The 136,101-nt window shown below is 49.1% G+C and overlaps 1 protein-coding gene and 1 long non-coding RNA gene across 3 annotated transcripts; both read left to right on the top strand.

Annotated features, from left to right (window-relative positions):
* Positions 1-14,583: 14,583 nt before the first annotated feature.
* On the top strand, positions 14,584-91,892 carry LOC121148670 (5-formyltetrahydrofolate cyclo-ligase). Of its 2 annotated transcripts, none has more exons than XM_040968902.1 (3): positions 14,584-14,736; positions 18,638-18,899; positions 91,155-91,892. In XM_040968902.1, the coding sequence occupies exons 1-3, from the start codon at positions 14,617-14,619 to the stop codon at positions 91,391-91,393; spliced, it is 621 nt and encodes a 206-aa protein (XP_040824836.1). In that variant the 5' UTR covers positions 14,584-14,616; the 3' UTR covers positions 91,394-91,892. The 2 variants fall into 2 exon arrangements, with proteins under 2 accessions (XP_040824836.1, XP_040824837.1); XM_040968903.1 differs by lacking the exon at positions 14,584-14,736 and adding an exon at positions 14,754-15,056.
* A 32,035-nt stretch (positions 91,893-123,927) lies between these two features.
* LOC121148935 lies at positions 123,928-128,719 on the top strand. Its single transcript, XR_005882602.1, has 3 exons — positions 123,928-124,009; positions 124,153-124,160; positions 125,931-128,719. It is a non-coding gene; the product is annotated as an uncharacterized LOC121148935 (long non-coding RNA).
* Positions 128,720-136,101: the final 7,382 nt, after the last annotated feature.

Genomic DNA, 136,101 nt, shown 5'->3' with positions numbered 1-136,101 from the left:
GAAGAGGATAACAGCACTTCTGCTCTTGATCTGAACTCCCATCACCAGTTTGTGATTTTATTTGTTTCATTAAATTCCCTCCTACCTTTTTGGCTCAGATCACAACCTCCAACCACTGACTCAATGCCCAGCCCACCACGACCCTGTGCTGAGTAGGGAGAAGACAGGAGACCGTGAAACATGATCCTGGTCGCGTATTCTACTCAGGGGAGGCAGTGGAGGGTGGATTATTGCCATCTTGGATTAGATTGCTGCTCCTACAACAGCAGTATGAACTTGGGTTAAGACACTTAATGGTTTCCAAACCTGTTTCCTAGCTTCTAATACCACCAATTTCCTGGTTGGTTTTGAGGAACATGACAATATATAAAGGATTCAGAATGATCCCTGAATTTGGTAGACTTAATATATAATACCTGCCATCACTGGTTCTCCTTGCCTGGATGTCAATTCTCCTTTCACCCTGCTTTTTTTTTTCATCCTATACTCATCAGCCTTATGTATCCCCCTTCACCCCAAATTCACTTATACAGTCATGCCTTCTGGATCTCTGAATATTTTGCCAGAGAGAGAGAGAGATAAGAGGTTTTACATGGTACCCACTTAGCAAAAATCTGAAATAGTCTTCCCCTGATATTTTGTTCTTTCAAGTTCCTCTTCACAGCTAGGCTTTTGTCTGTGGAATCTTTCACCCTTCCTTCCAATGCAAGAGAAATTTGCCTTATAACTGTGCAACCCTTTTGCTCTCTTTAAGTCCCTACCCTCCCTTCTGCCCTGGAGATGCAGAGTCCTTTGAGCATCACCTACAGCCCCTTGGGCACCATATTTGATCACTGTGGCTCAGCAGAGCTCAACTGCTTGAGTCATCACTGGTGCCTCTGGGGATCTGCATCAGCAAGAAGCTGGAATCAGGAGCTGAAGCTCCAGGAATTGAACTTGGGCACTTCAGTGTGGAATATGGGCATCTCAATCAGCAGGACAAATGGTTGCTCCCAATTTTTCTTTTCGTCCCATGTCCTATGAACTTCTGGAAGTCTCCTCATCCAGAATGACAACACAGAGATGAGCTGAGTTGAGCTCAGAGGCCTGTGATGGGCAGTGGGAAGGGATGGAGCTGAAAAGGCATCCCAGGCTAAGAGAAGCTTTGCCTCCCAAGTAGTGTTTTACTAAAGGAGGTTTTTTTGTTTGTTTTTTTATGAAGACAGTATGGTTAGAAGCTCTCTTAGAGGGCTACAGCTGGGAGAGGTGTGACCTAGCAGCAGGAGAGTGTATTGAGTAGGAGATGAATGAATTAGCAGTCTGCTGAATAGAGGGTTTGTAAACATGTTCCTACAGTTAATTAATTAATTTTTTAATTTGAGAGAGAGAGAGATAGACAGACAGAGAGTCTTTTCCATCCTCTGGTTCACACCCTAAATCCAAAATAGCCAAACCTGATCCAGATCAAAGCCCGGAGCTGGAAATTCCTCCTGGTCTCCCATATGGGTGGCAAGGACTCAAGTACTTGCTGCCTGCATGGTGCAAATTAATAGGAAGCTGGATCAGAAGCAGAATGGGATGTGAATCAAGCAATCCAATAGGAAATGTGAGCACCCCGAGCATGCATTTAACTGCTGCACCACATTCTCTCTGCAGTAAATGTTGGTTGGCTTACTCGTGGAATTAATTAAAATTTCCAAGATTCTACCTGTGACTTCTCTTATTGCATGCTTCTGTCAAATCAATTTTTAAAAAATATCTACTTATCTATTTGAAAGGCAGAGTTATAGAGAAATAGGGAAAGGGAGAAGAGGGAGAGAGAGAAAATCTTGCATCTGAAGGTTTACTCTCTAAATGGTTACAATGGCTAGGACTCAGCCAAGGCCAAGCTAGAAGCCAAGAGCCAGGAGCTTCACCTAAGTCTCCCACATGGGTGGTAGGAGTCTAAGCACCTGGGCCATCTTCAATTATCTTTTCCTGGGTCATGAACAGAAAGCTGCATTAGAAGTGGAACAGCCAGGACTTGAGCTGGAACCCATACAGGATGCCCTTACTGCAGGTGGCAGCTTAACCTATTATACCAATATGCTGCCTCTGTAATTTTTTTTGTACACTTTCCCCTCTTCCCATATCCCTCATGTACATGAATTTTAAAATGTTGTGCACCAAAAATAAATTCATCCTTAAGCTACATTCTCCATGAATTTTGTAAAGGACCACACCAAACACCATGAGTTCCTGCCAATGCCTGCAACCCCAACACCACAACAGTCATTCCAGGTATCCCTGACTTTATAAATCTATTCATTTGTTCAATTCTAGAACAAAGATACAACAGTTCCATAATTGGTGATACTTGTGTATAAAACAAATACAGTAAACTACAATTATTTCTATCAAGTTATTTTAGTCTTTAGCCTTCTAACATGCAAAAATATTGTTTTTTAAAGCTATGTAAGCAAGTTCTCTTCTTCCTCACCTATTTTGTTATTCTGATTTCAGACACCTGTAATCCAGCTCAGATCCACTGAATCACCCCTCTGCTTCCTCCAAACGGTGGCAACAGCTAGGGCTGGGCCAGGTCAAAGTCATCAGGCAGGAATTCATCCAGTTCTCCCACATGGGTGACAGGGATCAAAATCCTAGGGCTATCTTCTGCTACTTTTCCCAGGCAATAAGCAGGGAGCTGGATTGGAAGTAGAGCAAATAGGAGTCTAGCAACTGCCCGTATGGCTTAACCTGTTATGCCAGCCCCTCCAGTTCTATTCACCTTGTTCCCACAATTCTTTGATGTTTGCTTTTGGTTTATCTCACTGTATTTTTTTTTCCAAAACTGAGCATTTACATAATTTTATGCATCATATACTATTAAATTCGCTGTTCAAAATATACATCTTGGGGTTTTTAGAAAATTCACAGTATTGTGTAACTATCAGAAACTAACTTTGCAACATTTTCATCATCTCAAAATGACACCCTGTGTCCTATGCAAACGCTTCCAGTAGTCTGCTTCCTATTTCTTTCTTTTTTCTTTTTAAATGCAGATCAGAGTTACAGAGAGAAGAAAGAAAAATCTTCAATCTGCTGATTTACTCCCCAAATGGCTGCAAAGGCCAGAGCTGATAGGATCTAAAGCCAGGAGTGTCTTCCAGGTCTCTCAAGTGGGTACAGGGGCCCAAGGCTTTGGGCCATCCTTGTCTGCTTTCCCAGGCTATTAGCAGGGAGCAGGATGGGAAGTGGAGCAGCTGGAACACAAAAGTGCCCATATGGGATCCTGGCACTTGCAATTTGGCCATTGAGCCATAGCATGGGACCCTTTGCTTCCTGTTTCTATGGGTTTGTCAGTTCTGGACATTCTGTATAAATGAGATTGCACAATTGTGGTCTGCCCACATCTGGCTTCCTTCCTATTTGTAACGTCCATGTATATTACGGTATGTTTCAGATCTCTGTGCTTTTTCATGGCTGACTACCATTCCAGTTGGTGGATCCACCAATCCTTATTTGTACATTCATCAGTTAACAGGAATTTGGCCTGTTGTACTTTTTGGTTATTGTGAACAATTTTATGAACATTCACATGCATGTTTTCGAGTGAACGCATTTTAATTCTCTTTAGGTCTATTTGTAGTAATTGTAGTTCTTAGGTCCCATCTTAATGCCACATTTAACTTTCTGAGAGGCTTCTAAGCTGCTTCTATAAAGTAGTGGTATTATTTTGTGACAAAACATGTTATTTCCTTTTTGATACACCCATATGATGGGTGTGACATGTTCTCTGTGGTTTTGGTTTGCTTCTCCAATGACTCACGTTGATGCACATTTTTCATGCACTTATTGGTCATTTATAGCTCTTACATGGAAAATTCAACTAGAATTTTTGACTCACTTAAATTGGATTGACTTTTTATTGAATTGCAAAGCTCTTTATATGTTTTGGATGCCAGTCTCTTATCAGATATAAGATGTACAAATGTTTTCTCCCCTTCTGTAGTTGTTTGTCATTCTCTTGATAGTGTTTTTTTGATAAACAGATGTCTCAATTTTGAAGAAATCCAACTTATCTATTTTATTTTTTTGTTAGTGCTTGTGTTTTGGGTGGGATAACTAAGCAACCACTGCCTAGTTTAAGGTCACGGAGATTTGTGCCTAGGTTTTCTTTTAAGCGTTTGAGCATTTTAGCTCTCATGCTTAGGTTTTTGATTTATCTTGAGTTAAACCCTGAATGTGGTGTTAGGTAGGGTTCCCAAATCCTTTTCAGTTGTTCTAGCATCATTGGTTTAAAAAGGTGATTCTCTCCCTACAGGTATATCATGGGCATTCATAAAAAAATCAATATACTGACACTAACACTCAGGGTATCCCTAAGCCTGTACCCCATTGATTTGATTATTGTAATTTTGTAGTATCTTAAGAAATTGAAAAATGTGCATTCTCCAATTCTGTTCCTTTTCGACATTGTTTCAGCTATTCTTGTTTCCTTGCATTTTCTTTTTTTTTTTTTCCCTTCCTTCCCTTTTTTTTTTTTTTAAGGTTTATTTATTGAGCCTGGCAGTGTGGCCTAGCGACTAAAGTCCTCGCCTTATATGGGGGGAATCAGGAGCAATCCCAACAACCTCTTAACAGGAGGTCATATGCACAGAGCAGCGGGGGTACCCCAGAGTGGAGCAGGCAGACAGGAGGAGGCTTGTATTCCAACCCTGAAGACTCCTAGATCCTCACCAAGTACTATCAGTACGAGCTCCGAGGACTACATCCCAACCGCCAAGGAGACCACGGGGAATTGGAGTGCCTTTGGAGGCCAAGAACTCTGAAGTCACCCACCTCCATTTGGATCTCCCATATGGGATGTAAGAAGCCCATACCCTGCCTTGCAGGATCCAAGGTCATCGGAACGACAACCAGGAGCACTGAATGCTCCGCTGAAACAAAACAGTAAACTTCCTTCGGGACTAGGGGCAGGAGCTTTCTCTGGTTCTTGCCTGGTGCCGACTTTGGGTCCCCACCCTCTCTCGTAATGACCATCAGTATTGCTCCAGAAACTCCACAAAACAAACTAACAAATAAACAAATAAAAAAAAAACTAGAATAGATAGAGAACAGCAAGGAAAGTTTAGAAACAGGAACGGGCAGTGGGGATGCACTTATAACTCACTGGGTGGGACAAAAAGATTAGTTACTCCTCACTAGGGTATTGAAGATTTCTCTGCACACCCCTCCTAAAACTGTTCACCTAAACTGTTGACATATGTCTTGTTAGAGTTATAGAGTTAGACTACCTGAAAAACAGCCAGGTTCTGCAAAATCATGCTTCAACGCTATAAACTGCTAAATACTAAAATTAAAATAGACATGAGACAGCTGAATAGTAATCTATACCCATTTTAAGGTGTATAGAACCCAGTTGTATATAAACTAATAATTGTAATGTCAATGTAGAAGTCATAGGATGTGGTTCAGAACTTGCACTCTTTTTTTTTTTTCTCTCTCTCTTTTAACATGCTGGTTACATAATACCATGTCAACTAATTCCATTATGTTATGAATTGTTACCGATGTAATGTCGGGGCTTTTACTTGCTTGGATGATACTCTGTCAGCTTTACCTTCAGACCAGGGATGGTCTCCCCAAAAACTGTTGAACTTATCTGGACAATAAGATGCTGGACACTATGCTTTGTAGATTCTTGCAAGGAAAGAATCTCAACTGAATTTGAACTGTGGTAATGCAAAAAGGTGGAAGAATCCACCATGGGGGCGCGGGTTTTGGATAGGGGTGGGGGGAATCCCAGTGCCTATAAAACATAATGCAATGTAATCAATAAAAAAAAAAAAGAATTTTTACTGGAAAAAAAAAGTAAAAAAAAAATAAAGTCCTCGCCTTGAACATGCAAGGATCCCATATGGACACCGGTTCTAATCCCAGCAGCTCTACTTCCCATCCAGCTCCCTGCTTGTGGCCTGGGAGAACAGTCGAGGATGGCTCAATGCTTTGGGATCCTGCACCTGTGTGGGAGACCTGAAGGAAGTTCCTGGCTCCTGGCTCCAGATCAGCACAGCACTGGCTATTGCGCTCACTTCGGGAGTGAATCATCGGATAGAAGATCTTTGTCTCTATTTCTCCTCCCCTCTGTATATCTGACTTTGTAATAAAAATAAATAAATCTTTTAAAAAATAAATTAATTTAAAAAAGATTTATTAATCAGAAAGTCAGATTTACAGAGGAGAGACAGAAAGAAAGATCTGTCTGCTGGTTCACTCCCAGGTGGCTACAATGGACAGAGCTGAGCCATCCAAAGCCAGAGCCAAGAGCTTCTTCCAGGCCTCCAAAGTGAATGGGGACCCAAGGCTTTGTGTTGTCCTTTATTGCTTTCCCAGGTCATAAGCAGGGAGCTGGATGGGAAGTGAAGCAGTTGAGACATGAACTGGCATCCATATGGGATCCTGACGCATGCAAGGTGAGGACTTTAACTATGAATAATAAACTCCTTTTATTTTTCATCATGTTTATATAGTTGAGAGGGATGCATGCCCCTGTGGACCACTGATTAGGGTGGGGAGATTTGAGGAATGGGCAAAAATGAATGAGACAAGTGCCTCCAATCTCCTTTTTTTTTTTTTTTTTCCCAGTATTTGGGGAAAGTGAGGAGAGAAGGGGAGAGGGCTGCTGCTGCTATCAGCATCCCAACCATATCAGAACCCGGGAATGGGGCACAGTCACCTGAGGTCATCCCAGGGTCTCCAGTGTGGGGCATATTCTGAGGATAGTGCTTAAATGGTTTCATTAGTTTTGAGATGCTGTTGATTTCTTTGCTTCAAGGTTGAGGAAATCTTCCAAAGTGTATTGGCTGGCATAGTTTACCTTAGAGTCTTGATTTGCCTAGACACTTGCTATTAAAGCTTGACTGGGAGAGCTGTCCAATTTGTTGTGCCCTCCATGGTACTATACGTCCTTTTTACATCTCAAAAGAGTGGTTTCTGAGGAGCATCTAGGCATGCCATCCACTGCACATGCCTCAACAACCGTGGAGACCCAGTTTTAACACATGCACTCCCCGGCAGCTGGTGGGTCTCAGGACGGGGCGTCTCATGCCTGGATCCCAGACGGCCGCCATGGGCACATGGTGAGCCGTTCCTGGGCGGCCAGTGCGCCATTGGTGCCAGGCTCCGCCTGCTGGCCGCCCGGCCGGGGAGCTCTGGGGATTTGGTTCTTTGAGTCGCTGCTTAATTAGCTCCAGGTTGAACCCACTGTGATTCTCAGACCTGAAACAGGCAGTAACTCTTCCTTTGTAAAACTTGTAATCACTAATAATGCTGGGCACCAAATACCAGTCTATGCAGAAGCCTGGGCTTGGGGCTTGTCCTGCAAAAGTAGCTCCAACGGCTGGCTAATGTGTCAACTGGTAGGGAACAGAGTAGATCTGGTACGAATGAGCAAACCTTAGCCTACAAGTAAAACTAGAAACCAGGAGGGAGCAAAGGTCATTCCAAGCTAGGCTCTTGTACCTACTGGTCTGCGGGAGCCAGGGACATGAAGCCACAGTGTCTAAGGCAGAGGTTGGGACAGGTGAGGATCTGTGCCAAGCTGTGTCAGAGCAACCACTGGCATGCGAGTGATCTATGGCTGGGAACAGACCCGGTTGGGGAGCAAAGGGGACAACCCTACCTGGGCTGAGGTTCCCACAAAGAGGCGCGTGGCCTGGAAGGGGGGCTGCGTTCTGATCTGGATACAGTTGTAGTCTCCCTTGGCACAAGTGTGGACTGGGATTGGATGCACCGAACCGGGCTGGACCCCGACTCCCCCTGGTGTTCTGGAGGACCAGGGCAGATGTGGGATGGAATAGGCAGGGTCTCAAACCCCTACTGAGCCATGTGTGAGCCATACGTAGGTATGGACAAACCATGGCTGGGCTGGAACATCCAACAGCAAGAACCAGATTGGGTGGAAGGCCAGTCAGGAAAAGCCACAGTTCCTGCTATGACAGGAGGTGGACTGAGTAGGGTTGGCTCATGGACCCACTGGTAAGCGTGTAACCTGGCATTGGGAGAGGTTCTGATGGAGGAGCCTGGGCAACTCCTCTGGCAGGACACAGACCCGGCAGGTTAGCACAAGAAACATGATAGGAAACAGCCCAGAAAAGGCCATGGAAAGCTACCCACTGGCATACACTTGGCAGACGTGGGGGCAAGACCAGGCTGAATCTGTCCACGTCATCCACTGGCAAATCCAGGCACCAGTGTGGGTCGACCCAGGTTCGGTCGCAACAAAGACTAGTGCACAATATGGAATGCCGAGGTGAGGTTGCCTGTACCGGAGGGGACTGCAGCGTCCAACCAGCCTGAGAACAAGAAAGGAAGTAGGCAGAGCCAGCAGGGGAATAAGGGAGGGTTCCTTTGCAGGATAGCTACTTCCGCAGGAGAGCATGGGCTGGGATGGGGGCAGACCAGACTAGGCAGAGCTACCACACCTGTGCGCCTCATGTGGACTAGATCAGGGAAAAGCCAGGCTCGGCGGATTATTCCTACTGCGCAAACTGGTGCAAACAGAATTAAAGTGGGCGAGGTTTGTTTGGGCAGCATCAATTGGAATCTGGGAGTGGGAGAGGCCTGGGAGGGTAATAGTGGGCTCATCCCTCTTGGGTTACCACTTCCACGGGAGGACATAAAACTAAACAGCGGCTGGGGTGGAATGGGGTGTGGGACAGACTGGATTACTGCTACACTTACTGGCAAACCAGGGTAGGGGTGGTCCTGGTGGGGGTTATTGTGGGTCGCTCTAACTAGGCTGCAGCTCCCACTGGTTTAGGTGAGGGCCAAGTATGTGCGGGGCAGAACCAGGCTGGACCGCAACACCCATTGGTTCCAGTGGAAGTCGGGAGTGAAAACAGAACCAACCCAGCAATTACAACCACCAGCTGATTGGAACGATGGACGGTGCCAGGCCCTGTACTTGTTAGCACATACAAGAAGTTTCTTTGGAGATCTTCCTAATCTAAATGCTGGAGTCAGAACCCTAACGGAAAAAAGAGAGAAGACAGAACGGGTCAACCAACCATCTCAGCTATGATGGACTATGTCAATCAATGGATTTTTCAAAGACCTCATAGTGCTTGGAGTGGCAAGATTGACAGCGATTCATAACTGTTGCAATATCAAAACCACTTGAGCAAGAACCTCAGAGCATGCCCTACACCCGGGACTTGGGGAGGGTGGGAAATTGGGTGGGCCTTCTCCCTTAATACCCCCCTTTTAAACATGAAGGTAACAATATGGAAAACATACTAGTATTATCCACTTTCCTGTAGCCCTTGAACCTTCTTACTCTAACTAAGTATGTAAAGAATGTCAAAATAAATTTTATTAATAAAAAAAAAAGATGTATTAGGGAAAATGTGGACACCGTTAAAAAAAAAATAAAAATGAGATAAAAAAAAAAAAACATGCACTCCAGTCAGTACATAGATTCTGTGATTTTCCCTATGGTTGGGAAAATCTGAATCTGAGTCCAGTGACCCAGTTGGGGGATCCCCAAAGAAATCTCACCAGAGGTGACCCCAGAGTTGATTCCTGTGTGTGCCAGCCAGTGCGAGGTCCAGCTAAGTCCTACACATCAGCCTACACACACTGGTGGTTGTAGTCACCTGGTCAGTTCGGTTTCTACCCCCATGTCATACCCAATCTAGCCCTATCTCATACTCAAGCTAATGGATGCTGAGGCCCAGCCTAAGCCTGACCACCACACACTCAGCCATCACGCACACCAGCCGGAACCACAGCCTAATCAGAGCAACCCCAATAATCCCTGCCAGACCCACCCCCAGACCTTGTTCCTGTGCTTGTCAGTAATTACAACAGACTGGTCCAGTCTGTCCCTCATCCCATTTGGCTTTTGTATACATCAATGGGTGTTGCAGCCTAGCTCAGCCCCACTGTCCAGTCCAAACTCATGCCAGCGAGTGTCGCTGACTGTCCAGCCAGGCCTGCCCCCAGCCCTTTTCTCATGCTCACCAGTGGGAGTTGCAGACCAATCAGAGGGGTGCCCACAATCTCCCTCCTAGGTCCATTTTGGGCCCTAAAGTTGTACTTTCCTAGTGGTTCTATATTCTAGTCTGACATATTTGCTAGCCGATGTTGTAGCAAAGCCCAACCATACTGCACTTACTCTGGTTCACGCATGCACCAGTGGATATGGTTGCTTAGCCCAGTGTGGCTCTCCCCTAACCCAATTTACATGCAGGTCAGCAGATTTTGTAGCCCTGCCCAGCTTGGTTTGTCCTTAGTCCCAGCTCTCATGCTTATTAGCAGGAGCAGTGGCCCAGCAGGGAGCCCATGTAGTTCCCATACTGGACTTGCCCCCTGCCCCAGGTCTTATGTGTGCTTGTGGGTGCTTCAGCCGAGTCTGGCATGGCTCACCTCATCTTAGCCTTCACCAGCATGTGTTACAACCAGTTTCAGCCTGGTCTTCCAGTTCCAGCTCATGCTGGTGGGTGCTGTAGCCTAGCCCAGCCTGAACTGCCCCCAATCCTGGCACTAATGTGAACTGGCTGATGTTGTGGCCTAATTGGCCTGTCCTGCACCCCATCTCAATTCTCACATCTGCCAGTGGGTGTTTAGAATGATATAATCTGAACCACATATATGCTGGCAGGTACTGTAACCTGGCCTGGTATGGGTTGTTCCCAGCCTTGATTCTTGCCTGGCACTGCCCACCCTGCCTCCATCCCCGGCTTTCATGCAAACGAGTAGGTATAATAGCCTAGCCTAGCCCAGCTTGGCCCACACCCCATCCTGGCTCCTGTCATGCTAATGTGCTATGGTTTGGCCCAGCCTTGCTCAATACACACCCCCCAGAGCCAACCCACATATCAGCGAACAAGTGAAACACTCCTGCACAGCCCAATATCCAGCCCTGACTCGCTTGCTCATCAGTGGGAGCTATGACCCTTTAGGGGAGTTTCCCAAGTTCTTTCATCAGGCCCACTCCCAGACTCAGATCTCACACATGCCAGTGGGTGGTATGTCCTTAACCAGCAGTCTGTACCCCCACCCCCCAGTGTCAGCCTGTGTGTGCTGGTGGATGTTGAGCTCCTACCCACCCCAAACCCAATTCTTGGTGTGCCTGTGGATGCTACAGCTTAGACCAGACCAGCCTGTTCCCAATCCCAGTACCCATGAGTATTGGTCATTTCCATGCTCATGCCTAGCTCAGACCATCATTATCCCGAGCCCAGGTAACCAGTTGATATGGCAGTTCCACAGGAACTCCCACAGAACCTGCTCCCAGACCCAGTTGTCTCATGAGCTGACATGTCATGGCCCAGAATTAACATCACCCACACCCCGCCTGACACTCATTGGCGGGTATTGTGGTCGAGCCCTGCCAGGCAGGACCCAGCCATGGCTTTCCTGTGCGTCAGCACGTGGTGGTTGATACCAACCAGCCCAGCTCAAGTCTCCCATGTGGGCAGGTGTACTGGTTTTCCCTTGAAAGGTCCTCTGGTTTCCCTCCTCTAAAGTACCTGGTCTCAGTCCCCTCATTTACATGCAAATATAGTACTCTAGTTGGTGGTAGTCTCCTGGAAGTCATTCCTCATCTGTCACATTCCCCCTCAGCAGCCCTCCCTCCCACATATTTGCTGTCCCGAAGTGATGGAGTTGGTGCACAGAACCGATAACAACAATAACAACATGTGTGGACTACCGACTGGTGGTCAGTAGCCAAAGTTTATTAACAGCATCTAACTTTTAAAGATTTATTTATTTTTATTGCAAAGTTGACATACAGAGAGGAGGAAGAGAGACAGAGAAAATCTTCTGTCCAATGACTCACTCCCCAAGTGACCACAAAGGCTGGTGCTGCACAGATCCGAAGCCAGGAGACAGGAACTTCCTCCAGGTCTCCCACACGGGTGCAGGGTCCCAAGGCTTTGGGCCATCTTTCACTGCTTTCTAAGCAGCTGGGTGGGAAGCAAGGCTGCTGGGATTAGAACCCAGTGTGATCAAGGCAAGACCCTGCAGCATCAGACTTTTAAAAGGTTGTGGGGTAGGCATCCAGGGAGGGGGCTTGAGCCATTTACATTTCAACAGCAAGACAGTCCCCCAATATACAACTTGTTCCTCTAGCAGGTCCTTTATCTAAACCTGTGAATCAGGAGGGTTCCTGTTCATTCATCTCCTTATCAACTGTTCAGGGGCTTTTCAGAGGAGATTCAACTGGTTCTGTCTCCCACAATAGCAAAGATTCTGAAAGTCCTTCTACATTCCCACACATCTCCAGCCCCACTTCCCTGAACAACCCACAGTCCTGCATGTCTGCTAGTGCTCAGATCCCCAGGCCCGATCTTCTGGTGATGTGTCATGCCAGTTCGGGGCTCTGTCTGACTCACCCAGGGACCATGTTTGCCCTGCTCCTGTCTCCAGTTCCTATTCGCTGGCATGCAGGCATTTGCCCCCTTTATATCTATAAAAAATAATACAGGCATCTGTGCTGGCACACTGGTAGAGTAAATGCATATTTGGTATTAACCAGGCCCAGGATGCCTGCCAGCTATTAGCTGCTTTTTCCCAGCAGAGCAACACTTGCCTAGGTACAATGCTACCTAGTCAGGTGCTTACAGCTGGGGTAGGAGGGATCCTTGCACTTTTATATGAAATTCAGGATCAGAGTATTAGTTTCTGCAATAAACTAGATCTGTTTAGGTGGGTGTTGGCTCTGTACCTTCACCTGGTTGGTACTGCCACCTTAGCGAGGTCAAGTTTTCAAGCCCATGAATATGGGGATGCACTTTCCTTTATACAGATTTCCTCTCTTGTCTTTCAACAGTGTCAAGTTATGTTCAGGATCTAAGTGTAACATTCCTTTGATGAACATTTCCTATATATTTTGATGCTGTTGCAGGTGACTTATTTGTTCACTTGTGTATAACAAGCTGTTGTCTCCTATGATTACATAGGCGAACAACATCTGTCTAGACACTGCCCCTGTGTAAGCATGAAAGCTGGGTACTTTGGGACCAGGAACGGTTGGTGCTCCACTTGGAAGAACACTAAGCAAGAAGAGATGCATTTGCTTACGGATGTGGAGTCCTGAAGTTTTGTCAAATTTCCTGCTAGTAATGCTGCTTTCCTTTGTGTGTCTGTGTGGATTCCTCGGGGTTTTTGTAGATACACGATGGTGTCCTTCATGAACAGAGGCTGTTCCACTACTTCTCTTCCCCTCAATCTGAAGGCTTTTGGGATTTCTTTTTCCTAATAATCTTGTATTTCAGCTTTCTGAGTTCTTTGCTGCTGCGGTTTGAAGGCTCATGCCCTGCAATACTCAACTGAACTGTAACCATTATTTTCTGTTTTACAAAGTGAGACCTTTAGGAGATAAGCAGGCTATCAGAGTCTGTCCTTAGTCATGAGTTAATACTGGCACTGGGGAGTGAGTTCTTTCTGAAAGGCCTTTGCCATATGCCAGCCCCTCCATCTTGGGACTTCCCGGCTCCCACATCCAGGAGCCAACCCATTTCTGTTCCTTATAAACTACCCAGTCTCAGGTTACTATTATAGCAGACCACAGTGGACTAAGGGCTAGGGCATTTATATCAGAGAAATTACCCCATTGTTTATGGTAGATTATGCTCAGAATCTCAGTGGTCTTTATGTATTGTTTTAATACCACCAAATTTGCATTTGGTGGATTTTAATTCATAATGAGAAAACTTTTCTCTACATCATAATGAAAAAGAAATCATAATGCATTTGAAGTTTTTTTTAATGCATGGTGTGAGGCTCAGATTTATACATATATTTTAATTGCTGTCCAGTTGCTCCAGCATCATTTATTAAAAAGTCTGTACTTGTCCCAGTGATCTGAATTGCTATCTTCAGCATATATTACACTTCTATATGGCTTTGGATCTGTTTTTGTGCTTCCGTTCTATGCCAAGGGACTCATTTGTGTATTTCTTCAACTTGTTTACATTTCCATATTCTAGTCTGTAATTGCTTAAATGCTTAATACCTTTATCCACGGAAAAATTACCTCAGATTTTCATTGGATTGCTGGCTGGAGATGTGGGGTAAAGCGAACGCAGACCTTACCTGCTGTCACCATGTTTTTATCCAGTTGCAAGTGAAACCGTCAGGATAAGATGGCAGAACTGTAAGGAACAGGGTAACTGACTGCAGGTCTTAAGTTCTCCGGGGGGGAGCGACCTCCTGACCACGTGGGCGAGTCACTCACGAAGACGAGTCACTCACGAAGAAGGAGAGGAACGTGGGTGGCAGGGAGTCTTTTGCCCTTGAACTAGTAAGGGCCCTCTTTTCCACCATACTGTACATCTTTAAAGCACCCAGTGTCCCAGGACTGCACCCCCGAAGGCCTGCGAGGGACCCGGAAGCGTGGCCGGCTGCGTTGCTGGTAGCTTAGTCGCGTAGTTAACACACTGGCGCGGGGCAGGCTCCATGTCGCTGGCCCAGCAGTGCGAGGCGGGAGACCCTGCTGGCCAGGAAAGGGCCGGGGCGCCATTAGCTGCCGTGAGGACGGGAGGGCGGGGTCGCCACGGGGCCGGGGGGCGGGCCGGGGGCGTGGCGACCCTCCCCGAGAGCGGCCAGGGTCCGCGGCGCGCGCCCAAGGCGGGACGGGGCGTGATGGCGGCGGCGGCGGCTGTGAGCGGCGCCAAGCGGAGCCTGCGGGCCGAGCTGAAGCAGCGTCTGCGGGCCATAAGCTCCGAGGAGCGACTGCGCCAGTCCCGTCTGCTGACCCAGAAGGTGCGAGCAAGGGAGACGACTCCTCAGCGGACCCAGTCGCCAAAGTCAGGGCGGCCTGCGCTCGCGGGTGTGCGCAGGCGCGTGCTCCCTTGCGTGTGCACGTTCGTCCTTGCGTCCCGGGCACGCTTCGCCGGCGCGCGCACGTCCCCTGCGGCGCGCGCACGTGTCCCTCAGGAACGCTCCCCGGGCGCCATGGCGGGAAGAGGGTGTGAGGATGGTGGTTGTTGTGGCTCCATGAAGGACTGGTGGCTCCCTCTGGGATGGAAGACACCTGAGGAGCCCTTAGTGGGGCTAATGAAGTGCCGAGGCGAGAGAGCAGGGTGAGAACAAAGTTCTGGTGGAGATGACAAGTTTTCCTTCTCAGCTAGTGTTAAAACTGAGGACGTTCGTGCCCATTTCCTCACTTTTATTTCCAGTTGCCAGTTTGTGACCCACGCCATTATATTAGGTTGCTTTAAATCTTTTTTTTTTTTAAAGATTTATTTATTTATTGGAAAGTCAGATATACAGAGAGGAGGAGAGACAGAGAGGAAGATCTTCTGTCCGATGATTCACTCCCCAAGTGAGCACAATGGCCGATGCTCTGCGGGTCCGGAGCCAGGATCCAGGAACTTCTTCCTGGTATCCCACACAGGTGCAGGGTCCCAAGGCTTTGGGCTGTCCTCGACTGCTTTCCCAGGCCACAAGCAGGGAAGTGGAGCTGCCGGGATTAGAACTGGTGCCCGTATGGGATCCTGGCACATTCAAGACGAGGACTTGAGCTGCTAGGCTATGCTGCTGGGCCCAGGTTGCTTTAAGTCTTAAACTGGGACTATAATGAGTTTTCAGACTTGTAGCACACAGTGTTTACAGAATTTATTGAATGTCCCAGAGTTTTATTGAATGGATCACTTGAGTGACCCTTGTGGCTGTAGTTGCTGGTGCTGCAAGAACCCATGAGGTCAGTCACAGTGAGCAGAGCTAGATTTACTAAACATTGTTACAGACTGGTAGGCAGGACAGCCTGTTTCTGCTGAAACAGCCTTCAGTCAAAGCTGTGTGCTTGTAGCAGCTATCCTTCTTGGAGTGTTTTTTTTCCATGATCCAACAGGTTTTCACAGATGAGTCATTTGCATTTCTGAGTAGAGCCTGGAACCCTTTATTTTGGAATTTTCTCAATGTCCTAGGAGCAATCCTCCGTATGAGATGTATAGTGTATTCATTGTAGAACCATATTGTATGATTGACCATGCAAGAAAAGGACATGTAATTTGATGTCACTAAATATATGTGGCTAGTAGAGGACTGTTGCCACATAATGTCCATACCAGGTATTTTGATTTTCTGTCATTCTGCAGTTGCTCAAAATCATGCCATATTTTACTTTGTTGTTATTCATAACATGTCTAGTTTAGGCCTCTATTTTTTTCCTTGGAGTTTTTGGTTGCCTTTTTTTTTTTTTCTTGTTTGTTGACTCCACTTCCTTTCAGAGGGCACTACGATTTCAAGTTTCCTCCTGGTATGGTTGCCTTCTGGCCCATTGCCCTCTCAGTGAGGTGGGTTTCTTCCTTTTCTTCTTTGACTGAGGGCTGTTTCTGGAGTCCAGTGTCTTCCTCTTTCTTGGATTTTTTTTTTTCCTTTTTGGAATATATCCTCAAACAAATATCCATTGGGCTGGATATACTTTTAAATACTTTAGAAAGTATTTTAGCTTCATATTTGATAGTTTAAATTTCAGACTACTTTTCCTTGTTTTATTGAGAACAAGATCTCTTTATTAAGTCTTTGTTCTTTTTTCCATGTCTGTCTGAAATCTTGTTGATTAGTTCATAAAAACCCCAAATTGATCTTCCATGTTTCTTACCATTTTTTTCTCATTTTGCTTTTTCCTGTACTCTGAAGTGTTCCCCTAGTTTTTTTTCTTTTTTCTTTCTTCCTTTTCTTCTGTTTTGTTTTTAAGTATTATTTTCATTGGAAAGGCATATTTACAGAGAGAAGGGGAGGCAGAAAGATCTTCCATCTGCTGGTCCACTCCCCAAGTGCCTGTATTGGCTGGAGCTGAGCCCATCCGGAGCCAGGAGCCAGGAGCTTCTTTGGGGTTTCCACACGGATGTAGGATCCCAAGGCTTAGGACTGTGCTTTCCCAGACCACAAGCAGGGAGCTGGATGGAAAATGGAGAAGCCAGAACACAAACCAACACCTGCATGGGGTGCTGGTGCTTGAAGAGGGTGGATTAGCCAGTTGAGCCACTGTGCCAGGCCCTGAGTTTTTCCTGTTTTGCCAATCAAAATTTTAACCTGGTGACTAAGGAACTCTCTGATTGCTTCTCCCAAAGCAGTCTGCTGTTATATAGATGCAAGTATCTTCCCGAGTTTGTTTGAAGAAACTAACTAGAACTTAAAAAAAAAAAAAAAAACCAGAGACTTTGTATTCCCCTAATTATCTCAGTTTCTAACACATTTTCTCATTTGTTTTTTTTTTTTCCCGCCAATCCTTCTATTTTGTGTTTTGGTTTTGCAGATGGAGTTATGACAATTAGTAGGGATTTCCTCTGCCATTTGTGGTGGCTTTGAGACTCTGAAGGAAGAGCGGATTCTTCCTGGTGAGGAAGAAAGATGATGTCTTTCAGAGTAGTGTGACCTGCCGCTTTCCCTTCACCTCTGTCTTACAGGAATTAGTCAAATCCCTCTTTTCTTGGTCTCAGCGTTGTAATGGATTTTCCTTTTTTGGACTTTTTTACTCACATAAATGGGATTTGAGGAAGAAAGATAAATGTACATGCACAGTTTAGCACCGAATTTTAAACTGGTGTTTGTGGCTTCTTATTCAGCTCTTGATTTTCTAGAAAGACATTAGCTTTCTCAAAAGCCCCAAGCCTATGCAGGGTCTGGATTTGGCGTTTTCATTGGCTTTGCCTATTTTAGGGCTGATAACAGCCTGGTAACTCTTCAGAAGGCTGGAGCTAACACCCTTGCTTAGCATTGGCTTCATGTACTCTATCTGCCTCGTGTCTGTGTTTCCTTTTTTATGATGACTGACTTGACCCTCTGCACCTGTTAACTACGTGCCAGTCATAAGTTAGCTTTTCAGCATCTTTTGCCTCTTAGCTTGGGGAACAAGCAAGGACATACAAAGAAAGGAAAAAGAAGCAGAGCTGACGCTGTCTTTTGCGTCTGGGAGGTTCTTGAGGTGGCTAACTGTTCTGGAAAGCTGAGCTCAGCTCCCTTCTGCTGCTGGGGAATGACTGCTGAGTTAGGATCCTTCCATTAAGATCCCCTTACCCTTCCACTGTTGTGGCCATTTTAGTATTCATTTGAACAAAAGTGTTTCAGGACAAAAATGGTAGAGCTAAGAGAATTGCAATGAGTGTTTTCTGATTAGGGATGCTATGTTTAGGGCACATGAAATGACTAGCCATTAACTCATGGCAGTACACAATTGTTTAGAGTTTCTCTCAATGTCTTAAAGGTCCTGCAGAAGTTAGAGAAGTTAGGGCTTGAGTGGGGCTTCAATGGGTAGGGATTAGGAGTCGAGACACCTGACAGTGGAAGTGTGGAGAAGTGGAGAAGTGTGTAGGAGTCCAGGTTCAGAAGTATGATAAAGCAGGACTCGAGGCAAGAGTGTCAGATGACGGACAGATGCTAACGTGGGTTGATGGGAAGTCAAGCCTGGGGAGCAGTTGGTCTCTTTTGGAGCTTTCCAATGCGTGTGTGTGCTGGAAAGGGAAAATAAGAGATGGGTTCGGGATTAAAAGTCAGATTTCAGGTCATGGCATTCTCTGACCCGTTGTACTGCTTTCCATTTGCGTTTGCATCAAGAAATTGGAGAAAGCTGAGACTTCAGAAGGGGAACTGTTAGAGGAGTTGCTGGCTTTTACAGATGTCATCATGGCAAATGCTGTTGCTCTCATTTCCCACCTAGGTGCTTGCCCATAGTCAGTACCAGCAGTCGAAAAGGATCTCCATCTTTCTGAGCATGCCGGATGAAATTGAAACGGAGGAGATCATCAAGGATATTTTCCGGCAAGGGAAAACCTGCTTTATCCCTCGCTACCGATTCCAGAGCAATCACATGGATATGGTGAAACTGGAATCACTGGAAGAAATTTCCTTACTTCCCAAAACATCGTGGAACATCCATCAGCCCAGTGAGAGTGATGCCCGGGAGGAGGCCTTGTCGACGGGTGAGTGGACGGTGTAAGCGACAGTGAGTTTTCAGGCTTCTGAGCCACCTGTCATGTTAGGGTTAATGGAAGCTGCTTTCCCCATAGGGATGAGCTTGTGTTTTTCGTCTGCAACACTCATGTGCTCATGTTGGGCAGGTGATTACCTTCTGTAAGCTATGACATATAAACCGTAGCAGTCACATACCAAAGGAATCTTCTCCAAGATTCCTGCCCTAATCTTGGGGGGTTGAATGATATATTCTCCCCCTCACCCCAGTAATGTTACCATTTTTCGTGGTTTGCTTTGGGTTTTAATGAATGCATGGCTGTTAATGCTAATGAACCGTTACATCTGCAGTTTGGGTCTGGCGGTACCTTCTAGGCATCTCTTCTTAAATGTCGCATGGTGTCTCAAATGCAACGTGCTCCCTTCCACTCTGACTACTGTGTCCTGCTCCATGTGAAGCACCAGCAGCTGTCCAACTGACCAGGCCAAAAGTCTCCAGGCCCTCCTGAACTCCTCCCTCCTCTTACATCCTACACATACTGGGTGCCAAGTCCTGATGCTTGTGTACATGAAGCCTGATGGACTGTGTACTACATTTGCCCACTTACCTCCAGCCCCATCGCGCTGCTGCAGTCTAGTTGTCATGCTGTCCTCATCACCACTCTTCCTGGCCACATCTTGCCTTCTCCCTTCCTCTCAGTCTGTTGTCTGCAAGGGGATTGAACAAGAGTCCTAAAACCTGATTGTCGCCCTTCATGCTCCTGCTTCAAGCCTCACAGTGACTCCTTCTTGCCCTTGATGAAATGCACACTCTTTAGGAAGGCATTTCGTCATCTTCAATGTTCATGTCCTTCTTCTCCTTGCTTCATGGTCAGAGGTTCCACCATTTTGAATGTCTCCCAGGTTCCCAATCCTACTCTGCCTTCTCTACAGTTGCATCTTTTTTTATGCTGTTTGCTGGTCAACAGTCCACTGGGAGAGTTTTTCATTATCAAGTCATCAGAGAGTTCAAGGCAGATAAGCTCAGAGGGTCCCCTTTGTAATATTTTACCTCAGGGCCATCTCATAGCTAAGTGACCTAGACTTATATGGTTGTAAGGAAGCCCCAGCAGGACTTGGTGCAGCCGTCTGCCAGTTTCAGGCGTTTTACACGTGGCAGAGTGATGACATCAAGTCAGGGTGATGGAATGGGAGGGTACAGCAACAAGGGCTCAAATCCATAGAGGGATCATCTACTTGGCTCCTCAGACTTTCTCTCCACAAGTTACTAAGCCAGCCTGGGCTTTTGTAGATGCCTGGACACCGAAAGTCCATTCTCATCTACCTCTGTAGTGTGTGTATCATTAGAGCAGGTGGGTGCGAGCCTTGTACGGCTCTGTCACTTCTTCAAGGGGAAAGACTGCAAGCATTTTCAGACTGTGAGAGGATGGGCTGTCTCTGGAGGCTCTTTCCCTTGCAGATAAGGAAAGGAGACAGGTGTGTAGGCTCTGTAGTGGCTCAGGTTACGATAGTAGGGCCTAGGAGTCATTCCTGATTGCAGCTATAGTGCTTGTATCAGCTCTGTAAGCTGCCTGCTTAGTGAAACTGCGCCGTCTCCTCCAGAAGCTGGTATCACTCTGGTAACAAGCCCATTGCCTTCAGCACACTCTGTTTCTTGGCATCGTCCTAAGACTGAGCCACAGGTGTCTGCATGGCACCTCATATGTGTGTTCTACGTCCATTCAAACATAGTGGTGGGAAGAGTAAGGAAGAACCAGGGCGTTTGTTCTTGATTCCCTGATTGGGAAACCATTGAGCCAAGTCCTGTGTGTACGGTTTGTATCAAGCACATTTACTGAGCTACTCAGTAAGCGGTCGTTGTGACAAATTTTAAGCAAGGAGGATGCGATGATTTATTATATGATAAAGTCACTGTAGGGGAAGAGTCAACGTTGTGATTATTCCCAGCAGACATTTCCCGAGCTCCATGTCAGATATGTTTAGGTCTGGAAGGTAAGGTCCTGAACTTCGAAGGATTCACATCTAGCTGGGGAGACAAAAAACAAATGTAAATAAACTAAGTGGGGCTATAGTTATGGTGCAGCAGGTTAAAACTCTGCTTTTGATGTTGGCATCCCATGTCAGAGTACTGCTCTGCTTCTGATCCAGCTTCCAAAGCAACAAAAGATGACCCAAGTGCCGAGCCCTGGTGGGAGATGAAGTTCCGGTTCCTGGCTTTGGCCTGCCTCAACCCTGTTGTTACAGGCATTTCAGGATTGCACTGGTAATGAAAGCTCTCTCTGCCTGTCACTGTCACTCAGACTGTAACAGGTGTCAGAGATAAGTGTCGGATGAGAGATATTGAATGTTAATAGCTGGGTCTGGATCTGGAGAACACCTTCCTCTGGTTGGTTGGTTGGTTGGTTGGTGTTTTTGCTCTTTTGTAGCATTTCTCTGCTTGTGGTGCGAGGGGCTTTTTCTGCTGTGTATTTGCCTCTGCAGATACTTGCAGCCTGAGTTGCCAGGACCCAGGGCATGCGAGCTGTGGTGAGGGTTGCAGCGGTCTATCGCGGTTTGTAGATGTATTGGTGGTGTTATCTCCCAGCATCGCGTGCACCTTTTCTTGCATCAGCAGTTTCATATGCGATAACTTTAGTGTGAAAGCATAAATCTCCCTTCATGGTGTTTGAGATCAGCTGATCAGAGCCCAGTGTGTCCTCGGTGTAGCCTTTGTAGGCCATTTATCTTTCTAGTATGTTCACATTATCACAGCTTGGGAAGGCACGAGCTTTGATGTCCTTGGTTGCCGCGATTAGCTCCTGTGGAGCGTTCTGTGATGTGTACAGCAAGATAAACAGTTTGGTAAATGATACAGAGGGGCTGTCCATTGAATTTTTTCTCAAAGTGAGGACTGCTTGGGTAATTAGGTTAACCAGAGATCTTAACACTTGCTAAGTGTGTGATCTAACTCAACTTAGCTAAGCAAAGATGCAATTTTGTTGGCTCATAGAAGGAATTTAAAGATTCCCCTGCTCCCCCACCCCCTTTTTAACTTCAGGTGGGAAGTGGGAGAGAGTGCTTCCCCAAATGCTCACAATAGCTGGAACTGGGACAGGCAGAAGCCAGAAGCCGGGGAAGTCCATCTTGGTGATTCTTCCACGTGGATGGCAGGAACTCACAGACTTATGGCCATCACCTGCTGCCTCCCAGCCACATTTGCAAGAAGCTGGATTGGAGATAGAGGCAGGACTGCATTCCAGGCACTTAACCCACTGGCCACCTTGTGGCTGGCCAACTTTAGTGTGACTGACTCAGTGTCATAAAAGCCAGTCTGTCTCTGCCATTAGACTGTGCTGCCACCTATGTTGGCTTCCTTTTCTGATGCCAAATGGTTGCCATGGGGGCTCTGGGTTGTACAGTGTCCTGAGTGTTAGTAGCCTCACCGAACAGAGCACATATGGCCTCCAACAGTCACACTATAGTCCTGATCCTAGCCCTCATTGTCCCCACGGGCCATCTTGAAATCAGTCAGTGTAGCCAGGGACACCACTGGCTGGCATACGCCTGGGTCTCACCTGCCCAACCCCTGACCAATGGAGGCCTCACTCTGACCATGAAGAAAGGTAGGGTTGGAGGGATGGCTTAGGAAACTACATGAGAACAGATACTAAATGGTTAAAAATCACCCCCTCTGGGGCCTGGCGGTGTGGCCTAGCAGCTAAAGTCCTCGCCTTGAACACACAAGGATCCCATATGGGTGCCGGTTCTAATCCCGGCAACTCTGCTTCCCATCCAGCTCCCTGCTTGTGGCCTGGGAAAGTGGTTGAGGACAGCCCAAAGCCTTGGGACCCTGCACCCAAATGGGAGACCTGGAAGAAGTTCCTGGCTCCTGGCTTCGGATTGGCACAGCACCGGCTGTTGCAGTCACTTGGGGAGTGAATCATCGGATGGAAGATCTTCTTCTCTGTCTCTCCTCCTCTCTGTATATCTGACTTTGTAATAAAAAAAAAAAATCACTCCCTCTGCTGCAAGTCCTTTGTGGTCATAACTTTGTTGGAATTGATTTTTTTTAGTTTATGTACTAGAGGCTTTTTGGGAATTCACATCTTGGGTGGGTGTTGGAGATGTAAATGATAGTCATGAATACTTTCTGGTTTTCCCCCAGAACATTTTGGAGTAATTGGCTGGCATAGCGTCAGGCACAGGTAGGGGACACAGCTCTTATAGTTGTTCACAGTCTTGCTTTTAAGGGGGTTGAAACTGGTTCTCTGTCATTCATGTTAAATTGATCTGGTTTCTTGCTCTCCTAGGGGTGAGAGGTGCCTCCCAGAAGGCATAAAGCAGGCACTGCGTTCATCAAGGCAAAACTGACTAGGTTGTGATGTTGCTGAGGGCTAACCTTCACTTTATTCTGAAAGTATCCACTGAGTGCATGGTCTGTGTGAGGTGCATGGTGGACACAGCAGGGGGCGGGGTGACCCTGTGTCCTTGTTGCTGTGTAATCCACTGGCCTGCTGTCCTTACAGGCAGGCTTGTCCTGACCTAACTCTGGGCTCTCTCCGCTATTTTTGTGTGTGTGTGTGTGTGTGTGTGTGTGTTTTAGGAAATTTTTTTGATGATGTTTACATAGTTGAGTAGGATACACAGCCATGTGAACCACTGGTAAGAATGGGAATAGGGGAAAGTAGATAAGACAATTGCTTCCAGTTATTTTTTTTTAAATTTCTGTATCTGGGAGAATGGGGGAGAGAAGGGGATAGGGCTGCTCCCAGCAGCCTCATTGCATCAGTACCCAGGGATGGAGAATGGCCACTTGATGTCATCGCAGGGTCCCCATTGTGGAGCATATTCTGGGATACTGCTGAAGTGGTTTTGATAGTTCTGACATGCTGTTGGTTTCATTGCTCCAAGGTTGAGGAAATCCTTCCAAGAACCATTGGCTGACATAGTCCACCTTAGAATCTCCACTTGCCCAGATACCTGCTGTCAAAGCTTGGCTGGGAGCGTTGTCCAATTTGTTCTGTCCTTCATTCTCTGCTATGGTACTAGATGTCCTCTACAGGTCTCAGTGAACTGCCAAATGCCCCATGTGCATCTGGGCATGCTGTCTGCTGCACAGGCTTTGGCAACTGAGGAGGCTCATTCTGACACATGCACTCCACAGTCAGACCACAGATCTTGTGATTTTTCCAGTAGATGGAGTTTTGAGTCCAGTGGTCCAATTGAGGGGGGGATCCCAAATAAACCTCTCCTGAGATGACACCAGAACTACCTCCTATGTGTGCCAGCCTGTGTGGTCTGGCTACTACTGTCACCCATATCAGCTGACACACAACACTGGTGGTTGCAGTTGGCTGGTCATCAATTTTTATATTTCTCCTGCTTCTGTGGAACACCTTGGAGTCCCATTGCCCCCTAATTTCAACATGTCCAAATTCATTCTTGCCATTACCATTCTCTGTGTTTTTCCAGTTTCTCTGAGTAGCCCATTTGTGAATGTAGGATTATCCTCACCTCTCTCCTACCCGGCCTATTATCAAGTGTTATCTGATTGTTTTGGTGATTTTTTTTTAATCACTGTCTCTTTATAATGCCAGTTTTGGACAACCCTTTGTGTATGATTTTTGATTCTTTATAGCTGTTCTGTTGGAATGCATTTAACATCAGTTTCCTGTCCATATTAATCGACTTACAATACATTTTGGTACAGGTCACCTACCCAGTTCAAAACTTTGTCTGCATTGCTGAATAGATGTGTGTATTTGAGCAGAAAATGACTCCTACTGGCTGATTGTTGCTCTAAGAAGGAACACTGGATGCAATCCAAACATGCAGGCATCTCCTGGGATTTTCTGGTCTTCCTTCCTCGGTACCTTCTCCCCTCTCTTTGGTCCAGCTCTTCTTCAGCTGCCCTGGTCTGCTGGGCCGGAGCAATGGAGTGATGGAAAACACAGATCAGTCAACCTGCGTTTGAATTCTACTTTTGCTTTTTTTCCAACTATATGACTTTGGGATGGTCGCCGATGTGCTTTGAATTTCTGTCTTCTCACCTATGAGGGAACTTTGTGGAAAATTGGAATTAATGGCTAAGTTTATTTTAGTGCCCAGACATTCTGAAACTCATGTATAGTTGTTTTTTTGTAATTTGCATTTTACCTAAACTGAAGACCCTTTGTATATTGGAATTTGTTTAATAAAACATTGGTAGCTTTTTTTTTTTTAAATGAAGATTTAGTTATTTACTTGAAAGATGAAGTTAGAGAGAGGAAAAAAAAAATCTTTCTTTGCTGGTTCCTTTTCCAAATGGTAGCAGTGGCCAAGCTAAAGCCAGGTGCCAGGAACTTCATGTGGGTTTCCCATGTGGGTTTATGGGCCCTAGAACTTGGGCCATCTCCCATTGCTTTCCCAGGTACACCAGAAATGAAGCAGCTGGGACTCCAGCTGGTACCCCATGGGAACTGGCACCTCAGGCTTAACCCTCTGCACCATAGCACTGACTTCTCCTGTGGCTTTTTAGTTTGGTGTTTGTGAGTGAAGGCTGACATTAACCAGGGGCTAAGCTGGGCTGCTAGGAGGAATAATCCTGGACTTGTCTCCTGCCAGCACTGGTTTTTGGTAAGCTGTAGAGGTAAGATAACCATGGGTTGCTGAAGCTGAGTTGGAAGCTGTGACTTGGTTGCAGTGCAGGTCAGGAATCCAGAGCACTGGGTCCCTAGAAAAGAGCAGTGAGAAACAGGGCTGCAGCTTCTGTATGTCAGGTGACCTGCTCCCACCTTGGCTCTCGCTGCCTTCTGCATAGGTGCATGGTGGAAAGCAGTGGTGCGCTGAGGTAGCAGCTGGGCCCTTGATGGAATGAAGATGCTGACCTTGTTCTTTCTCCTGTTGTGTGTCCTTCCAGAGAAGTACTGGAGGAGCACTTAGACGGAAAGCCTGTTGTGTTTCTTGAGTTGGAGGGCCAGATCAGATCTGTGCCAACTGCTGGCTCCATCCAGCACCCTCCATGCATTCTGAGTTCATCAGCTTTTCTCTTCCATGACAACATGCCTAAGACAAGGTGTACATTGGTTCACAGTTGTGGAGATTCACAGTCTAAGATCTGATGGTCACATTGGCTTGATATCTGGTGAGGCCAGAGGATGGCAGTGGTGGAGCATGTGTGGAGAAGGGATGGCAAGCCAGGAATGGCTGAGAGTGACTGAGCCCAACTCAGCTTTCATACTCAACCGTGTCACCAGAACCGCGCTCCAAGAACACTCCCCAGTGACACAAGGTGCAACCTCTTACCCTACTACCTTAGTACTGTAATAGGATGCAGCCCACACTCCCTTAGTGCCATTGGCCCTTGACTTTGGGACTTTGTGATTGTGCCTATGTATGGGAACCATTTCCTATTCAGACCATAGCACAATCTGTGGATTTTTTTTTTTTTGTGCTATGAATATGCCCATGAAGATCTTTTGTTTGTTTCATTTTTACTAAACCACAAAATATGTGTCATTACTCTGCATGGTTTTGTATGATTTATAGCAGTCACCTCATATTCTTACTGGAAGTGATATTTCTAAACCTTTAATATGTATTTCAGAAATCTGCCTCACTAATTTTATTTGAAGTTTCAAAGTAAATGATCATGAGGAAACATAATCCCAAAGTGATTGTAATTTTTTCAAAATATTTATTTTTTTCGAAAGGCAGAATTACAGAGAGAATGGAACAGACAGAGAGAGCTTCCATCTACTGAATGGATGTAGTGCACAGGACAGGGGTATGCTAACCCCAGGAGCAAGGAGCTTCTACCACATCTCCCATTGTGGGTCCAGGGGCCCAAGCACTTGGGCTGTCTTCATCTGCTTTCCCAGGAGCATTAAGAGGGAGCTGGGTAGCAAGTGGAACAGCTGGACTTGTACCAGCGCCCATATGGGAGGCCAGCATCAAAGATAGCAGCTTTAGATGCTATGCCACAACATCTGCCCCAGTGATTGGAACCTTAGAATCGTGTCAGTGATGGAGTTCTGGATGACCTTCCTCTCTGGACACTGGGAGTGCTGCCTGCAGACCTGGGCACTATGGAAGGCAGAACAGACCCCTCAATCCTCCTCATATTGTCTTCCTGGTTCTCAGGTGGGGAGGTCAGGTGATGTCTGTCTGCAAGGACACACGGGCTATTGATGGTGATACCAGCTCCCTCAGTTCTCGGGTTCCACTCCAGTGCTCTTGGAAGTGCTGTTTTTTTTTTTTTTTTTCTCAACAGCTCATGCATTAGGGTTGCTTTATCTCCTCACGGCAGTTTGTGTTAGACATCATTCATGGAGCAGTGACCATTGGTAAATGTGCTCCTGGAAGCATTGTCAGATTTTCCCAAGGAAGACCTTGTACCGAGTCTTATATCTCTTAAAGTACACTGGTCCTGAAATTAAGCTTTTTCTCCTTCTTTTTTCTAAACAATAGATCATTAACAATGATTATACACATTGATGAAGTCAAGCTTTTCTCAGTTATTTTGTGTTTGAGAAAATACGCAAGAACAAAAATTTTGGCTTTCATTTACAGTAAGACCTTCCATGTGAATGATAATTGTACCCATGATAGGTTTCCTTGGAAGTGTTCCAGAACTGTCTATTTTATTTATTTATTTATATTTTTTGCAGCAGCTACTTTAGAATATATGCTGTTTTCAGAGAGTGATAATTTACTTCTGGTTAACTCCCAGCCCATTAAGATTAAAAGGTGCTTCCTTAGGGGTTATGGCCTGGTATTTTCGCCAAGCTGGTTAGCCTGTTAAATGTTCCACTCCAGCATAATGAATCATTGAATGTACTATTGAACATTTAAGTATCTTTGAAAAGCATTAACCCAGGTGACTGAAAACTCCCTTCATGTAGAACTTCAGGTTTTAAACCGCTTTTCCAATTTGATTTTTATTTCATGACTTTTAATTAAGACATTAAAATGCCTTACTAGGTTTATGGACTCGTATGTTTCCGTATACATTCAAATTAGAGAAGAGGCAGAATTTTAAAGGGCAGTTTGAATCAGCAAACAAAGGAAGTTCCTTCTTAGCTGGCCCTTACATCTCAAAGTCGGGTGGCAAAAACTTGCATGTGAGTTTCTGTGCTGTGAAAGAATGTGGGCTTTCTCCCCTCCTCCACCCCCACAGTGAGTTCTCTCTTACCCTCTGTGGTTCTGTTGCCCAGCGACAGTGTTGCTGTCTGTCTCTGCCTTTCTTTCCCCAAGAGTTCATGCAACAATCCTGTGGCAGGCCTGGGGATTTTCTAATCCCCAAACTGGAGATGGCCTCCATCTTGTTCATCTGTTGTGTGGGCAAGAGCTAAGATCTAGTTCTATGAATACCTGTATCAATAAAAATGTCTCTTTAAGACTCCACATGATGAATCACGTTTTTGGAAGGTCACAGGCCCCTGCCAAAGCTCTGAGCTGGTACTCGATCCAAGTATCCATTGGAACCAGTCACTGGAGCTGTCACAGTGTTTCCCAGGGCATTCACTCGCAGAATGCTGGAGTCAGGTGTCCAAGCTGGGCACTCGGATGTGGGATGGGGATGTCCTACTTGGCCTCTAGGTACAAAGTCAAATGCTTGTCCATTCTTGATTTTCAAGTTCTGTTTAAATTTTTTTTGAAAAAAAAAAAGTTAAGAATTATTTATTTGAAAGCAGAGTGACACAGAGAGATAAAGACAGAAAAGAGATGGTCTCTCTACTAATTTACTCTCCAAAGGGCCTTAACAGATGGGTCTGGGCTAGGTCAAAGTCAGGGGTCCAGAACTCCACCCAGGTCTCTCACATGCGTGGAAGGGGCCATCTCCCACGGCCTGGTCAGGAGCGTTAGCAAAGAACTAGCAGAGCAGCTGGGATTTGCATTGGTGCTCTATATGGAGAGTGCTGATGTTGGTTGATGTTGCCACAAAGCTGACTCCTTGAAAATATCTCTTTGAGAGACAGAGAAGAACGTTCAAAGAGAAGTGGAAAGTGGGAGAGCTAGAGCTTCTACTCGCTGGCTGTTTAGTGTGTTCTCAAATGTTTACATCTCTAATTTTATCACAGTCTGCTTCTGATTAGGCATCCACTCACTTCCAGTAAAATAAAGCCAATGTGTTCCTCCTACTTGGTGCCACCTTGTTTCTTCCATTTCTGTCATGTAAGTTATAGCCTCATATGCCCAGGTATTCTAACAATATAGCATTATTATGTAAAAAAAATCTCATTTTGGGGGGGGTAAAGATTTACTTCTTTTTACTGGAAAGGTAGATTTACAGAGAGAAGGAGATACAGAGAGAAGGATCTTCTATCTGCTGGTTCACTCCCTAAGTGGCTGCAATGGCCAGAGCTGAGCTGATCTGAAGCCAGGAGCCAGGAGCTTCTTTTGGGCCTCCCACATGAGCATAGGTTCTCAAGGACTTGGGCTGTCCTCTACGGCTTTTCCATGCCACAAGCAGGGAGCTGGATTGGAAGTGGAGCAGCTGGGACATGATCCAGTGCCCATTTGGAATCCCAGGAGTTACAAGGTGAAGATTTAACCATAACAAGAATAGAGAGAAGGAAAAAGACTCTTGTCTTCGCCTGCATTTATAGTTAGCCTCCTAGTGCTTTCTGTTTTTCCTGTGACTTTTGCTTTTCCATCTGATGTTACTACCTTTCAGCCTTAAGGGATTTGCGGTGGCAGGTTTTTTTCAGACAGGTTTCTCAGTTTTTTTTTTTTTTTTTTTGGTCTAGAAATGTGTTTTGTTTTGCCTCTATTTTTGAGTTTTGTTCAATATCAAATCAGTTGATACTTTTTCCCCTTTCAACCTTTTTAGCTCATTTCTGCCATTTTGTTCCTGTCAGCGGTTCGGCCATGATGTGTGCAGATGTATCTTGCTTTGCTTTTGGTCCTGGATGAGAATTATTGGGCCTCCTGATTTTTGATTCAGAGATGAGTATTTGGCATGAAGTATGAGACATTCTCAGTGATTATGTTTTCAAACATCTGCTACTTTATACTACCGTGAAGTTATTATTTTATACACAAGTTAAGAATAAAAATCATACTTTCCAATTCCAGGATATTATCTTGGTAGTTCTTCTCCTGTCCCCTCTCTTTCTCTTTCTCTTCCTCCTCCTGTTGTAAAAACAACCTCCTTGTTGATACCATCCATTTAGTAAAGCAACATTTCATGCTTGTTTTTAATTTTCCAGCCATAATTTTCTTGCATTTCTTTAAGACCCTTTATACTTTTTTCTGATTTTTTAAGTCATGATTTTCTTTAGTTTCTTTAAAACCTTTTTTTAAGCATCTTGTTTTAAAATCTTTATTGAGTCCACTGTCTAAGCTTCCTTTGGGACAAGTTCTATCGACTGATGTTTTAACTTTTCCCCTCCTTTACACGGGCCTATTTTAATTACCTTGTGCTGCCATCACAATCTACTTCACATTGAGCAATTTTTACAAAGAACAGAGTGACTTTTCTTATAGTTCTGGAGGCTGGGAGTCTAACAGCTGGGTGCCAGCAGGCACATGCTGCCGTGGAGACCTGGTCTCAGCTTCCAAGATGGCTCATTGAACGCCGTGTCCTCTGGAGAGGAGACCCGTGTCCTCACATGGTGCAAGGCTGGAAGGCGCAGGGTGATGCCTCCCCCCAGCCTTTCCTGGGGACCCCTCATCTCATCCATGAGCAGAGCTCTCCTGACTCAATCTTCTAAAGTTGCCGTACTTCTCCTGAATACCCAGCACTGTTGCCCGGGGGGTTGGGTATGGGAGTGGGTTGGATTTCAGGATGAATTCTGGAGAGGACAAAACAAAATGAAACAAAACCAAAACCAAAGCCAAAACCAAAAACCCCCCAGCAACATCCAGGCAATAGTTTCTTATTTCTTTGTATGTCTTATTACAGTCTGTATATGACAGTAGAAAACTAACCCTCTTTTTAGTTAACATTTATTTTATTTTTATTAGAAAGTCAGATATATAGAGAAGAAAAGAGACAGAGAGGAACATCTTCTGTCCATTGATTCACTCCCCAAGTGACTGCAATGACTGGAGCTTTGCCAACCTGAAGCCAGGAGCCTGGAGCTTCTCCCGGGTCTCCCACGCAAGGTGCGTGGTCCCAAGGCTTTGGGCCGTCCTTGATTGCTTTCCCAGGCCACAAGCAGGGAGCTAGATGGGAAGTGGGGGCTGCTGGGATTAGAATTGTTAGGATTAGAACCTGGTGCATGCAAGGTGAGGACTTTAGCTGCTAGGCTGCAGTGCCAGGCCCAAGACTAGACACTCTAAATAATATGATATAGTGACTAAATAATATAGTATAGAACAGAAATGAGATTCCTTTTTCCCATTAGAACCATTGTGGTGTTGTCATCTGTTCATACGGTGATTTTCTTGGGTCAATTCTGTAAAGTTTGTGCTCTTCTGTACCAGAAGCCATGGACGATTGTACTTCTTTAGGCTGGTTTTAGGTGGCCATCAATAGAGGACTCACCGTAAGTGGACCTGAAACAGTCTGTGTGTGTTTGGGGAGGTCAACCTTCATGGAAGGAAATTTACAACACCGCCTTAACTTTGGCTTGGTGCTTTCACTGACCCTCCAGGCGAGTGCAAGCTGAGCAGTTACGGACTCTTCCAGGAGCCAGCCCTGCACATGCACCTGGCTTTCCAGATTGCTGCAATGTGTTAGTTTTACAAAGTCTCCTCTGGTCACCTTCTTCCCAGGTTTCTCCTTTCAAGCATGTTGGGAGTTGTTCCCTCAGGCAGCCTTGATAGTAAATAGTCACCATTGATTGTTTTTAACAAATGCCCCATCAATAGTGGGTTTTTTGCACAGAAAGCACTTTGAGTCTGGGAACATCTGACATTGCAGCTTTTTGGGGAAGTGCCGGCACATGACTCAGGAGCAGCTCCCCTGAGTGCAGCTTTGGTAGAGGCCCAGGTGGGCTCTGGGCTGCAGGGGATGGTCACAACAACCCTAATGGTCTCAGCTACCTGAGTGGCGAGGGCACAGATTTCCAAGGCCACATGGTGCTGGAGAGAGGAGGATGGGGGCAGGCAAATTAAAATGATGCAAAGTTTGCTGTTCTCACAAAGAGTAAACAGAGTGCTGCAAGACTTTGGTTGATTTCCAGGGTTTTGAAAAAGCACTTTTGATAACATCCCCAGTGTTGGTGTTGTTTTCCTGAAGGGGCAGATATTCAGTGTTTCAGTCTCTGTTCTGGAGGTGATTCCAAGCCAGTGATTTGAACACTGTTTCTTTTCTGTTGCTTATGTTGTTCTGTTCATTTTCTTGAAAGGCAGACAAAAAGAGACCTTCGCTTCCCAAAGGCCCAGAGCTGTGCCCTGCTGCCTGCCAGGGTGCACAGCAGCAAGCAGCTGAATCAGAAGCAGAGCCAGGACTCAAGCTGTGTCACTGTGTGCAGGTGTCCCGAGTGGCATCCTTAACCATTGCTCCAAGCAGATGCTGCTGTCCTGGATTCCAGCCCTTCACCTCTTCCACCTGTGTGTGGCCTGCAGCGATCATCTGGGCTTTAGCACCCTCAGGGTGTCTTAGAGCCCTTCCCATCCAGCTCCCCTGCAGTACCTGTAGTTTTCAACCAGGCAGGCATACTGAAAGAACTCAGTCCTGCCTGCCTATCTCTGGATCTCGGATTGAAATCCGCATGTTAAGCTCCTGACTGCTCTTCTCTGATACCACTTGAGATTACCCCTTTAGTCAGTAAAGCTGTAGTTTTTTTCCTGTTGAATTTGCTAAAGTCCCTCCCTCAAATTACGCCTGCCCCTGTTGGCAGGATGGTCAGTGGTTCTCCCGCCCACCCTGTCTAGCTAAGTTGCCTTCCCTGAGGACCAAGCTGGAGGCGAGCTGGGAGCCCTGACAAGGCCTGAGGACCCGAGACTTCTGCCATTCCCGCTTCTCCATGGTCACTTTCCAACTCCCTGAATGTGTTTGTTTTTGGACAATGTGACTTTGTGTAGAGACTCACATGTTGCCTCATGGCAGGGGTCTGTTCTGAGATGTGCACTAGGTGGTTGGTTGCTGTGTGAATGTCATGGAGGGCACTTCATCAGGCCTGGAGAGTGCAGGCCCACCACTTGGCAAGGCTTCTAGCCCTCGAGAGACCTGAGAGACCAGACACAGGAGGCTGCTGCTGGCAGCTGTCTTACAGTGAACTTTTTGTTGTTGTTGTTGTTTAACTAAATAGAAGTAGTTTCCTCTAAAGTAATGACAAAAAGCTTAGTAAAGGGGCTGGCATGTTGACTCAGCTGGCTGCTCACCTCCGAGCACCGGTATCCCGTAAGGGTGCCCGTTTGTGTTCTGACTGCCCCATTTCCCATCCAGCTCCCTGCTTGTGGCCTAGAAAAGCAGTTGAGGACAGCCCAAGACCTTGGCCCCTGCACCCACGTGGGAGACCCCAAAGAAGCTCCTGGCTCCTGGCTTCAGATGGGTTCAGCTCCAGCCATCGCAGGCACTTGGGAGAGTGAATTGGCAGATCACAGATCTTTCTGTCTCTCCTTCTCTCTGTAAATCTGCTTTTCCAATAAAATTATTAATAATAATAATAAAAAGTGTAGTATGGTAAATTCACAAATGACTAGCATAGTTATTGGTAATTGTGATCAAGTATCAGGCAGTGCCATTATAGATGTCCTGTGCTTTTATAGGACTGGCAGTATGGCAGATTTGTTTACAAGTAACATGACCGTGGCCACGAGAGTACTGTGTTGTTCTGCAGTGACATCACTTGGTGAGAGGAGTGTTCTGGCTCCACTGTCAGCTTTCAGGACCACTGTTGTGTATGATGTCTGTTGTTGAGCAACATGTTGTTAGGTGGTGCAGGGCTGTGTCTGAATTTTTTTTCAGGGCAGATCTGATTTTGTACCATCAAAACTAGAAGGAATGTTCAAGAGAGGCACCTTGTGACTTTGTGTGGTGTGGCGTGTGGGAGAGAGCTACACAAGAGATTGCTGGTCATCGCACACATTGATAGAATGCTTACTTGCTGCCAAGGACTGCGCTAAGGCATTTTTCTGCATTGCCTTGCTTAATTTTCTTTCTGCCCTGCAGAGGCATAGGTGCTATTAATTTTCTACTCCTCTTTGCAGATCAGAAAAAAAAAAAAGACTTGCCCGCAGTACTTTATTTAGGGTCACTCAACTCAGGAGTGGCTGAAAGTGACAGTCTTGGCCCTGGGAACTGTATCGTGTTTTCTGTACTTCATCTGGGGGCTCCAGGACCTCATGGACAGTAGGGGGGCAGGGACACTGAGGCGAAGCTGGGAAATGAAAGCACAAGGACCCAGAAGCCCCCTCCTGTCTCTGTGGCTGCTTTTCACTCTTGTTGGCTGCAGGTCTGCCTTGCACCTGTTAGTGGTGGCTGCACACTGCTGGGCTCCTCAAAGAGATAGGGCGGGGCCTCCATGGACATGGACCAGTGCCGCTTGCTTCCTCAGGTGACATTGCCCTGATGCCACCCCCAGAGCCCCTCAGCCCTCTGCTGTGTTATCCCGCTGATGTGGTAGCAGCAGGCACAGGAAATGGAGTCTCTCCCTTGTTGTGCACTTGATTGTGGCCTGTGAAGAAGAGGTGTACAGAAGCTCTGCCAGTTTAGACTTACTTTTCCTGCACTGTTGTGCTTCTCTTTAGGACTCATGGGATATATGTGTGTGCTTCTAAGATTTATTTATTTGAAAGGTAAAGAAAGGGAGGAAGGGAGGAGGAGAGGGAGGGAGGAAGGGAGAGAGGGAGGGAGGAAGAGAGAGAGAGAGAAAGAAAAGAAAGAATAGGAAAGAAAAGAAAGAGAGAAAGAGAGAAATAGATCCAGGGCTGGGCCAAGCTGAAGGCAGGAGCCAGAAGCTTCATCTGGGTCTCCCACATGGGTGCAGGGGCTCAGGTACTTGGGCCATCTTCTGCTGCTTTCTTAAACCATTAGCAGCCAAGTCCATCACCCTTATGGGCTGCCAGTGTTACAGGTGACAACTCAATGTGCTATGCTGCAATGCCAGTCCTGTGTGTGCTCAGGTAGCATGAAATAAACTAGTTGTAATTTTAAAATTTTAATTGCTTTTCTTCCTATATCTCCTTTTTGAAAGGATTTTGGTTTTTTTGTTTGAAAGTGAGATTTATAGAGAGAAGGAGAGACAGGAAGATCCTCTATGTGTTGGTTTACTGCCCAAGTGGCTGCAAAGGCCAGAGCTGAGCAGATCTGAAGCCAGGAGCCTCTTCAGAGTCTCCCACACAGGTGCAGGGTCCAAGGATTTGGGCCATCCTCAACTGCTTTCCCAGGCCACAGGCAGGGAGCAGGATGGGAAGGGGAGCAGCTGGGATACAAACCAGCTGGGCCTGGGATGCTGGGCCTGCAAGGTGAGGGTGAGGGCTTCAGCCACTAGGCTATCACGCAGGCACTCTTTTTTTTTTTTCTTAACTATTAATTTTTTAAATCAAGCATTTCAAACTGGCATTTCAAACATTACACAGTTTCCTCGGACTTAAAGGTACTATTTTTGGGTTTTATGTTTCTTACATTTCTTTTTTTTTAAAATTAATTTATTTTTTAAATAACATTGTATTATATGACACAGTTTCATAGGTACTGGGATTCCCACCACCCCTCCCATAACCCTCTCCCCATGGTGGATTCCTCCACCTTGTTGAGTGACCACAGTTCAAGTTTAGTTGAGATTCCTTCATTGCAAGCATATATCTTACATTTCTTTAAGTGTGGCCTTAAATATTCCTTTTCTGAGAACATTTGTATTTAATTGTCACATGACAAATGATAATTACAAAATGACTGATTAATTACAAAAGGGATAATGAAAGGGCAAGTGGAAATTGCATACCAGAGGGATTTAACATTTTTACTGTTCTGATTTTGAGGTGTTTTTTTTTAATTATTTTTTAATTTACTGAAGAGGCAGAGAGAGACAGAGAGCAAGAGACAGAATAACTGGGAACTTCTACCTGTTGGTTCCGTCCCCCACATGCCCACCGTGGCCAATAGTGGGCTGGACGAAAGCCAGGAGCTGGGGACCTCAACCTGGGTCTGCCGTGGGGGTGTCAGGGACACATCTCTGACCCAGCACTGCTGCTTTCTAGTTTGTGGTGCTGGCAGGAAGCTGGAATCACCAGCAGAGCTGGGAATCGAACCCTGCCCTGATGTCTTGACTAGGAGGCCAAATGCTTACCCCAAGTTGGTTGGTTGGGGTTTTTTTTTGTCTTTCTTTTGACTTTTCTTTGACCTTAGTCAAGTTGTTATCATCAAGTATGGGTATATTCTTGCAGAAAAGTTAGAGTTATGTTATAAAAAAACCGTTTTAATAGGCAAGCAATGCAGCCTGGTTGCCAGGTTTAAAGTTCGTAGAAGGGTTTGTGAGCTTGTCCTGCTGACTTGTTCTCTTCCGACTTCCTGCTGAGGTCAGCTGCATCAGAGGCCTGGGAATGTTGACCAGGGGAGCCCTGCTGTCAGGGTTGCTAAGGGTGACCGGGAGGGAGGCCTGGGGCAGACACTGATTCTTTAACACGGGGGTGAGGGCAGGGAGGCCTGAGAATGTGCAGGAGCACACAGGGATGTCCCTCCTCCTGTCTCTCCTTCATGCTGTTCCTCTCTGTTCCCTCCAGCTGCCTCCTTCCTCCCCTCTTCCCTCTCCTCCACGTCAGCCCCTTTCCCTTCCCCTGCTTACCTTTCCCTAGTACATTTTGTTAGCTAAAGATTTCTTTCTTTCTTTCTTTTCTTTCTTTCCTGCTTTCCTGTGATTTATTTTTACCAGACTGTCTTATTTTCATTCTTTCCTGTTTATTTTTTTTTAAAGATTTATTTTTATTATTTTTTTTATTGGAAAGGCTATACAGAGAGGAGAGACAGAGAGGAAGATCTTCTGTCCGATGATTCACTCCCCAAGTGAGCGCAATGGCCGATGCTATGCCGATCCGAAGCCAGGAGCCTCTTCCGGGTCTCCCATGCGGGTGCAGGGTCCCAAAGCTTTGGGTCGTCCTCGACTGCTTTCCCAGGCCACAAGCAGGGAGCTGGAAGGGAAGCAGGGCTGCTGGGATAGAACCGGCGCCCATATGGGATCCCGGGCGTGCAAGGCGAGGACCTTAACCACTTGCACCACCGCACCCTGTTTATTTTTTAATGTCTATTATTTTCATTTACGAGAGAGAGAGGAGAGAAGAGAGAGAGGTCTTCCATCTACTGCTTTGTGCTCCCCTGGAACAGCCAGCGGTTAGGTCAGGCTGAAGCCAGGAGCCGGGAACTCCCTCTGGTCCACTTCTCGGCATGTGTTTGAAGCAGAGTAGTTAGGGTTCAGACCAGCCCTGGGATATGGGACGTAGGCATCCGAAGCAGCCATTTAATCCATTGCATCATATCGCCTCTTTTTCTATTTATTAAAAACATTTAAATTTGTTACTTTTGGCATAAATGTTCTTAGTTCCATTAGTCTTCTATTTCATAATGGTGGTGTGGGAAGCTTAATTAGCTCAACAGATATTTAACATAGTTTTAAGATTTTTAAAATGTGGGGTCAGTGTCGTGGTGCATCAGGTAATCTGCATTGTGGTGCTGACATCCTATATGGGTACCAGTTCATGCCCTGGCTCTTCTATTTTCCATCTAGCTCCCTGCTTGTGGCCTGGGAAAGCAGTGGAGGACAGGCCAAAGTGTGGGAGACTTGGAAGAAGTTCCTGGCTTCAGATCAGTTCAGTTCTGGACATTATAGCTACTTGAGGAGTAAACCAGCAAATGAAAGACCTTATTTCTCTGTGTCTTCTTTTCTCTCTTTAAAATCTGCCTTTCAAATAAAAATAAATAAATCGTTAAAAATATTTCTACAATTTTTTAATCACCATTTTGTCATCCTGGAGTAAGGATCTTGGCAATGTATTGTGTCATTTTTTGATGTTTTAAAACTTGTTTGTACCTTAATACATTTTGTTATTGCAGCTCAGTTAAGGATTGGGCTATAAGAAGCAAATCCTGGGAAATAGGGGCTTCAGTAAGAAAGGGGGTGAGTTATTTTGAGTTTTGATGACAAATGGTTGCTAACCCCGGCCTCTGCCTCAAAGATGTCTCAAGAGCTGTGTCTTCAGTCTTCCTGACCTTGCCCTTTTGGTCGCTGCAGGTGCAGCCCTCATGCTGTGCTGGCAAAGAAGTGGAATGAAGCTGGTGGCAGTAACTGGGTATCAGGTGTGCCTTTTGGAAGGAGTGTCCCTGAAGAAGCTTCTGTCTGTGGTTTGAGCTGTGACAGTCCCTTTTTGTGAGGGGTAAGGCCAACCACAGCCTTGTTAATGCAGGAAGCACAAAGCGTGGGCACAGAGGCAGGCACTAGTCCCATTCCTGCCATTCAGTGTTGCTGACTTTGTCTAGGGGACAGTGGGTGCTATAGGGGTCCAGCCTGATATATTTATTCTGAGCCTTATCAATTAGGTCACCTACTCACTCCTGAGTATATGTGTTTATGGGCTCTATAAACTTTTGGGAAGGTGCTGTGCTCTCTCACTGTCATTAAGGTTTTAAATATCTTTAATAGCTGACTTTTTTTCATTGTATGTTCCAACTTTTTCAACACAGAGAACTCTTGACTGTATTTGTGAATGTCTTTATGGTCATAAGCCAATCCTCTTTTTCATTGAAAGTCTCTGTGCTTGAATTTTAACTTTATTATTGATTTTATTCCATTTTCTTTTTTTTTTTTTTAATTTTTACTGTTTTTATTTGGATCTATCCTGAACTTTCTCCTTATTTCAGTCTTTGGGTGCCTGCCATTTTCTGTGAGATGTAACTTATAAATATCCCAGGACCATTGTTTAAATTTTATTTGTTTGCAGGCAGAGCAACAGGGAGGGAGGAAGAGGGAGGGGGAGAGAGAGAACGAGAGAGAGAGAGCAAGCGATTGCAATCTTCTGTACACTGGCTTCCTCCTCAGATGCTTTCAGCATCCAGAGCTGAACCCTGCCTAAGCTGTGAGTCAGCAGTCCCATCCTTGCCCCTCTGTTGCTGATAGGATTGCGTGTCCTTGGACCATCATCTGCTGCCTTCCAGGGAATGCATTTGTGGAAAACTAGATTGGAAGCAGGGGCAGGACTGGATCCCAGACTCTGTGATAAGGAATTTGGGCATCAAAATGGTGGTTTCACCGATGGTGCCACCACGTTACGTTGCTTTTTTGTATGTCATACTTCCTTGGGAGTCTGTGTGAGAGGAGCTCAGCTGTGTTTGTGGTGATAACTACTGTGCTTGTCCTTCTTTCTGTGACTTTTGCTATCCTATTTGTGGGCAACAACTTTTGGGGGTTTCGTTTTCTTTGTATCATTTTCCCCCCTCTAGTACTTGATCAGCATGCATTTCGTTTCTGCCATTGGTTACATTAAAATATTGGTTGACTCATACCCTCTCTAGCATTACCATGTAGTAGCTATTGCCCTTGACTCCTGAGAAAGATGAGAAAGGGGCTGTGCCTGTTCATCTTAGTGATGGAGAAAAGTGGGATTTAAAATGAATGATTACATGTTGTTGAGGGAATCATTCTCTTGGCATTGATTTTTTCTTACTAAGTTGGTGAACAGCAGTCATTTAAACTTAACCTAAAAATACCCTGGTTCATGATTCACAGTTTCTGCTTTTATACCATGCTGCCATCATTCCTGATTTATGTTTTTAAAATTAATTTCTTAGTCAGATGGAATATTCCATTGTATAATTTCTTTAGTGTAGTCTCTGCATGTTATATTTCTAGGATACTTTAAAAAAAATTTACTTCTTTTTATTATCATCATTTTATGGTACAGTTCCATAGCCCCTGAGATTTGCCTTATCCCCTGAATTCCCCTATATTATTACTATAGTATATTTCTTCATAAACAGTTATATGTCCATCATTGTGAGCATGAGCAATGGCAGAGAGTCCAGAAAGGATACTTTTAATTTTTAAGGCTATATCTTTGTATACACCATTGATATCTTAATTGGGATAGAGTTCTTGGGTTACAATACCCCTTGCTACCTCCCAAATTAAACATTAACCACCAGTGCCAGGTAGTAACTGTTTTAGGTTTTCGAGGCCACAGGCTCCCTGACAAAGCAGCCTAGCTGTGCTGAGCCATCCGAAGGGAACCTAAGCAAATGAGGACAGCAGTGTTCTGACAACACTTGATTTACTAAGGCAGGCAACATGCTGGGTTTAACTGTGGGAAGCGCTGTCTTTGGCTGACCCTAGTTCTGTGCAAGTGGACCGCTGTTTTGTGCAGTTGGCAGGGCAAATGGTAAGTCTTGAGCCAATTTTGTCTTTCTTCATTCCTCCCTCCTTTCTCCCCCTTCCCTTCACATCCCTTTCCTTCCCTTCCGTCATCCCTTCCCGTCCGACTTCCCTTCCTTTAACATACCGTGCGTTTTCCCTTGCGTTACAGTTCATCTCTCCTTCCTGTCCATATTCCCTTCACTTCCCATTCGCCTTCCCTTCCCGTCTGACTTCCCTTACCTTCCGGGCTGACTTCGCTTCCATTCCCATCCTTTCCCTTCCCGTCCATATTCCCTTCTTCTAACCTCCAGCTTCCTTTCCCTTACTAACCCTTCCTGCCTGTCTACTCTAGCGTTCCCTTCCGATCCGTATCCTCTAGCCTTCCATTCCCAACGGTCTTCCCTTTCCCTTCCCGTCCGTCTTCCCTTCCCTTCCCTTCCGTCCATCTTCCCTTCCCTTCCGTCCATCTTCCCTTCCCTTCTCTTCAATTCCCGTCCGTCTGCCCTTCCCTTCCCTTCCCTTCCCCGCCGTCTTCCCATTCCCTTCTCTTCCCGTGCATCTTCCCTTCCCTTCCCGTCCGTCAGCCCTTCCCTATCCGTCCGTCTTCCTTTCCCTTCCCTTCCCATCCGTCTTCCCTTCCCTTCCCGTCCGTCTTACCTTCTCTTCCATTCCCGTCCATCTTCCCTTCCCTTCCCATCCTTTCCCGTCCATCTTCCCTTCCCTTCCTGTCCGTCTTCCCTTCCCTTCCTGTCCGTCTTCCCTTCCCTTCCCTTCCCGTCCGTCTTCCCTTCTCTTCCCGTCCATCAGCCCTTCCCTTCCCGTCCGTCTTCCCTTCCTTTCTCTTCCCATGCATCTTCCCTTCCGTTCCGGTCTGTCTTCCTTCCCTTCCCATCCGTCAGCCCTTCCCTTCCTGTCCGTCTTCCCTTCTATTCCCTTCCCGTCCGTCTTGCCTTCCATTCCCGTCTGTCAGTCCTTCACTTCCCGTCCGTCATCCCTTCCCGTCCCGTCCATCTTCCCTTCTCTTCCCTTCCCGTCCGTCTTCCTTTCCATTCCCTTCCCGTCCGTCTTCCCTTCTCTTCCATTCCCTTCCCTTCCTCCTTCCCTTCCGTCATCTCCTTCCTTCCCGTCTTCTTCCCTTCCCTTCTCCTTCCCTTCCCGTCCGTCAGCCCTTCCCTACCCGTCCGTCTTCCCTTTCCCTTCCCGTCCGTCTTCCCATTCCCTTCCCGTCCGTCAGCCCTTCCGTCTTCCCTTCCCTTCCTGTCCGTCTTCACTTCCCTTTCTGTCCGTCATCCCTTCTCTTCCCTTCCCGTCCGTCTTCCCTTCTCTTCCCTTCCTGTACGTCTTTCCTTCTCTTCCCAACCCGTCCGTCTTCGCTTCCATTCCCGTCCATCTTCCCTTCCCTTCCCGTCCGTCATCCCTTCCCTTGCCTTCCCGTCCATCTTCCCTTCCCTTCCCGTCCGTCAGCCCTTCCCTACCTGTCCGTCTTCCCTTTCCCTTCCCGTCCGTCAGCCCTTCCCTTCCCTTCCCTTCCCTTCTGTCTTCCCTTGCTGTCCGTCTTCCCTTCCCTTCCTGTCCGTCTTCCCTTCCCTTCCTGTCCGTCTTCACTTCCCTTTCTGTCCGTCTTCCCTTCTCTTCCCTTCCTGTCCGTCTTCCTTTCCATTCCCTTCCCGTCCGTCATCCCTCTTCTTCCCTTCCCGTCCGTCTTTCCTTCTCGTCCGTCTTCCCTTCTCTTCCCTTCCTGTCCGTTTTTCCTTCTCTTCCCAACCCGTGCGTCTTCCCCTCCCTTCCATTGCCTTCCCTTCCCTTCCCCTTCGTCTTCCCATTCCCTTCTCTTCCCGTGCATCTTCCATTCCCTTCCCGTCCGTCATCCCTTCCCTTGCCTTCCCGTCCATCTTCCCTTCCCTTCCCGTCCGTCAGCCCTTCCCTACCCGTCCGTCTTCCCTTTCCCTTCCCGTCCGTCAGCCCTTCCCTTCCCTTCCCTTCTGTCTTCCCTTCCTGTCCGTCTTCACTTTCCTTCCTGTCCGTCTTCCCTTCCTGTCCGTCTTCACTTCCCTTCCTGTCCGTCTTCCCTTCTCTTCCCTTCCCGTCCGTCTTCCTTTCCATTCCCTTCCCGTCCGTCTTCCCTTCTCTTCCCTTCCTGTCCGTTTTTCCTTCTCTTCCCAACCCGTCCGTCTTCCCCTCCCTTCCCTTCCCTTCCCTTCCCTTCCCCTTCGTCTTCCCATTCCCTTCTCTTCCCGTGCATCTTACCTTCCCTTCCCGTCCGTCTTCCCTTCCCTTCCCGTCCGTCAGCCCTTCCCTTCCCTTCCCTTCTGTCTTCCCTTCCTGTCCGTCTTCCCTTCCCTTCCTGTCCGTCTTCCCTTCCCTTCCTGTCCGTCTTCCCTTCCCTTCCTGTCCGTCTTCACTTCCCTTTCTGTCCGTCTTCCCTTCTCTTCCCTTCCTGTCCGTCTTCCTTTCCATTCCCTTCCCTCCGTCATCCCTTCTTCCCTTCCCGTCCGTCTTTCCTTCTCGTCCGTCTTCCCTTCTCTTCCCTTCCTGTCCGTCTTTCCTTCTCTTCCCACCCGTCGTCTTCCCCTCCCTTCCTTCCCTTCCCTTCCCTTCATCTTCCCTTCCCTTCTCTTCCCGTGCATCTTCCCTTCCTTCCCTCCTCCCTTCCCTTCCGTCATCTTCCCTTCCTTCCCATCCGTCTTCCCTTTCCCTTCCCGTCCGTCAGCCCTTCCCATCCTGTCCGTCTTCCTTCCCTTCCTGTCCGTCTTCCCTTCTCTTCCTTCCCGTCCGTCTTCCCTTCCTTCCCTTCCCGTCCGTCATCCCTTCCTTCCCTTCCGTCCTTCCTTTCCTTCCGTCCGTCTTCCCTTCTCTTCCCTTCCTGTCCGTTTTCCTTCTCTTCCCCCGTCGTCTTCCCCTCCCTTCCTTCCCTTCCCTTCCCTTCTCTTCCCATTCCCTTCCTTCCGTCTCTTCCCTTCCTTCCCTCCTCCTTCCCTTCCGTCATCTTCCCTTCCTACCCTCCGTCTTCCCTTCCCTTCCCGTCCGTCCCCTTCCCTTCCTGTCCGTCTTCCTTCCCTTTCTGTCCGTCTTCCCTTCTCTTCCCTTCCCGTCCGTCTTCCCTTTCTTCCTTCCCGTCCGTCTTCCCTTCCCTTCCCTTCCTGTCCGTCTTCCCTTCCTTCCCTTCCCGTCTTCCCTTCCTTCATCTTTCCTTCTCTTCCGAACCCGTCCGTCTTCCCTTCCATTCCATCTTCCCTTCCTGTCCGTCTTCCCTTCTATTCCCTTCCCGTCCATCTTCTCTTCCATTCCCGTCTGTCATCCCTTCCCTTCCCGTCCGTCAGCCCTTCTGTTGCTTTCCCGCCCGTCTTCCCTTGCCCTCCAGTCCGTCATCCCTTCAGGTCCGTCTTCCCTTTTCTTCCCTTCCCGTCCGTCTTCCTTTCCATTCCCTTCCCGTCCGTCTTCCCTTCCCTTCCCGTCAGTCAGCCCTTCCCTACCCGTCCGTCATCCCTTCCCTTCCTTTCCCTTCTGTCTCCCTTCCCTTCCTGTCCGTCTTCCCTTCTCTTCCTGTCCGTCTTCCCTTCTCTTCCCTTCCCATCCGTCTTCCTTTCTATTCCCTTCCCGTCCGTCATCCCTCTTCTTCCCTTCCCGTCCGTCTTCCCTTCCTTCCTTCCCTTCCCGTCCGTCTTCCCTTCTCTTCCCGTGCATCTTCCCTTCCCTTCCCGTCCGTCAGCCCTTCCCTACCCGTCCGTCTTCCCTTTCCCTTCCCGTCCGTCAGCCCTTCCCTTCCCTTCCGTCTTCCCATCCCTTCCTGTCCGTCTTCCCTTTTCTTCCTGTCCCTCTTCCCTTCCCGTCCATCTTCCTTTCCATTCCCTTCTCGTCCGTCATCCCTCTTCTTCCCTTCCCGTCTGTCTTCCCTTCTCTTCCCTTCCTGTCCGTTTTTCCTTCTCTTCCCAACCCGTCCGTCTTCCCTTCCCTTCCCTTCCCTTCTCTTCCATTCCCGTCCGTCTTCCCTTCCCTTCCCGTCCGTCTTCCCTTCTCTTCCCTTCCCGTCCGTCTTCCTTTCCATTCCCTTCCCGTCCGTCTTCCCTTCTCTTCCATTCCCGTATATCTTCCCTTCCCTTCGCTCCTTCATCCCTTCCTGTCTTCCCTTCTCTTCCTTCCCGTCCTCTTCCCTTCCCTTCCCTCCGTCTTCCCTTCCCTTCCCGTCCGTCTTCCCTTCCCTTCCCGTCCGTCCCCTTCCCTTCCCGTCCGTCTTCCCTTCCCTTCCCGTCCGTCTTCCCTTCCCTTCCCTTCCCTTCTGTCTTCCCTTCCCTTCCTGTCCGTCTTCCCTTCCCTTCCTGTCCGTCTTCCCTTCCCTTCCTGTCCGTCTTCCCTTCTCTTCCCTTCCCGTCCGTCTTCCTTTCCATTCCCTTCTCGTCCGTCTTCCCTTCTCTTCCATTCCCGTCTATCTTCCCTTCCCTTCCCTCCTTCATCCCTTCCTGTCATTCTCCCTTCTCTTCCCTTCCCGTCCTTCTTCCCTTCCCTTCCCGTCCGTCTTCCCTTCCCTTCCCGTCCGTCTTCCCTTCCCTTCCCGTCCGTCAGCCCTTCCCTCCCGTCCGTCTTCCCTTCCCTTCCCGTCCTTCCCTTCCCTTCCTTCCTTCTGTCCCTTCCCTTCCTGTCCGTCCTTCCCTTCCTGTCCGTCTTCCTTCCCTTCCTGTCCGTCTTCCCTTCTCTTCCCTTCCGTCCGTCTTCCTTCCATTCCCTTCTCGTCCGTCATCCCTCTTCTTCCCTTCCCGTCTGTCTTCCCTTCTCTTCCCTTCCTGTCCGTTTTTCCTTCTCTTCCCAACCCGTCCGTCTTCCCTTCCCTTCCCTTCCCTTCTCTTCCATTCCCGTCCGTCTTCCCTTCCCTTCTCTTCCCGTGCATCTTCCCTTCCCTTCCCGTCCGTCTTCCCTTCCCTTCCCGTCCGTCAGCCCTTCCCTTCCCGTCCGTCTTCCCTTCCCTTCCCGTCCGTCAGCCCTTCCCTTCCCTTCCCTTCTGTCTTCCCTTCCCTTCCTGTCCGTCATCCCTTCCCTTCCCGTCCGTCAGTCCTTCCCTTCCCGTCCGTCATCCCTTCCCTTCCCGTCCGTCTTCCCTTCTCTTCCCTTCTCGTCCGTCTTCCTTTCCATTCCCTTCAGGTCCGTCTTCCCTTCTCTTCCATTCCTGTATATCTTCCCTTCCCTCCTTCATCGCTTCCTGTCGTTCATTCCTTCTCTTCCATTCCCGTCTATCTTCCCTTCCCTTCCCCTCCGTCTTCCCTTCCCTTCCCGTCCGTCAGCCCTTCCCTACCCGTCTGTCTTCCCTTTCCATAACCGTCCGTCAGCCCTTCCCTTCCGTCTTCCCTTCCCTTCCTGTCCTTCCTCCCTTCCCTTCCTGTCCGTCTTCCCTTCCCTTCCCGTCCGTCTTCCTTTCCATTCCCTTCCCGTCCGTCTTCCCTTCCATTCCCTTCCTGTCCGTCTTCCCTTCTCTTCCCTTCCTGTACATCTTTCCTTCTCTTCCCAACCCGTCCGTCTTCCCGTCCATCTTCCCTTCCTGTCCGTCTTCCCTTCCTGTCCGTCTTCCCTTCTATTCCCTTCCCGTCCGTCTTTCCTTCCATTCCCGTCTGTCATCCCTTCCCTTCCCGTCCGTCAGCCCTTCTTGCTTCCCTCCGTCTTCCCTTCCCTCCAGTCCGTCTCCCTTCGTCCGTCTTCCTTCTCTTCCATTCCCGTCCATCTTCCCTTCCCTTCCCGTCCGTCTCCCTTCCCTTCCTTCCGTCCGTCTTCCTTTCTTCCCTTCCCGTCCTTCCTTCCCTTCCCGTCCGTCATCCCTTCCCTTCCGGTCCGTCTTCCCTTTTCTTCCCTTCCCGTCCGTCTTCCATTCCCTTCCCGTCCGTCTTCCCTTCTCTTCCATTCCCGTATATCTTCCCTTCCCTTCCTCCTTCATCCCTTCCTGTCATTCATCCCTTCTCTTCCTTCCGTCATCTTCCTTCCCTTCCCCTCCGTCTTCCCTTCCCTTCCCGTCCGTCTTCCCTTCCCTTCCCGTCCGTCAGCCCTTCCCTACCCGTCCGTCTTCCCTTTCCCTTCCCGTCCGTCAGCCCTTCCCTTCCCTTCCCTTCTGTCTTCCCTTCCCTTCCTGTCCGTCTTCCCTTCCCTTCCTGTCCGTCTTCCCTCCCTTCCTGTCCGTCTTCACTTCCCTTCCTGTCCGTCTTCCCTTCCCTTCCTGTCCGTCTTCCCTTCCCTTCCCGTCCGTCTTCCTTCCCTTCCCTTCCTGTCGTCTTCCTTCTCTTCCCTTCCTGTACGTCTTTCCTTCTCTTCCCAACCGTCTGTCTTCGCTTCCATCCCGTCTGTCATCCCTTTCCTTCCCGTCCGTCGATCCTTCTGTTGCTTTCCCGCCCGTCTTCCCTTGCCCTCCCGTCCGTCATCCCTTCAGGTCCGTCTTCCCTTCCCTTCCCGTCCGTCATCCCTTCCCTTGCCTTCCCGTCCGTCTTCCCTTCCCTTCACGTCCGTCAGCCCTACCCTAAGCTTCCGTCTTCCTTTCCCGTCCGTCAGCCCTTCCCTTCCCTTCTGTCTTCCCTTCCTGTCCGTCTTCACTTTCCTTCCTGTCCGTCTTCCCTTCCCTTCCTGTCCGTCTTCACTTCCCTTCCTGTCCGTCTTCCCTTCTCTTCCCTTCCCGTCCGTCTTCCTTTCCATTCCCTTCCCGTCCGTCTTCCTTTCCATTCCCTTCCCGTCCGTCTTCCCTTCTCTTCCCTTCCTGTCCGTTTTTCCTTCTCTTCCCAACCCGTCCGTCTTCCCCTCCCTTCCCTTCCCTTCCCTTCCCTTCCCCTACGTCTTCCCATTCCCTTCTCTTCCCGTGCATCTTACCTTCCCTTCCCGTCCGTCTTCCCTTCCCGTCCGTCAGCCCTTCCCTTCCTGTCCGTCTTCCCTTCTATTCCCTTCCCATCCGTTTTCCCTTTTCTTCCCTTCCCTTCTCTTCCCAACGTGTCCGTCTTTCCTTCTCTTTCCAACGAGTCCGTCTTCCCTTCCCTTCCCGTCCGTCTTCCCATTCCCTTCTCTTCCCGTGCATCTTCCCTTCCCTTTCCATCCTCCCTTCCCTTTCCGTGCATCTTCCCTTCCCTACCAATCCGTCTTCCCTTTCCCTTCCCGCCCGTCAGCCCTTCCCATCCTGTCCGTCTTCCCTTCCCATCCTGTCCGTCTTCACTTCCCTTTCTGTCCGTCTTCCCTTCTCTTCCCTTCCTGTCCGTCTTCACTTCCCTTTCTGTCCGTCTTCCCTTCTCTTCCCTTCCCGTCCATCTTCCTTTCCATTCCCTTCCAATCCGTCTTCCCTTTTCTTCCCTTCCCGTCCGTCTTCCCTTCTCTTCCCTTCCCGTCCGTCTTCCCTTCTCTTCCCTTCCTGTACATCTTTCCTTCTCTTCCCAACCCGTCCGTCTTCCCTTCCATTCCCTTCCCGTCCATCTTCCCTTCCTGTCCGTCTTCCCTTCTATTCCCTTCCCGTCCATCTTTCCTTCCATTCCCGTCTGTCATCCCTTCCCTTCCCGTCCGTCAGCCCTTCTGTTGCTTTCCCGCCCGTCTTCCCTTGCCCTCCAGTCCGTCATCCCTTCAGGTCCGTCTTCCCTTCTCTTCCCTTCCCGTCCGTCATCCCTTCCCTTGCCTTCCGGTCCGTCTTCCCTTTTCTTCCCTTCCCGTCCGTCTTCCTTTCCATTCCCTTCTCGTCCGTCTTCCATTCCCTTCCCGTCCGTCATCCCTTCCCTTGCCTTCCCGTCCGTCTTCCCTTCCCTTCCCGTCCGTCAGCCCTTCCCTTCCCTTCCCTTCTGTCTTCCCTTCCTGTCCGTCTTCACTTTCCTTCCTGTCCGTCTTCCCTTCCCTTCCCGTCCGTCAGCCCTTCCCTTCCCGTCCGTCTTCTCTTTCCCTTCCCGTCCGTCAGCCCTTCCCTTCCCTTCCCTTCTGTCTTCCCTTCCTGTCCGTCTTCACTTTCCTTCCTGTCCGTCTTCCCTTCCCTTCCTGTCCGTCTTCCCTTCCCTTTCTGTCCGTCTTCCCTTCTCTTCCCTTCCTGTCCGTCTTCACTTCCCTTTCTGTCCGTCTTCCCTTCCATTCCCTTCCCGTCCGTCTTCCTTTCCATTCCCTTCCCGTCCGTCTTCCCTTCTCTTCCCTTCCTGTCCGTCTTCCCTTCTCTTCCCTTCCTGTACATCTTTGCTTCTCTTCCCAACCCGTCCGTCTTCCCTTCCATTCCCTTCCCGTCCACCTTCCCTTCCTGTCCGTCTTCCCTTCTATTCCCTTCCCGTCCGTCTTTCCTTCCATTCCCGTCCATCTTCCCTTCCCTTCCGTCCGTCATCCCTTCCCTTGCCTTCCGGTCCATCTTCCCTTTTCTTCCCTTCCCGTCCGTCTTCCCTTCCCTTCCCGTCCGTCAGCCCTTCCCTACCCGTCCGTTTTCCCTTTCCCTTCCCGTCCATCAGCCCTTCCCTTCACTTCCCTTCTGTCTCCCTTCCCTTCCTGTCCGTCTTCCCTTCCTGTCCGTCTTCCCTTCTCTTCCTGTCCGTCTTCCCTTCTCTTCCCTTCCCGTCCGTCTTCCTTTCCATTCCCTTCCCGTCCGTCATCCCTCTTCTTCCCTTCCCGTCCGTCTTCCCTTCTCTTCCCTTCCTGTCCATTTTTCATTTTCTTCCCAACCCGTCCGTCTTCCCTTCCCTTCCCTTCCCTTCCATTCCCTTCCCCTCCGTCTTCCTTCCCTTCTCTTCCGTCTTCCCTTCCTTCCCTTCCTCTCCCTTCCCTACCCGTCCGTCTTCCCTTTCCCTTCCTGTCCCTCAGCCCTTCCCTACCCGTCTGTCTTCCCTTCCCTTCCCGTCCGTCAGTCCTTCCCTTCCCGTCCGTCTTCCCTTCCCTTCCCGTCCGTCAGTCCTTCCCTTCCCGTCCGTCATCCCTTCCCTTCCCGTCCGTCTTCCCTTCTCTTCCCTTCTCGTCCGTCTTCCTTTCCATTCCCTTCAGGTCCGTCTTCCCTTCTCTTCCATTCCTGGCCTTCTTCCCTTCCCTCCTTCATCGCTTCCTGTCGTCTTCCTTCCTTCCATTCCCGTCATCTTCCCTTCCCTTCCCGTCCGTCAGCCCTTCCCTTCCCGTCGTCTTCCCTTTCCATCGTCCGTCAGCCCTTCCCTTCTGTCTTCCCTTCCCTTCCTGTCCTTCCTCCCTTCCCTTCCTGTCCGTCTTCCCTTCCCTTCCTGTCCGTCTTCCCTTCCCTTCCTGTCCGTCTTCCCTTCCCTTCCTGTCCGTCTTCCCTTCTCTTCCCTTCCTGTCCATCTTCCTTTCCATTCCCTTCCCGTCCGTCTTCCTTTCCATTCCCTTCCCGTCCGTCTTCCCTTCTCTTCCCTTCCTGTCCGTCTTCCCTTCTCTTCCCTTCCTGTACATCTTTCCTTCTCTTCCCACCCGTCCGTCTTCCCTTCCATTCCCTTCCCGTCCATCTTCCCTTCCTGTCCGTCTTCCCTTCCTGTCCGTCTTCCCCTTCCCTTCCGTCCGTCTTTCCTTCCCTTCCCGTCTGTCATCCCTTCCCTTCCGTCCGTCTCCCTTCCTTCTTCCCTGCCGTCTTCCCTTCCCTCCAGTCCGTCTCCCTTCGTCCGTCTTCCCTTCTCTTCCATTCCCGTCCATCTTCCCTTCCCTTCCCGTCCGTCATCCCTTCCCTTGCATTCCGGTCCGTCTTCCCTTTTCTTCCCTTCCCGTCCGTCTTCCATTCCCTTCCCGTCCGTCATCCCTTCCCTTGCCTTCCGGTCCGTCTTCCCTTCTCTTCCCTTCCCGTCCGTCTTCCATTCCCTTCCCGTCCGTCTTCCCTTCTCTTCCATTCCCGTATATCTTCCCTTCCCTTCCCTCCTTCATCCCTTCCTGTCATTCATCCCTTCTCTTCCATTCCCGTCTATCTTCCCTTCCCTTCCCCTCCGTCTTCCCTTCCCTTCCCGTCCGTCTTCCCTTCCCTTCCCGTCCGTCAGCCCTTCCCTACCCGTCCGTCTTCCCTTTCCCTTCCCGTCCGTCAGCCCTTCCCTTCCCTTCCCTTCTGTCTTCCCTTCCCTTCCTGTCCGTCTTCCCTTCCCTTCCTGTCCGTCTTCCCTTCCCTTCCTGTCCGTCTTCACTTCCCTTCCTGTCCGTCTTCCCTTCCCTTCCTGTCCGTCTTCCCTTCCCTTCCCGTCCGTTTTCCCTTCTCTTCCCTTCCTGTCGGTCTTTCCTTCTCTTCCCTTCCTGTACGTCTTTCCTTCTCTTCCCAACCCGTCTGTCTTCGCTTCCATTCCCGTCTGTCATCCCTTCCCTTCCCGTCCGTCTTTCCTTCTGTTGCTTTCCCGTCCGTCTTCCCTTGCCCTCCCGTCCGTCATCCCTTCAGGTCCGTCTTCCCTTCCCTTCCCGTCCGTCATCCCTTCCCTTGCCTTCCCGTCCGTCTTCCCTTCCCTTCCCGTCCGTCAGCCCTACCCTAACCTTCCGTCTTCCTTTCCCGTCCGTCAGCCCTTCCCTTCCCTTCCCTTCTGTCTTCCCTTCCTGTCCGTCTTCACTTTCCTTCCTGTCCGTCTTCCCTTCCCTTCCTGTCCGTCTTCACTTCCCTTCCTGTCCGTCTTCCCTTCTCTTCCCTTCCCGTCCGTCTTCCTTTCCATTCCCTTCCCGTCCGTCTTCCTTTCCATTCCCTTCCCGTCCGTCTTCCCTTCTCTTCCCTTCCTGTCCGTTTTTCCTTCTCTTCCCAACCCGTCCGTCTTCCCCTCCCTTCCCTTCCCTTCCCTTCCCTTCCCCTACGTCTTCCCATTCCCTTCTCTTCCCGTGCATCTTACCTTCCCTTCCCGTCCGTCTTCCCTTCCCTTCCCGTCCGTCAGCCCTTCCCTTCCTGTCCGTCTTCCCTTCTATTCCCTTCCCATCCGTTTTCCCTTTTCTTCCCTTCCCTTCTCTTCCCAACGTGTCCGTCTTTCCTTCTCTTTCCAACGAGTCCGTCTTCCCTTCCCTTCCCTTCCCGTCCATCTTCCTTTCCATTCCCTTCCCGTCCGTCTTCCCTTTTCTTCCCTTCCCGTCCGTCTTCCCTTCTCTTCCCTTCCTGTCCGTCTTCCCTTCTCTTCCCTTCCTGTACATCTTTCCTTCTCTTCCCAACCCGTCCGTCTTCCCTTCCATTCCCTTCCCGTCCATCTTCCCTTCCTGTCCGTCTTCCCTTCTATTCCCTTCCCGTCCATCTTTCCTTCCATTCCCGTCTGTCTTCCCTTCCCTTCCCGTCCGTCAGCCCTTCTGTTGCTTTCCCGCCCGTCTTCCCTTGCCCTCCAGTCCGTCATCCCTTCAGGTCCGTCTTCCCTTCTCTTCCCTTCCCGTCCGTCATCCCTTCCCTTGCCTTCCGGTCCGTCTTCCCTTTTCTTCCCTTCCCGTCCGTCTTCCTTTCCATTCCCTTCTCGTCCGTCTTCCATTCCCTTCCCGTCCGTCATCCCTTCCCTTGCCTTCCCGTCCGTCTTCCCTTCCCTTCCCGTCCGTCAGCCCTTCCCTACCCGTCCGTCTTCCCTTTCCCTTCCCGTCCGTCAGCCCTTCCCTTCCCTTCCCTTCTGTCTTCCCTTCCTGTCCGTCTTCACTTTCCTTCCCGTCCGTCTTCCCTTTCCCTTCCCGTCCGTCAGCCCTTCCCTTCCCTTCCCTTCTGTCTTCCCTTCCTGTCCGTCTTCACTTTCCTTCCTGTCCGTCTTCCCTTCCCTTCCTGTCCGTCTTCCCTTCTCTTCCCTTCCTGTCCGTCTTCACTTCCCTTTCTGTCCGTCTTCCCTTCCATTCCCTTCCCGTCCGTCTTCCTTTCCATTCCCTTCCCGTCCGTCTTCCCTTCTCTTCCCTTCCTGTCCGTCTTCCCTTCTCTTCCCTTCCTGTCATCTTTGCTTCTCTTCCCAACCCGTCCGTCTTCCCTTCCATTCCCTCCCGTCCACCTTCCCTTCCCTTCCGTCTTTCCTTCCATTCCCGTCCATCTTCCCTTCCCTTCCCGTCCGTCATCCCTTCCCTTGCCTTCCGGTCCGTCTTCCCTTTTCTTCCCTTCCCGTCCGTCTTCCTTTCCATTCCCTTCCCGTCCGTCTTCCTTCCCTTCCCGTCCGTCAGCCCTTCCCTCCCGTCCGTTCCCTTCCCTTCCGTCCTTCCCTTCCTTCCCTTCGTCCCTTCCCTTCCTTCCCTTCCTGTCCGTCTTCCCTTCCCTTCCTGTCCGTCTTCCCTTCTCTTCCCTTCCCGTCCGTCTTCCTTTCCATTCCCTTCCCGTCCGTCATCCCTCTTCTTCCCTTCCCGTCCGTCTTCCCTTCTCTTCCCTTCCTGTCCATTTTTCATTTTCTTCCCAACCCGTCCGTCTTCCCTTCCCTTCCCTTCCCTTCCCTTCCCTTCCCTTCCCTTCCCCTCCGTCTTCCCATTCCCTTCTCTTCCCGTGCATCTTCCCTTCCCTTCCCATCCGTCAGCCCTTCCCTACCCGTCCGTCTTCCCTTTCCCTTCCTGTCCCTCAGCCCTTCCCTACCCGTCTGTCTTCCCTTTCCCTTCCCGTCCGTCAGCCCTTCCCTTCCCTTCTGTCTTCCCTTCCATTCACTTCTGTCTTCCCTTCCCTTCCTGTCCGTCTTCACTTCCCTTCCTGTCCGTCTTCACTTCCCTTCCCGTCCGTCTTCCCTTCTCTTCCCTTCCTGTCCATTTTTCCTTCTCTTCCCAACCCGTCCGTCTTCCCTTCCCTTCCCTTCCCCTCCGTCTTCCCATTCCCTTCTCTTCCCGTGCATCTTCCCTTCCGTTCCCTTCCCATCCTCCCTTCCCTTACCATCCGTCTTCCCTTCCCATCCGTCTTCCCTTCCCTTCCCGTCCATCAGCCCTTCCCTTCCGTCTTCCCTTCCCTTCCCGTCCATCAGCCCTTCCCTTCCGTCTTCCCTTCCCTTCCTGTCCGTACTCCCTTCTCTTCCCGTCCGTCTTTCCTTCCCTTCCCGTCCATCTTCCCTTCCTGTCCGTCTTCCCTTCCCTTCCCTTCCGTCCTTCCTTTCCTTCCGTCGTCTCCCTTCCTTCCCGTCCGTCTTCCTTCCTCTTCCCGTCCGTCTTCCCTTCCCTCCCGTCCGTCCTTCCCTTCCCTTCCTGTCCGTCTTCCTTCCCTTCCTGTCCGTCTTCCCTTCTCTTCCCTTCCCGTCCGTCTTCCCTTCTCTTCCCTTCCTGTCTCTTTCCTTCTCTTCCCACCCGTCCGTCTTCCCTTCCTTCCCTTCCGTCTTCCTTCCCTTCCTTCCGTCTCTTCCCTTCCCTTCCCGTCCGTCTTCCCTTCCCTTCCCGTCCGTCATCCCTTCCCTTCTCTTCCCTGCACTTCCTTCCCTTCCCGTCCCGTCCTTCCCTTCCCTCCGTCTCCCTTCCCTTCCGTCCGTCTCCTTCCCTTCCCGTCCGTCATCCCTTCCCTTCCGTCCGTCTTCCCTTCTCTTCCCTTCTCGTCCGTCTTCCTTTCCATTCCCTTCAGGTCCGTCTTCCCTTCTCTTCCATTCCGTATTCTTCCCTTCCCTCCTTCATCGCTTCCTGTCGTCATTCCTTCTCTTCCATTCCGTCTATCTTCCCTTCCCTTCCCCTCCGTCTTCCCTTCCCTTCCCGTCCGTCAGCCCTTCCCTACCCGTCTGTCTTCCCTTTCCATAACCGTCCGTCAGCCCTTCCCTTCCGTCTTCCCTTCCCTTCCTGTCCTTCCTCCCTTCCCTTCCTGTCCGTCTTCCCTTCCCTTCCTGTCCGTCTTCCCTTCCCTTCCTGTCCGTCTTCACTTCCCTTTCTGTCCGTCTTCCCTTCCATTCCCTTCCTGTCCGTCTTCCTTTCCATTCCCTTCCCGTCCGTCTTCCTTTCCATTCCCTTCCCGTCCGTCTTCCCTTCTCTTCCCTTCCTGTCCGTCTTCCCTTCTCTTCCCTTCCTGTACATCTTTCCTTCTCTTCCCAACCCGTCCGTCTTCCCGTCCATCTTCCCTTCCTGTCCGTCTTCCCTTCCTGTCCGTCTTCCCTTCTATTCCCTTCCCGTCCGTCTTTCCTTCCATTCCCGTCTGTCATCCCTTCCCTTCCCGTCCGTCAGCCCTTCTGTTGCTTTCCCTCCCGTCTTCCCTTGCCCTCCAGTCCGTCATCCCTTCAGGTCCGTCTTCCCTTCTCTTCCATTCCCGTCCATCTTCCCTTCCCTTCCCGTCCGTCATCCCTTCCCTTGCATTCCGGTCCGTCTTCCCTTTTCTTCCCTTCCCGTCCGTCTTCCATTCCCTTCCCGTCCGTCATCCCTTCCCTTGCCTTCCCGTCCGTCTTCCCTTCCCTTCCCGTCCGTCAGCCCTTCCCTACCCGTCCGTCTTCCCTTTCCCTTCCCGTCCGTCAGCCCTTCCCTTCCCTTCCCGTCCATCTTCCCTTCCTGTCCGTCTTCCCTTCCCTTCCTGTCCGTCTTCCCTTCCCTTCCTGTCCGTCTTTACTTCCCTTGCTGTCCGTCTTCACTTCCCTTTCTGTCCGTCTTCCCTTCCCTTCCCGTCCGTCTTCCTTTCCATTCCCTTCCCGTCCGTCTTCCCTTTTCTTCCCTTCTCGTCCGTCTTCCCTTCTCTTCCCTTCCTGTCCGTCTTCCCTTCTCTTCCCTTCCTGTACATCTTTCCTTCCCTTCCCGTCCGTCTTCCCTTCCATTCCCTTCCCGTCCATCTTCCCTTCCTGTCCGTCTTCACTTCCCTTTCTGTCCGTCTTCCCTTCTCTTCCCTTCCTGTCCGTCTTCACTTCCCTTTCTGTCCGTCTTCCCTTCCATTCCCTTCCCGTCCGTCTTCCCTTCTCTTCCCTTCCTGTACATCTTTCCTTCTCTTCCCAATCCGTCCGTCTTCCCTTCCATTCCCTTCCCGTCCATCTTCCCTTCCTGTCCGTCTTCCCTTCTATTCCCTTCCCGTCCATCTTTCCTTCCATTCCCGTCTGTCATCCCTTCCCTTCCCGTCCGTCAGCCTTCTTTCCTTTCCCGCCCGTCTTCCCTTCCCTCCAGTCCGTCATCCTTCAGTCCGTCTTCCCTTCCCTTCCCGTCCGTCATCCCTTCCCTTCCTTCCCGTCCGTCTTCCTTCCCTTCCCGTCCGTCATCCCTTCCCTTCCGTCCGTCTTCCCTTCTTCCCTTCCCGTCCGTTTCCCTTTCCTTCCCTTCCCTTCTCTTCCCAACGTGTCCGTCTTTCCTTCTCTTCCACGTCCGTCTTCCCTTCCCTTCCCTTCCTGTCCGTCTTCCCTTCCCTTCCTTCCGTCTTCCCTTCCCTTTCCATCCTCCCTTCCCTTTCCGTCTCTTCCCTTCCCTTCCTCCGTCTTCCCTTCCCTTCCGCCGTCAGCCCTTCTCATCCTGTCCGTCTTCCTTCCCTTCCTGTCCGTCTTCCCTTCCCTTCCTGTCCGTCTCTCCTTCCCTTCCTGTCCGTCTTCACTTCCCTTTCTGTCCGTCTTCCCTTCTCTTCCCTTCCTGTCCGTCTTCCCTTCTCTTCCCTTCCTGTACATCTTTCCTTCTCTTCCCAACCTGTCCGTCTTCCCTTCCATTCCCTTCCCGTCCATCTTCCCTTCCCGTCCGTCTTTCCTTCCATTCCCGTCTGTCATCCCTTCCCTTCCCGTCCGTCTGCCCTTCTGTTGCTTTCCAGCCCGTCTTCCCTTGCCCTCCAGTCCGTCATCCATCCAGGTCCGTCTTCCCTTCTCTTCCCTTCCCGTCCATCTTCCCTTCCCTTCCCGTCCGTCATCCCTTCCTTCCTTCCGTCCGTCTTCCCTTTCCTTCCCTTCCCGTCCGTCTTCCTTTCCATTCCCTTCCCGTCCGTCTTTCCTTCCCTTCCCGTCCGTCAGCCCTTCCCTACCCGTCCGTCTTCCCTTCCCTTCCTGTCCGTCAGCCCTTCTCTTCCTGTCCGTCTTCCCTTCTCTTCCCTTCCCGTCCGTCTTCCTTTCCATTCCCTTCCCGTCCGTCTTCCCTTCTCTTCCCTTCCTGTCCATTTTTCATTTTCTTCCCAACCCGTCCGTCTTCCCCTCTCTTCCCTTCAATTCCCTTCCCTTCCCTTCCCTTCCATTCCCTTCCCTTCCCTTCCCTTCCCCTCCGTCTTCCCATTCCCTTCTCTTCCCGTGCATCTTCCCTTCCCTTCCCGTCCGTCAGCCCTTCCCTTCCCGTCCGTCTTCCCTTCCCTTCCCATCCGTCACTTCCCTACCCATCCGTCTTCCCTTTCCCTTCCCGCCCGTCAGCCCTAACCATCCTGTCCGTCTTCACTTCCCTTCTCGTCCGTCTTCCCTTCTCTTCCCTTCCCGTCCGTCTTCCCTTCTCTTCCCTTCCTGTCCGTCTTCCCTTCTCTTCCCTTCCTGTCCGTCTTCCCTTCCCTTCCCTTCCTGTACATTTTTCCTTCCCTTCCGTCCGTCTTCCTTCCATTCCCTTCCCGTCCTTCTTCCCTTCCTGTCCGTCTTCACTTCCCTTTCTGTCCGTCTTCCCTTCTCTTCCCTTCCTGTCCGTCTTCACTTCCCTTTCTGTCCGTCTTCCCTTCCATTCCCTTCCCGTCCGTCTTCCCTTCTCTTCCCTTCCTGTACATCTTTCCTTCTCTTCCCTTCCCGTCCGTCTTCCCTTCCATTCCCTTCCCGTCCATCTTCCCTTCCTGTCCGTCTTCCCTTCTATTCCCTTCCCGTCCATCTTTCCTTCCATTCCCGTCTGTCATCCCTTCCCTTCCCGTCCGTCAGCCCTTCTGTTGCTTTCCCGCCCGTCTTCCCTTGCCCTCCAGTCCGTCATCCCTTCAGGTCCGTCTTCCCTTCCCTTCCCGTCCGTCATCCCTTCCCTTGCCTTCCCGTCCGTCTTCCCTTCCCTTCCCGTCCGTCAGCCCTTCCCTTCCTGTCCGTCTTCCCTTCTATTCCCTTCCCGTCCGTTTTCCCTTTTCTTCCCTTCCCTTCTCTTCCCAACGTGTCCGTCTTCCTTCCTTTCCACGTCCGTCTTCCCTTCCCTTCCCTTCCTGTCCGTCTTCCCTTCCCTTCTCTTCCCGTGCATCTTCCCTTCCCTTTCCATCCTCCCTTCCCTTTCCGTGCATCTTCCCTTCCCTACCAATCCGTCTTCCCTTTCCCTTCCCGCCCGTCAGCCCTTCTCATCCTGTCCGTCTTCACTTTCCTTCCTGTCCGTCTTCCCTTCCCTTCCTGTCCGTCTCTCCTTCCCTTCCTGTCCGTCTTCACTTCCCTTTCTGTCCGTCTTCCCTTCTCTTCCCTTCCTGTCCGTCTTCCCTTCTCTTCCCTTCCTGTACATCTTTCCTTCCATTCCCTTCCCGTCCATCTTCCCTTCCCGTCCGTCTTTCCTTCCATTCCCGTCTGTCATCCCTTCCCTTCCCGTCCGTCTGCCCTTCTGTTGCTTTCCAGCCCGTCTTCCCTTGCCCTCCAGTCCGTCATCCATCCACGTCCGTCTTCCCTTCTCTTCCATTCCCGTCCATCTTCCCTTCCCTTCCCGTCCGTCATCCCTTCCCTTGCCTTCTGGTCCGTCTTCCCTTTTCTTCCCTTCCAGTCCGTCTTCCTTTCCATTCCCTTCCCGTCCGTGTTTCCTTCCCTTCCCGTCCGTCAGCCCTTCCCTACCCGTCCGTCTTCCCTTCCCTTCCTGTCCGTCAGCCCTTCTCTTCCTGTCCGTCTTCCCTTCTCTTCCCTTCCCGTCCGTCTTCCTTTCCATTCCCTTCCCGTCCGTCTTCCCTTCTCTTCCCTTCCGTCCTTTTCCTTCTCTTCCCTCCCGTCCGTCTTCCCTTCCTTCCCTTCATTCCCTTCCCTTCCTTCCCTTCCTTCCTTCCCTTCCCTTCCTTCCCTCCGTCTTCCCTTCCCTTCTCTTCCCGTGCATCTTCCCTTCCCTTCCCGTCCGTCAGCCCTTCCCTACCCGTCCGTCTTCCCTTTCCCTTCCCATCCGTCAGCCTTTCCCTACCCGTCTGTCTTCCCTTTCCCTTCCCGCCCGTCAGCCCTTCCCATCCTGTCCGTCTTCACTTCCCTTCCTGTCCGTCTTCCCTTCTCTTCCCTTCCCGTCCGTCTTCCCTTCTCTTCCCTTCCTGTCCGTCTTCCCTTCTCTTCCCTTCCTGTCCGTCTTCCCTTCCTGTACATCTTTCCTTCTCTTCCGAACCCGTCCGTCTTCCCTTCCATTCCATCTTCCCTTCCTGTCCGTCTTCCCTTCTATTCCCTTCCCGTCCATCTTCTCTTCCATTCCCGTCTGTCATCCCTTCCCTTCCCGTCCGTCAGCCCTTCTGTTGCTTTCCCGCCCGTCTTCCCTTGCCCTCCAGTCCGTCATCCCTTCAGGTCCGTCTTCCGTTCTCTTCCATTCCCGTCCATCTTCCCTTCCCTTCCGTCATCCCTTCCCTTGCCTTCCGGTCCGTCTTCCCTTTTCTTCCCTTCCCGTCCGTCTTCCTTTCCATTCCCTTCCCGTCCGTCTTCCCTTCCCTTCCCGTCAGTCAGCCCTTCCCTACCCGTCCGTCATCCCTTCCCTTGCTTTCCCTTCTGTCTCCCTTCCCTTCCTGTCCGTCTTCCCTTCTCTTCCTGTCCGTCTTCCCTTCCCTTCCCATCCGTCTTCCTTTCCATTCCCTTCCCGTCCGTCTTCCCTTCCCTTCCCTTCCCTTACCCGCCGTCTTCCCATTCCCTTCTCTTCCCGTGCATCTTCCCTTCCCTTCCCGTCCGTCTTCCCTTCCCTACCCGTCCGTCTTCCCTTTCCCTTCCCGTCCGTCAGCCCTTCCCTTCCCTTCCGTCTTCCCTTCCCTTCCTGTCCGTCTTCCCTTCCCTTCCTGTCCCTCTTCCCTTCCCGTCCATCTTCCTTTCCATTCCCTTCTCGTCCGTCATCCCTCTTCTTCCCTTCCCGTCTGTCTTCCCTTCTCTTCCCTTCCGTCCGTCTTCCTTTCCATTCCCTTCAGGTCCGTCTTCCCTTCTCTTCCATTCCTGTTCTTCCCTTCCTCCTTCCCTTCCTGTCCGTCTTCCTTCCTTCCTTCCCGTCCATCTTCCCTTTCTGTCCGTCTTCTCTTCCCTTTCTGTCCGTCTTCCCTTCTCTTCCCTTCCTGTCCGTCTTCACTTCCCTTCCTGTCCGTCTTCCCTTCCATTCCCTTCCTGTCCGTCTTCCCTTCTCTTCCCTTCCTGTACATCTTTCCTTCTCTTCCCAACCCGTCCGTCTTCCCTTCCCTTCCCCTCCGTCTTCCCATTCCCTTCTCTTCCCGTGCATCTTCCCTTCCCTTCCCATCCGTCTTCCCTTCCCTTCCCGTCCGTCAGCCCTTCCCTTCTCTTCCCATGCAACTTCCCTTCCCTTCCCGTCCGTCAGTCCTTCCCTTCCCGTCCGTCATCCCTTCCCTTCCCGTCCGTCAGTCCTTCCCTTCCCGTCCGTCATCCCTTCCCTTCCCGTCCGTCTTCCCTTCTCTTCCCGTCCGTCTTCCCTTCTCTTCCCTTCCCGTCCGTCTTCCTTTCCATTCCCTTCAGGTCCGTCTTCCCTTCTCTTCCATTCCTGTATATCTTCCCTTCCCTCCTTCATCGCTTCCTGTCGTTCATTCCTTCTCTTCCATTCCCGTCTATCTTCCCTTCCCTCCCCTCCGTCTTCCCTTCCCTTCCCGTCCGTCAGCCCTTCCCTACCCGTCTGTCTTCCCTTTCCTAACCATCCGTCAGCCCTTCCCTTCCGTCTTCCCTTCTCTTCCTGTCCGTCTTCACTTCCCTTTCTGTCCTCTTCCCTTCTCTTCCCTTCCTGTCCTCTTCCTTCCATTCCCTTCCGTCCGTCTTCCCTTCTCTTCCCTTCCTGTCATCTTTCCTTCTCTTCCCAACCCGTCCGTCTTCCCTTCCATTCCCTTCCCGTCCTCTTCCCTTCCTGTCCGTCTTCCCTTCTATTCCCTTCCCGTCCATCTTTCCTTCCATTCCCGTCTGTCTTCCCTTCCCTTCCCGTCCGTCAGCCCTTCTGTGCTTTCCCGCCCGTCTTCCCTTGCCCTCCAGTCCGTCATCCCTTCAGTCCGTCTTCCGTTCTCTTCCATTCCCGTCCATCTTCCCTTCCCTTCCCGTCCGTCATCCCTTCCCTTGCCTTCTGGTCCGTCTTCCCTTTTCTTCCCTTCCCGTCCGTCTTCCTTTCCATTCCCTTCCCGTCCGTCTTTCCTTCCCTTCCCGTCCGTCAGCCCTTCCCTTCCCGTCCGTCATCCCTTCCCTTGCATTCCGGTCCGTCTTCCCTTTTCTTCCCTTCCCGTCCGTCTTCCCTTCTCTTCCCTTCCTGTACATCTTTCCTTCTCTTCCCAACCCGTCCGTCTTCCCTTCCATTCCCTTCCCGTCCATCTTCCCTTCCTGTCCGTCTTCCCTTCTATTCCCTTCCCGTCCATCTTCCCTTCCTGTCCGTCTTCACTTCCCTTTCTGTCCGTCTTCCCTTCTCTTCCCTTCCTGTCCGTCTTCACTTCCCTTTCTGTCCGTCTTCCCTTCCATTCCCTTCCCGTCCGTCTTCCCTTCTCTTCCCTTCCTGTACATCTTTCCTTCTCTTCCCAACCCGTCCGTCTTCCCTTCCCTTCCCCTCCGTCTTCCCATTCCCTTCTCTTCCCGTGCATCTTCCCTTCCCTTCCCATCCGTCTTCCCTTCCCTTCCCGTCCGTCATCCCTTCCCTTCCCGTCCGTCAGTCCTTCCCTTCCCGTCCGTCATCCCTTCCCTTCCCGTCCGTCTTCCCTTCTCTTCCCGTCCGTCTTCCCTTCTCTTCCCTTCCCGTCCGTCTTCCTTTCCATTCCCTTCAGGTCCGTCTTCCCTTCTCTTCCATTCCTGTATATCTTCCCTTCCCTCCTTCATCGCTTCCTGTCGTTCATTCCTTCTCTTCCATTCCCGTCTATCTTCCCTTACCTTCCCCTCCGTCTTCCCTTCCCTTCCCGTCCGTCAGCCCTTCCCTACCCGTCTGTCTTCCCTTTCCATAACCATCCGACAGCCCTTCCCTTCCGTCTTCCCTTCCCTTCCTGTCCGTCTTCACTTCCCTTTCTGTCCATCTTCCCTTCTCTTCCCTTCCTGTCCATCTTCCTTTCCATTCCCTTCCCGTCCGTCTTCCCTTCTCTTCCCTTCCTGTACATCTTTCCTTCTCTTCCCTTCCCGTCCGTCTTCCCTTCCATTCCCTTCCCGTCCATCTTCCCTTCCTGTCCGTCTTCCCTTCTATTCCCTTCCCGTCCATCTTTCCTTCCATTCCCGTCTGTCATCCCTTCCCTTCCCGTCCGTCAGCCCTTCTGTTGCTTTCCCGCCCGTCTTCCCTTGCCCTCCAGTCCGTCATCCCTTCAGGTCCGTCTTCCGTTCTCTTCCATTCCCGTCCATCTTCCCTTCCCTTCCCGTCCGTCATCCCTTCCCTTGCCTTCTGGTCCGTCTTCCCTTTTCTTCCCTTCCCGTCCGTCTTCCTTTCCATTCCCTTCCCGTCCGTCTTCCCTTCCCTTCCCGTCCGTCAGCCCTTCCCTACCCGTCCGTCTTCCCTTTCCCTTCCCGTCCATCAGCCCTTCCCTTCACTTCCCTTCTGTCTTCCCTTCCCTTCCCCTCCGTCTTCACTTTCCTTCCTGTCCGTCTTCCCTTCTCTTCCTGTCCGTCTTCCCTTCCCTTCCCTTCCCCTCCGTCTTCCCATTCCCTTCTCTTCCCGTGCATCTTCCCTTCCCTTCCCTTCCCATCCTCCCTTCCCTTACCATCCGTCTTCCCTTCCCATCCGTCTTCCCTTCCCTTCCCGTCCATCAGCCCTTCCCTTCCGTCTTCCCTTCCCTTCCTGTCCGTACTCCCTTCTCTTCCCGTCCGTCTTTCCTTCCCTTCCCTTCCCGTCCATCTTCCCTTCCTGTCCGTCTTCCCTTCTATTCCCTTCCCGTCCGTCTTCCTTTCATCCGTCTTCCCTTTCCTTCCGTCCTGTTCCTTCTCTTGCTTTCCCGTCCGTCTTCCCTTGCCCTCCCGTCCGTCATCCCTTCCCTTCCCTTCCTGTCCGTCTTCACTTCCCTTTCTGTCCGTCTTCTCTTCTCTTCCCTTCCTGTCCATCTTCCTTTCCATTCCCTTCCCGTCCGTCTTCCCTTCTCTTCCCTTCCTGTCTCTTTCCTTCTCTTCCCAACCCGTCCGTCTTCCCTTCCCTTCCCCTCCGTCTTCCCATTCCCTTCTCTTCCCGTGCATCTTCCCTTCCCTTCCCCTCCGTCTTCCCTTCCCTTCCCGTCCGTCAGCCCTTCCCTTCCCGTCTGTCTTCCCTTCCTTCCTCCGTCAGCCCTTCCCTTCCGTCTTCCCTTCCCTTCCTGTCCGTCTCCTTCCTTCCTGTCCGTCTTCCCTTCCTTCCCTTCCTGTCCTCTTCCCTTCCCTTCCCGTCCGTCTTCCTTTCCATTCCCTTCCCGTCCGTCTTCCCTTCTCTTCCCTTCCTGTCCGTTTTTCCTTCTCTTCCCAACCCGTCCGTCTTCCCCTCCCTTCCCTTCCCTTCTCTTCCCTTCCCTTCCCCTACGTCTTCCCATTCCCTTCTCTTCCCGTGCATCTTACCTTCCCTTCCCGTCCGTCTTCCCTTCCCGTCCGTCAGCCCTTCCCTTCCTGTCCGTCTTCCCTTCTATTCCCTTCCCGTCCGTCTTCCCTTTTCTTCCCTTCCCTTCTCTTCCCAACGTGTCCGTCTTTCCTTCTCTTTCCAACGAGTTCGTCTTCCCTTCCCTTCCCTTCCCTTCCCTTCCCTTCCTGTCCGTCTTCCCATTCCCTTCTCTTCCCGTGCATCTTCCCTTCCCTTTCCATCCTCCCTTCCCTTTCCGTGCATCTTCCCTTCCCTACCAATCCGTCTTCCCTTCCCTTCCCGCCCGTCAGCCCTTCCCATCCTGTCCGTCTTCCCTTCCCTTCCTGTCCGTCTTCACTTCCCTTTCTGTCCGTCTTCCCTTCTCTTCCCTTCCCGTCCGTCTTCCTTTCCATTCCCTTCCCGTCCGTCTTCCCTTCTCTTCCCTTCCCGTCCGTCTTCCCTTCTCTTCCCTTCCTGTCCATCTTCCTTCTCTTCCCAACCCGTCCGTCTTCCCTTCCTCTTCCCTTCCGTCCGTCTTCCCTTCCTGTCCGTCTTCCCTTCTATTCCCTTCCCGTCCGTCTTCCTTCCATTCCCGTCTGTCATCCCTTCCCTTCCCGTCCGTCAGCCCTTCCTTGCTTTCCCGCCGTCTTCCCTTGCCATCCGTCCGTCATCCCTTCAGTCCGTCTTCCCTTCCTTCCCTGTCCTCTTCCCTTCCCTTCCGTCCATCCCTTCCCTTCTTCCGTCCGTCTTCCCTTTTCTTCCCTTCCCGTCCGTCTTCCATTCCCTTCCCGTCCGTCATCCCTTCCCTTGCCTTCCCGTCCGTCTTCCCTTCCCTTCCCGTCCGTCAGCCCTTCCCTACCCGTCCGTCTTCCCTTTCCCTTCCCGTCCGTCAGCCCTTCCCTTCCCTCTGTCTTCCCTTCCCTTACTGTCCGTCTTCCCTTCCCTTCCTGTCCGTCTTTACTTCCCTTGCTGTCCGTCTTCCCTTCTCTTCCCTTCCTGTCCGTCTTCACTTCCCTTTCTGTCCGTCTTCCCTTCCATTCCCTTCCCGTCCGTCTTCCTTTCCATTCCCTTCCCTCCGTCTTCCCTTCTCCCTTCTCGTCCGTCTTCCCTTCTCTTCCCTTCCTGTACATCTTTCCTTCTCTTCCCAACCCGTCCATCTTCCCGTCCATCTTCCCTTCCTGTCCGTCTTCCCTTCTATTCCCTTCCCGTCCGTCTTTCCTTCCTGTCCGTCTTCACTTCCCTTCCCTTCTGTCTTCCCTTCCTGTCCGTCTTCCCTTCTATTTCCTTCCCGTCCATCTTTCCTTCCATTCCCGTCTGTCATCCCTTCCCTTCCCGTCCGTCAGCCCTTCTCTTGCTTTCCCGCCCGTCTTCCCTTGCCCTCCAGTCCGTCATCCCTTCAGGTCCGTCTTCCCTTCTCTTCCATTCCCGTCCATCTTCCCTTCCCTTCCAGTCCGTCATCCCTTCCCTTGCCTTCTGGTCCGTCTTCCCTTTTCTTCCCTTCCCGTCCGTCTTCCTTTCCATTCCCTTCCCGTCCGTCTTTCCTTCCCTTCCCGTCCGTCAGCCCTTCCCTACCCGTCCGTCTTCCCTTTCCCTTCCCGTCCATCAGCCCTTCCCTTCACTTCCCTTCTGTCTTCCCTTCCCTTCCTGTCCGTCTTCACTTTCCTTCCTGTCCGTCTTCCCTTCTCTTCCTGTCCGTCTTCCCTTCCCTTCCCTTCCCCTCCGTCTTCCCATTCCCTTCTCTTCCCGTGCATCTTCCCTTGCCTTCCCTTCCCATCCTCCCTTCCCTTACCATCCGTCTTCCCTTCCCATCCGTCTTCCCTTCCTTCCCGTCCATCACCCTTCCCTTCCTTCCTTCCTTCCCTGCTCTTCCCGTCCGTCTTTCCTTCCCTTCCCTTCCCGTCCATCTTCCCTTCCTGTCCGTCTTCCCTTCTATTCCCTTCCCGTCCGTCTTCCATTCCAATCCCGTCTGTCATCCCTTTCCTTCCCGTCCATCGTTCCTTCTCTTGCTTTCCCGTCCGTCTTCCCTTGCCCTCCCGTCCGTCATCCCTTCCCTTCCCTTCCTGTCCGTCTTCACTTCCCTTCCTGTCCGTCTTCCCTTCTCTTCCCTTCCCGTCCGTCTTCCCTTCTCTTCCCTTCCTGTCTCTTTCCTTCTCTTCCCAACCCGTCCGTCTTCCCTTCCCTTCCCCTCCGTCTTCCCATTCCCTTCTCTTCCCGTGCATCTTCCCTTCCCTTCCCATCCGTCTTCCCTTCCCTTCCCGTCCGTCAGCCCTTCCCTTCCTCCGTCATCCTTCCCTTCCCGTCCGTCATCCCTTCCCTTCCCGTCCGTCTTCCCTTCCTTTCCGTCCGTCTTCCCTTCTCTTCCCTTCCGTCCTTCCTTCCTTCCCTTCGTCCGTCTTCCCTTCTCTTCCTTCCTGTTCTTCCCTTCCCTCCTTCTTCCTTCCTGTCCTTCCTTCTCTTCCATTCCGTCTTCCCTTCCCTTCCCTCCGTCTTCCCTTCCCTTCCCGTCCGTCCCTTCCCTCCCGTCGTCTTCCCTTTCCTCCATCCGCCCTTCCCTTCCGTCTTCCCTTCCCTTCCTGTCCGTCTTCCTTCCCTTCCTGTCCGTCTTCCCTTCTCTTCCCTTCCTGTCCTCTTCCTTCCTTCCCTTCCCGTCCGTCTTCCCTTCCCTTCCCGTCCGTCTTCCCTTCTCTTCCCTTCCTGTCCGTTCTTTCCTTCCTTCCCACCCGTCCGTCTTCCCTCCCTTCCCTTCCCTTCCCTTCCCTTCCCTCTCTTCCATTCCCTTCCTTCCGTCATCCCTTCCCTTCCCGTCCGTCAGTCCTTCCCTTCCCGTCCGTCATCCCTTCCCTTCCCGTCCGTCTTCCCTTCTCTTCCCGTCCGTCTTCCCTTTTCTTCCCTTCCCTTCTCTTCCCAACGTGTCCGTCTTTCCTTCTCTTTCCAACGAGTCCGTCTTCCCTTCCCTTCCCTTCCTGTCCGTCTTCCCATTCCCTTCTCTTCCCGTGCATCTTCCCTTTTCTTTCCATCCTCCCTTCCCTTTCCGTGCATCTTCCCTTCCCTACCAATCCGTCTTCCCTTTCCCTTCCCGCCCGTCAGCCCTTCCCATCCTGTCCGTCTTCCCTTCCCTTCCTGTCCGTCTTCACTTCCCTTTCTGTCCGTCTTCCCTTCTCTTCCCTTCCCGTCCGTCTTCCTTTCCATTCCCTTCCCGTCCGTCTTCCCTTTTCTTCCCTTCCCGTCCGTCTTCCCTTCTCTTCCCTTCCTGTACATCATTCCTTCTCTTCCCAACCCGTCCGTCTTCCCGTCCATCTTCCCTTCCTGTCCGTCTTCCCTTCCTGTCCGTCTTCCCTTCTCTTCCCTTCCGTCCGTCTTTCCTTCCTTCCCGTCTGTCATCCCTTCCCTTCCCGTCCGTCACCTTCTGTCTTTCCCGCCCGTCTTCCCTTCCTCCAGTCCGTCATCCCTTCAGTCCGTCTTCCCTTCCTTCCATTCCTGTCCATCTTCCCTTCCCTTCCGTCCGTCATCCCTTCCCTTGCCTTCCGTCCGTCTTCCCTTTCTTCCCTTCCCGTCCGTCTTCCTTCCCTTCCCGTCCGTCATCCCTTCCCTTCCTTCCGTCCGTCTTCCCTTCCCTTCCCGTCCGTCAGCCCTTCCCTACCCGTCCGTCTTCCCTTTCCCTTCCCGTCCGTCAGCCCTTCCCTTCCTTCCCTTCCTTCCCTTCCTGTCCGTCTTCCCTTCCCTTCCTGTCCGTCTTCCCTTCCTTCCTTCCCTTCCTTCCTTCCTTCCTTCCCTTCCTGTCCGTCTTCCCTTCCTTCCCTTCCTGTCCGTCTTTCCTTCCTTCCCCTTCCGTCCGTCTTCCTTCCATTCCCTTCCCGTCCATCTTCCCTTCCTGTCCGTCTTCCCTTCTCTTCCCTTCCGTCCTCTTCCTTCCTTCCCTTCCTGTCCTTCCTTCCCTTCCCGTCCGTCTTCCCTTCCTTCCTTCCCGTCCTCTTCCCTTCCTTCCGTCTTCCTTCCCTTCCTGTCCGTCTTCCCTTCCTTCCCTTCCGTCTTCCCTTCCCTTCCGTCCGTCTTCCCTTCCTCTTCCCTTCCTGTCCGTCTTCCCTTTCCTTCCCTTCCCGTCCGTCTTCCCTTCCCTTCCCTTCCCGTCCGTCTTCCCTTCCCTTCCCTTCCTTCCTTCCCTTCCCTTCCGTCTTCCCTTCCTTCCCTTCCCTTCCTTCCTTCCCTTCCCTTCCTTCCTTCCCGTCCTCCCTTCCCTTCCGTCCGTCTTCCCTTCCTTCCTTCCGTCCTCTCCCTTCCCTTCCCTTCCCGTCCGTCTTCCCTTCCTTCCTTCCCGTCCGTCTTCCCTTCCCTTCCCTTCCGTCTTCCCTTCCCTTCCTTCCGTCTTCCCTTCCCTTCCGTCTCCTTCCTTCCCGTCCTCTTCCTTCCCTTCCGTCTTCCCTTCCCTTCCTGTCCGTCTTCCCTTCTCTTCCCTTCCGTCCTCTTCCTTCCTTCCCTTCCCGTCCGTCTTCCCTTCCTTCCTCTTCCCTTCCTTCCTTCCTTCTCTTCCCTTCCCGTCCGTCTTCCCTTCCCTTCCCTTCCGTCCTTCCCTTCCCTTCCCTTCCTTCCTTCCCTTCCCTTCCCTCCGTCTTCCCTTCCCTTCCTTCCCGTCCTTCCTTCCCTTCCGTCCTTCCCTTCCCTTCCCGTCCGTCTTCCCTTCCTTCCCTCCGTCCCTTTCCTTCTCTTCCCTTCCCGTCCGTCTTCCCTTCCCTTCCCCTCCTCTTCCCATTCCCTTCCTCTTCCCGTGCTCTTCCCTTCCCTTCCCTTCCGTCTTCCCTTCCCTTCCCGTCCGTCTTCCTTCCATTCCTTCCCATCCTTCCCTTCCCTTCCCGTCCGTCAGTCCTTCCCTTCCCGTCCGTCTTCCCTTCCCTTCCCGTCCGTCATCCCTTCCCTTCCCGTCCGTCATCCCTTCCCTTCCCGTCCGTCTTCCCTTCTCTTCCCGTCCGTCTTCCTTTCCTTCCCTTCCCTTCCCTTCCTTCCTTCCGTCTTCCCTTCTCTTCCCTTCCTTCCTTCCTTCCTTCCATTCCCGTCTTCTTCCCTTCCCTTCCCGTCCGTCTTCCCTTCCCTTCCTCCTTCCCTGTCCGTCTTCCCTTTCCCTCCTCCCTTCCCTTCCGTCTTCCCTTCCCTTCCGTCCTCTTCCCTTCCCTTCCTGTCCGTCTTCCCTTCCCTTCCCTTCCGTCCCTTCCCTTCTCTTCCCTTCCTGTCCGTCCTCCCTTCCCTTCCCGTCCGTATTTCCTTCCCTTCCCTTCCCGTCCGTCTTCCCTTCCTGTCCGTCTTCCCTTCCCTTTGCGTCCGTCTTCCCTTCCTTTTTTTCTCTTCCCGTGCATCTTCCCTTCCGTTCCGGTCTGTATTACTTCCCTTCCCATCCGTCAGCCCTTCCCTTCCTGTCCGTCTTCCCTTCCCGTCTGTCAGCCCTTCCCTTCCCGTCCGTCTTCCCTTCCCTTCCCGTCCGTCAGCCCTTCCCTTCCCTTCTGTCTTGCCTTCCCTTCCTGTCCGTCCTCCCTTCCCTTCCCGTCCGTCTTCTCTTCTCTTCCCGTCCGTATTTCCTTCCCTTCCCTTCCCGTCCGTCTTCCCTTCCTGTCCGTCTTCCCTTCCCTTCCCTTCGCGTCCGTCTTCCCTTCCTTTCTCTTCCCGTGCATCTTCCCTTCCGTTCCGGTCTGTATTCCTTCCCTTCCCATCCGTCAGCCCTTCCCTTCCTGTCCGTCTTCACTTCCCCTTCTGTCCGTCTTCCCTTCTCTTCCCTTCCCGTCCGTCTTCCCTTCCCTTTCTGTCCGTCTTCCCTTCTCTTCCCTTCCCGTCCGTCTTCCCTTCCCTTTCTGTCCGTCTTCCCTTCTCTTCCCTTCCCGTCCGTCTTCCCTTCCATTCCCTTCGCGTCCGTCTTCCCTTTTCTTCCTTTCCCGTCCGTCTTCCCTTCTCTTCCCTTCCTGTCCGTCTTTCCTTCTCTTCCCATCCCTTCCAACTTCCCTTCCCTTCCCTTCCATTCCCTTCCCTTCCCTTCCCTTCCCCTCCGTCTTCCCATTCCCTTCTCTTCCCCTGCATCTTCCCTTCCCTTCCCATCCGTCTTCCCTTCCTTTCCCGACCGTCAGCCCTTCCCTTCCCGTCCGTCTTCCCTTCCCTTCCCGTCCGTCAGCCCTTCCCTTCCCTTCCTGTCCGTCCTCCCTTCCCTTCCCGTCCGTCTTCTCTGCTCTTCCCGTCCGTCTTTCCTTCCCTTCCCTTCCCTTCCTGTCGGTCTTCCCTTCTCTTCCCGTGCATCTTCCCTTCCCTTCCCGTCTGTCTTGCCTTCACTTTTCGTCCGTCTTTCATTCTCTTCCCTTCCCGTCCTGCTTCCCTTTGCTTCCCTTCCCCTTCCATCCGTCTTCCCTTTCCTTCCATCTTGCCTTTACCTGCTGTGTGTCTTTTCTTTTTCATACTTGTTTTGTTGTGGGAAATCCCGTTATTTTTGAATCATGCACATCACATGCTCATTGTGTTTATGAGTTCATTCCCAGGTTTTTTTTCACTGCAGTACCGGGAACATGACATCAGGTATTTGGTCATCTTTGTATGTGTGTTCTTTCTCCTTACCCTGTGTTTTTTCCTGTTTTATGTCTGTCAATATTACTTCTGATTAAATTTCCTTATCTTGTCTTTTGTTGACTTGTGTTTTTCTCCCAGCTGAGCAGATCTGAAGCCAGGAGCCTCTTCAGAGTCTCCCACACGGGACCAGGGTCACAAGGCTTTGAGCCAACTTCAACTGCTTTCTCAAGCCACAGGCAGGGAGCAGGATGGGAAGGGGAGCAGCTGGAATACAAACCACCTGGGCCTGGAATGCTGGGCCTGCAAGGTGAAGATGAGGGCTTCAGCTACTAGGCTATCACGCAGGCACTCTTTTTTTTAACTATTCATTTTAATTTTATGTTTTGTTTATTTTTCATTCATTATTTTTTTGAAGAACAATGAATGTATTTAAACACAGACTTCTCCAGTTGGCATTTTAAGTGAGATTGCTAGCAATGGACTCAGGCCCTCTCGGCTGTGTTTCTTTTGCTTCTGGGGTCCTCTTGCAGCTTTACTTCTTGAGACTCAGTGGCTGCATTTCTTTTTTACTTCACCTACTGTATTCGGGTTTTTCGGTTTTCCAGAGAAACAGAACCAATGGGTTTGTGTACATGTGTTTGCACCTGTGTGTGCATGTTTTTTTGCGTGTGTGCATGTGCCACTCTTAGGTATGCATCTGTATCTGCCTATTGATATAAAAGGAACTTTCCTAGGCTGAAATGGCTCTCATGACTATGGGACTGAGAACAGCTGTGCTCTTCCATCTGCCTGCTGGAGGCCCGCAGGGTGGCAGGTGCTGAGTGTGGCCCTGGCTGTGCCAGTGGTGTCTGTTGTACTCTTGTGCAGGAGATGAGGTGAGAGGTTTCAGCTCAGGTAGTTCTTACATTGCTGTACCTTTTGGTCTTGTCAGACCAGGCTGAAGCCACAAGTCACCCTGGGCTTGCATGTGGGGTGGCAAGGGCCCAAGTCCTTGGGCTGTCTCGCACTGCTGTCCCAGGGGCATTAGCAGGGAGCCAGATAAAAAGATGAACAGTCGAGACTTGAACCTGAGCTTAGTTGACATGCGAGGTAGCATTGCAGATGGTGGTTTAACCCCAAGATGTGGGCATCTTAATGCATGTCTTAACTGCTAGGCCAAATGTCCTCCCCTCACAAATAATGCTTTGATCTGGACTCCCCTGGACTCAAGCTGACACATAAAATTAACCATCACACCGAGAAATTCCTCTCCCTTCTCTGAGCTTTTCACAGTATAAGTGAGCATATTTCACTTTGAATCTAAGAAGATTACTGTCTGTGAAGAGAGAATCTGCTCTGCACACAAACCCAGTTAGCATCGTAACTTTCTCTTTAAGGTTGCAGAAAATTGACTTGTACATCAAATACCGTATTTAAATAGCAAAGAAAAGTTAATAGTAACAACTATTCCATGTTTTGTTCGTTTGTCCAGTCTCCTTTGTTTGGTGTTTTTAAACTGAGGTGAGATGTGATAAGTAGGTTATTTTCATTGTCTCCCAGTGCAGTTCCATGAACCCTGAGTCTTTAGAAAATATCCAGACCTTACTCAGATCAGAAATCAGAAACAACCAGAACAGATTGAGCATTTCTTCTGGCCGAGGAGATGTTGGTAAAGATGAATAAAATATTTTTAAAATTGACTTTGTTAAGCTGCCACATGTATCCCCAGCATCTCCTCTGTGAATGCCTGCTTTCAGCTCCGGCTGCTGCAATTCGGATCCAGCTGCCTGATACTGTATCTGAGAAAGCAGCAACAGATGGCCTGAGTCCTTGGGTCCCTGCCCCCCACTTGGGAGACTCAGGTGGCACTCCAGGCTCCTGGCCTTGGCCTGGTTCAGTCCTGCTTGTTATGGCCATTTGAGGAGTGAACCAGTGGCTAGAAGATCTCTCTCTCTTTCCCTCGTTCGCTTCCTCTCTGTAACTGTATCTTTCAAATGAATAAGCAAATGTATATTTAAAAAAATGACTTTGCAGGAGGTCTCCAAGGCCCTGGAAGGGTTGAGCTTTGCTGCTGCTGCTTTTTTAAAAAAAATATTTATTATTTTTCATGATACAATTTGAGCTTTGCTTCTTGTGTGCTGGCTGCCAAGAGACCATCATTATATATGTATATAACCCCTGTGGGTTTCGGATTCCTGATACTCCATTCTACCAAATAGTGGAGTATTTGTATATAATCTGCGTACATCCTACTGTATACTATAAATCATTGAATACTGTGTAGGTAGTAGAGTTGTTTAGGGAATGGGAAAAAAAATGCTTCCCTTTCCACATGAATGCATTTTCTCTGTGTGGCTGCTTGTGTCTGAAGGTGCAGAGGGCTGGCTCTGCGAGCCTGCCCTGTTTGGCCAAGGGCTAGGCTGGAGTTCTATGAGGTTTGTTGCCAGCTGCTCCCTAAGCAGCCTTTTCTGTCACTTGTGCTTTATCATCAGCTTCCCTTCCACATAAATTATGTCCTGCAGAAGCAGCTTCTCGTTGCTGGATGGGAAAGTGACTCCCTTCCCCGGTTTCTTCTAGTAATAGTTATTTCCCCCAGGTTTATCTCCCCTTCTTCATTTCACCAGGAAAATAGAAAGCCACATGCATGTGCTGAGGCCCTGTGCTCAAGTTTTAAGATTGTTTCCCCCCCTTAAAGTGAGTTTTACACGTTCAGGTACGTTTCTAGTTTGTGTATGTCTTACTGGTCAAGGTTTTGGTGAGTAGTGGGAGTTGTATTACTGGTAACATTTTGGTTTATCTGCAAAAGATTGCTAGAGATTTTCTTCTGTTATAAACCTGTGCTTCCAAACAAACAGAGCACACAGCTGTACAATATTTGGAATTTTGCCTGGAGTTAATCATTAAGTTTTTCAGACTTTTTTTTTAGCTTTAATAAACTATAAATGACAGCTGTGGGAACACCCTCTATTTCTTCTGCCTAAGGGCAAAATGATGTCAGAATTAGCAAATGGAAACCAGGAGCTGAGCCCCGTGGCCAGTTATATACCCTCTGTAAATGTTTCTAGAATGTTTGATTCACTCATTGGTACAAAAATATTTTGCATTCCACAGTGTGCCCACTTGGTGGGGCTTGGATTGGCATCAGCTGGGCATGCCTTGTCAGGATCAAGTTTCTTACATTGTGCTGAAGAAAGAGTACGTATGTGTCATGTAGAGGACTCTGAGAGCTCAACCTCTGGGCCTCTAATCCGCTGAGCACAGGTGGTGAGGTCATGGTCTCCCAGGAAACCTTCGGCACCAAGGCAGTGACATGGATAAATTGTTGGTAGTTACTCTGTGAGTATCTGCTAAGTACTAAGCATTATGCCAACTGCTTTTACATATGTAACCTCATTATTCATCATGACAGCATTGTGTTATCCCAGTTCTCAGAGAAGGCATTATTTATGGACACGTTGCAGCCCAGAGACAGGGCCTTAGAGTCCCCGCCAGCTCTGCTTTGCCCAAGGGCATGGGGTGGGACATGGCGTGCCCTGGGTGGGATGAGAGGAATGTGTGCTCAGTCTAGCGGTGAGAGAGACTTAGCTGCGTATGGCAGAGAAAACTTAACCATCAGTGGTGTGCTTGGAAAGAAGTCTGGAGATGTGTGTTGAGGAAGTGGCTGCTAAAAAGGCCCCCAGTCATCAAGGACAGGTCTTCCCACACCTGCCACATGGCCTGAAGTTTCATCTGTCAACACTGGATTCCACGCAGTGGAAGAAAAGAGAGTGATGGGGGACAAAGAGCAGTCCTTATCTTGTAAATCTCATGGGTCAAACTTGGGACAAGGCCACCCATAGCTGCCAAGGAGGTTGAGAAATATTATTCTGAAGTGGAATCTGTGACCTCCTGATCTGTTACTAAGCAAGAAAGGGCATGGGGCTCAGATGGGCACCCAATAGCCTCCACCCACCACACTTCACTCAAGACTGGCTGTGATTTGCTGGGAGGTCTTGGGCTGAGCCCAAGTTGGAAGCCCGCATTTGAAGGGTATTGGGTGTCCTGCACAGGAATCATACTCTAGAATTCCTGGGGAATTCTAGAAAACATTCATCAGGGGAGGGAATGACCAGTTCTGTGTCTGCGGAGAGCTTGTGTTATGAGCAACAAGGAGCACAGACTGGGCAACTTGGAGACCAGAGAGACTAGGGTGGGGCCTGGGTTGGGAATCCAGCAGGGTAGAATGGATAAGAGTTGACAAGTGTCTGAACAAGGCAGTGGCCGTGGGCACGGAGATGGGGCCAGCCCTGGCACCTGCAGGAGAGTCCCCAGGCCTCAGGGACCCTCAAGGCTGTTGAGGGACTGTCTTGGCTTTACCTCCTGGTGTGGTGGTAGCTTTGAATACAGGAGAAAGAGCAGGCTTGGTGGAAGCTTGGGTTGGGGATTAGAGAATGAAGCCCCTTTGAGATGGATCTGGGGCCCGCAGGAGGGGCTCATAAGTGGAGAACTGGGCAGTCACACAGTGATGGTGGGGTGAACCCGAAGACTGCAGGCTGGGAGCTTGAGACCCAGAGGATGAGGCCATCACCAGTGGGGGACAGACCAGGATTAACTTCCCTTTCTAGGTGAGATTTCCTAGGTCAAATGTTTTAAAAGTTAGTTTCTAGTTTAGTGTTTAAAATTTGAAAGAAGTTGTACGTTTGGAAAGGTACATTTGGTAGAGGTAAAAGGAAAACAAAACTGCATCTTTAAGTATATGCAGAACTTACAAGTGTGTTAAAACTAAGAAACTTTAGATACCAGAAGTTCTTTGGTAACTGTGGAGAGGCTCAGATAAAATGATTGAGGGACAGTGGTGTCAGGAATGGGGTCTGGAGCAAGATTGGTTCATTAGGGAATGGGAAATTTGGAAATTCAAGTTCTCTGCTGCTTACCCATCAGGCGGCTCCTTCTAGCGGTGGTGATTAACTGTGTAGCTCTGGCTGCATGTCCTGTTGGTGCTAAACCATAAATAAGAGCAGATGTGACTAATTGTCCTAGGTAAAACTTAACTCACACATGTCCCCTTTGTCACTTTAACAAAAGAAACAATGAAACAATGCAGAGTGCCTGGCTGATTTGCTTTTTGATGTTGAGAATGTGGCACCTGCATAGCCATCAAACTCGAATGAGAAAGCTGTAGGGCTGTCCTACAGCAGGGCCTCTGGCCCCACCAGGCTGACTCTACTGCCACCCAACCTGTGTCAGTTCATAAAGAGAAAGGAAACTCCAAAAGAGTGGAACAACAATTAAGTCACCCCCAAAAGTGGCTTCATGCCTGCAGTAAATAACTGAAATGGTTTATGAGGGTATACAGTAAAAAGTGAATGTTTCATTTGTCTCCCTCTCTGCTGTCAACCTGTTTGTGCATCCTTCTAGGTGTGTGTGTGTGTGTGTGTGTGTGTGTGTGTGTGTGTGTACGTGGAGGGGTCAGTGCGGAGGCTCAACACCTAATTCTCTACCTGCAAGTGCCAGCATCCTATATGGGTGCCAGTTTGTGCCTCCTGTCTGCTCCACTTCCCATCCAGTTTCCTGCTTATGGACTGGAAAAGCAGTAGAAGATGATCCAAAGCCTTGGGACTTTGCACCAACGTGGGGTACCTGGAAGAGGCTTCTGGCTCCTGGCTTCTAGTTGGCTCAGCCCTGGCCATTGGTGGCCATTTGGGAAGTGAATCAATAGGTGGAAGATTTTTCTGTCTTTCCTTCTCTCTGTAAATTTTCCAATAAAAATAATTTACAAAAACACAAACAAAACCTTATATGGAAAGGATCTCACTTTATGCCTTGTTCTGCATCTTACTGTTTCGCTTGTTAATAAATGTTAGAATTCTTTTTGTGGTCGTATAGGTGGATCCAGTAAGAGTGCTCTAAATTTAACCAGTCTGTTAAATATTAAAAGGAACAATAATAAAAAATATCCTGATCATTTTTTTTTCACAGTTAGGTGAATAACTTCTTAGCTCAATTCTTAGCAGTGAAATGGCCATGGAATCTAAATTTTAGTTTTATTTATATTTTGTTCTTTCAGAGGCCGAGGGCAATAATGAGCTTCCACCTGCCAGGTGCCTTCTGTCAAAGCCATGGCTGACCCAGGGTGAAACTAGGATGTGTAACATAATTCAGGCTGCTGTGTTGGCACAGGGGCCCACTGCCTGGGCCATTGTGGTGTCACCTTCCAGGCTGCATGAACAGGAGACTGGAGTGTGAAGCCAGAGCCAGGGTTCAAATCCCCACACTCCACGGTGGAGTACAGATGTCCAAGCTGACAGGCGGACCCCCGACCCTGAATTCTGAATTACCTCTCCAAAAGACTGTGCCATCCCCAACATGCAAAAGCATGCTGACTGGTGCCTAAGTAAAGGAGTTCATGTTCGAGAAATAGACACACATTGCTGACCTGTGTTGTATACCAGACTCTTGCTGTGCCCAGGAAACAGGCCTGTAAGCAGAGTCTGGCCGCATGGAGCTGTATGTGGGGCATGACACCCATGTGGGGAGGAGGCCTAGGTGAGACAGAGGGGAGTCGTGTGTAGGTGCTGATAGTAGCAGCCTGGCTGAGTGCACCTGAGGAACCCTGCGCTCTAAGCCTCTGACCCTGCATTGGGAAATGAGGATAATACCTGTTGGTTTTGAAGCTTCAATGAGAGTTACACGTAAAGCCCTCGGTGTAGTGCCTACGGCCTAACATGCACTCAATGGTGATGGTGATGACTGTGACAAAGGAAGTGTGATTTGAGTCCTGCTGCTCCTGGGGTGATGCATGCTCTGAACTTCCCAGGGGGGTGTTCCTCTTTGTCTGGTGGGATGTGGGAGGCTTCAGAAGGGCGAGCATACCTCATAAATAGTAGTGGGCACCAGGAGGAAACAGGCTCCTTTTAATAACTGTATGCATCAAAAAAGGTGGCCAGTACTCACCCAGGAAGCTCATGTGGAACAGTTTGTGAGCACTGCTGCTTGAATCTTCAAACTCAGGAAGAACTTGGCTTTATGTTGTCCTTGTATCTGGTTTTGTTTTGAAGAATTAATCAAAAGATTAATCAAAAGATTAATTCTCTAAAAAAAGTTTATTTTTTAATTGGAAAGTCAGATCCACAGAAAGGAGAGACAGAAAGATATTTCACCTGCTGGTCCACTCCCAAGTAGCTGCAATGGCTGGAGCCGATCCAAAGCCAGGAGTTCTTCTGGGTCTCCCACGCGGGTGCAGGGTCCCAAGGCATTGGGCCATCCTCAACTGCCCTCCCGGGCCACAGTCAGGGAACTGGAAGGGAAATGTAGCAGCTGGGACAGGAACCAGCACCCACATGGGACCCCAGTGCATGCAAGGCAAGGACCCCAGCCACTAGGCTACCACGCTAGCCCCTCAAAAAGGTAATTTTTATAGTTTTGTTTAATTTCTTTCTTGCTTCATTTTAAAATTAGAATACAGTATCAAAATACATGACAGTGTTTATATATATGTATTTAAGGTTATTTAATTTAATTTTAAAATTATAAATATGTATTTAAGATTATTTAATTACTATAAAGACAGAGGCAGAGCAGAGAAAAAGGAAGAGAAAGACCTCCTGCTCTCGTCTTAAACACCATGTGAAAGCCCACCTGCCACTGACATGTGTTTTAAGCTTTCTTATTTTGCCTTTTATAAAGTATTGCTCTTTGACCTGTTAGAGGGGTTTTTAAAATTATTTGTTATTTTCTGTGTGCTTGGTCACAATTCTTTGTGTATTAACATGTTAGCCCTTTGTTATATGTGTGCAATTTTTTTCAGTCTCCCAATAATTTTTTTATTGCTTTCTAAAAATTTTTAGAATTATTTTTTAATAATCTTACTTATTTGATTAGGGTACAAAGGGTCAAGGGCTACAGGGTGAAAGTGGGTAATACCATTGTTTCCACACTAATATTATCATTTTCCCCCTGTATCTGGGGTTATGGGAGAAACAAAGGGAAAAGCACCACCCAACCTCCTACCCATCCCAGGTCCCCGATGTGGGGCATGCTCCGAGGGTCCTGCTCTAGCAGTTTTGATAGTTCAACAGTTCTGAATTGCTGCCAATCTTGCCGTTCCAATTGCGACTGACATAGTCTCTTCATAGTTGGGGTTCTGAGATCAGCAGTTCACTTGGCGGGATCTCCAAAGAAACTTCATCTGAGATGATCCCAGACCTGATTCTTGAGTGAGTTTGCTAGTACAGACTCCGACACCATCCGTGACAGCAATCAGCTTATCCACATGCTGGTTGTTGTGATTGCTGGGTCCGTTCTGTTTCCAGCCCTGTCTTCTTTGTGAACCAACGGGTGTCGTAGCCCAGCTCGATCCTACCCACTTCATACTCGGTCCTCACGCAAACCAGAGGGAGCTGCAGCCTGGTTGGGGCGACTCCCCAAAACCCCACCAGTTCTGCTCCCTACTCTGGTTTCCATGTTTGCCAGTATGTACCTCAGGCTTGTCCAGTCTGTCCCACATCTGATTTAGCTCTCGTAAATGTCAGTGGGCATTGAAGTCTAGTTCAACCCAACCAACCTACTATCCAGCCCACACACATACTGGCAGATGCCTTTCTGTCTAGACACCCCTGCCCCTGTCCTGGTTCTTGCTGTCCAGTGGGAGTGGTAACCCACGAGGGAGGTGCCCACTATCTTTCTACTAGGCCATTCCCACTTCTGGATTATGCACTCTCCAGGTGGTTCTGGCATTTGACTTGACAGAATTATTTCCCAGTGCCAGCTTCTGCCAGATGATGCTGCGGCAAAGCCCAACCATCCCTCACCCACTCTAATTTTTGCTGTGTGTGTAATTTTTAATCATTTACGAATTTTCTTGATTTTGTGTACATTGTAGTGTTTTTATTTGAAAGAGAAAGCACTCGAACTTCCACTGATTGACTTCCCAAATGGCTGCAGTGGCTAGGGCTGGGCCAAGCCAAAGCCAGGAGCCTGGAATTCTGTCTGTCTCCCCCATGGGTACAGGGGTCCAAGCACTTGAGCCATCCTCTGCTGCTTTCCCAGGGAGCTGGATTGGAAGTGAGGCAGCTGGGACTCAATGTAGCCATTGGATATGGGATGCTAGCATCATGGCAGCCATTGGATATGGGGCACCAGCCTCAGGCAACGGCGTGACGCTCAGTGGGCTGCACCACAATGCTGGCCCCTTAAGCTTCGTTAGTGAATTCCATTAAACTCTTCCCTGGAAAGCCCTGACTTGGACTTCATTTTAGGGCCTCTGTCCTTGTTCTTGAGATTATGTAAATGTCCACTTAAGCTTAGCTTTTTATGTGTTTTAATGTTGAAATCTTAATCCCCTTGAAATGTCCGTTGATGCGTAGGGAGGCATTGTGACTTTTCTGAGTTAAGCGTTCCAGCACCAGGCAGTGAATGTTCTTCCCCTGCTGATGTGAAGTGTTGCCATTTCCGCGTAGAGTGCTGTTCTGGTGACCAGGTGATGAGTCTTTGTCCCTGACCATTTGTCTCTCCTGGTACTATAGCGTTCTGATATAAAGAACCAGGTAATAGCTGTCGAATATATTCTAGTTCCCCGTGCTAGCAGTTGTGTTCCCTTGACTGTCCTTAAATACTCATTTTTAAAGTTAACTTTGATTCCTCCCCTGGGTCTCTTTGAGATCTCAGTTGGAATTGTGTCAGGTCTTGTAGGTAAGTTAGGGAAGCGGAAGTGACAGTAGGCGCTCTGTTTCAGGGATGTGGCATCAGGACCATTCTGGCCGTTGGTCTGGTAATTCCCACATAATACTGGCCCAGTGTCTTCATAGGAGTCTTCCTCATCCGCTTGTGGTGAGTGGAATTTTTTTCCATCGTGTTTTTAGGTTAGTTTTTATGTTTTACAGGAAAGCACAGGGGTGTAAGTTCCAGTTTCCAAATGGAGACAAAACTCTCTGAGGTAGTCCTGATGTTGCTTTCTTCAAAATCTTCTTATGTTTGATAAAATAAAACGTCAATTTGATTGCATAAGAAACAGGCCCTTGGGTGGCACTTTCTCCAGCAGGCATCTTCTTAAGCTGGGGTGGAGTCATCCTCTCAGCCGCCAGCAGGTGTCAGTGTTTCCCAGATGTCTCAGCGGCTGGCAGCATTAACTGCTGCCCCCCTGTTGAGGGGGTCCTTGTTTCTGGTCTCTTGGAGAGGAGTTGGCGATGCAGAGCAGGTTTTCATTCTGCAGATAAGGAGCCCAGCCTCGGCGGGGGGTGGGGGGGAAGGACTTGTCCAAGGCCCCAGGGTCCAAGAGGAGAGCTCTGTAGAGCAGGTGCTCCTGTTTCCTTCAAAACTGCCCTTTCTCCAAGGCCATCACGCCACTGAGATTTTGTGTGTGGTCTGAGGCAGAGGTGACATTTTGGAGGAAGGGATGCAGATGCTGTCTGGTCTGGGAGGACAGGCATGTGTTTTATTAAGATTTCTTCCCCTCAAAGACACTACATCCTTAGGTTGTGATAACAGGTGAAACCACCTGACAAGCGGTGGCTTGTGTTTCCGAGGGTCGGATCACTGGGTGTGACCTTCCCGACTGTGGTGTTTGCTGTATGCATCAGCGTCTATGTTCGCGTTTCTCAAAGCTTGTGGAAAAGTGCAATTAAAAGATAGGTGTGCCCTGGGGCGAAGTGCCTTGGTGTCTGTGCCTGCACGGGGTTTGCTCAGTGTGTATTTTCCAGGAGCGTTTGGAATGCCTCCCCCGTGCCTCACGGCCTGTCACAGCACAGCCTCGCTGGTTATCTGTTGGAGACAGTTACTGTCAGTCCGTTCTGTCTGAGGCAGAAAATGCCGTCAAGGGATCTGCAGCCTTTTGCAATCAGTAGATCCAGTACCAGAGAAATGCTTCTGTGTTACATTGTGACAAGTAGACGAATCAGGACAAAAAACATCAGGGGAGCCTGAAGAGGAGGCTGAGAGTTTCAGAGAGTTAACAAGTGGACGACATGCCGATTTCAATGACGTAGCCTGACATGCCGATTTCAATGACGTAGCCTTTTATGATTGTTTGAAAGGCAGAGTGACAGAGACACACAAAGATCAGCTGTGTGCTGATTGACTCCCCAACTGGCTGCAACAGCTGGGTTGGGCTAGGCTGAAGCCAGGAGCCCAGAACTCTGCAGTCTTTCACATGTCCATCGGGGGTCCAAGTTCTTCGGCCGTCAACCACTGCCTTCCTTGGCAGGTTACCAGGGAACTAAATCAGAAACTGAGCAGGCTTGACTTGAACCAACACTCCAGTGTGGAATTCCGGCATAGCAAGTAGTATCTTAAGCCGCTGTGCCACAACAGCAACCCTGACGAACCCTTCCTTTAGTCAGTTATCTGCATCCTGTCAAATCTGCTGGAGGGGGCCTGGTGCGGTAGCCTAGAAGCTAAAGTCCTTGCCTTGCAAACACTGGGATTCCATGTGGGTGTCGGTCCTAATTCCTGCAGCCATGCTTCCCATCCAGCTCCCTGCTTGTGGCCTGGGAAAGCAGCCGAGGACGGCCCAAAACTTTGGGACTCTGCACCCATGTGGGAGACCCGGAAGAAGCTCCTGGCTCCTGGCTTTGGATTGGCACAGCTCTAGCCATAGCAGTCGCTTGGAGAGTGAATCATCAGATGGAAGATCTTCCTCTCTGTCTCTCCTCCTCTCTGTATATCTGACTTTCAAAAAAAAAAAAAAAAAACAACCTGCTGGAGGAAGAGGTTGGGGAAGATGGGACCTCAGAGGGCCTGGGATAAGTACCTGACACAGCGCTGGACCCCAGTGTTGGCGAGAGCCAGGGTGGACTGGTGTGAAAGTGAAGGAGAGACTGACTCGAGGTGGGGACTGGCAAGTGCACCCGAGGGGCTCCACGTGAGGTCAGTCAAAAGAAGGGAGGAGCAGGGGTACACTGAGGATGTTTTGTTCTAGACTTTTCGGGTTGGAGATTCAGACACGAAGTCTTTTCCTATAGAGCTTTTAAAGAAAGATTTATTTATGTTTATTGGAAAGATAGATTTAAAGAGAGAAGGAGAGAGTAAGATAAGGAGAGATGAACAAATGGTCATTATGGTGAAGTCTGTCTGTTAAACTGAAGGCCTATGTCCCAGCTTCCCCAGCAATATAAGTTAGCCTAAGAGACACAGAACGAATAACCTGGGCACATTTACAAAGCTGCAGACATTCACCTTTCCCTGGCTTCTCTGCCCCATGTTCCATTACTGCCAGGCCTCACCTCTCCTGGAACTCTTGAAAGTACACAAGTTAGAAATACAAAGCATTGCTATCTTTACTCTCCCACCCAAGCAGTAAACACAGGGAGAGGAACATGGACATACAGGGGCCATGCTCACGGGCTACCTGTCCTTGGAGTCTGTGGGAAGCCAGAGAGCAAGCAGGTACTGGGCAGGCCAAGAGTCAGAGTGCCAGAGTAATGGAAGCACGTGACCAAGAGAGCAAGCCCCTCCTTATCATGGGCCTTTACAGGGGCTTGCGAGGGGAATGGTTATACAACAATGCAACACTGCCTCCTCTCAGGTTCCAGGTGATAGGTGAGCCTCACAGGTGTGGCTTACAAGCTCATGACCTTGAACCAGCTGCCTATAAGACCACAAGAATTTGATTAGCAGACATTGTACACTTTATTTTTTAAAAAAAGATTTATTCAGTTAGTTGGAGGAAGAGAGAAAGAATGAGATCCATCTTCCATCTTCTGGCTCACCTCCCAAATGACTGTTACTACCAGAGCTGGACTAGGGTGAATCAGGAGCCTTGGAGCTGCATCTCGGTCTCCCATGTGGGTGGCAGGGGTCCAAGTTATTTGGGCCATCATCCATTGCTTTTCCAAGTGTATCAGCAAGGACCTGGATCAGAAGCGGAGCAACTGGGATGTGAATAGGTGCTCTAATGGAATGCTGCCGCTGCAGGCAAGCTCTAACCTGCTGACTACAGTGCTGGCTCAAGTAGACATTGTATGTGCTTTTTGAAATATCACACTGTACCCCTGAAATGTGTACAGCTATTACATATTAACCAACATGTAAATGTTTCAGGAGACTTGGTCATTGCATACTGGATGATGTTACGAAAGTATTGCTCTGTGCTTGCAAATATGTACAGCTAAACTTGAAGCAAGGAGAAGGCTGAATATTCATGGAATACTGAGCCCTGACAGTCCCCTGATTAAAAATCTCTTTCTTCTTAGTCTTTGTGCAGTGGCTGCCCTGCACTGCGGCCCTGATCTGACTGGCTGACTCCAGCACCAAGACTGACATGTAGACTGCTCTTGGCTGCTCTGAGCTGCCACTTTGCTGGGGTCCCAACTCCAGAGCCCACACCCCGGGCCTACATTCACCAGCTCTGTGAGGTAGGGCACATCACATCGTCTGTCTGAACCTCACAGGACCGTGGGCAAGGTGAAGAGAGGTGGAGGTAGTAAAGGGCTTAGCCCCAGGTCTGGCACTTAGCCAGAAGCACCGGAAGTGATGCAGCTCCTGTCTTCCTGGTTTATAGACAGGTGCTCCTGACAGGAGTGTTTATGCAGCAAAGTGTCATGTCTGTCCCACCTGTTCCCAGGCCCCAGAGCTCAGAGTCATTTTCCCACAAGAGCACACCATGTATATTAGCTTCTTCGGGAAAATGAGAATGCAGCTGGCAGAGGAGATAGAAGATCTGTCACTTTAATTTGGATTTTTCTCTGGTAAGCTTGTAGAAATATTACTTTAGCTTTTCAAATGCTAAAAATACATAAATGATAATATAATCAAGTCACTTTTTAATTTCTTAGGATTAATGTTAGAGTCTTAACATTTTTATCCGACCATGTCTCCTTATCTTCCCTTAAACAACTCTATATGATTTTGCAATGAATAATTAAGCAAGTCATTAAGTTGGTTTACAAAGTGCCATGGGGCCAGCACCGTGATGCAGCAGGCTAGACTTGTGCCTGCAATGCTGACATCTGATGTTCCTGCCACCTGCTGCTTCCTTCCTCTGAAGGTCAAGCACACACTCTGGTTTTTGGAGCAAACCACTAGGTACTTGTTCATAGAGTTGAACTCATAATTCAGTCAGGCTTTATCTTTTTTTAAAGAGAATATTTTATTTACTTTTACACCAAACGCAGAGAGACAGAGCTTTCCTATGCACTGATAAACTCCCCAATGCTCACAGTAGTCAGGGCTGGGCGAGGCTGAAGCCAGGGACCTGGCTCTCCCACGTGGATGGTAGGGACCCAAGTCCTGGAACCATCATCTGCTGCGTCCCAGAGTGCGCATCAGCAGGGAGCTGTGGGTCTTACCTACGAGGCCCACAGGGGTTGTCTTGTGTTCTGAATGCCCCATTAGATGATCGACAGAAACATATCCCTCTGCCCCCCATGAAAGTATTTCATGTATTTGAAAGGCAGAGTTAGAAAGAGCACAGACAAGCTCATTTAGTTTCCAGTTGGCTGCAGTGAGAGGGAGTGAGGAAGAGAGAGTTCTCTGTTCATTGATTTTCTCCCCAGTTGGCTGCAGTGGTGTGGGCGATACCAGGCTGAAGGCAGGAGCCGGATCTCCATCCAACTCTTCCATGTGGCCGCAGGTGCCCAAGCACTTAGATTAGCTTCCATTTCTTTCCCAGGCACAGCAGCAAGGAGCTAGACCCGAAGTACAGCAGCCAGGACTTGAACCAACACTCATATAAGGTGCTGTCATTGCGGGTGGTGGCTTACTGAGCTACGTCACAACCCCAGCCCTGAAGGCTGTCTCACATGGTAGTGGATACATGTTCCTTGTGTTCTTGTGACAAATGTAGTCCCAGTTTTCTGACGTGAACATTGTTACTTCTGTTCAAGAGACAGGATTTCAGAATAGCAATGTGGTAATGGTCATGAGACCATCCTGTCAGGCATAGTTGATTCCCACATGACCTAACTGTGTTGCAACCACACAGAGCAGAAGGGAAAGGTGCATTTATGATGGAATTTTAAAAACTCGCAGCCTGGGCAAGGTGGCTGAGATGACTGCGTTAAGTGCATTATGGATTTGCAGGGAAGTATGCATTTTAGGAGCCAAATTTGTGTACAGGATCAGGAGTCGAGCATATCTTGTTGCTGCGGTCACAACAGTGGTTTTGTTCATTGCTGAGAGGACCCTGTATGGTCTTGCCACGAAGAATGATGGAAGGGGTCGTACCTCAATCTGTCTGTCCAAAGGCAACCAAATGAGCTCGAAATCTGTGTATTTACTTGTGAATGTTCAGCCCGAAGAGCGATCATGAATGATTGGAGCTGGGTTATATCGGAGGCATCCTGCCTGACTGCGTCTGCAAAGCACCTTGGCGTCTCCGTCATCAGCCACTAGACCTACGGAGCAGGCTGGTGGCAGCTGACAAAGCTAGTATTTAGGACCCATAGCTTAGAGACCCTTTCTGTAGCTGTATGCTTGTTCACTGCAGATTTGGGGGAAGGCTATTGGCCCTGGTGTCACACAGCCAAGCTGGGGGAATGCTGGGATGCAGGCCTCAGCAGCCTGGCCAGGGCCCAGTGCAGTTAAGCCCTCACAGTCTTTGTTAAACAGCAGCAGGGGTGGACCGGGATGTTGTCCTCCGCCCCCCGCTAAGAAAGCAAGCCCCCAGTTTCTCCCAGGAGCCGGATGACCATCAGTGGGGTCATCCTCCCCCACCCACTCGTCGGCCTCACCAGGCTGAGGGCACTGAGCAACTTTGGCCGTGTGCCTCCCTTGTTCTGCCAGGCGGGCTTTGTTAAGAGCTGGGTATGTCTCATGGGGTAGTCTGAATGGCTAACTACCAGGAAACTGAATAGAGTCAGGGACCAATCACATTTTTATTGTCATTTTATCATATTATGATTTACATAAAAAGAAATTTGATTTCTTTTGTTTGTTTTTATCTACCTGAAAGGCAGAGTAAGAGGGAGAGAGAGAAATCTTGCATTTGCTGGCTTATTTTCCAGATGCCTGCAGCAGGCCTGGGCCAGGCCAAGGCCAGGAATGTGGAGCTCGGGCCAGGTTTCCACGGGAGCCAGCACCCACTGCTGGTCAGGGCAGCATTTGCAGGATGTGGGACTGAAAGCCTGTTGAACAGGACTTGAGGTGTCTCTCTGGTGTGGGATGTGCTTGTCCAGCATGAGCGGCAGCTTAACCCCGCTCTCATTCTTGGTTTCCTGGCAACAGCAGTGAGCTCAACAAGCCTCTGTTCCCAGAGGGAGTCCTTGATGGGTCCCAGGTGTTCTCACAAGGCAGTGGGAGAGCTGGTGGGCCGGCAGCCCATGGCGTGAAAGCAGAGTGGGTTTGCATGCTGGCTGAGGGGAATTTAAATATCTCGGAGGTTGTGATGGGTTCAAGTTCCCAGTCCAGGGGGAGCCAGCGGAAGGGCTTTGTCCTTGCAGAACACTAGGCAACGTACTGGCTGCCCCAACCACAGAGCACATAACATTGCCTGCCGCCTGCTCTTTCTGCTATGTGGGTCACTGGCCCATCAGCCACCCTGGGTCACTCCCGTAAGCAGAATAACCTGGCGTCTCTCGCAGTCCGACTTTCGGGCGGTGTCTGGGGTGGGCCAGTATTACATGCAAGCTTGCTGGGACCTCAGGCTCCTGCAGGGCAACAGACACTACATCAACTTGTCTTTTCATTCTGTTTCCCACAATCTTGTCCAAATACGCACTCACGCATCCTGTGAGCAAGGGCCGGCAGAGTAAAGCCTACCACCTGGCCCAGTTGGTTTGTGTAAATACTCAGCTCGTTTGTTTAGATACCAGCTGAGGCTGCTTCTAAGCACGCGACAATGAAGTCCTTGTAGCTCAGCTCTGTGGCTGGCCAAGCCCAGGCTCTCTCTTCTCTGGCTTTTGTTGGTAGCACTTGCTAACTTGCGTTCTGTAACCTCACACTGTGCCAATCTGGTTTCCTTGTTGCTGCTGCTTCTACTTTTCTTCTTTTTTTTCCCCTACATGCTCCTCCATCCTTAGAGAACACATAACAGCAAATTCTAGGATGAGACTAGGATGTGATTATAAAAGTTCTCATTGAAAATCACTTAAGGGGCTGGTGTAATGTATAGCAAGCTAATCCTCCACCTATAGTGCTGACATCCCATGTGAGTGCGGGTTTGTGTCCTACCTTCTCCGCTTCTGATTCATTTCCCTATTTATGGCCTGGGAAAGCAGTATAGGGTGCCCAAGTCATTGGGACCCTGTGCTCCTGTGGGAGACCCGGAAGAAGCTTGTGGCTTCTGGCTTAGGATTGGCTCAGCTCTGGTTATTATGGCCATTTGGGGAGTGAACCAGCAGGTGAAAGATCTCTTCCTCTCTTTGTCTCTTTCCAATGTGACTATCAAGCAATAATAATAATAATAACAATAACAATAACAATAATAATAAATCACTTGAAGGGAGAGGATGCTTAGGCCAGCGGGTAAGATGTCGGACCTCCACGTCGCAGTAGCTGGGGTTGGCTCCTGGCTCCAGCTGCCTGGCTGGTGCACACCCCGGGAGGCAGAAGTGACGCCTGAGGAGCCAGGCTCCTGCCACCCACTGGGGAAGCCTGGCTTCCGGTTCCAGTTCCTGACTCCCTGCTCTGACTGGCCCAGTCCTGGAGGAACCAGTGGACGGGAACTCCGTTTCTCAAATTAGGGAAACAATAAAAATAAATGAAACAGCATAGTGAAAGCTTAAAGAGATTCCCTTGTTTTCGTTCTAGCTGATTTGAGAAATAATGTCTGGAATTTGTTTAAAAAGGAAGAGAACTGTTCCAATCAGTGTGATGATTGCAGGCAGGAACCGTGTTGAGGCATTGATCAGCCTTATATACTGCATTGTGAATGGGTCGGTTTTACAACTGAAGAAACCGAAGCATAGCTTGCCCTGAGGGGCATGGGGTTCAGACTCTGCTTGGGGTAGCTGTGTCCACTACTGCAGTGCCTTAGGTTCAGGTTCTTGCTCTGCTTCTGAGCTGACTTCCTGCTAACGTGCACCCTGGGAGGCAGCAGGCAGTGGCTGACATGCCTGTAATCCATTTGAATTACATCCCAAGCTCCTGTCTCCAGCCGGGCCCAACCCCAGCTGTTTGCTGGGATTTGGCGAAGTGAACTGGTGGTTGGGAGATATCTTTCTCTGTCGTTGTCTTTGCCTTTCAAATAAAGTGAAATTCAATAAAAATGAATGGGGGAAAAAAAAGAGGCCTAGGTCCCAGCCTCAGAGCACCACACCATACTGCCTCCAGAGGGTGCTGCTGTTCCATCATCAGCACCCAAGACAGGACAAGGTGTTGGTGAGCAAACAGCATGTGTGTGTGTGTGCACGTGTGTGCACTGAGTGAGTCTTCCCAAAGTTAGTTAGACTTGCCACTTTCAGGCGTGAGATGGTATGAGAAAGTAACAGTGTCTGGAGAAAAACTCCCAGCAGACATGACTCTGCAGAATAAATCTTGTGACTTCCAGAGGATTCTTAGCATGCACCAGGTTGCAAATCTCAGTGCTGCTGGCGCTGTTGGATTCTGCTGCCCGCAGGGTCCCGTGGAGCATAGCAGTAAGCAAAATTAGAACGGTGGCTCTTTTCGTTCCTTTGCTGATGTCACCATCCTTGATTAATGAGCTTTTGGCGATTGGCAAACAGATCCATGCCACAACTATATAAGGAACGATGTGGCCCAGGGTTTCTCTCCTGTTCCCACTACTGAGAATTTTTTAAAAAGCTTTATTTATTTTACTTGAAAGTCAGAGTTACAGAGAGGGAGTAGCGAGACCAAAAGAGATCTTCCATACGCTGGTACACTACCCAAATGGCCTGGAGCTGGGCCTGTCTGCAGCTGTGATCTGGGAGCTTCCTCCAGGTCTCATACATCGGTACAGGGGCCCAAGGACTTGAGCCATCCTCTGCTGCTTTACCAGGTACATTGTAGGGAGCTGGATCCAATGGGGAGCAGCCGGGATTTGAACCTGCTCTCACATGGGATGTCAGTGCCGCAGTCAGAAGCTTAGCATGCTGCACCACCAAGCCAACTAGGATCGATCTTGTTAGTGAACATGGCGCAGGGAGCGACTAACCCGGGCAGTGGAGGCTTGTTTCACTTGGTTTCCCACTTGGGTTCACCAGGAAAACAGAAGCAGGAGCTCCGAGCTGGACTGATGAGTGCTGTGGTTACAGTCCTGTTGGGCAGGGTGTCCATTGCCCAGCAGAGCATCATGGCCCCACTTACAAGAAGGCAAACACCACCGTGTGTCTTGCACAGCAGTGTAGAACTAGCAGCCGTACAAGGCTGTGCTTTCCTCTGCCTTGTCCCTTAGTGTCTCCTCTTTGATCATGTACCTGGAAGGTTTTTTTTTTTTTTTTTTTTTAAGATTTTCTTACTCTTATTGGAAAGGTGGATTTATGGGGAGGAGGAGAGACAAAGATCTTCCAGTACTGTTTCACTCCCCCAAGTGCCCGCAGCTGCTGGAACTGAGCTGGTCAGGAGCTAGGAGCCTCTTTTGTCTCCCAAAGCCTCACTCTGCCTATCTTTGTCTTTTGGTTTTAGTTGTTACTGTTGTCAGATGTACCCAGTCTGAGATCTGCATCTTTGAGACTTTGAGATGTGCAGTGAGATGTCAAGTTCAGGTGCAGTGTTGGTGGGTGGATCTTCCAGAGTCCTTGGGCACACCTGAAGCAGCAGCTCCACGCCTCCTCCAGCTGTATCTCCTCCTGTCTCTGCAGGGATTCCCACCCTAGGCACCTCACCTAGCCAGAGTCACAGCATTCATCCTCTTGTGTCTGGCTTCTTTCACTTAGCATAGTATCCTCAGTTGCTGCATATGGTAGACTTTGCTGCTGCTTCTTTTTTAAAAACATTATTACTTTTATTGAAAAGGCAGATCAGATTTACAGAAAGGAGAGACAGAAAAAGATCTTCCATCCACTGGTTCACTCCCCAAATAGCCGCAGTGGCTGGAGCTGAGCCTATCCGAAGCCAGGAGCCAGGAGCCTCTCCCATGTGGGTACAGGGTTCCAAGGCTTTGGACCATCCTCTACTGCTTTCCCAGGCCACAAGCAAGGAGCTGGAAGGGAAGTAGAGCAGCTGGGACATGAACAAGCACCCACATGGGATCCTGGCACTTGCAAGGTGAGGATTTAGCCGTTGAGCCATCATGCCAGGCCCGGAGTTTGCTTCTTCTTTCTGCTCGGGTGGTACTCCCTGTGTGTAGGTTCCTTCCTCTCTTTGTGCTGTTGGCGATCCTTTACTGTGTCCACCTCTTCCTCACTGTGAAGGAATAAGGAGATACAAGCTGCCCTGATCATGGAAATGCAGACATCTGCTTGGGACCTTAAAATCTTACGTTCTGCTATGGTTCTGTTTTCAATTTCCTCAGGGAGCTGTACACTGTGGGTATGACACTCAGCCAGCCCAATAGTAGGGAATAGGGAATACCCCAAATCCACAGCTTCTGCTGCTTCTCAGCCTGATTCTTGGACCCCAGGTGCTAGAAGTGCTGCTGCTGCCTACAGTCCCTGCATGGGTGCACACTGCTGCCTCGCTTTGCGCTGGGTGTTTGGTGTGTGTTGCAGAGCCAGCTCTTGTGGGACAGGGGTTGTGTGTTTCCCCAGGGTGTTGTGTGGCACTTCCCCATGCTATAGGAGAGGCAGGGGTCCCAGGAGAGGCATGCGAGGGAGAGGCAGAGCTGAACTTCAAAGCCGAGGCTGCGTTGGCATCAGAAAGGAGCACATCCAAGTGCTCTGTCCATCTGACAAGGATGATGAGCTGGATGGGGCAGAGGCCAGTACCCAGGACCCGGTGCCCAGTGCAATCTGGGATTGGCTTACATGGGAAGGTCATGACTGATGTTGGAGCATGCTGGATTTTGGTAGGCAGGGTTGACAGGTGTGTGTGTGGGCGTGCGCATGAGTTCACCCCGTCGTCCTGCAAGGAATCAGCAGCTGCTGATAGGGCGGGCAGCCTCACTGGCAGTCTCCACTTCTCTAATCCTGACACCCTGTTCCAGAGAATGCTCCACTTCCGACCATGGTGGCTCTTGCCAGCAGTGCTCTGAGCATGGTTATTCCATGGCTAAGCTGCTGGTCATCTGGCAGCCACCAGGATGACCTGGAGGAGGCTGCAGGGCAGGCCACTGGGTTACACACATGACAGCTCTTATGCTCAGTGCCCAAGCGGAGGGACTTGCCCTGACCTAAGACCCAAGGTGGGAGGTAACTCCACCTCATGGCCTTCACTGCCCTCTTCTGGGGATCCCTGTACACCAACCACTGTAGTTGGGTTTTCAAAAATTGGGGGGAGGGTCAGAAGCTGTGTGAGCCTGGGGAGGTGGCCCTCCTGCTGGGCAGGCAGAACTGCCTGCCCCCCCACTCCCCGCCAGCTCACTGACTTGGAGGACAGCTCTGTCCTTTCTGCTCCTTTGTATTCGTCTCCCACTCCTCCTGCTGCTTTCAGCCTGGGACACTGGTCCCAAATATGTTAAGTACAAAATCGCCTGGGTTCTAGAGCAGAGTTCTCAGGCCCTGTCTATAGGCTTCTGCACGCCTTGGTGTGGCCAAGGCCTGGCAATGCAGCATTCTCATGCAGATGAGCCAAATGTCCTTCTTGGTCCAGCTCCATGCTCTGTGGGTTCCCACAGGAGGTCATAGATGAGGTTATTTCAAGGAGTGAATTGTGGAGGGCGTGGAATTTAGCACAGACGTTAAGATGATGTGTGGGATGAGCACCCACATCCTCTGTCAGAGTGCCTGGGTTGGAGTCCTGGCTCCACTTCTGATTGCAGCCTCCTGCCAGTGTGCACCCTGGGAGGCAGCAGGTGATGGCTAAGTACTTGGGTTCCTGCCACCTCCACAGGAGGCCTGGTCGGAGGTTGGAGTTCTTGGCTGCTCCTAGCTTCAGCTGGGCCAAAACTCAGCTGTTGTTTAGGGAATGACTGGTGAATAGGAGACCTCACTCTCTCCCTTCCTTTAAAGTAAAGTAATTCACTAGTACATAATCTGAAAGTTCAAAGAAGAATAAAAGGTAAGTATTTTGGTGCAAAAGAGAATTTGGAAGTGTCTGCATAGTTTTTTCCACGATGCCATATTTTCCATGAACTCTCTGAAGACTTCTCTGTGTATAGATGTCAAAATCTTTGGGCACCAAACTAAGTAGACTCATTTATTTAAGTAATCTCTTAATTCCATTTTTTTCCTCCATGAACTTTTGAAATATCTGGTGTTACTTTGGAAATTTGAGAAAAACACAATAATGTCAGTAAGAGACAGAGCTTACCGCCAGGCCCATTCTGACATGTATCCATCTTTCCCACAGGGGGCCTTGACCTCATCTTCATGCCGGGCCTTGGGTTCGACAGGCACGGCCACCGGCTGGGCAGGGGCAAGGGCTACTACGACACCTACCTACAACGCTGCCTGCAGCAGGGCGGGAAGCCCTACACCATTGCCCTGGCTTTCCGAGAGCAGATCTGCCCACAGGTGCCAGTGGACAACAGCGACGTGAGCGTGGATGAGGTCCTCTATGAGGACTCTGCAGCCTCCCTGGAGTCTTGACCACACGGCTGCATCTCCCGTGCTGTGGCAGATCAGAGTGAGTCACGCATAGCTGCCCCTTTTCCCTCAGGAGCTGAAATCACAGTCACGTGGATGCAGACGACGTGGCTATTCATGCCATTCCAAGGTCCCTGTCTTCAAAACTCGGACGTGTGGGGGCAGGCACTGGCTCCAGTGCTTAGGATGCTGACGAAGGTGTGTCTGCATCTCATGTCAGTGCCTGGATTCCACACCCATCTCTGGCATCTCCACATCCAGCTCCTGATGATGCAGGCCCTGGGAGAGTGGGTTCAAGGTCTTGGGTTCTGCTACTCTTTTGGGAGATCTGTGATGAGTTTCTGGCTCCTCACTCTAGCCCTGGGCCATCTGTGGCTGTTGCAGGTATTTGAGGAGTGAATTAGCCAATGGGAAATACCTTCCACCCCCTTTCTCTTTTTCTCTGACTCTGTGGCTCATAAATAAATAAATAAATAAATAAATAAATAAATAAATAAATAAAGTGGGCTTTGTTTTTAACAAACACCACAAGTGTGAAATATGTACCCATCAGGTGTTGATGTGGCAGAGTGAACTTCCCATGTTGCAATTTACGTATTAGTGAGGAACTGCTGCAGCTCTTGAGAGAGGGGGCGAGCTCCGAGGGACCGAGAGGGCATGCGCTGTGGAGAGAGGGGTGAGTTCCGAGGGGCCGAGGGGGCATGCGCTGTGGAGAGAGGGGTGAGTTCCGAGGGACTGAGGGGGCATGCGCTGTGGAGAGAGGGGCGAGTTCCGAGGGGCCGAGGGGGCATGCGCTGTGGAGAGAGGTGAGCTCTGAGGGGCCGAGGGGGCATGCACTGTGGAGAAGGGGTGAGCTCCGAGGGACTGAGGGGGCATGCGCCCTGGAGAGAAGGGTGAGCTCCGAGGGGCCGAGGGGGTGTGTGCTGTTGAGAGAGGGGTGAGCTCTGAGGGACTGAGGGGGCATGCGCTGTGGAGAAGGGGTGAGCTCCGAGGGACTGAGGGGGCATGCGCTATGGAGAGAGGGGTGAGCGATGAGGGGCCAAGGGGGCGTGCTCTGTGGAAAGAGGGGGCCTGGCCAGTCTCCAGCCCAGGATATAGCAGTCACTGATTCATGAGTTGGTGCTGGCCTTGAGTAGGGAGCATGATTGCCCACCGACCTGGCTAGAGCAACTGGCTCTGAAGTTCACCTGTGACACTTTGCAGCTTTTTGTGGTACAAGGACGGTAGCCTCATGTGGTTTCAGTACTTGCCTTCACTGGGTCCCTTCAGCAGCACTGCTGTTCCCCTGTGCCAGCCCTTTAGGAGTCTGAGCTCTGCTCTCATCCAAGCTAGAAACTTGTTCCTGGTGCCTTGTGAGACTTTCTGTGGGGGAATGCTGGCAGATAGCCTCGCAGCCAGGGAGTGGCCATTCAGTCGGGGAAGGATGTGGTCATCAACAGAAGTGAGAGTCGTTCCCAGAATGTCCCCATCCTCACCCCGGTGGTCTCACCTCTGAAGCCTTTCTCTTGGCTTTCCCTTCCTCCTCTTCATCCTGTTGCTCTGCTGACCTGCCCCTCATCCGTGTCCCCTGGCTTCCCTGGTTTCCTGCTCACACTGGGGCCACAGTGATGTTGAAAGATACAAGTGTGGCTGTGAAAGGGCCCTGGTTGGAACACTGGATGCCATATAAGAGCTGGTGCAAGGTCGGGGAGATGGGCCTGTCTGTGCAGCTATGTCTTCTGGGCTATCTTCCTCACTTCCATGCCTTGTCTTCCCAGAACAGCTCAGTTCATGCCACCTACCTCCCTGTTTAACAGCTTTGGATGGTTATCTCTTGCCCAAACTGAGGTCTGAATCCTTAGCTTACTTACAAGGCACCTGTAAGCCTGGCTGCAACCTCCCTTCCTCTCTGTTTTTCTCTTTTTAAGCTGATATACAAACACACACACGACACACACACACACACACACACCACATACAGAAAGGAGTTAGTATGTTTTTATGTTTTTAGTTATGTGTAGGATAGTTGCCAAACTGTTACATGTCGCACCAGTTGTGTCCCTTCACACATAGTGCCAGACTTGCCTTTTTTAAATTTCATTTTATGACACAGTTTCATAGACTCTGGGATTTCCCCAACTCCTTCCCATGCCCCCCCCCCCCCATGTTGGATTCCTCCACATTGTTGCAGCAGTACAGTTCATATCCAGTCATGCTTCCTTCATTGCGAGCATGCACCATGCATAGAGTCTAGCCTCTTATTGTCCAAATGAATTCAATAGTTTCCTTGCGAGACCATCCCTGGTCTGAAAGTAGAGCTGGCAGAATATCATCCCCTCCAATGAAAAGCCACAACATAACGTCAACAATAATTTACAACATCATGGAGTTAATTGACATGGTATTCATGTAAGTTCTTTTTTTTTTAAAAAATACTTGCCTTTTAAAAAAACTGTCAGAGAACGAAGAAAGAATCAACAAGCTCAGTGACATTCGGAATTTCCTCCAGTGTTAACCCACTGGAGGATGAGCTAGTCTGGGTTGGGGTTCAAGTGTCTGCAATTTAAGCTTTCTCCTATTGGCTGGCAAATCTGACAGATAAACTGCACACTTCACTTTTGCTACTGAACGAGACTCATAACTATTGCTATTGTTTTTGTTTTAAATCAAATACGTGGAATCCCATTGCAACTGGAAGTCCGAGAGTCTACCTGCTTGTTTGTGACTGGAGGATGGGAAGTTCCTTGTAAACACTCGAAGATTTGGTGGGCTTTGTAAAAGAAAATGCATTTCATTCGCATCCCAAACTATAATGGCAGATTTAGAATTAGCTGTGATTAAGGCTTCTAAAAGTGAATTTCAAAGTGTTGCCAATTAGGCTTGATTTTTTTCCACTTAGCCTGATGTGTTTGGCAGAAAATCCAGATGAGTAGATTGGCCAAATGATTCAGCAGGGATGGAAACTTCAGTTTAAAAATACATTATTTGGAGTGGATGTTTGGTGCAACAGCAAAGATGCCACTGGGGCCACCTACATCCCACGTCACAGTATTCTTCCACCTCCAAAACAGCTTCTTGCACATGTGTGCAGTGTGATGACTTAGTTGGCTAATCCTCTGCTCCAAGCACCAGGATCCCACATCAATACCAGTTCATGTCCTGGCTGCTCCACTTCCCATCCAGCTTTCTGCTTGTGGCCTGGGAAAGCAGCAGAGGATGTCCCCAAAGCCTTGGAACCCTGCACCCGTGTGGGAGACCCAGAAGAAGCTCCTGGCTCCTGGCTTTGGATCAGCTTGGCTACAACCATTGTGATCACTTGGGGAGTGAACCAGTGAAGGAAGATCTTTGTTTCTCTGTAAATCTAATCTGCTGTTCCAGTAAAAATAAATGAATCCTTTTTTTGAAAAAAAAAAAAAAAGAAACAAAACAGCGTTGTATAGAACATGAATGTGAGCACACGCTCATTGAGGAGAGTGAGACCCTAATAGGAGAAAGAAAGCAGCTACTTCTTTTGACCCAAGGCTTCAAAATGCAGCAGCCAGGCACAGAAGTCAACAAGATGTGGATTGCTTCCAAACAATTGCCCGTAATCTGTTTCTGTACATTCTTGTAAATGTTGAATTTTTAAAAACTTCCTTTGTTCATTTGCAACTTTAAGAAATATTTTATTTATTTGAAAATCAGAATATACAGAGAGAAGGAGAGACAGAGAGAGATCTTCCATTTGCTGATTCACGCTCCGCCCCCCCGCCCCCAAATGGCTGCAGTGGCTGGAGCTTGGTTGGTCTGAAAGAGGAGCCAGGAGCTTCATGTAGGTCTCTCTTTCTCTCATGTGGGTGGAGTTTCCTAAGCAGTTGGGTCATCTGCTGCTGCTTTCTCAAAGCCATTAGCTGTTAGCTGGATCAGAAGTGGAGCAGCTGAGACTTGAACCAGTGTGAAAAGCTGGCATTTGCAAGCAGTGGCTTAATATGCTACACAACAATGCCAGACCATATTTTTTACTACTTAAAATTGCCAGCAAAGGCTAGCTCGATGGTGAATTGAGTTAAGCTGTCACCTGTGAAGCTGGCATCCTGTGTGAGCTCTGGGTAGAGTTATTCTGCCTCTGATCCAGCTCCCTGCTGGTGCACCTTGCAAAGCAGCAGAGGATGGCCCAAGTGTTTCCGACTGCCACACACGTAGGAACATCTGATAGAGTTCTGGGCTACTGGCTTCAGACTGGAAGAGCTCTGGCTGTTGCTGCCATTTGGATAATAAACCAGTAGACAGAAAATCTCTCTAACTTTTTCAAATGAATAAATATTTTTAAAAATATCAGCATTTTAAATTTTACAATTTGATATCTGATGTGCTGGAAGTATAAATTGTGCAGAAACATTCAGGGTTCTAGTTCGTTTCATGTGGCTTTTGCGTATTTGACTCTGCAAAGGTGCATGGTCACAGCGATGGCACTGTAGGTAAGGAAGGACTGCGTGTGTGTGTAGCACCACAGCTTCCTCAGTGTGTGAAAAGACGTCTCGCTGTGCACCTGCCTCTACGAAAGACAAACTTTCTCCAGATCCTGGCTCTTTAGGTGATGCTACTTTTGAGATTCTGATCTTTTGGAATTTCACAATTAGGGACCTGGATCTTGGAAAGTTTAGGCATTTTATCTCAAGGCATTTGGGATTGTGTCTTGGGATTACAGGGCAAACCCGTGGTTCTCTATGTGCTAACATCTGGGAAGGACCAGGGCCTGCTTCTGGCTTCAGGGATGACCCTTAATTCATTCTAGAAACTGCAATCAGAAAATAATTCTGTTCTTCCCGTATCTGTTGGAGCTCCCTTTTCCTTTCAGGAACATATTTTTGGAAAGATTTTACTGTATTTGATCAACATTCAGATCTAAAAACCAGTTCCATTTCCAGTGATCAAAGAGTTCATCTTAATCTTGAAGCAGCATTTCCCCCTCTTGGGGGAGGCATTGCACACAGCAGTGGAGACCCCCGTTGCACACCCTGGGCTTGGAACCTGCTTCTGACTCTGTCTGCCAGTGTACATCCTGGGAGGCAGCAGTGTTGCCTCAAGCAGCTGTGTCTCTGCCACCCACACGAGACACCTGGGTTCTAGCTTTGGCCTGGCCCATGCTCATCTGTCGCAGGCATAAAGGAAGTGAAGCCGTGGAGGAGAGATCTCTCTCCTCTCTCTCAAGTAAATGAATAAAGGTTTAATGTTTTGCTTATTTGCATCCTGTTTTCCACCTCCAGTTCCAGCCCCCTAGTAGGGAGGGTTTTTCGTGGAACGTTTCACTCTCCATGCTCCATTTACTTTCTTCAGACCCGGAGGTTCTGACAGTTAAAGCTGAAGGCAATGAGGGTCCCCTCTGGGTTCTCAGTGCATCCCTGTTTGTGGAGAGCTGCTTTGTGGTTGAGGGTGGGGCTTCTACACCCCTCACCAGCCTTGGCTGAGCTCCCCACTTTCAGAAGCATACCAGGGAGCTCTCCTGGCCTCAGCTGACAACTCTCATGACCAAGGTCCTTTAAGGATTGAGTATTAATGTGCACATTGAGTATTAATTTGCACCTGAGGCACATACCTGGTTAACAGGTATTTGTTACCTGGAACGGTTTGCTGCTCCCAGATTATTCATGCATTGCTAAGCTACTCTGGCCCAGCCCATGACTTTCAGATGCCCGTCGCCTCTCTGGAAGCCAGGGGTCACGTGTCAGGTTCTCCCAGAACTCCTGCTGGCCCCACGCCTCCAGCCTGTGCTTACACAGGGCTGGCATCTGCTTCTGCCAGGAACGAATGCTGCTTTTGGCAAATACTTGTCTGACCTGTCCTTGGCTTGAAGTCGTGGCAGGGACTAGGGAAGGGAAGGACCATGGCACACAGCATCCCGTGCAGCTACAGATCCCTGAATGCAAATCATCTGCTCAGTCATCAGTCTGTCCCATAAAGCCTGTGCACAGATGCCAGTGGTGGCAAGGTGAAGGACTAGCTGTCAGTAAATCCTGCACAGGTCTGTGTGTTGGGTGCCTCTTGTGCTGCACTTCCAATCTCTCAGAGCCCCGTTTTCCTCTAGGTATTGCTACAGCAAACTGCCCTATTCAGGCCGTATCAGAGAGCACCTCTCCTTACATGTACAGCTGTCCACCATGGAATGTTCTGGTACAAGTGCAGATCTAGGATCTTTACCGAGTTTCCTTATATTTTTAAATCTTATTTCACTGCCCAGTGCCTTGCTTCTCATTTGTAGCGCCTGGGAAGTGGTAGGGGCCTGCAAAGTGTCTTATTGAACCCCCACAAGGGGCTTGCCTGGATCCTGGGGCCGCCTGCTCATTCTACGTCTCATGGCTGGAGTTCTCTCTAGTACTCAGTTCTGCCAAAGGCATCTGTGGTGGATCTGATCTGGAAGGCAGGGCTCTCTTGCTGGGGAGCTGTGCCTCTGTGTTTGTCCCCTTCCATCCTTGTGCCTGCTGGCCAGGTTGGGTTATCTTCCTCACACAGCTGAAGATGCTGCTGGGGAGGTCTTGAGCAGCCGTTCCACCTGGGAACTCTAGGCTGCCCAAGTGTGGGCAGCTGCTTTCACCCACCGACCCTGGTAAGGTCCATAGAAACCAGCTCCTTCCAACCCATCAGGATTTCTCCAGCAGCCCAGGATACCCCTTTGGGTACATCTACAAAGCAGCAAGACTTCACCAGCATCCAGGGAGCTGGTCTGTTCTGCTGGACGCTCATGTGCCCCACACTTGACCCATCTGACTTCCTGCCAAGTGATCCTGTCATTCCTGCTTTTCAGTCTCTGGATTCTCTAACCATTCTTATTCTCTGTTTACCTTCCTCTTCCTTCTTCTCTCTACCCTAAGCATAGGTCTTTCTGGCCAGCGAGGGTCTTTGTCATGTGGTCACGATACCTACCCCCATCCCACCCCCACCAGGTGTTATTTTGCAAAAAGCAGTGCACACCAGGATTATTGTAGACTGGGGTGGTTAGTGGCACTGGCTTTAGCAGAGCTTCATGGAATCGTTACAGGTGCTTCCCATCTGTTGTCTTAGCATGCACTCTGGGCATGACCTGGAGCTGACCTCAGCCACGCCTGGTTAGGTCTCATCAGTTGGCTTAGTTGTAATTTGACGAGGACAGAGCTAGGTGTGAAGATGTATGGCTTGCCCACCTCTTCATAAGAGTTATTGGTGGATTGTTTTAAACACTATTGCAGGGTATGGTCCCGAACTGACCACAAGGCATTGTCCAATGGGTCTTGCTGTGGTTTGCTTAGGGTATGGCCTCCTAAACTCATGCCACACCCAAGATGGTGGCAACTAAATTTAAAAATGGTGCTTAGGTGATGAGCCTGGTAAGTGGGGCCTAAATCAGAGAAGCATGCTGCTAGGAGACAGAGCCGACAGGAAGGTGGTTGGAAAAGCAGTTAGATGTGGCCATGTCTCCTGCTTCCCGCACCGCACTCTTTTTCTGCCATCCCCCCAGCCTCACTGGACATGGAACCAATAAATCCAGCCTGATCTTGCATCGTGAACCTCTCAAACCATGAGCAGAAATAGACCTCTTTCCTTCTGTTAGGTGTTGTGTCTTGGGGATGAAAAGCTGACTCACTCCTCCAGGGCTTGAGCAAGTGTGTTTGTAAAAGGGAACTTCCCCTTTCCCAGGACTTTGTCCAGATGCTGTGTTACTCTATCTCCATTAGTAAATAATGCACGTAATTTTAATCATCAATCAATTTAAAACTTTTTAAGGATTTATTTTTTATTGGAAAGGCAGATTTACAGAGAGAAGGAGAGACAGAGGAAGATCATCCATCTGCTGATTCACTCCCCAGAGATGACCCAATCTAAGCCAGGAGCCTGTTCCATGTCTTCTCCCACATGAGTGCAGGGTTCCAAGGCTTTGGGTCAACTCCACTGCTTTCCCAGGCCAAGAGCTAGATGGGAAGTGGGGCAGCTAGGACATGAACTAGCACCCATATGGGATCCTGGCGCTTGAAGGGGGAGGATTAACTAATTGCACCATTGTCATTGTGCCTGACTCCAGTCAATAAATTACAACCGGATTTTATTTGTAACTTTGGTTGTTTTGAGGATTTTCTTTTCTTTTTCTTTCTTTTTTTTTTTTTTTTTAATATTTGGTATCTGTATGTGTGTTTAGCAGTTCTTCTACCTGTGCCTGGATGCGGTTCTCATTGTCTTTGCAGTTGTTCTTTGTGAGATTCATAACACTTCTGGAATTGAAGGTTTGATACCCTCTATCAGTTTTGGAAAATTCCCAGTCATTATCTCTGTAAAAATTGCTTCCACCCCCCCTTGCCACCTCATCTGCGTTGTTCCAGTTACGTGGATGTTGGGCCTGTTCCTCATGTGTGTCCCATTGTGGCTCGTACGCTGTGCTCTCCCACCCCTAGTATGTGTCAGACATTACTTTCTATTTTTTTAATCCAAATGTTCTCCGCTGATCTGTCCTTAGCTTTACAAATGTTAAGGACAGACCCACTATGTTCTTAGAATTTAATTGTTGTGTTTTTCAGTTCCACATTTTTTATTTCATTAAAAAATAAATTTCAATTCTTTATGAAAATTCATTTTCTTGGACTATTTATCACAATTATTTTGGGTGTCTCTGAAAATTCCAATGTCAGCCTCTATGAGGGTCTCTTTTTTAAACAAAAATTATTTAAAAAAAGAAAAAAGACCTCAAAGAGAAAGGTCTTCCATCTGCTGGTTCCCTTCTCAAATGGCTGCAATGGCCAGAGCTGAGTCAATCCAAAGTCAGAATCCAGGAGTTTCTTTCTGGTCTCCCACGTGGGTGCAGGAGCACAAGGAGTTGAACTCACAAGCAGTCCGTAAGCAGGGCTCCAGATGGGAAGTGGAGCAGCTGGGACACGCACCAGTGCCCGTGTGGCAGAGGCAGAGGGTTAACCTGGTATTCCACCATGCCAGTTCCCTGTGGGGTCTTTTCTACGTGCTTTTCTTCTCTTGGTTTCTGGGCATTCACATCTCTTTAGTATGCATTGTAATTTGTAAAAACTTCTCTTTCATTTGTTTAATTTGTGTATTAGAAGTCAGACATTGCATTGTGTATGGAAAATTGAACCTAGGATTTGAGGTTCCGGATGATACTGCGAGGACTTGTTTTAGCTTTGGGAGCTTGTAGTGGGAGACACATGCTGGTACTGAGGGGACTCGAAGCCAGGCAGTCTTTTTTTTTAAAGATTTATTTATTTATATATTTTTTGAAAGTCGTATTTACAGACAGAAGGAGCAACAGAAAGATCTTCCATCTGCTGGTTCACTCCCCAGGTGGTCGCAATAAGCTGAGCTGATCCAAAGCCAAGAGCCAGGAGCTTTTCCAGGTCTCCCATGCAGGTGCAGGGTTCCAAGGCTTTGGGCCGTCCATCCTCAACTGCTTTCCCAGGCCGTAGGCAGGGGACTGGATGGGAAGTGGAGTAACCAGGGTACAAACCGGCACCCATAAGGGTTCCTGGCACATGTAAAGCGAGGACTTTAGCCATCAGGCTACTGCACCAGGCCCCAGACGTTAGTCTAGAATCTATTTCTGTTAGCCCTCACTCCTCGGATTCAAGATTTCCTTCGGAAAGCCAACGGTGCGTAGTAGCTCACCTTCTTGGTGAGCTTGGAGCTTCATTTTTGTACCCTGGTACTGTGGGGCTATCCAAGCTCTGCCTAGCTTGCTAGCCTGTTGGGTATCAGTTTCCGCTTCAGGTGCCTTCTGGTAGCTTGCTCACTGGTCCATTTCTATGAAGCAGACCTTCTTAGCTTTTGAGTTTTTGTTGAAGATCAGCCCTGCTGGAGGGCATAAAGCTTTCCTGAATGTCAGGTTCCCTTTCACCTGCCTTTCCTCTGTGATGCCTTTGTGAACTGACCGGGGCGGGCCTTTGGCCCAGTGGCTGAGGTGCGATGCCTGAGTCAATCTCCTCTTCTGCTCCTGAACATGAACTGGTGTTGTCTCAAACAGGTGACTCCCTGCCACCCATGTGGGAGACTGTCTCCTGGCTGTTGTGGGCGTGTAGGGAATAACAATAGATGGTTTTTCTCTATGTCTCTCTGTAGTTCCCTTTCCAATAAATAAATACATTTTAAAATGAACTATTGGTAGCCGTCTGGTACTTTCAAATACAGGCTTTTTATTTTTTTTTATTTTTTTTTTAAAGATTTATTTTTATTATTATTTTTTTTTTTTAAAGATTTATTTTTATTATTTTTTCATTGGAAAGGCGGATATACAGAGAGGAGAGACAGAGAGGAAGATCTTCCATCCGATGATTCACTCCCCAAGTGAGCGCAACGGGCCGATACTATGCCGATCCGAAGCCAGGAGCCTCTTCCGGGTCTCCCACGCGGGTGCAGGTTCCCAAAGCTTTGGGCCGTCCTCGACTGCTTTCCCAGGCCACAGGCAGGGAGCTAGAAGGGAAGCGGGGCTGCCGGGATTAGAACCGGCGCCCATATGGGATCCCGGGTGTGCAAGGCGAGGACTTTAACCACTTGCGCCACCGCGCCGGGCCCCAAATACAGGCTTTTTAAAAAAAATTGTTTTGTTTTGCATTTCTGCTTGTTCTTGTTAGTGGAGTTGATCTCAATAAATTCACTTGTCATTGGTGCCAGTATGTGGCCTAACATGTTAAGCTGCCACTTACAATGCTGCCATCCAGTGTCAGAGCATCAGTTCCAGTCTTGGCTGCTCTTTTTCCAATGAGCTTTCCATTATTTAATACACCTGAGCAAAGCAAGGAAAGCTGGCCCAAGTGCCTCGGCCCCTATTACTCACTTGGGAAACCTGGATGGAGTTCTTCAGTCCTGACCCAGCTCTGTCAGTTATGAACATTTGGCAAGTAAACCAGTGGATGTGAGATCTCATTATCTGCCTCTCTGTATCTCTGTGTTACTTTCTTAGATAAATAAAATGACAATAAACAATACGTGGATATCCTTGATACTGGCTTTTTCTTCCTCTCAAACAATTTTCATCCAAGGCACACTGGTCGGAGTCAACTCCTTGATGTATCATGGGGACCACCGGAGGCTCCGATGGAAAGCAGATGACTTCTTCCTCTGCACTAGACCCCATGAACGGGCAGCTTCCGGAGACACCTCTGGCCAGCCCAGGCCTCCTGCTTCTCCCTGGCTTTTGAGGAACACATCTTGCTTTGGAGCACTGCTCCCCCAAGTCAGCAACAACAAAAAACCAACTAGGCAGTAAATAGCCCAGTGGGAAGTGTCAGCAGGAAGTTCATTAGAGACACAAGAAGCCACAAACAAAGCAAGAATATGAGAAACACTGAATTTCACGTTTCATGGAGGAAATATGGATTTAGACCACTTGAAGGGCAGTCCTGGCTGCGATGCAGAGCAGGTGGGCATGCCTACACTGCCCTGAAGATGTGAGTGTGCAGCAATTCGGGGCTGGGGGCAAGTTGGCAAAACGCCAAGGAAGCCTGCGGCCTGTTTATGACCTTTGACCCTATGCCATCACCATCAGGAATCGATCCCAAAAGAAATGGAGAGCTACGGGAGTTGCACAGTTATATGCACAAGGGCTCAGTGTGAGGATCTTTCAATAGTAAGAACTTTATGTTCACCGATCACAGCATCGGTGTACCAGCTGCACCGGTGTACTCAGCTCCACGGATTCCGGCTGAGTCCTGTGTCACCACTGCACATAGCATGGACAGTTGCAGTGCAGCAAGTTAAACTGCCACTTGGTGTCTACATGCTGTCTGAGAGTGCTCAGCATTGAGTGCTGCCTCAGCTTCTCCTCCAGCTCCCTGGGAGGCACCCCTGGGAGGCAGCACAGGTGGTGGATCAAGTCCTTGGGTCTCTACCACTCACACGGGAAACCCAGTTGGAGTTCCTGGCTTCTGATTTCTGCCTGGCCCAGCCCTGGACTGTTCTGGGTATTTGGGGAATGAATTCTTTTTCTCTTGTCATCTCTCTCTGCCTTTCAAATAAAGTTAATACATAAACTAAAAATTACTGACAAGGGCTCACTGCGGTAGCCTAGTGGCTAAAGTCCTCGCCTTGCATGTTTCAGGATCCCATATGGGCACCAGTTCATATCCCACTGCTCAACTTCCCCTCCATCTCCCTGCTTGTGGCCTGGGAAAGCAGTCAAGGGAGACCAAGAGGAAGGAGTTTCTGGCTCTTGGCTTTGGATTGACTCAGCTCCAGCCATTATGGCCACTTGGGTAGTGAATCAACAGATGGAAGATGTTTCTTTCTGTCTCTCTTCTTCTATGTATATCTGACTTTCCAGTAAAAAAAATAAATAAATCTTTATAAAACATTGCATATATTTGACGAGGAAACATGTATAAGCCCTAAGATTTTTCTCTAAGAAAAGGAATGACATAGTGATATACCACAATAATTATATTTTGGGGGGATAGAATATATCCCAACATGATAACACAGCTGCCTGTGTCTTAGCAGAGTGTGGGAAGGAATCCAGAGCATGCATGGCCTGGGTGTGAGGCACTACCCACACTCCTTGCTGAGTTTTCTCTGGGCCTCTGGGTCTCTTGGTGGGCCACTGTGGCTCTGTGATAGGCAGTGTCCCATCTGTAAAACACAAGGCCCGTGACAACATGCAGCACCTTCAACATTTTGCCATCCCTTTTTTTTTTTTTTTTAAGATTGGCTTATTATTGGAAAGGCAGATTTACAGAGAAGGAAAGACAGAGTGAGAAAGATCGTCCATCTGCTCGTGCACTCCCCAAATGGCCACAATGGCCAGAGCTGAATTGATCCAAAGCCAGGAGCCAGGAGCCTCTTCTAGGTCTCCCATGTGGATCAGGGTCCCAAAGACTTAAGCCATCCTTTAAGCTTTCCAGGGCCACAAGTGAGAAGCTGGATGTGAAGTGGAACATCCTGGACATGAACTGGCTGCTAGTAGGTAGAGGATTCACCAGTTGAGTCATGGCACTGTCCCTTGCCATCCCTTGTCTAAGCTGTTATTTTGTTTTATCATCACAGCTGTACCTTGGAGGGTGGTACCTTGCACGCTCTTGGCTGTTTGAATGTCTGCTGATAGTTGAGGAACTCCCCTATTTTTTTTTAATTGGGATTCAGAGCAAGGCTGCCCGAGCACCCCTGGTGGGCAAGGGTTCTTGGAGACAGAAGGGCCTGGCAGAGGGGCTAAGTGAAAGCTTGCTGGGGCTGCATCGACAGGCAGGTCATAAGGTGGGGCCTGGGGTCAGTTAACTGTTGGAGGATGAGGATGTTGGGAGCAGGTTGCATGCAAGGACTGAGGCCACCCTGAGGATTGGGAGAGTCAGAGAGCAGTGCCTGAGGAAGCTGCTTAAGATAATCCGAGGGCCATGGCCAGGGTGGTGCTTTCTTGAGGCTCCTGCTCAAGATTCTCAGAGTCAAATGGACGTGACAACTTGTCTTCTTCAAGAAAGGACTGGGAGCTGGCCCAGCAGGGCTGAACTGGGATAAGGAGATGTTTTCTTTAAGGTTTACATATTTATTCGGAAGGTAGAGTTACAGAGAGAGATAAGGAAAGACAGAAACACACACACACACACACACACATAGATGCCTTTCATCTGCTGGTTTACTCCCCAAGTGTTGACAATGACAGAAACTGGGCCAGTCCAGAGCCAGGAGCCTCAAACTGCATCCCCAGTGGGTGACAGGGGCCCAAACCCTTGGACCATCTCCTGCTGCTTTTCCAGATGCATTAGCAGGGAGCCAGCTTGAGAGTGGAGCACTTGAACTAGTTAGTACCTGAATAGGATGCCAACATCATGGGCAGCCACTTTACCTACTGTGCCATGACACCAGCCCCTATGGAGTTATTATTAAGGTTGAGAATTAGCGTGGCCGGCATTACCAGAGAGTTCAGAAACAAGGGTTTGGCCTAGGCTGAGTTGTGTACAATTTGCAAGTCGGCACTTATGCAAAAGAGGCAGCCATGGACGACAGTGTGTGATGGATGCCCCAACCTCAGAGTAACCTGGAAAAATGCACTCACTTAAGGAGAAATCGAGCCGTTTACTTCATGCTCGGAACAGGTCGAAGTCTCATCTTTAAAACGGATGGCCTTACCTCCATGCTCCCCAGGTGATCATCTTAGCCCTGGCTGACGAGGTCTGTCTTCTCCATAAATTGTCTCCTTTTACACAGGAGCGCAGTTCATCTGCCCTCGGAGCTGGTTGTATTTATTTATTTATTTATTGGGCCCTGAGCTGAACTCCTGGGCTTTCGGAAAAGCCCGACATGAATCTGCAGATTACTTCTTTCTTTCTCTCCTTTTCTAATCACAATTCTTTTAATTACTGCATGCACCCAATTTTATTATCCAATTATGGGTAAGATTAAAGTTCACCAAAGTACGTGTTTTATTGTGAGGTCCTTTCATTTCCAAAAGATCAGTGGAACATTAAAGAACAAACGATACAGTTGGCTGCAGCTTATACCATTTGATGTATCATCTATCTTCCATAAACAGCAAAACCGACTCTGATATTTTCCCCTGGCATAATAGGGCCATGTACACCACGTACTGTAGATCTTTTCATTTCAGCCTTGAAAAAAAAACGCAATACATCCCCGGTGGGAACCATAATTTCACCAAACGTCTCATGCTGAAGGCTCCAGAGCGCCCAGCCGGTTGGTTACAGCAGATGGATGTGAGCCCACTGTTTCATGAAATTGCTTTTGAATATTCGCAGACCTGACCTTTTCCCCCATCTCATCCAGCCTCCCACCCGAATGTATTTAACTCCTTACACACACACATCCCACATGGTGGATAAATGCTTGGCCCAGCCGCTCTCCTGCAAGGCCTGGCCCAAGCATCGCACCCCTTAACAGGAAAACTTCCTGATGTGCGCGTCCTACCATTGGAGGAAGGTGAACCACTTGGAAACCAGTGGTGGCCAGCATAGCCGGGTTCTTGCATCCAGGAGCTGGCAGGACCAGGATGACAGTACAAGTTGAGTCAGCTCCAGAACCTTCACTGCTTCCACACCCTGGGAGCTTGCTGTGGACACCTCTTGTCCTCTCCTCCTTTCTGCTCCAGTTATCCGAACCCAGGCTCCTTGCATTCTAATGAGAGGCCCAACGCTGGCTTCACGCCGGTCCCTCTCCCACTGGCACTTTATTTATGTTGAAAGATTCATGTGTTTTTATTTGTTTGTTTCTTCGTTTATTATTTCAGGGTCCCAAGGCTTTGGGCCATCCTTGACTGCTTTCCTAGGCCACAAGCAGAGAGCAGGATGGGAAGCAGGGCTGCCAGGATTAGAACTGGTACCCATATGGGATCCCAGTGTGTGCAAGGTGAGGACTTTAGCGGCTAGGCTACCATACTGGGCCCCCTCATGTGTTTACTTAAAGTCAAGAGTTACGCAGAGGGAGGCAGGGGGCGGGTTAGGGGAGAGAGATCCATCTTCCATCCCCTGGTTCACTCCCTGAGGTGATTGCAATGGCCACTCCTGGGCCAGACCAAAGCCAGGAGCCAGGAGCTTCATCCAGGTCTGCTACATGGGCATAGGGTTCCAAGCTCTTCACCCACCCTCTGCTGCTCTTCCCAGGCCATCTGCAGTGAACTGGATTGGAAGTGAAGCGGCTGGGTTGGGAACTAGCATGCAGATGAGATTCTGATGTCGCAGGCAGTGGCTATATCCTCTGTGCTACAACACTGGCCCCTTCCCCTGCCACTCTCAGTATTGCTCATATTCAGTGGATACCAAGAATATTCCCAAATGTTTGTGGAAAATACATATTAGGAGACATCTATTCATGGATTTCAGAATTTTTACAGCTCCAAAAACTTTTGATTTTTGTTTCCACAGCCTTTTGGGGTCCTTGCTCTGGGTTCAGTTAGAGAAGCTGAAATCCAGAGAGACACTACACACAGATGTCTTATTTTGCTCCCAGGTTTTTTGGGAGAATCTAATCTCCATTTGCCTCTGGTGTTAGAGTCTGCAGTGTGCAAGCTGGATGGTTGCGAAGGGAAGGTTGATGAGAGGCAGATGAGAGCAAGAACATGCTGGAACCACACATCCAGCAGGGACAGGACCCACTTCACCTCCTTGGTCTCTGACCTCAGTGGGGTCAGTGTTTTGCAAGGGCCATCGCCTGCATCCTGCAGTTGACCATTCCCACCTGGCCCGGGAGTTAGAGCTGTTGAAGTAAGACTCAGCAAGGAGATAAAGTCACTACAGTCCAGGGGGTGGAAAAGCATGTGCACCAAGGATTATCTTCTAAGCTCTCCAGAGCTTTCTTACTATGGGCTCCCAGCATACCCTCCCCTGTAGAGAAAGGGACTCTGGGAAATGTAGTTCAGCTTACCCATGAAGTCACTGTGGCTCACTTCTGTCAATCTGCATCACTTTCAGCTAGTCTTACTGTCTGCCTACCGTGATTCCACCAGTTCACATCCAGCTGTAGACAAGAGCTCCCACTCCACAAGGAGTTCCAAAAATCTCTTTGCTGTTCTGGATTAACATGCATCTTTCTCTCAGGTCCAGCATGGTAACCTAGTAGCTTAAGTCCTCACCTTGCATGCACCAGGATCCCATATGGGCACCGGTTCGTATCCCAGTGGCTCTGCTTCCCAGCCAGTTCCTGCTTGTGGTCTGGGAAAGCAGTTGAGGACAGCCCAAAGCCTTGGGACCTTGCACCTGTGTGTGAGACCTGGAGGAGGCTCCTGGCTCCTGGCTCCTGGCTTCAGATTGGCTCAGCTCTGGCCATTGCGGCCACTTGGGTTGTGAATCAGTGGACAGAAAATCTTCCTCTCTGTCTCCTCTCTCTCTGTATATCTGACTTTCCAATAAAAAAATGCATGTTTCTTTTAGATAACTCATAACCCTTAAATTTACATACTGAGACAAAAGGTCAACAGCTACTAGCCCATATTTTGGAGTTGGTGAGAAGCAAGAGCCAATATATGGGGCCCCGCACAATGGCTTGATTGACTGATCTTACCTCTGCAAGCTCTGAGATCTCATATGGGTGCCAGTTCATGTCCTGGCTGTTCCAATTCCCATCCAACTCCCTGCTTAGGGCCTGGGAAAGCAGACAAAACCCTTGAGACCCTGCAGCTGCGTGGGAGACTGGGAAAAAGCTGCTGGCTCCTGGATCAGTACAGCTCAGGTCTTTGTGGCCACTTGAGGAATAAACCAGTGGAAGGAAGATTTTTTTTCTCTGTCTCTCCTTCTCTCTGTAGATTTGCCTTTTCAATAAAAAATAAACACATCTTTTAAAAAATAAAGAACCAACATAGTTTAATGCAAACACTTCTGTCCAAAGGAAAACTAAACAATCGTAAACATTACAACCATCATTTCTGCAGCTGGTCCAGCCTCCATCTACTCCAGCCTCCATCTACTACTCCAACCACCCCAAGTGTGAGGTTGCAGCAAAGATTAGACAATTTTTACAAGCATCAGAGTAACCTGCACGGTGTTGTGGCCCAAAGCCTCTGTCAGGCACTCAACTGGGCACTCTTGTAGTACTATACAACTTTTATTTGCACAACTGGGTGGAGTGCCGGATTTGGCAATCCTGCCTGCACTGAGTTGTTCCAGTTTTCCATGAACTTGGGTCACAGGACATGGGAGTGTTGAAAGTTGTCTCAGAGGATTTCCTGCATCATGGACATGGTCTTCTAGAGCGTGTCTCTTCCTCCATAGCCGGGGCCAGTCATCTGACTGGTACAGAACTTCTGTAACCTGTTGACTTGATGGCGAGAGGAGCTCTGAGTGACCAGGCAGTAATTTCAGATTCCAGGTCATGGAAGTCTCTGCAGTGTCCCTGCTGTAGGCGTTCATTCAAGACCCTGGTTGAGCCAGAAGCTCAATACCTGCTGGTGGATAACCAAGGGGAATGAGCAAATGAATCACTTTGCCCTGCAGTGAAAGCTTCCAGCCCACAGTGGAACAAGAGAAATTTTTGGCACTATTCATGTGTTGATTTCAGCAACAAAGACTTACTTACGGAGCACCTGCTGTGTGCCATGCGCTGGCTGGCAGAGTATGATGGCCAAGACCGAGATCTATACTCCCTTCCTGGAATTTGCGATCTGAATGGGGAGATGCAGGTTCCAAGGTCAGCAGTGGGACACAGTGACACAGGCAATGCTGCTATGGGGAAGCACAGGGCCCTGAGAGCCAGTCCAAGGCAGTGACCTTCAAGGTGAGACCTGCAGGCTGGGAACGAGGTACTCATGCTGAGATGAGTGCAGGGAGCACCTGGGCGAGGCTATGGTTTGTTCCAGCCCAGCTTGGCTGAAGAGCAGGGAGCCGTAGGGAGGCTGGCATGAAGCTGGAGAGGGCTACCAAGGCTGCAGGACCAAATCATCTGGATGTTGTTGAAGGTGCATTGGGTGACTAGCGGTAGCCTGTTGTTTGTTACTGGGTTGTAGGAGGGCGGGGGAGAATTTGGGGAGGCTGGGCAGGAGGTGAGCCCCCAGGGCAGCTGGGATCAGGTGGTGCCCAGATGATGGATTGAGTGGATGCTGCAAATGCTTTTGGAGGCAGCCTAGACAGGGTGGGGGAATGGCTTGGCTGTAGAGGAAACTGGAAAAGGAGGAATCTGGGGCTAAACTCCCAGGTTCCAGAAAGGTGGGGGCTTTGGCTGTGTCTGTGCATGAACAAAACTGATGGGAAAAAGAATGAAACTAACAGTTTTTGAGTGTGATAAAATGTTTCCAACATGAAGTTTGCCATGGTAGCCACTGAGAATGAGCTGTTCAGGGGGTACTGTGTGCACCCACAGTGTTAGACGCTCTCCAACATCCACCTTCTGACCTGTTGAATTTCCACACTGAAACTCCAACTCTGAACCATCCAGAACTGTTCACAGATGTGACCACACGGTGCGCCTCCCATATGCAGAACCTATGGGACTCATTCCTGTGTTGCTTAGCATAGTGTCTGCGAGATTGGTCCACTTTGCAATGGGGCTCAGCATGCCAGCTCTCCTCAAGGCTGGCCGACATCCTGTGTTGAGAGACTGCATTTAATGCAGTCAGTTGTCTGCTGATGAACGGCTGAGTTGCTCCCATGTGTTTGCTCTTGGAAGTTCACCCACTAAATGTTTGGGTCCTTGCTTTCAACTCCTCTTGGACACATGAAGGGGCTTCAAAAAGTTCATGGAAAGAGAATGAAATGATAAGTCTGGTGCAGAAAAACGTTTTTGAAATCTATGCATCATTTTCTTCTTGATAGGCATTTTTCATGAAAACCATTTGTATATATGATGTCTCATTTGAAATGTAAAGTGAGGGAGAGAGAGAATCTTCTATTTGTCAGTTCACTTTCCAAATGTCCACCACCACGCAGGAGGGTAGGATCAAGCTGATGCCAGGAACCAGGAACTCCATGCAGTTCTACCATGTGGGTGTTATGATACACAACTACTTGGGATACCACCTGCTGTGCCCAAGGGTGCACACCAGCAGGAAACTGGACTTAGAAGCAGAGCCAGGACTCGAACCCTAGGCATCCCAAAGTGGGATGTGGACCTCTCAAGTGTTGCTTTAACCTATTGTGCCACAATGCCTGTCCCAGTTTCAAAATAAGCTTATATTTTCACTTCCATTTTCCACAAATTGTTCGGATTACTTTATATACCCAGAAGTGGAACTTTTTATAAGCTGTCATATTGTTTCTCGTAGCAACTGCACAGGACTTTTGAACAATGCACAAAGATTCCAATTTATTTGCATCACACCAACAATAATTATTTTTGTTTTCAATAAAAATCATCTTAACGGGTCTGAAGTGATCTTTCACTGTTGTTTTGATTTGCATAAAATGAAAATTTCAGTTTTGAGATGGTAGCCTTGAGGGTTTTTTTTTTTTAAGATTTCTTTATTTATTAGAAAGTCAGAGTTGCACACACACACACACACACACACACACACATAATGGGCTCATCCCTCTTGGGTTACCACTTCTACGGGAGGGCACAAAAACCAGGACAGGGGCTGGGGTGGAATGGGGCATGGAACAGACTGGACTAGTCTGCTACACATACTGGCAAACCATGGTAGGGGCGGGCCTGGTGGGGGTTCTTGTGGGTCGCTCCAACTAGGCTGCAACTCCCACTGGTTTATGCGAGAGCTGAGAATGTGCTGGGCAGAACCAGGCTGGACTGCAACACCCATTGGTTCCAGTGGAAGTCGGGGCTGAAAACAGAATCAACCCAGTGATCACAACCACCAGCTGATCAGGGCCATGGACTGTGCCGGACCCTGTACCTGCTAGTACATACAAGAATCTGGTCTGGGAACACCTCAGACAAAGTTTCTTTGGAGATCTCCCCAATCGGAATACCGGACTCAGAGCCCTAACCAAGAAAAGAGAGAAGACAGAACAGGTCAATCAACCACCTCAGCTATATGTTGGCAGCGAAATACTGGGCAAATGGAGACTCTATGATGGACTATGTCAATCAGTGGATTCTTCAAAGACCTCATCGTGCTTGGAGTGGCAAGATTGGCAGCAATTTATAACTGGTGAACTATCAAGACCACTTGAGCAAGAACCTCAGAGCATACCCTACATGCGGGACCTGGGGAGTGTGGGAAATTGGGTGGGCCTTCTCCCTTAATACCTCCCTTTAAACATGAAGGAAACAATATAAAAATAATAGTCTTACCCACTTTGCTATAGCCCTTGAACCTTTTTACCCCAATTAACTATGTAAAGATTTTCAAAATTTTTTTTTATTTATTAGAAAGAGTTGCAGACACACACACACACACACACACACACACACACACACACACTCTCTCTCTTCCATCATCTGATTCACTGCCCAATGGTCACAATGGCCAGAGCTGAACAGGCCAAAACCTGGGGCAAGGAACGTCATCCAGGTTTCCCACATGAGTGGCAGGGGCTCAAGTACTTCTGTTGCTGTCCCAGGCCATCAGCAGGGAGCTGGATTGGAAGTAGAACAGCCGGGATACAAACCTCCACCCATATGGGATGACACTGTTGCAGGCAGTGGCTTCACCTATCACATGACAATGTTGGCTCCAGGTGTGGATTCTTACACTGCAGTGGAGGTGTCTGGCTGCACATTCAGAGGAGAGGTAGGGTGAGAGGAAACTTGGAGCTAGTGGCACCTGGGTGAGTGTTATAGCATGAGCATCTTACTGTTAACCCAAGTTCCTGCCCTCACATACTAAGAATTCGAAGCAGAAATAGAGTGGCCCAAGTGAGTGTCAGATGTGTTTCAAAGAGGGAGAATGAATAGACTTTCATGTGCTGAGTGTGGGCCATACCATGCAGACACCCCGACATGCGTGGGTCAGAGAGCTGCCTCCAGCTGACAGCATAGAAGAGGGCCAGAGAAAGGCCCATAAGCGTTAAGGGCTGTTCCCATGTGTATCAGTCCTTTTGATGTGTGACACAAACAGGGTGGAGTGGAGTGTGCCCCTGGCTTTCTGAGAGTTTCATGTCTTCCTCCTCCCCCACCTCCCTTTGGAGCTTAACTTCCAGATGGCCATCCTGGCATCCTCTTCCCTGGCCCCAGATGAGACACAGGTGCATCATGGGAGAAGTGAATGGACTGGATTGATGGGTGAACAGAGAGTTACAATACAGGGCCAGAGTCAGAAGTCTTTTGGCTCACTTGTTCCTACCTGGCCTTCCTGCCTGGTTCCCCATTTTAACTGTACAGCCATAGTGCTAGAGGACCTCACTGAGGAACTGGGTCCTATGGATGCTACCAACTGAAATGGAGGATGGGGGAGGGAAAAATGGTCATTGCCTGGGGTGGGGCGGGAGGTCTTGCCGGAAGGCAGGAGAGCCACACAGCATAGCTCAGGGAGGAAGGCTGGTGTGCCTACCTGCATGACCAGGGCAAGGAGTTCGAGTGAACTTAGGCACATAAGGCAGTTGAAGAGCCTGGAGTCCTGGCAAGTGCACCGTGGGGCTGGAACTATAATGTGAGGGATTTGCTGCAGGTGCTAAGAAGCTGTGTTAGTACACTCTGTACCCCCAAGCTGCAAAGGGACTCATAATCCTCCCTTGTTTCCCTGGAGGGAGGACAGCATGGCTATAAAGCTGCTGTATCACAGTGGTGGAGCAGCCTGGGCTAAGTGAAATCTTGGGGTCTGAAAGAGGGGCACTCAGTGCACATCAGCATGCCTTCATCGACCCCACCCCTGGTGTCTGGAAATGATGTCACTGAGAGCTGCCTGCATCACAGGAACTCACCCAGTAGCAGCTTGAGCATACAGGAATTCTGTTTTCACAGGTGATGGGACTTTCCAGTGGAAAATTCATGACTGGTGCAGGGGCAGGAATGGGGATTAAGCTGCCGTTTGGGTTGCCTGCAACCCAGACTGGAGTGCCTGAGTTTGAGGCACAAGAGCCACTGTACATTCCAGCTTCCTGCTAATGTGCACCATGAGAGGCAGCAGGTGATGGCTCATTTAGGGAATCCAGATTGAATTCTGAGCTCCTGGCTTCAGCCTGTCCCAGCCCTGGCTGCTTATGGGTATTTGAGGAGCCAACCAGTAGATGGGAGATCTCCCCACCTTTGTCCCTGTGCATATAAAAATTATTAAACAGTGGTAACTGCTTAATGGAGAAGCCAAGAGTCTAGGTCTCTTTAGTCTCCGACAAGTGGATTTTATCCTTGTGGTTGCAAAATAATTGCTCTTCGTCCAGCTGTCACTTGCATGTTCCAAGCAGAAACAAGTTAGAAAGCAGATGCACAGGTCTAGCCAGCTGAGTCCATTTGAATTTTTCTCTGAGTTCTCCCACAGTAGACTTCTGTCTGTGCTTCATTGGCTGGACCTGTTTGCCTGGTCACCTCTGTCTAGCCACACTGGAATTTGAAAGGTATTTTTAATGGGAAGAGAATATTGAAAGGGGAGAATGGGTATTGGCTCAGCCACTAGGGAATGTCTGCAAGTAGGCAGAGGTGATGAATAGGGGTTGGAGAGAGGGAGAGGAAAAGCCTGAGAAAGGGAGATCAAGGCCACGGCCACTCACGGGTCCCTGAGCAGTGCTCATTACCAAACCACAGTGTCGCGCCAGGAGTCCCCAGAGATGCCTGGACTATTTCACCTTGTTCTAAATGGATCTTTCCCAACTCAGCAAATACCCAGAATGCTTCCCTCTCATTTGCACCCTCATTTCAATCTCTTTCTTCACAAACACCTGGACTCCTGAGGCCATCCTGTTTCCCTTTATTTATAAATAATCCTATTTAGCTGCTTAAAAGTTTTTAAGAGGATTAATTAAAAAGTACACAATTACCCCAAGACAATATACATTCTAACTTGGGTGTCCCAGAAGAGGGGTCTCCGTCCTGGAGACCAGTCATGACCAAAAAGTCATTGGAGCTCAGCTGCTTGAATTATTGATGAGATGGGGGATGTCCCAGTCTCTTCCATCTTTAATTATGCAGCCTGGAAGAGATGAGGCCACTGGAGGCTGGGATGGGAGATGGCAGGGGTGGAAGATGGCAGGGGTGGGAGATGGCAGGGGTGGGAGATGGCAGGGGTGGGAGATGGCAGGGTGGGAGGTTGGAGGGATTGTTTGAGGAGCTGAGAGATTGGAAATTGCTGACTTCAGGATTTTTCTGTATGGGACTGTAGCTGGGGCAGTTCAAGAGGATGGGCTCCAGAAGAATGAAGGGGGCTTGGAGAAGGAGCCCCAAGAATGAATCCTCTTCCTTCCTGTTATAATTCCTATAGAAACCCTGCCTGGACCTGTGACAAGCCAATGTCCCTGGAGTGAGCAGGATGGCTGGGCACTGGAGCCCTTTGAACTGCACACTCCATAGGAGGATGCTGGTGTCACCTGCTAGGCTAGGGAAGAGGGATCATGATCTTAAAGTTAAGAGAGGGAAAGGCCTCTGCTTGATCCTAGAGGGATGTGTGAGTCATCTGGAATCTTCCCAAAAAGGGGGCTGTGGCAGGGCCTGGCTGCTGACCAAGGTTCCTTCTTACCTATGACGCTGGATGCGCCTCTTCTGTTGGTTGCAAAACTCACCCTTGGGAGTGTGTCATGACTTCCTGTTGAGCTGCCCATGATCCCTGGGGTCCCATCCCTGCCTGCTGATGTTGCAGAACAAGCCCTTAAATTGGAGTTGCTGTAGTACCCCCAAACCCATGTCCCCCCACTGTGTGGAAAGCAATCATGGACCTTGGGACAGTGGAAGGAGGAGATGTTTATTGCAAAGCACAGAGCAAGAATCCAGCAGCACTTGCTGAATTCTTGGGGTCCTCAAGGGATTGGTTGAAACTAAGCTCTGTGTTCAGCTCATGTACAGCTTCTTGATTAGTCAGGGGTGCTTGTGACCTTGGTTTGGCTGATGATGCTGTGTTCTTTAGGGGATTTGGTAGTGAGGGACTTCTGTTGCTCAAGTCATCTTTGGTCCCAGACCTGGAATTTTTCTGTCCAAGACTGGAGGTCCCCTGACTAACCCCCTCCTGACAATAGTGACCACAATAAGGTTTTGCCTCCCAGAGACACTAAATGACTTCTTGAGTCTGGCAGTTGGAACCTTATAGAACCAGCAGTGTCACTCTCTTAGTTCAATGAATTCTTTTTTTTTTCCAAGATTGATTTATTTTTACTTGAAAGGCAGATTTACAGAGAGAAGGAAGGAAAGAGGGAGAAGAGAGAGATAGAGACCTTCCATCCTCTGGTTGACTCTCCAAATGGCCACCATGGCCTGAGCAGAGTTGATCCAAAGCCAGGAGCTTCTTCTGGGTCTCCCACATGGATGCAGGGTCCCAAGGCTTTGGGCCGTCCTCTGCTGCTTTCTCAGGTACATTAGCACAGAGATGGAAGTGAAGTGCAATTAGATTCGCACGGGGCTGGCAGGTCTCCATGGTGCCTATCTTCATTTGTACCCATGGAATCCAGATCATGGTATCTGGCTTTTGTCCACTTCCTAGAGGTGCTGAGATCAGGGAGCTTTTGTTACCCTGTTGTCAACAGGTCCCTTCCAGCCAGGGGCACTGGAATGCAGGGAGGGTTCCCTTCTGGAGAGGGAGGAAGGAAGGGAGACCACATGCCAGGCAGCATGGATCTGTGTCTCCTGGCTAGGGCAAGAGACAGGACCAGGGAGCCCAAGCCAGTGCCAGCATCTGCACTGTTCTGCTGGCTCTTTGCCTCATGTGCTGCTGTTTAAATCTACTTTGTTTGAAACCCTACATGCTGGATTGTTGAACATCAGCTCAGACCAGGAGTTCAGGTCTCTGCCTTCAGTTTAGTACAGCAGCAAATGCTCTAGGAGAGGGCAGTCTGGAGCCAACCAGCTAAGACTGCTGGTGGTGAAAGAATTCACAGCTAGACACTGCTCCAGGACCCCAGGGCACATGCTAAGGGCAGAATGGTGCAAGATAAGGGGAGATGAGTGTATTCATTGGCTGCTCATTACTTTCAGTAAAATGGCCCAGGCACATCCAGATGAGGACAACTGCACTCAGCTTCGTCAGAGGAGGAGGCTTCTTTGGGTTCATGGTTTTGGAGGTTCACAGTTCAAGACTGAGCAGCCCCATTGCCTCTGCCCCTGATGATGTTGTCCCTGTGGGAAGTGCAGAGCACCATGTAACAAGAGGCAGGAATCACACATGTTGGTCTCTGCCCATTTTCAGATGCATCTGTGTCCTATGTGGCTCTGGAAAAGCTTGCAAGGGTTTAATCTCTACCTTGAAGACCCAACTTGGAGTCAGCATGGTACGGGTAGTCACTGCTTGTGACACTGGCATTCTATATGGGAGAACCAGTTGAGGTCCCGGCTGCTCCACTTTCAACCCATCTCTCTGCTTATGTGACTGGGGAAGCAGTGGAGGATGCCCCCAGTGCTGAACTGCAACCCACATGTGAGGTCTGGTTGTAGTACCCAGCTTCTAATTTGGCCAGTGCACCCAAATAGGGAGTGAACCAGTGGATGGAGGATCTCTGTCTTTCCATCTATTCCTCTTTTATTGTCATCCTGCCTTTCAAATGCATAAATCATAAAAAATGCCAACCCAATTAAATCACCTTTCAGACACACCACCAGCTAACAGCATAATTAGATGAGATTTCCACTCCCTTAGTACCATGAACATAAGACTTTGGGGAATAAACTCTTACCAAATAGTTGTTTGGGGGAACATTCAGCACCTTTACTGATATCCAATTCATAGCAGGTGGACTTATAAAGATAGCCAGGGTTTTGAAGTCAGCAAAATGAAATGTCAGATGCTCTGCACACATACAGGTGCATCAGTGTGTGCAATGCACACACACACATATGCAAACACCTATGCACACACACACAAACACACATGTGCATACACACTGAAACATGCACACACATGCAAACACATACACACAAACACAGCACAGTGCACATATAGTACACACTTGTGTACACATGTACAAATGTGAAGATGTCCCTGCACACAAACACGCACGGTTCCCTGCACTAACACAAGCACTTTATGTCAGTGCAGACCATCAGATGTTGGAAAGGAAGCTGAAATGATTTACTTGGAAAGGGAAGATCATTTGCATGCTTTGAGCTTTACCTATAATTTTTTAATGTCCCAAAAAACTGAAAACAGTGTCTTTTATGGGCAAATTAAATTTTACTTGTTTGCTTTTTAAAAGAGCTATTAAGTCCAATGTCAGATTAAAGCAGATGTCTTAGGAGATCAGATCCATCACTTGCTTCATTAGAAAGTGGAGGCATCATGGTCCCGGCATGCACTGGATGTGTTTTGCTGATATCAGGACAGACATCTGGTGATAGACTACATAAAATGTATCATTTTCATTTCATAGCCCCTGTTCCTTCTGTTTCTGTGAGCTGCTTTTCAGAAAGCAGGTGGGCTCTGGTGTCTTCTGTGTGACCTTGAGGCAAGGTGGCCATCTTTTTCCTTCTAGGAGCAGCTACCTGATTTAGGATGCTAGGAACAAGTCAGCATTCAGCACACAGATAGGTCACATCCCCAGGGGGGACATCAGTCAGGCATTTAGAGTCCTCACTTGGTAGAGTAAGGATGACAATGTTCTCTGCTGCCTGGGATTGCTGAGAACGTGGCACTGTTCTCACCTGAACATGGGCTGTTGTCCTTCATACACATCAACCCGAGGGTGCCTTCATGGGCATGGCTCCATGCACATTCACCTGGACCATGTCCGTGTGTATGTGCACACCTCTCTGTCTCTGTCTTTCTCTCTCTTTTAGAAGTTTGCTGAAATTTCCAATCAGAATACTCGTTTTTGGTGATGGCCCATGATGAGCTTGATTTAAAGATGAATGACCTTACCATCCAGTCCACCCAATACAGGCCCAACTCTGTCCTTGGGTGGCTTTTGGCTGGTCCTCAGGTCTCCTTGGTTTGGAGCCCAGGCTGGGTCACCTTAATGCTTCCAGTGGGGTCAGGACAGCCTCTGCAGAGGTCATTAGGAGCCATGCTGGCAGGCAAAGAACTGCTCCCACTTCCTTAAGCCACTTGCCACCTGGGTACCACTGCCCAAGGAAGCTGAATCTGAACTGCCCTGGCCAGGTCTAGGCCTGCAATCCTCTCTCCACACCACCCTCAGTCAATGCCAGCCTCACTCCCAGGCCTGGCTCTAGCATCACCTTCTCCAGGTAGGTGTTCTGGGGCTCCCATTCCCCATCTCCTCTGAACCTGTTTATTTTGACTTGTCTGGTTGGAATCTACTACCATGAGTTGTCATTATCTGAGCTTGTGTAGGAAACTGGATGGGCTCAGGGCACAATTGGTTGTCTAGAACTGCTCCAGATCTCCTGTCCCCCACCCCCCAACCTGAATTGGTTCACATCACAGCACTTTGCTGGTACTGGTGGCACTTTAGAGCAAGGACAGGCATCCAGCCTTGTAGTAAAGGTGCCAATTTGATGCCTATATCCCATCCTGGGAGAAACTGGTTCCCAGACCTGGCTCCAGCTCCTGATTCTGGTTTCCTGATATGTGTTCTGGAAGTAGCCAGTGATGGTTCATGTAGTTGGGTCCCTACTCACCATGTGGGAGATTCTCTTGCATTTCTGACTGTTTGCTCCAACCTGGCCTCACTGCAGCCATGTGAGCAACTGGGGAGGGAGCCAGCAGATGGGAGCTGTGTCTGTCTCTTTGTGTCTCTATGAGTCTCAAATAAAAACAGAATCTTAACATTGATGATTTTTCCTTTAGAATGCCTGATTTTGAGTCCTCCCTCCTGCTCCTGCCTCATATCCTCTTGCCTTCCCTTCTGCCAGGCTCTGACCTCAGTCACCTGTATGCGGAGCTCAGCGCCTTTCACTTGAAGAAGTCTTTCCTGATGTCCCCTGAACCCTGCTCAGCCACTGTTCAGCTTAGACCACCCCACCCCATCCTTCCTGTCCATTGCCATTGGGAACTGCCCAGTTGGTTGTGTGGTGGCTGAAGTTTGGCATTCCCAGCAGCATGGAGAGTGGGCCCAGTCTGTGTTGGCCAAGGTTCTGTCTACAACATTTACTGCCTGGTTACCTAAAGCAGGTGCTCAAGAAGAATCATTTTGTGACCATATGGGAGGGGGGTACTGGGCAGTGTCATTCTGGGTTTATTTCAGTTAACTGGATGACCTCCATTCTATTCCCATTGTTACATATAACAAGATTTCCTTCTTTGATACCTTTGTAGTATCCCATCGTCTTTAGCTGTTCACCGGTGGGTGGAGCCCGGCTTGTTTCTGTTTGTTGGTTGTCATGAACAGTGCTGTGATGAACACGGGGATGCCGAGATCTCTTGGACAGATGGGTTTTATTTGCCTTGGATGTGTACCCAGGAGTAGGACTGCTGGATCCAACTGTCAGTCTGTTTGCAGTGTTTTGAGGACTCTGTATGCTGATTTCCACCTTTTCACCAACAGTCAGCATGCATTGTCTCTCATTCACATCCTCTCCAACACGTGTGATCTTTTGTTTTGATTTGCAATTCCCTGATAATTTGCGGAGTGAGGCATCTTTTTATGTACCTGTGGATCCTTTGTAGTTCTTCCTTTGAGAAATGTCTGTTTAGAGCTACTGCTTGTTTTTTAACTGGATTGTTACTCTCTGTTTTGCTGTTAAGTTTCATATTTATTCTGGAGTAACATTCTGAGGACTCTATACTCACTCTACTGATGGAGTCCTTTGTTCTTTGGTTTGGTGAAATCCCGTTGTCACTGATTGCTTTTGTTTGGTATGACTTTGGAGCCTGATAAAAGAAAAAAAAAATCCTTGCTTGTTCCAATCCATTCCAATGTGAGTGTCTTTGTATTTTCTTCTATTGGTTTCAAAGTTTCAGGTCTTACATTTATGGCTTTTTTTAGAGAATCATTTTTTTTTTAGTTGAAATAGAAGAAGAAGAAGAAGAAGAAGAAGAAGAGAGAGAGAACAAACTTTCTTTCATTGGTTACTCCCCAGACGGTCATAACAGCTGGAGCTGGGCCAGGCTGAAGCCAAGAACCCTGAACTCCAGCTGAGTGTCTCATGTGAGTGTCAGGAACCCAGGTATATTCTCCAGTGCCTTAACAGGGAGCTGGCAGCAGAGCAATAGGAACTTCATCCTGAGTTTTGATATGGGATGCAGGTGGCAGCTTAACAGGCTGTGCCACAATTCTGGTCCCCTTTGTTCAATTAGTTTTTTGTGTGGTGAGAAACAGGGGAATGGAAATCTAATCCTGTCTACATTTGGATGCCCAAATATCCTGGCCCCGTGTATTGAAAAGACTCTTCTTTTTCCAGTGCAGTTTCTAACCTTTGACAGTTGTCAATAGATGCGTTGGTTTTCTTCTGAGATCTCTCTTCTGTTGCACATGATGTATGACTGTTTAGGACAGTACCATGCTCTTTTCATTGCTGTAGTTTTGAAATCAGATAACACATTGTGTCTGGCTTTGTTCTTTTTGCTCTTTTTTGGCTGTCTGGAGTCTTCTGTGGTTCCATTATGAATTTTAGTAGTTTTTTTTTTTTTAGATCTGTTGTGAAAACTGTCATTGATATCTTGATGGGAATTGCACTGATTCTAAATCACTTCGTGTAGTAAGGGCATTTTGATGATAAGGGTTGTCCAGTTTGTGAAGATGGGCTGTCTTTCCCTGTCTTTGTGGTCTCTAGGTTGTGTGTGTGTGTGTGTGTGTATGATCATTGTTCTATAGTTTTATTATAGAAATCTTTCACTTTATTGACTGTATTTATTCCTGGACATCTGATGTTTTCATAGCTATTGCAAATAGAATTGCTTTCATGATTTCGTTTCCAGATAATTTTTTGTAGGTATGTAATGATGCTACTGAATGTTGGCCAGTGGTTTTTATTTATATTGTTGAATTAGTTTATTCATTCTAATAGCGTGTCTGTGTGTAAGATCATGTCAACTGCAGTCACAATTTGCCTTCCCCCTTTTCAGTTTGGATGCCATTTGTTTCTTTTTCTTGCTTTATTGCCCTGAGTAGATAAGCTCGTCTTCATTTTACAGAGGAAGGGAGCTACATCAGAGAGGGTCAACAGTTTGCCTGATGCTGAACAGCTGGCCTGTGGATGCCCTACTCTTCCCAGGGCTCTTTCCTTCCCATCACCATTCGCCAAGGTGTGCAATACCAATGGCAAGTGGGTGATCAAGCAGAGACCTGCTGCAATGACCATATTGTCAACTCCCCAGAGGTTCACTCAGACCCACAGTGCCAGTGTATGTACCTGACAGAAAAGGTTTTCCCAAGTTCATGGGAAAAAAAACTGTGCTACAAAGAAGTTATTCATGGATTTTGAATTTTTTGGTGGGGAGAGTGAGACTCTGCAATTTTCTTTGAATTCTATTTTTGCAGTGAAGCTTTGGAAGCATCTTTGTCTGCAGAAGCACATGCATCCCTTAGAAGCAATTGCAGTTTCCTACTTAAAAACGTACAGTGTGTTTCAGGTGTGAATTACACACCTGAGCTAGGGAAGCCAGCAGGGAGGAGGTTCCTCATGCTGCATGGCCGAGCCACCTGCATCCAGGTGGTTCACCTGAACCAGTGCAGAAGGAATGAGAGCTTATGAACTAAGGGCCCTGGACCAGCTGCCAAGAGAGCTACAAGGGACTTTGGAATTGTTACAGATTGTCAAGCGAAGATGAGAGTTTGGGTTTTTTGGTTGTTTGGTTTTTTTAAGATCCCATGGTAGGACTAACAAGGCTCTTCTGCTTCGTAATTTTGTGTGTTGTGTTTCAAACACTTGAATGATCTTCTTAGAAGAAACTCCCAGTATCGAACAGGAGTGCAGCACCTTGGCCAGTCATTATTCTATGGGTCAGCCCCATGCAACACTCACTGTCCAGAAGTGCCATTGTTCTTGGCCTGTAGAATGTGGGAAGAGGGGGCCGAGCGTGGTAGCTTAGCAGCTAGAGTCCTTACCTTGCTGGGATCCCATATGGGCACCGGTTTTAATCCCAGTGGCCCTGCTTCTTATCCCGCTCCCTGCTTGTGGCCTGGGAAAGCAGTCAAGTACAGTCTAAAGCCTTGGGACCCTGCACCTGTATGGGAGATCTAAAGAGGCTCCTGGCTCCTGGCTTTGGATTGGCTCAACTCTGGCTGTTGCAGCCACTTGGGGCATGAATCAAGGGATGGAAGATCTTCCTCTCTGTCTCTATTCCTCTCTGTATATCTGACTTTCCAATAAAATTTTTTTTTAAAAAATTAAAAATAAAAAACAATGTGGGAAGAGAGTGGTGTTCTCTGTGGAGCAGTCACATGGCCAGGGACTAGGGAGAGGGAGTCATGGTTCAGGGGCCCTTGGGCGTCCAATGGATCCTGGGGCTTTCATATCCCTTCTTCGCTGCAAGCAGCCCAAGGCATCAGAATGTCACAGTCTAAGCAAGGGTGGCTCTGGGATGACCTCATCTAATCAAACTTCTTACTGTTTGCTCAATGGAGTCATCACAGAGATTTGAACTTCAAATTGTGAGATCTGTAAGAAGAATAAATGTTGTGACTATTTCGCCAGGGAGATTTCAGTGTCTGGACTCAATAGAGAGTGATGAGTTTCATCCATGAATGGATGTTGTGGAAGTTGAGGGAGTGGGTGGAATATGCGTGGACTGACACCAGAAAGGCAGCAGGCTGGAAACCCATAAGAAGGGAGGAGGTCATCCAACTGCAGTATCAGAAGATGCTACGATGTCATGTTTTCTAGGTGGTTTGCACCTCTTGAGTTTCCTCCCATCTAAAGTTGTCTTAGGGCTCTTTTGGTTTTAAATGACAGAAATCAGTGCAACATTATTAAGGTCAAGGGCAACATTTTGTAAGTGAAGCAGGTGTTTTTCTGCCGTTTTCAAAAGGCTAGCAGAAGGCTAGCTCCTGTATTTTGGGTGTGTGATGTATCCTTTGCTGCAGAAGAGAACAGAGAATTAGTTTTATTGAGATCGTTCACATGCAACCAAGTTTATCAAATTGTCAACTATAAATTAATGAGGTCATGTGACCACTACCACATACATTATGCAAAACGTTTCCATCATCATACACTCACCTTTAAGCTGTCAGTCCCTTCTCCTACTTGGTTTATGATGTCATGGGTCAGATTCCTGTCACCGTTTGGCTTTGATTTAAAAAAACACATGTTCTACAGTGTCTGTTGATGACTGACTTTTACCTAGCATGGTGCTTTTGAGATCCACACATGCTCTTGATGGTTAGTGTTTTTTTCCAGAGTGTACATTCTGGCCCAGTAGTTCAGATGTCAGTTAGAACATTCACATTTTTCATCAACACACCAAGATTTTTTTCCATCTTTTAAATTATATTTTTGAAAATCTTTACATAGTTAATTAGGGTAAAAAGGTTCAAGGGCTACAGGAAAATAGGTAAGACTATTAGTTCCATATTGTTTCCTTTATATATCTGAGGCAAATTTTAAGGATTTTAAGGGAGAAGCCCCACCCAGTCTTCCACCTACCCCAGATCCCCGATATGGGGTATGCTCAAGTGATTTTGATAGTTCAACAGTTATGAACCGCTGCCAGTCTTGCCAGTCCAAGCACGACGAGGTCTTTGAAGAATCCACTGATTGACATAGTCCATCATAGAGTCTCCATTTGCCCAGTTTTCGCTGCCAACATAGGGCTGAGATGGTTGATTGACTTGTTCTGTCCTCAGTCTCTTCATGGTTAGGGCTCTGAGTCCAGCAGTTCGACTGGGGGGATCCCCAAAGAAACTTTGTCTGAGGTGTTCCCAGACCAGATTCTTGTATGTACTAGCAAGTACAGGGTCCGGCACAGTCCATGGCCCTGATCCAGCTGGTGGTGGGTTGATTCTGTTTTCAGCCCTGTCTTCCACTGGAACCAATGGGTATTGCAGTCCAGCCTGGTTCTGCCCAGCACATTCTCAGCCCTCACATAAACCAGTGGGAGTTGCAGCCTAGTTGGAGTGACCCACAATAACCCCCACCAGGCCCGCCCCTACCCTGGTTTGCCAGTATGTGTAGCAGACTAGTCCAGTCTGCCCCATGTCCCATTTGGCTCTTGTACATGTCAATGGGTATTAAAGGCTAGTTTCATCTAACCAGCTCAACTATCCAGCCCTCATAGATGTTGTAGGGTGTCTCTCTGCCTAGCTTCCCCAGCCCCTGTCCTAGTTTTCATGGGAGTGGTAACCCAAGAGGAAGGAGCCCACTATTTCCCTCCCAGGCCTTTCCCACTCCAAATTATGCACTCTCCAGGTGGTTCTGTTGTTTAACTTGACAGAATTAGCCCCCAGTGTCAGCTTCTGCCAGCTAATGCTGAGGCTAAGCCCAACCAACCCTCACCCACTCTAATTGTAGTTTGCACCAGTACGGTCAATCAGCCCAGCCTGGCTTTTCCCTGATCTAGTCCACATGAAGCCCAAAGGAACACACCAAGATTTGATGTGGACTCTGGCTCCTGACTCCAGCTTCCTGCTGGTGTGGACACCAGGAGGTGATGTGGATTACCCAGGTCACTGGGGTCCTGCATCCTGTTGTGGGGACCTGTGTTTATTCCTGGCCCTAGCCCCCTCAACACTTGTGGGCCTTTGGAGAGTGAGGCAGCAGAAAGGACCTGGCTCCCTCTGTCTGTCTCTGTGTCTCACAGCCTCTTAAAAGCATAAAGCCCTCTTTGTTGTTGCTGGGCGGTGTTCTATCTAATAGGCACACCCAATGTCTTTTTCTACTGTAGACCAGTTGATAGATATTCGAACTGTGTCTCATTCTGAGAATTATTTCACTGGGAAGTAACTAGAAGTAATTATTTTGCTGGGAAGTAATTTATAAGGAATTGCCAGTCTTTCCCCAAGTGGCCATGCCATTTTGTGTTCCCACCAGTAACGTATCAGAGCTAGCTCTTTCATGTTTGCTGATGCTTGGTAGTCCCAGCCTTTAATTTTATCAGTTCTTGTGAGAACATAGGGCCATGTCAATCTGGTCTAGTCACTGAAGACATTGAATATATTTTTATATACTTACTTGCCGCTCATTTGTCTTCTTTGGTGGGGTGATTATTCACACTGATTGTTTACTTTAAAAAATAAGGTTGTTTGGATAAAAGAATTCCTAAAATTATTTGTTTGTTTATTTATTTGGAAGGTAGAGTGTGTGTGTGTGAGAGAGAGAGAGCAAGCTTGTCTATCCATTAGTTCTCTCCCCAGATGGCTGCAAAGCCAGGTTGTATCATGAGCCTAGAATTCTACCTGGTTCTCTCAGGGTATGAGAGGTCCAAACACTTGGGCTGTCTTCTGTTTGTTTCTCAGGTGCAGGAGCAATAAGCCAGATCAGAAGCTGGGCAACTGGGCCTCGAACTGGTGCTCATAGGAGATGCTGGTGTTGCCAGTATAGGCTAAACCCACCATGAAAGGACACTGCCTGTTGATAGTAGCTTTTACCAGGAAACTTTACATTGTTTACATTATTTTTGAAGTCTTAAAAATTGTAATGTGAATTAATCTCACATTTCTAGAACAGTTGCAAGAATTACAAGATACGCTTCTAAGATACCCATGTGTATACTCCCAAATGTTAATATTTTATTGTATTTTCTGTTTCTTTCTCCATGAAATCCCAACCTTATAGTTCTCTTGTTTTCAAAGCATCCTTTTCTTAGTAGGTCAGCTCTCTCTGACCCTCTCTGTTTGAGCATCACTTAATTCCGACTAGCAGCACTGTGGCCCAATTTCGAAAGCCTTGGAGAGATTTAATTGGCTCAGGTTGGGTTGGGCATCTTCCCCCACCCATGCAATCAACAGTGACCCCATGGTGGGGTCCTTTGAGAATAAATCTTGGGTGAAATTTCCAAGAGTGAATAAAGAAAAGAGGGGAGAAACACTGAGAATCTCTTCCAAGAAGCATTTAACAATTTGAAAAATAATAAAAACATAATAATCCTGAATGAGTATTTTTCCATATAGTTGCTTTACACTGCCAGGTGCTTTTCCATACCCATGTGCTTATTTCCTTGCTCATCTTGGCGCTCAACTTTGAGGACTAGCTAAGGTCAAATACTTTCCACTAAAAAAGAAAAAAAAAATCAGTATCTATTCTTAGCAGCTACACCTCCCTCTTGGCCAAAGCATGTGACTTGCTCTCTTTTTAATTGCTAGTGACTCAAACACACCTGGGTGTCTGGGGTTGGAGGTGGCTTCAGTACAGCTGGGGCTAAGGGTTACCTTTCTCTATCACTTCTCCAGGCTTTCTGCATGCCACAGAGTGGAATTCCTGTTCTAGCCGTTGTCTTAGGGACACCTGAGTACCAAGGCCCCCTGATGCTCTGAGTTCTCTCACTTTAGCGCTCTCTCATTTGCAGTTTTTTCCTTTCCACCCATCCCATCATCTGTGCCAGGCTTTCTTTACATGACTGGCATAGTTGCTGGCAGCTTCCAAGCGTCAAAGCAGGGATTGGCATGCCAGTGGCTTCTGCAAGGTGCCTATGTCCTAATGCAAGGACTGTGAATGTGTTACTTTGAGGAGCAAAAGGGAATAAATTAAGGATCTGAAGATGGGAGAGATGATCCAGGTGGGCCCCGTAGAATCATAAAAGGCCTTACAAGCGGGATATGGGAAGGCCAAAGGCAAAAGAAGGGACCAGGACAAGGAAGCAGAAGCTGGAAGGATGTGCCTTAATCATGGAGCAAAGGGCCAGGGGGGACCCTACCTGCAGGTGGCCTGTAGGAACTAGGAAAGTTCAAAGAGTGGATTCCAGAGGAGCAGCTGCAGAGATCATGACTGCTGATACCTTGAGTTTAGCTGCTCTTACCCACATTGGGTTCCAGGCATGTGAGAGTATGAATTCATGGGGTCTCAAAGCACAAAGTGGCTGCAGTTCATTCCAGCAGCCACCAGACACTAACATGTAATCTCAGTACTGATGACTGAATGTTCCAGAAGTCCTGTGATTCCTCTAAAATGGCCCATACACCCTCCACCTATTTCTTGAGTAGAATACATAAGGTGAAGAACAAGTAGAATGAGCGATCACCTGCAACTCAGAGGTGAGAGAAGGAACTGGTGAAGGGGTCGTGGGGAGTTCGTTTCTCCATGAGAGAGCAGCTGGACAGACAACAAGAAAGAGGATCTCTTGTTCACCCTGGTACTGCCATGCCAGCCAGCCTTTGCCCCAGGCAGCCGTTGAAAATCAGCACTATGCTTTGTGGACAGCAGTGCATAGGAGGATGCACTGTGCGATTTATCGCTTCAGGTTTGCAAAGCTATTTTTATAAGAAGAAAAAATGTGTAATCTCTGGAGGGCATATTTGAATGGAGCAAAACCTCATTTACATATGGAAAATCTGCTATTTTTGTTGTAAACGTTGTGCTTTTGTAGCCAAAAGAAAGATCTGAGTTTATATTCAGAGTCTGTCACATGCCAGCCTGGGGACCTCTGTGAATTTCAGTTTCCTCATCTGTAAAATGGAGATGATAATACCTTCCTGTGAGCTGTTGAAAGGATTGAAAAAAAAGATGATTTATGTAAAACCCCGCACTAAGTATGTAGAGCTTAGTGCACTTGTTCAGTAAAGAATTGCTATATTTGTCCTGCTTTCTCCACATCATGAGATGAAATTGGTCCATGAAAGATTGGACTGGGTTTGGAGTTTGGATGGAAAGGCCTCATATTTTAGTATATGCATTAGTTTGAGCAGAGTGGCTAAAAAACATTTTTTTTTGAAGCGTACGCTTGTATGTATATAGAAGAGTACTTCAAAAAATGTGTGGGAAAACAGAAACAAAAGCTAAGTTTGGCAGTGAACCTTTGACCTAGTGGTTAGGAGGCTGGTGTGCCCGAATTTCATCACTGATTCCAGCTTCCAATTCCAGCTTCACGCTGATGCAGACCCTGGGAGGTGGCAGTGATGGTGTGAGTTATGATGTCCATGTAGGAAGTCTAGCTGGGATCACAGGCTCCCAGTTAGGTCCCAGCCCAGCCCAGCCTTGGCCATTTGTGGGCATTGGGGAGTGAATTAACAGACTGGAACTATGTCTGTTTTTCTCTCTCTCTCTCCCAAATAAATAACTTTTGAAGATAAAATCAATTTTGAAGTCCTTGCCTCATTCTTTTTTTATAATATACATTTTCCATGACTTTTTTTAAACGATCCCTTCAAATGCAGAGGATTTTTTTTTGCTTCCAAATAAATTTACCTTCGAATTTCATTTTTCTAAAAACATTTTGGAGTACATTAGTATTTTTGAAAGCTAGGAATTCTACTATTTTTCTTTTTCCTCCTTTTCTGTGCTAACTCCCTCCCCTGCTGGAGTTATTATTATCACTATCTTTTAAAGGTTTGTATTTATTTAAAAAGCAGAGTGACAGACAAAGGGCGATATAGAGTTCTTCAGTCCAGTGGCTTACTCCTCAGATGACAACTGTGAAGGCTCGGCCAGGCCAAAGCCAAGATCCAGAAGCTTCTTTAAGTCTCTCATGTGGGTGTTGGGTCCTAAGCACTTGGACCATCTTCCATTGCTTTCCTGGGTGCATTAGCAGGGAGCTCGATGGAAAGTGGAGCAGCTGGGACTCAGACCAAAGCCCATATGAGATGTTGACGCTGCAGGTGGCACCTTGGGCCAGAATGATGTGTAAAGAGTTGTAGGATGAGGGTGGGCACCTTCTTCCTTACACACCTGGAACCGGGCTAATTCTTGTTCTGTGGCTACAGTTTTCCCTGTGAACATGAGTCTCCTTGCCTCCCTGTTGTTTTCCTTGTAGTATATTTTGCTGAAGCGAGCGAGTCTTCTGAATTTGCTAGAGAGTGGGGTCACTGGTCCTTTTTGTCTCTGCAGTGTTGTGCTTGCTTCTCTGGTGGATTCATTCTCCTTGCATTGTGACAAGCTTTGTCCTCCAGGACAGGTGTTTGTCCTGCTTGTGGCATGAGCAGCCACAGCTCTGATAGCTCAACAAGAGGACTATTGCCCCGGGAAAAGGAGGGGCTGGAGTCTAGCAGACCACGAGATTTTCTTCAGTTTGTAGAATGGGAAGGGGAAACCAAGAGTTGGTGTCTGCCGGTGATCTTCAAAGAATTGAATTGGCATTTGAGGTACAGGAACTCAGGCAGTGGCCAGACTCCTATTTGTACTGCGAGTGACTTCTGGAATCAGAGATCTTGTGGATTATCACATACAGCACTCCCTCTATATCCTGTGACAAATCCCTGCATGGTAGCCCTGGTTCTCTGATTCAACACCTCTAGTGACAGGATCTCCCTGCTCCTATGACACTCAGTGTCACCTCCAAACGACTCTTGTTGATGCTTCCATCAAGCTAGGGTGCAGAGACCAGTCCCCTCTGGTTTGTTCCCCAAATGGCCACCATAGCCAGGGTGAGGTGAGGCCACCACTGGGAGGCAGGAACTCTAGCCAGGTCCCCCACTGTGGGCAGCAGGAACTTGGCGACCTGCGGGCATCAGCGCTGCTTCTCGGGTCTGCATCAGGAGAAAGTGGAGTTGAGAGCTGCAGATGAGAGGTAGGCTTCTGACCACTGGGCTAAATACCCATTTCCCAAACAGATCTCTCCATAGCAAATGTCTGCTCTGAGTGAAGGATTATGGAATGGAAAGGGGGATGGGAACCTTCCAAATGGCTATGCAATCTAAAAGAAACTCAGCAAAGCCCCTGGAAGAATTTTTCTTCTTCTTTTTGAAGTTTCTAACAGGTTCAATACAGTCCAACGACTGTAATATTTCTTTTTTCCCTTTTTCCCTTTTTTCCCTTTCTTCCTCTGCCTCTCCTTTTCCCCCTTCTCATTGCTTGTCTTTAATTGAAATTGCAGTCAGGGGCTTAGTCCACTGGAAGAATTCTTGAGCTCTGGAACCAGCCACCAGACCAGGTTCCTTGTCTAGGAGTTGGCCCATGTTAGCAGTCCTGCTGTGGTCAGTCAGTGGCTGAGGGAGCGTGGCCTTTGTGTGAACGTGGAAACAGGTTTCAGAGCAGTCCCTGGACATATGAACAGTGCGTTCTTTTGGTTACTTCCCTCTGCATCTGAGACAATCACCAGTCTCACAGCTGGAAAAGGAAAAGTTGGCCTTGTGCTTCCTGAGAAATGCATCGGTGACCTCAGAGACCTTGAGGTCAGGGTTGCATATGCCCTGGCCCACCTGGAGAGTCAGCCATTGCCTCCTTTGTACTTTCCTCATGAGAAGGGCAGTCTGTTCATTGTGGACAGGCGTTATATTGGGTGGTAAGGGTGATGTCCTTGCAAGCTTAAAGTACCCAAGAATGCTGCAAATGGGCATAATCCATGTTGATTTCAAGGATATTTCCCATTCATCATCTCGCTTGATCTTCACCAGATCACGTGGGTTGGTAATTCAGGGGTTCCCATCTTACAACTTCTCTCACAGGTGAAGCAGCCAAGACATAAAACCAAAGGCAGTCATCAAAGTCACATGGCCACTAAGTGGGACAACTGGGGCTAAAATCCAGGTGTCTAATGCCAAGGTCTGGAAGATCTGTTACATTATGTCATGGTGGCAGAGTGCTCCGGAGATCTGTTACAGCATGTCACAGTGGCAGTGTTTGGCCCTCTAGCTGTTTCACTGTGTCTGGTGGGGTTTGTGAAGGATGCCTTATACTTCATGATTTTTTTTTTTTGGTGACCTCTGATTCCAGTGGATTGTGCATTCATGATAACTTAGTAGAACAAAAGGCCACTTAAGTAAACAGGCATTAGCTATTTATTAGTTTCTATTATTTATTGATTTACTAATACATGATTAATTATTTATTAAGAAGAATACAGAGAGATCAAGAGTGAGGGCAGAGAGAGAAAAAGGGGTGGGGATGGAGAAAGAGTACTCCCATCTGCTGGTTTGCTCCCCAAATACCCACAATAGCCCCAACTAGGGGCTGAAGCTGAGAACCTGGAAACCAATCCTGGGCTGCCACATGAGCGATGAGATCCAACTGATTGAATCATCACCTGCTGCCTTCTGAGTCTGCATTAACTAGAGCCAGGAATGGAGCTGGGACACACACCCAGGCACTTCCATATAGGCTGTGGGTATCCCAACTACAGATGCAAAGGCTAGGCCATCTGCCTGCCACACTCTACCTTTGAAACAGTGACACAGAGACAATGCAAGTCCAAACAGGCTGTTGTGTAGACAGATCCATGCTCCATCCATGGCCTCTCGCCATCATCACCTTACTGCATGTCTTACATCCCAGGGCTTAGCTTGGGCTTCCTCTTTTCTCCTGGTGGGTTTTTATACATCTGTTACAGATGAACTGTCTGTCCTCATGTATGGGGTCAGCTTTTCTGATGCTGGTAGCATGCAGTAGGGAGTGGGAAGGGTCTGAAGAGACAGAGTTCAAGACTGGAATCGGGCTCCAGGGCATAATATCAAAGTCAAGAAGCTTGTGGTCTTCCACCCAGAGTAGAGAGGCTCTTTCACTCCTGTCTCAGGGGATAGAAAACCTGCCATGCCCACAGGGTTGGTCCACAAAGAAAGAGGTCAGTCATGTTCATCACATCTGCCCAAGTGCCAGGAAACTGAAGAGACATTGTGTAGCCAGGAAGTAGAACCAAGTGGTCCTAGTCTGTGTATTAACATGATGCTACTCCTCCCTGTCATACACAGCACTCAAGACATCATGGAAGCAAGCCATCTCCTTCCATTCACTTCCTCCTCTGCTCTAGGGTTTCTTTGCTCCCCAGGGCCACACATGAACCTGTAGGGAGCAGCGTGTTCTGAGTCTTCCCCAATGCCACATGTGGGGCACACAGAGCATAGGGCTGGTCACCAAGGGACTGGGCTGCAAAGAATGCACCTAGTTGCTGGCTAAGTCTGGAGTTCACCTACACACGCCTGTGAAGAGTCAGCCTCAAATGGAAGTTCATCTGGAGGACAAAAGCAATTCTTATAAAGCCAAGTTAGTCCTTTGTTAAGGTACAAATGTGGGAAGGGTTTTCTATCTGATGCAACTGGAGATGTTGGCTGTGAACTCACAGAACACGCAGTGTGCCCATGGAATCAGATGGAGGCGCCTAGTATTACGTTAAGGGATGCTGGTGTAATTTCCATATGTTAATCTAGCCTATGTGTATGTATTGCTTGTTCATTATCACTGAACTACAATCAGCGGGCAATTTTTTCCTTTCAAAAGAAGTCCCACAGCTGAGCGAACATGTGGCTTTGCCAGGCTTTTCATGAAAATGATTGCCAAAGGAATGGAAAAGCACTTTGCTACACATAAGTGAGCTCATCAGGAAGTGTACTCTCTCTCTCTCTCTCTCTCTGTGTGTGTGTGTGTGTGTGTGTGTGTGTGTGTGTGTGTGTGTGAGGGGGTGGTAGAGGGAGGTGGATAGTAAAACAGAGGGATCACATTCAGAGAATGAGCTGGTTCTTACCTGTGCCCAGCCTCAGAACAATGAATGCAGTCATCAGAATTTCTGGTCCTAAGAACATTCGGCGTGAACTTTTGGCCGCCATCTTCAGGTCTCTTGGCCATCAATATGAGAAGCCTGTGAAGGGAGAGGGTGGCACAGGTGCAGACACACCGGTTTGTCTTATGCGTTGTTGTAGTGCTTTACTGACTTCTGGCCAACTGTTGGCCTCACAGAACAAACAGCATAATGATCCCAGTTCCGTGAAGCACATTTTTATCCTCGTGTCCTCACATCAGAACCCCTCATGGAAACCAAAGGAATGAAAAACAAGAGCTCAGGACCAATTCTGTTCAAAATTCCAACTGCTATTTTTGCAGCAATTGATAAATTTGAAGAACTCAGAATAGTCACCTTCCCCAATTTTTTTTTCCCATTGGAGAACTCTACTTTAAAATGAACCACAAAGGGGCCTGCATGGTGGCCCTTCAGGCTAATCCTTCAGGCTTCACACTTATGTTTATGGTCATCAATTTTAGACATGGATGCTGAGACAATCAAATGTGGGAAGAATACAGATTTTGACAAACTGTACTGGATAATGACATCCATGCGGAACAGTGAAGTCAGGCTCCTGACTCATCATATGTGAAACCAGTAACAGAACACAGATCCAAGAAATAAATTTGCAAAACTGTTAGAGGAAAACCTTAGATTAAATATTTATGTTCTTGGGTTAGGAATTGGTTTCTTAGAAGTCAAGGCAGAGGGTGAAAGAAAAAAAAATGTACATTGGATTATATAAAAGTGAAAAATTTGGGGTTTTCAGAGGATGCATTAAGTGAAGGGATGCATCAAGTGTCTGAATGTTGGCAGAGTAGACATCGACCCCAAGTAAGAAAAGGAACAGGCAGTGCCCGTGGGCAGAACAGGTAGTGTGCTCGGGGAAGAGGAGGAGCAGGAGGCAGTGTACCCTGGCTGAGGAGGAGCAGGCAGGGCACCAGGGCACATGAGGAGGAGCCGGCAGTGACCCCAGGCAGAGGAGAAGCAGGTGGTGACCTTGAGCAGAGGAGGAGGAGAGACAGTGTAGCTGGGCAGAGGAGGACCAGGCAGTGCCCTAAGCAGTGGAGGTGCAGGTGGTGACCCCAGGCAGAGGAGGTGCTAGTGGTACCCCCGGGGAGAGGACCAGCAGGTGGTGAACTGGGCAGAGGTGGAGGGCAGTGCTCCCGGGAAGAGGAGGAGCAGGCAGTCCTTCAGGCAAAGGAGGAGGAGCAGGTAAGTGCCCCAGGCGGAGAAGGAAGAGTAGGCAGTGTAACCAGGCAGAGTAGGAGCAGGCAGTATACACGGGCAGAGGAGGTGGAACAGGCAGTACTCCTGGGAAGAGGAGAGGCAGGTGGTGCTCCTGGGCAGAGGTGAAGGTGCAGGCAATGCCCCAGGCAAAGGAGGAGCAGGCAGTGCCCCTGGGCAGAGGAGAAGCAGGCAGGACCAGGTAGAGGAGGAGAAGCAGGCAGCACCTCGGGGAAGAAGAAGAGGAGCAGGCAATGTACCCTCATGCAACTAAAGAGGTGCTTACAAGCTTTTGTGAGGATGTGCAGAATTGGAACTTCCTTACGCACTGGTGGTGCTGGAAAGTGCTGTGGCCACTTTGATAAACAGCTCGGTAGTTCCCCAAAATGTCTAACATAAAGTGACTATGTGATCCAGAAAATAAAAGAGGTGAAAACACACATCCACTCAAAAATGTGGACATAATACACAACCAAATGTGTCAAATCATAAATTGACAGCATTGAAAACAACCCCAAATATCTACCGACCAATAAATGGAGCCTATCCACACAATGGACTATTACTCAGCCATGAAAAGGAGATCAAGTCTCACACATGCTACAACAAGCATAAACCTCAAACAGCATCTTCAGTGCAAACAGACACAGGCGGCCTGGTATGCTCTGAGTCTGTGTCACCTTCCTGTAAATGTGGTTAAGATCGCAAAGCAGATCATCTAAGCCAATCATTTACATTAAGTTGAGTGATATCTCAAAGTTGTTTTGAAAAAGCAAAAGGTATCATCTGCTGGCAATTCTGTCCCCTGTTGTGTTTCCCTGAGAATTAATGCCATAAGCAGAATCATGCTCCCTTAATAGAAGTTTACGTAACTCTAATGCTGTGATTGAAATGCCTCCTCCCTCTGACTTGGTCTGAGCAGTCGTTGTATTCACAGGACCACGGGCAGGGCCTGAAGTGCAGGTGCTAGGTGCCATCATCAGATACTAGGCTCCCTGCCTCCCTTCTGTAGCTTAGAGTTTCCTTGCCTTGTTTTCAGCACTGCGCAGTTGCTAAAATTACCTCATTGTATTGAGGGAGTGGTGCAGCTGGCACTGTAAGATTCCTAATCACTAGCGCTATTAGTATATGTCTATTTGAAAGACAAGAGAAGGAGGAGAGAGAGAGAGATCATGAGTCAGGAGCTCCAGGTTTTCTACGTAAGTGGCAGGGACAAAAACACTTGAGCCATCATCCACTGCCCACCCAGATACATTAACAGAGTTCAGAAGCAAAGCAGCTAGGACCCAAACCTGTACCCCGACATAGGATGCTGGTGTCAGAAGCAATGGTTTAACCCATGATGCCACAATACTGGGCCTCCTACATGGCTCTGTTCACTGGATACAAGAAGTCATTCATCCCCTCTATAAATGGCATTTTCATATTCAATCTGGTTTTGAGGAATTTCTTTCCTAGGAACCTGGCATCCCAACAAAAACTAAGTACTGCTCATGCATAGCGCCAAGAATATTTGCCACCATCAAAGCTCTCCAAAGGGCACAATATCGCTGAGGGTCAGAAATGCCACAGCATAAGCAGGAACTGGGGCACCAGCTGACTGTTCAGCTGTTAGTCCTAACTTCAGCCTGTTCCAACCTCCACCCCCAATCTCCCTGGAGCCCAGGAATTCAGTGACAGCTGCCCAGCT

Source organism: Ochotona curzoniae, unplaced genomic scaffold, assembly GCF_017591425.1.
Source record: "Ochotona curzoniae isolate NIBS_2020 unplaced genomic scaffold, NIBS_Ocur_1.0 scaffold_4701, whole genome shotgun sequence".
In the NCBI taxonomy this organism is placed as follows: domain Eukaryota; kingdom Metazoa; phylum Chordata; class Mammalia; order Lagomorpha; family Ochotonidae; genus Ochotona; species Ochotona curzoniae.
This window is presented reverse-complemented; position numbering and strand designations above follow the sequence as displayed.

Bases quoted from the DNA above. Each gene is read 5' to 3' on its own strand.
- LOC121148670 (XM_040968902.1), top strand. From the start codon at position 14,617: ATGGCGGCGGCGGCGGCTGTGAGCGGCGCCAAGCGGAGCCTGCGGGCC. The intron at 14,737-18,637 runs GTGCGAGCAAGG...TTTCCCACCTAG, and splicing joins CCCGTCTGCTGACCCAGAAG to GTGCTTGCCCATAGTCAGTA. The intron at 18,900-91,154 runs GTGAGTGGACGG...TCTTTCCCACAG, and splicing joins GGAGGAGGCCTTGTCGACGG to GGGGCCTTGACCTCATCTTC.